This window comes from Lepisosteus platostomus, chromosome 19 (assembly GCF_059453375.1).
Source record: "Lepisosteus platostomus isolate fLepPlt1 chromosome 19, fLepPlt1.hap1, whole genome shotgun sequence".
Lineage (NCBI taxonomy): Eukaryota > Metazoa > Chordata > Actinopteri > Semionotiformes > Lepisosteidae > Lepisosteus > Lepisosteus platostomus.
The window spans coordinates 12392783-12510552 of NC_142629.1; the positions used below are offsets into that span (position 1 = coordinate 12392783).

The window sequence follows — 117770 nt, forward strand, 5'->3', positions numbered from 1 at the left end:
AGCTCAAAATAAATATGGCTTATCATGCATATATGTAAGAAATTTGAATATGGCCTCTGAAAAAGGCAGTTCTAAAAATATACTGTACTCACTCTGACTGTAACTTTTGTTTTTGCTATTTATACATCCACAAGACCTATATTGCATGACTTCCTCCTGAAAAAATGTTTGCAATTTCTTCCCTCACACAGATCACGTATTGCTTCCTACATGGAAATAGGTACCGTAAACCACAGCCGGACACAGCGAGTGGTTCACACACCTGTTTCTGGAAAGCTAGAGACAGGTGACGTGGCAAGGATAAAATTTGTTCAGCCCAAATTAACGTGAACATTTTTAAAGACAGCTTTCTGCTGCCTGTTCTAAACTCCACCATATATGGTTGTTGGAGTATGTGAGGCCTCTGGCATTCCTCTCAACAGGAATTCTTCTCTGACACTCCAGCCTCACACTCCTTGCAGAACAAAACCCTCCTTTGCCAAAGCAGAGCCCCTGTGGGCCAGGTCCGTCCGGAGCTCTATTTTTAAAGATCAGATCGTGTTTATTCTGCATATTCTTGGGAGTTTCTTTACCTTGTGGGGTCCCTGTTTCAAAAAAGCAATATTTTGAAGGTATGGTTCTCCAGGAAACTCTGAAACATAACCAGAAAGCTTGAGAATAGGAACATCTGCTATTTGTGAAATTCTGTATGTTTATTAATAAAGAAAAATAAAATCACACATCTTGATTCTTTTACTTTTTAATATACTATCTTTAATATTTCTGACCAGTCAGTTGAGCAGGGTTCATTGTTGCAGTGGAGCTATGTAAACCCACAAAATATACATTTTAAAGCCGTTATTTTACTTAAAAAACGTCCCCTGATACTGCAAGACTAGTCAAAATCATTGTAACGGGTTAGTTGTAGAGAAAGCAGCACCTTGGTTAACCTTGTACGTTAGCGCCACCTTGTGGTAGATTGGAGTTCCCAGTTGTATTTTCATTCATCCTTGACAACAATTTGAAGCTTATACACGTGTAAAACAGCAGTAATGTTTAGGAGAGAGGTATTTTACAAAGCTATTGCTCTGGCACAATAAAACCACGTGTGACACAAGAGGTTTAGCTTTGATTTCAAAGTATAACGTTCCAGAATCTCGAGACTTCGTGCAAAACCTTAAGTTATTTTGCATCACTTTCAGAATTACTCAACAACTTGAGAGTTTTGTGTAAAAAGGTCGCAAAGCAGGTCAAGAAAGGACTCTAGCAATCACTGCATGGTTTCTGGATTACGTTTTAGTGGTTCTGCTGGGAAATGTGTGTGAACAGTGAATTAGTGATGTGATGTGGTAAAAGTGGAAGATCAGTCTATCTGCATTGTGTTACATTTGTGTCAGTAAAAGGTTAAGTGTGTGGCCAATCATTCTAATCAAATCACATAGAATCCCGGCATGATTTAAAATTTCGCACACAGCCTATCCCTTATACAATAAAGTTACAGTTATACCCCTTGTAACTCAGGTGTGTCTGACTCAGGCCCTGGAGGGTCTAGAGTCTTACATAAATCCTATGACATCAGTCATTTCAGGAAGAGCAAGCATCCAGGTGAAAAAGCAGGTGTAGGTATTCATTTGCAAATCATATAAAATTGCCTTGCAGAAGCAAAATATTTGAAAAATGACTGATTCATATAAAGTCACTTGGGGACCCTGATATATTTGGGATATAATATATGGGTGTATGGAAATTTTAGAAGATGACACTGCTGCCTTGCAGCTCCTGGGTTCCTGTCCTTCTGTGTGGGGTCTGCATGTTATTCCAGTGTGCCACAAGCGTTTCCTCCTACAGTCCAAAGACCAGGTGTCTTGATTAAGCAGCTTCTTTGAAATATTCCCAGTATGATAATAATAATGATAATGTTTAATAATGATAATGTTCCTTTATTAGCCCTATACAATTTCTTGCATTAGGAATTCGTCTTTTCGCATACCCCAGCTTTTCTCCATGGAGACACAGACACACAGACAGGGAGAGAAGCTTGGGGTCAGAGCGCAGGGTCTGCCATTGTACGGCGCCCCTGGAGCAGTTAGGGTTAAGGGCCTTGCTCAGGGGCCCAACGGAGTAGGATTCCTCTGCCGGCCGCGGGATTTGAACCAGCAACCTTCCAGTCACAGGCACAGATCCTTAGCCACAGAGCCACCGCTCCTCCAGTATGTGTGAACGAATATGTGTGTGCGCCTTGCGATGGACTGGCATCACATCCAGAGTGAATCCTGTGCCCATTGCCTGCTGCACTGGGCTCCAGGTCACCACCAGGCTGTATAGGACCTAGTGGTTAATGAGAACAGGTGGAAGCCTTTGGTTGACTGATATATGTAGTAAAATTACATAAACTTTTACAGAGTTTCCTGTAAAGGATGAAGCTCTATACTTTTCATTTTGCTGTCTTTCATTAAAGGTCATTAGAAACTGGTAATGTGCATAACTAAGGTTAAGCTACATGATAAAAATTAACATTTTTTTAACCAAATGCTTATTTACATTGATAAACTTGAGGGCACGACAGAGAGGCCCAAGACAGTTCATCCCTGACCAATGGCTCTGTGGCTGTCCAGCCAAATCCAAGCTTTTCTCTCTGGGGACTTTGACATGTGTCCCATATTCAAAGCCTAGATTATTGTTTTGTTGATTCGCTGTTCTTAAGACCTGTCTTCTGTGGAATATGTACTCAGTTTTCAGGTGAAGGCAACTGGCTGTTTCTAGCCATTGGGAAATCTTAAATTAAATAAGGAAAAGGGTTACAAAATTGGGAAGTTCAGGAACTCCAGCGACTTAGCGGGCTGGATGACATCTAACGACTGCGACCGTTATAGTAACTGCCATGAGGCACAGATGGCTCTTAGGTTTCAGTGCAATTTGTTTGACTTGACCTTTAGTTATGATGCACATTATTAATTAACTTATTGATTTTTTTTCTTATCGAGAGCACGTATGGCGTGCTCTCCCATCGCTGTTTGCGTGTGCGTATTTCTCTTTTTGCCAAATTTTACCGGCAAGCGAACGTGCAGCGTCATGCCCTCCTCAAATAAAAAACCGCCTGCACAGGCGTCGGGTAAAAAACACCACTGGACAAACTAGGAAGTTGAGAGTGACTATGCAGCATTCAACTCCTCTAACTCGCTCCCTGCTCCAAAAAAAAATTCGTCCGCTTGATTGACAGGCGAGAACTCAAATGGGAGAGCGATGTGCCCCCTAAGGGGGCGGGCACGGGGCAGCGTTCCACTCCAGTCGGGCTGCGGGAACATTGTTGTGGAGTGACGTCACTGCTAGAAGATGAAGGCGCAGTGGCAGCCATTACTGGAGGAGCAGTAATTATCAAATCCCAAATAAATACTGGCGGAAAACTTCCATGGCAAGAACCACTAGTCAAATTGTGAGTATGACGATTTTCCCCCGGTGATCGAGACGAAGCCGCTATCCAAGCCGAGGGAGAAAAATGCGGTTGTTAGAGGAAATGTCCGATAGGCCCCTCTCCTTTTCCAGCGGTGCCCGAAAAGGACTTATAATAAACCAGTAGAAGGACTTGGCGAATTTAACTTGCGCACCGTGGGTTGCGGAGATCTAGATATGTAAGTTTATTTGGAGATGACAGAGCAGACTCAGGTTGCACTGTGCGGGGGCATTCTGCACCTTTGAAAGCCTGGCGATAGTGTAGCAAGCGTGGTCTAGTGATAAGTTGAGGAAATGGGTTTGTGTTCAAGCTACCTGTCTCTCTACACCCCTGTCCTGCATACTGTTGAGCAGCACGGTGTTCGGGCTGGGTGGGTGGGTGTCTCCAGTCCCACTTAGACTTGAAGAGAAGTACTTGCCGAAACATCCACGTCCGGCTTATCTGTGCTGAGTGGGCAGAGGTTGAGGACTAACAGGGGGTTAAAATAACCGAAGCACGCCGGTGGGGTGAAAAGACAAAAAAAAAACAGAAGTTACTGAAATCGGCCTCAAGGCTAATAGTTATTGAGCGAGCCGTGGAAGAAAGAGGTTAGAGCAATTTCATAACCCCTTTAAGGTCCTGTGTTTTAATCCCTATTAAGAGGACTGTTATGTAACACACACCGTAAAGGCATCAGAGAGGTAAGAGTTAGAATATGAAAGTAGTTTTTTTTTATGGTTTAGGGCTGTGCCCCAAGTTTGCATAAAAGAAGGCGGAGGCACTGGTGAGTGGGTTTGTTTGTGTGTCATGTTCTAGGTTTAATTTCTTTGTAAGAACAGCCCGAAGGGGAAACAAAACAAAAAAAAAACTCTTCCTCCTTAGTTTTGTGGAACCCCTACAAGCTGGGAAGGTCTCTGGGTTCAGTGCGCAAACGAGGTGAAGTGTGTGGGTGCCCGGGGCCGCTTGTCATCAGTTAAGACTTCGCTGGGACGCCAGGAGAGTGCCTGAGTCACTCTGAAGTGTGCAGTCTGGGGCTCGGTGAAGCAGGTGGCTCTCTATCTTTGGGTTTTTCATTTGCTTTTAGAATTGGTTTACATTTCGTTCAATGCACGGATAAGATAAGATAAGGGTCACGTTTCGGAATTTCTCCAGTTGCATTCCGGCTTTCGTTTCCTTTCTGCAGAAGGTGGATTGCTGTCCTGTGAAAAAATAACGTGTCAGTCGCTTATGACTTAGTTCTGGAAGAAAAAAGTTATAAAGCTTCTAACTGTTCTAAAAAACATTATGAAAATGCGTTCCGAGTTTGCCTGCTGTTATTTTGCATCAAGTGTACCTATAGGACTACTGGCATTCTAAAATAAAATATTAAACAATAAAAGACTCTGTGAAAAAAACCATGGAGCGTTGCATTTCATTAGTAATCATTTCAGGGAAAATAGTTTTAATACTTGGAAGGGTATAAGCACACAGGATCTGTAACTTCCTTGTTTGAATGCAGCAAACAACACTAGCATCAGAAATGTTGCACTTCAAGAAGACGCAAACACACAACTCCAAAGGCAAAGTGAGTTATACAATGCTGAGGGCTTTTCTTATTAAAACATAAAGCCTAATTTTGGATGGCTCTCTCAGGTGTTCCTTTACTTCAGGGAGTTACCATTTGTATGGTGACGGGTATCATTTGAGTATTGTTAGTTTGCAGAAGTGAAATATCTGTTTTTTTGTCATTTTGTCTAAATCTGATTGAAGAATTAAGTCTTGGTAAGTGAATTTTGGTCATATTGCACTCTTTACCCATGGGATGAGGATTAGGGAAATCCAGGCTGCAAAGAAGCAGACTTTTCTGCTACAGTAACCTCCAAATGCCTTGTAACCTGAAAAAGAAAAGCAACTCGCAGTCCGTGTAACAATTTTCCAAACCTTTGCACATCCAGTTTTGCCAGCGTAAAAGCAAGTAGGTAATTGATATTTCAGAGCGTGCTCGGGTTCTAAAATGGGCAGGTTAAGTGTGAGAGCTGATGGAGGTCCAAATGGGATCGAGATGAGGGAAGGTATCACCGTCGAGCGCTGGGGTTCACAGTTGGTGTGGCTGGGGTGTTTAACTGTCTAATGGCTAGGTGTTGCAATATTTCACCTGTGGAGGGCTGGTGTGAAGTCAGCTGTGGAGAGCTAGCTAACTGCGTTAGGGAGAGCTGCGTCTACAGTGTGCAGCCTCGAGCATGTTCCAGCTAACAGACGTGATCGCATTTGTGTTCAGAGTTCTTTGTGAAGTGGTTTTGTCTGACTTAAAAAAAGAATCTTACCAAATTTGTTTTTTCATTTGGTTTCAGCTATGGCAGGAGGTCTGTACATATTTGCTCCTGTATTGCGGAAGATTTTAAATGGCATGGGAACGGTCTTTGGTTATCCATGAACATAGTTGCTAATTCTGATCCTCTACATTATGGCCTTAAGAGGGCATAAGCAATACAGTGAGGAAAAGTTGTTTCTTAAAGCTAATGTCATCACTTTTATTATAATGAAACACATTAGAAGCAGTGGTAGGACAAAAAGGAAGAAAATACTGCACAAGGACCTTATTTCTTTTAAGGAATGTTTACTGTTAATTAAGATGATGAATTTGTTCCTTGGTTATTTTTACCAAAGTGTCACTGGAATAAGCAAATGTCTGTTTTGGTATCAACAAGTTTCCTTGTTTAAGCTTGGTTTGTGTTAAAGGAAATGAGAATGAAACAGGCTTTAAGTTTTAGACTTTAGAATGGACACGCCTCCAGGGAGCATTTCATCACATTTGAAACAAGCAGCATGTCTGGGTTGTTTTCAGATGTGGAGATTTATTTCTTTGTATATGCATTAAAACCTTTAACTGATGAAATGGCAGAGGATAGTAATCAATCACTGAAAGAGTGCTTAGAAACTGCTTGCTCTGAATGCAACTTTACATAGTAAATGTTAAATTATATAGCGCAAAGACCGATTCTAATGTCATTAGAAGACCATCGTTGTTTTTATGATAAAGGAAGAGTCATTAGTATATCATGAGTATTTTTCTTACAGTAAATAGGAGTACTGCAGTAAAACTGTCTTGTAATGGAAAATAAACTCTTGTAAGGAGTTTGGGTGTCTTGCTTTCATTGTATCATACTGCAAGATCTGTTAACTACTGTTATTGCTAAGGTATTTTTAAGGGAATTAAAGAAGTAAAAGAGGTGATCAACATATTCAGATTTCAGTTTTCCTTTCAAAAGTTCCAGTCAGTTGTCTGACATTTCTGGGACTGAGTGCTCTAGTAGAGAATGTGTACCACGCTGTACTACAGTTGCAAATTTTGAACCCATGCCACTGACCCTTTTGACATCTGAAAAGAGAATTCTGCAAAACAGTATAACATGTGCTTGCTGCAGCCAAGTTAGCATCAGGTGATCAGAGCAGTGCGCAAAGACTTTCAAAGGATGTATTTTGTAGTACATGTGCAAAATAACCTTGGGCGTCTTGTTACTCCGCAGAACACCACAACAAGGAGCTACAGACTACAAATGGGGAAACAGTGTCAATACACTTTTTTCAAGAGCCATATCCAATATTTGACTTTCCGTCTTGCGTAGTTTTTTTTGTGTTGGAGGATTGATCTTATGTCAGGCCTTGGCCGTGCTGATTTGTTGTTCCCATGTGAGTTGTCCCATGGGCTTGCCAATATAAACAAGGCAGTGAGGCTTAAGGAGAATCCAGAACCCTCAGTGAAAAGGACTTCACAAGTAGAAAAGTGAGGTCAATGCGTGTCACTTTACTTAGTTTCTGCTTATGACTTCTGTGAGAAAATTGAGACTAATCTAGTGAGTTTATGCTTTAACTAGAATTCTGGGGATAAAATGAGACACTTATAAATCGGCATGGTGACTAATTGTTGAAAATGCCAAGCCCTTTACTCGGTTACATCAAGTTGATATAATCCTCCCTTGAATGGGAGCATAGCCCAGCCCAGAGGTGGATGTGTTGTAAAGAGCAAGGCTATAGCTGGTGTTCTGCTTAAGAGTTACATACTCTTCTATCCACCTGGCCCTTTTGAAAATACCACTTCAGGAATTGGGGTAGCGTAACGTGTCGAACGAAAGTGGATGATACACACATGTGTTCATTTTATTTTGTGGCGTTTTATTTTTTTTTTAATGGGCAAAACTTGCTGACTCAAAGCATGTGCTGTTTAAAAGAGAAGCACATGCCGGGAGTGGCACTGGAGGATCTGGGCTGTCTGACCAACCTTGCAGGGGCCTCTGACTCATCCAGCAGCAGTCGTGATTCACTGCAGAAGAGCACTGTGATCCAGAACCAGCCCAAGCAGATGCACCCCCCCACCACCACCACCCCAGAGCTCGCTATCATCTCGGTGTGCTGGAGTGCTAGGCCTGAGTCTGAAGAGTGTTTCTCGGAGACATCCAGCACCTCAGTTCAGACCCAGTAAAGATGCTGGGGCTGTGCTAGGGAGTGCAGAGCTGAGTCAGCCACATTCTGAAGAGATATAGTCTGTGTTGCTTCGATCTGGGAGATTTTAGAAAACGTTTACACATATGTTGTTTGTTCATTAACACTCAGAAGTGTCCATCTGGCTTTCTGTGGAGAGGTTTAAGTCAGGAGTGTTCCGAGCAGGAAACCCTTCCCTGCTGCCGTCAGGTCTGGCTCAGTGAGCACATGAGATTGAGTGGCCTCCTTATTTTGAGTAGCTGTGTGCCAGGTTGATGGAGTTCAGTAAATTTAATTATTTTAGTGAATTGCTAGCAGCATTTTGCTGCAATCAAAAACTCCAAGTGGATAACTGTTTACTCTTATGACCATTTCACAGCTTTGCTTAATCAACGCTGCCAGGTTATTGGGAAAAGTATATTTCAGTCTTAACAATGCTAGGCAGTGCCGCAGCTTCAGACTGTCTGACTCAAGTGAAAGTAGACTCTTAATGCAGCAAAATGCTTGCAGCCCCCAGTCTGTCAGCTGCTTGAGAAGTCAGAGGCCTAAGCTGACCTGCGAGAGTTCACAGAGTGCTTTGCTCCTTGGTTCTAACAGCTTTGCTTTGATAGCAGTTGCGCGGCTGCTTGATACCAGCTGGCTCAGGACCAGATCATTTTTTTGTTTCCGTTTCAGCTCAAGTTGCTGCAGTTGTACAGAGGCTAAATTTGGGTCAGGGGAAGGCCATGGCTGTAAGTTGCAGGCCTGCTGGGAAGGCATGACGGTTGTCGCTGAAGACACTGTCACTCCTGGCTTCACGTGGTGAAGATGACAAAAACAGAAGGCTGCCTACACAAATGCTAAAATGACTGCACTCGGTGTGCTAGCAGGAATTTTATTCTCCCAGAATAAAAAACAGTACAGGATCCGTTTCTGTTTTCTGTCAGCTGCTTCATCTTCGGCTGTGGTGGCTTCTGGGCAGGGACGGGGGGCTCGGCTCGGCGAGGCTCTCTGCTGCGCGGGGACGGGGGGCTCGGCGAGGCTCTCTGCTGTACGGGGACGGGGGGCTCGGCGAGGCTCTCTGCTGCGCGGGGACGGGGGGCTCGGCGAGGCTCTCTGCTGCGTGGGGACGGGGGGCTTGGCGAGGCTCTCTGCTGCGCGGGGATGGGGGGCTCGGCGAGGCTCTCTGCTGCGTGGGGACGGGGGGCTCAGCGAGGCTCTCTGCTGCGCGGGGACGGGGGGCTCAGCGAGGCTCTCTGCTGCGCGGGGACGGGGGGCTCAGCGAGGCTCTCTGCTGCGCGGGGACGGGGGGCTCGGCGAGGCTCTCTGCTGCGCGGGGACGGGGGGCTCGGCGAGGCTCTCTGCTGCGCGGGGACGGGGGGCTCGGCGAGGCTCTCTGCTGCGCGGGGACGGGGGGCTCGGCGAGGCTCTCTGCTGCGCGGGGACGGGGGGCTCGGCGAGGCTCTCTGCTGCGTGGGGACGGGGGGCTTGGCGAGGCTCTCTGCTGCGCGGGGACGGGGGGCTTGGCGAGGCTCTCTGCTGCGCGGGGACGGGGGGCTCGGCGAGGCTCTCTGCTGCGCGGGGACGGGGGGCTCGGCGAGGCTCTCTGCTGCGCGGGGACGGGGGGCTCGGCTCGGCTCGGCTCGGCTCGGCTCGGCTCGGCTCGGCTCGGCTCGGCTCGGCTCTCTGCTGCGCGGGGACGGGGGGCTCGGCGAGTCCTCTGCTGCGCAGGGAGGGGGGGCTCAGGTCTAAGTGTTACTCCAGTGGGTGAGCTCAGTATCTTTGTGGACCACTCCCATAAGAGAAAGACAGCCATTGCCAGGCCTGTTGAGACAAGCCAACCTCTTGTGATGAGGTGTTCACCTTGCATGCCCATCTGTTGATCTCTGGCACTGCCAGGTTTGTTAGACATCATTCTACAAAGACATTTAGTCTGGAAGTGATGTTGTGTTTTTTCAGATTGTCCTTTTTTTATCATCTTTTATTAACTGCTAGAGCTCTGGAGTCGTGCATTACAGCAAGGCAAACAGTGAGGGCTGCTGCTTTCTCATTGAGGCATGTCAGAACAGGAAACCACAATGACCTAATCCATTCATAAAATACTTTCGTTTAATACAGACTCTGAGCTGCACTGCTGTTTTGTTTAGTAGCTGGGATGACCTTGTGTATGAACTTCCGAGGGCTTTAGCCCTGTAGTACTCTTGTTTATACAGTCAAGGTGATTGTTTTATTGCCAGCAGTAGTGACACTCCTCAGTAACAGATGGTACTATTCTCAACAGGCAACTAAGATTATATTTGTTTTTTCCTCTTCTCACAAATCTATAAGGAGAACACTAAAAGGCCAGCTCTTTTATTTTATAATGATCATTGTTTCTGTGCCCCAATGTCTTTCTGAATATTTTTAAATTCAATGTCATCGATTTCATGGCAAACAAACATTGTTTCAGTTTGTTTTGTCTTTCCTAAATTCCCTACATGTAAGTTGCATTGAAAGCAAGTTATGGTTTCCCTCTTTTAACTACGGTTGAGCAGTACAGTGTGGGCAGTGCTTGTGTACCAGATTCTGTATTTAAATTCTTTAGTATCTTAAGCAACTCTTTACTTCCTCATAGTACAATCTGTAATTTCCTTTTTTCATGCTCCAAACTGGCAGCACTTGAATTCTAGCCAGAGACCTTTAAAAACCTTTCTTTTTCAAGAGGGGCACTGGCAAATGTTACTAAAATACAAATAGACAAGTGATATTGGCAATGTTAATAATAAAAGTGGTGCTGGAAGACACAGAAGCCACCATAATGTTTCTGTTAATGAGAATATCACCAGATGTACTCGAGCTGACCAAGTCAGGTTCCTCATAAAGCTTATCTGAGAAGACTCAGAAAACAGGAATTGAAATAGCTGAAAAGTTGTTCATCTGAGCCCATTATTATTGACTAAATATATCCAGTTTATCAAGATGCATCAATCTGTGGAAAGCATTAGGTTTGCAGAGTGACAGAATTAAAGCAACATTGCACGCTGAATTAGTTGTTTGCATCTGAAATAGCTTATTATTTTTGTGAAGAATTGATTACTTGTAAATGTGAATACTTATTGGTGTTCATGACTCTCACCTAAAATCTTGGCCCTGTATCAGTAATGGTTTACTAGTCCCCACTTTCTCTTTGCTCGTTGAATGATTTCTCAGGCAGAGGTCTGATCATGTCAACCGAGTTTGAAAATTCTTTTTACAACTTTTAGTCCCTTCAGTTTTCACAATATGAGCAACAGAATTACATCCAGATGCATAGTTCTGTAACATGTTAATTCCTTATTCACGTTCTTGACCCCCCTCCCCATGTCACTGAAGCCTGAGATGTGATATAACTTTCAAGATTACAGATGAAGAGGAGGTCATTTGCCCATCTTCATCATTTGGTAACTAGGAGCTAATCAATCCAAGGATCTTGTCCTGCTGTTTCTTGGCAGATAACAGGAATCTTCTTCAACAGTTTGGCGTTTTTGATCATAGGTTTCAAATACAGGAAAAATAAAGCTGGAAATTAAAACCTGGTATTTTTCTGCATCCTGCTAAAGCAGATGTGTTCCGAAAGTCCTCTTGTCTCTTGTCTTTTCCAGGATGGTACTAGATGAGTCAGTCTTCATGCAGGTATCATGATAGCCCACTGTCTCGCTGTATGTGGGCTGTTTCTGGTAAAAAGGTTTTTTTTGTTTTCAACCTGATGGGGATTTCAGAGATTTTACATATTTTTTTACGTATGCATACAGTAGCTTGGTTAATGCCATGCATAATTTTAGGCAAAAGCAAATTGTATTTAAAGAGTGTGATGTGTGCCACTGTATTATATTATATTCTATTGACTTGTTTTTCAGATCTCAGAAGAGCCTCTCTTGGAAGGCTCATGGACTCTTGTTATGTAGCCTACTGTGTTACTAATGGAAAATAATTAGCTCAAAATAGCACCTGTGGTAATTTTCCACAGCTCCTGTTTTGATCACTGGCCTGCTGCATGCATGCTGGTCATCAGATCCTATGGGGCGTTCTAGTCTTAATCCACTACTGCCCAGATGCATATACGGTATATATATTTGGATTTGAACAGAGCACAGCTGGGGAGTGCTGTATAGTGGAATACTGCTTTTAAAATTGTTTAACATCTGGGGATAAATGTAAAATCACGTCTGGCTCTGCAAGACATACAACGAAGATGATTTTTCTCTGGCTTCTGTACTTTCTGACACTAACACCGACAGTGTGCTGTCAGGCTAATGCTCTTCATTGGTGTCTCCAAGCTGTTTTATCATCTTGGTGCAGATATGTTGAAATAAGATCTAGTATTTGCTGCTTTTAATTGGTATGGATATAAAAACTGTAAACAGAAAAAACACCACCCCTAAAATAAAACTATAGATTTCTCAGATATGCTTAGAGTAGAACCACTCCTTAACCTAAATCTGGAACAAACTGTTACATGCCCACCACCACCCCCATTTAGCAGAGATAAGTCATGTTCCTAAACATTGTGTGCCTAATCTTTCAGTCACCCTCTGTAGTTTTGAAGACACGTGAAATGCTACACAACAGCACACACACGATACACATAACAAATGTAAAAAGATAAAAAACATGCATTGTAAGATGCACTCTAAAGATAAGTCTTTAAGTGACCTTTACAAATTTCGATAATAATCTGTGATGGGTTTGTTGGGTGGTGAGCTCTACAGATAATGGCACTACAGATGAGAAGTAATGTCCATCATTGTTCACCTGGCTGATCTTTGGCAGAGAAAGAAAGATTTATGATCAACCAGTAAGTCCTTAAGATAACCATGGCACTAAAGCATTCTGTGTCTTAGGTGGGAGCAGAAGAATCTTAAAGTCAGCTCTGAATTTTGCCAATATCCAGTGTAATCTACTGAGTATAGGGGTTATGTGCTTAAATTGAAGCCTTCTGGACATTCCTTTCACATTGCATTGTGTTTGGTGATAAGAGTTTAGAAATTAAGAAACGGGAATAAAAAAGTTAGTTATTTTTCTGTGCTTTAGTGCAAAATAACATTGACCTGCAATAACAACAAGCTAGGGTTGCAAGATTCAAAGTTATACCAACCAGGTATACCAGAATAAAGCACATCTACCGTTACTTACCTGCCTGTTTGTGATTTTTATTTCCTGTTGCATTAAGCTGTTTTATCTGATCCTTAATTTTTCAAAATTTGGAATTGTAAATTGCCCCTCCTATACCTGGAATCACCATGTGCTAAAACTCATCTTAACCACTGTGATGCTTTATCCAGCATGGGACGCCCTCAGATAGCTGTGCTGGGCGGAGCCATCTGCTATATTTGGCAAAAGGGGTCCCACAAGTATCAGTTGGAGGTTTGACACATCTCTCTGATGACTTACTTGCTCAGTCTGGAAGTTACATGGGTCAGTGATGTGTAGCAAAGCCCAACTGCCTGAGCCAAGCCAACTCTCCCTATCAGTTTTGTACTGAACCTGCAGTGCCTGCAATACAGGATTCAGCCTTCCAATCAACCCCCTTTACTGAAGGTCCTACAGCATAAATTATTCACAGGAAGAAACATTAAGTGTTAAATTTGGAAGGAAGAACTGTTCATGGCAGATGAATCGAGTCGGACTGATGTGCCGGGGTTAACCACTTATTATTTTTGCAATACATTTACTTTTAAAATCAAACTTTAGAGAGTTTGGTTCTAATGGTTAACATATCACCAAAAACATTAATTTGATTTTACTTTGCGCTTCAGAGCAATGTGCTTTCATATTTATTCTGGTTGTCTTTTTGCTGAGGTATTTAGCTAATGTGCAATTGAAGAGCTGAGAATCACAAAATATCATACCACTCCGATTAGTGTAATATAAATAGAAAATGCAAACTGCTTTTTTAAAAAAGAATTCTGGGCTGTAATATAAAAGTGTATACTTGGAGGAAAATTCGTACTGGTGCCACCTATGAAAATAAGCTTTTGTGACTACCACCCTGTGGTCAAACTGGGTGATTGTCCGTGTCCAGAAACAGCTGTCCCAGAACTTGGATAGGCGTCCGTTATTGACAGTCTCATACTTTACCCACACCCTGTGGCACGTGAGGGTTTTTTTCTCAATGAAATGTACAGAAAATAGCTTTTTATACCTACTTGGGACACAAATACATTTTATACATTTGGGATGTTCTGCTTTTAATAAAAAAGTTAGAGCTAAAAACAGTTTCACTTTTAATTTGCAGAAGTTACATGTTTGTTTTGGCTGTCTAATACCAGTTACACTACTATAATTCTTTGAATGAATTGAGTAAAAAATTGGAGGAATTTGTATTATCAAGTTAGTTTCTTTAGTTTTCCTTGTGCTCAGGTTAGCCCAAATGAGAAGTGTTCTCCACCAGTATACGGAAAAATGAAATTGATGATTGATTGATTAGCAAAATGGTATTTTCCTGATTCAGAGGTGGAACCTAAAGCGTGATCAGAAGGTTTAAAAACGAATGCATGGCTGGGAAATAAGACATGACTCATTGCAATAGTATCCAGCCTGAGGGAGAGACAGAGGCCGTCCTTAACTATTTTCTGATGATTTCAGTTCATGGTATAGAGAAATATCCCTCTACCATATGCAGAGACTTGTAGTGCAGATTCTTTTTATATCGTCAAAGAAAAAAAAGTACTTTTCTCTCTTTCCAGTTCACACCTGGCCATTAAATATGAGCATTCTTTTGAATAGAACCAAACTATAAACTTTATATTCTTTAATTACAATTAACAGTATTTAATAAGACTGTATTGTTTGACTTCTTAATTGATCTTGGGTTTTAAAAAAAGTTCTGTTAAAGATGCACTTTTACTGTCTTGTAAACAAATTCGGTTCTGTGAGGCCTGCTGTATGTCTTACTTTCAGACGGTATCTGAAACACTATTCCCATAACCAGAAAGTCTGATTACTTCCTGCATAGTTTCAGTGATGAAAAGAATGACTTTTTTGCTTAAGTTAATCTACTGGATCAGTCTTATTATATCAGAAAGCAGTAAAATGTTTCAGCCTTCAAAAAAACATTACATACAAGAAAATGTTCCTCTTTTTCAAGTATAGTGTTCTATAAAACCTCTATATAAGAAAAATAATGGACTTTGGGAATCAACATGCATTATATGTAGGAATTCTTTTGTTGAAACATTTTATTTTACAAACCTGTTTTGGCATGGATGGCTTTGTCTGCACAGAGGCAGGCAGACCCAGACAGTTTCTGTGGTTTTAGATATATTACTACACTGGTATTGGGGCCACAGTTGCAGCAACAGCAGCAGGTGTTTGGAAAGTACCAGTATTTCATGCTCTCCGATCTGAATGGTAAAGATTTTATTGTAGCTTGTCCAGCTGTTTTTTTTTATGTATGTTTCTAATTTAATTAAAGAATTGTTCAATTCCAGAGATATTATAGCACGGGATGATCTATGTTGTTTTTTCGTATGAGAACTGTTTAATTTGCCGTTACTTGGATATGGGAAATGCTGACATCTTATTAGTTATAGTTTATTATTAGTGGAAATTAGATTTGTAGCTGTGAGTGCTGTTTAATAGCAAGGTGGAAAAGTTTAAAAGTCATCTTATTTAAATATAATGACGCTGAATTTCAGAAAGAAACTGATCTCATTTGTAATCTGTCCAGCAAATGGCAAATTCAGGCTGCACTAGCTGCTTCCAGATTAACACTCTGGACTTATTTTGGGTGTTAAGGACGCACCTCGTTCTTAAGAACCATGTGGTTTGTAAAATGTGTGAGCTTGAATTAATTGGGGAATAAACTGAGGCGGGTCCACAGGTGTTTATTCGGACTCAGATCAGGGTAAAAGGCTGGCCGTGGCAAGACCTCAACATTGTTTTCTTGAAGTCGTGTCCTTGTAAATCTTGTTCCTGCATGCTTCACTGTGCCGATAGGGAAATCAGGATGGGTTTGCAGGAATGGTAAAGCTGTTGACTCGAGGACTTCATCAGCAGTGTCACTGAGCTATAAGGTTGCCATCGGTCTGCGCCAAAGGTGGTGTTCTCGGAGAGTCCTCCTTACGGCATCACACTACCCACAACCCTGTTGTTTGCTTTGAGCAGTGGGCTTACCATGGTGTCTCTGCACACATCTGCTAGTGTCAGTTCCTGCCTTTCACATGTGAGTAAAACACTCCACTGCTCTCCTGCTCCCATCTCCGATGTCCTCTGGCCCACAGGACAGCACAGTTTCATCTCTCCGTTGTGCGATTCGCCTGAACAGCTGCTGAGAGACTGTTTTCTTAATGGGTGTGTTATTTCTTCCTGGAATATTTCTTACTGTAGTCACTGCAGTCTGAAAATGACTACACAGATGGATAAGATGGATTCCCAGTTACTCTGGATTACTGTACTAATTGTTGAAGTGGAATGCCTCATTTTCCAAGAAACGCCTCTCGCAGGGCAGTAGCAACCCGACAACCTTCATTACACAAACAGGCATACCTGTAACGTCCATTGCTCTTGCCCTAAAATCACATCTTTTTACATGGTTATTTATACACATAATTCATTTTGCGCTTTTTACTCCATTGATGTGTCCAATACTGAGCACCAGGCATTTGACAAAATGACACGAGCTTAGTATTTTTATTTTATTCCTGGAAACTGTACTACTCAAATAGTTAACATCCTATTTGCTCAGTACTGCAAATGTAAATAATATTTGCCCAATGAGCCATTGATTTAAAACCTAGCCTGCACTTCCGTTGTACACCAATTATATATTAAAAATGCTAAAGTTTTAAATTGTTTTTATGTGGTAATTGATTCCATTGTTCAAGATCAGCACTATTCCTGTTAATTTTGCAATTAGGCCTTTGATGCTGAAGTTACGTTTAATGTTGTGGGGACTTTGTCTGTTTCTTATCACCTAATTACATTCTCATAACATTGGATCTTTTCTTGTATATACTTCAGTATATTTAAACTGCTTCCCTTGTAGAAAGTTTCCCTGAATTGAGAATAATTGCAGTATAGAATTATACTAACAAAATTAAATGTGCTGATAAAATAGCTGAAATCAATGTCCATTTCTGTGTGTAAATATGGGAAATTCCAGGACCTGACTTTCACAAGATAAGATGCAAATTTTCTTTTCTAACCAATATCTAGAAGTGGTGTTACCCGAGTAACCTTTGCATTTGTGTTTATCAGTGCCATTTTCTATGCATATTGTAGATTTAACATTTTCTGTTCCCTTTTTTATTTATAAAAACAAAATAAGGTTTGAAATTAGTAAGAACACTGCTCTTAACCATGCGTTAAGGATAAACAAAAGTTATCTCCTAATGAAACCAAGCACAATTATGAATTATAGTTTCACATATGCTCTCTGCCCTTTCTTGGTGGGGTGACTTTTCTGTGCACTTGTTTAACTGGCTGTGTTCCTTTTTCTGTGCTGTGTCTTGCAGTATGATGCTGTTCCCATGCAATCCAGCTGTGTTATTTGTACCTGCAAATCCCCATCAATGGTAAGGAATCACCCAGAGTCCAGCTCGCCGCTTGCTGTCCCAGGAGCGAGCAGCAGCCACTGCCCTGCCATGGAGACCAGGGCCTCCCCCAGTCCCTCCGACAAGAACCCCGAGCAGCGGAAACACTCGATCCAGACTCCGCAGCCGCGCAAGAAAAGGCCTGAGGATTTTAAATTCGGAAAAATTTTAGGAGAGGGTTCTTTCTCAACAGTAAGTCATTACTTAGTATTTGCTTTGAGTCGCTTTGTCGACCCCTGTTCTGAGGGATACGCCAACACGTTTTGCACGAATTTTGTGAGCTGATAACTCTGTTTTCTTGCAACCAACCTTCTTAAACTTTGCCCAAAATAAACTGTTATACAAGAAGAAACAGGAAAACCGAGACGCTTTTGTGTTCGAGCTCAGTGTTATCAGACTGTGGTTTTCTGGCATCTAAAGTCTCGACGAGCATGGCAGTAGTGACCGTGCACGCTGTTGGGTGCTTTGTGTTTTTGAATCTCTCTAGTTCCCTTTGTGACTTCAGAATGTTGTGGTAAAATATCATTACTTCAAAACTCTTTTAATCTTTATTTCAGTCTCTGTTTATTGTTGTCTTTATAATCAATTGTAATGCAGAACAAACAAGGTTGCTTAACCTTGTTTTCGTCTTATAGTGATTTGTTGTCTTTTTTTTTAATGCACAGGTTGTACTGGCCAAAGAACAGGCGACGGGGAAAGAATATGCCAGTATGTACTGTTCTTTCTCAATATACATGACAGTGGATTTCTCAGTTAATATATAGCATACATTACAGGGACTGGTTTTAGCATGAATGTGTCCATGTTTCACATTGCTTCAGAGTCTTTGTCAATGGATGTCTTTCTAAGCTTGCTTATTATATAGGCTTAAAGGAGATTGCACAACTGGTAAAGAAGGCATCCTTTAATTACTTTCAGCTAGAATTTGACTTTCCTGATGCCCCCACTGTCTTAAACATGACAAGTCAGTTGAGTTCTACTTTATGAAATAGCAATCTTTATGTACCTGTGTGTGCCGACTTTGCTTATACCCATGTCAAATGCTGGACAGCACGCTGACATCTCAGTGTGATAATAACGGTACTGAGAATTTCCATCGGCATTGCGTATTATTTATAATGGAAAGATGTGTAGGCTTAGAATGAAGAACAGAGCACTTTCCTATCGGTTCAGGAGAAATGCATCTGCTGAACATGTTTTACAGTTCAGCTGTAGACAAAGATACTGGCACCCTGCATTAATACCGCTTATACGTTTATTAAACATTAATTCTTCCTACCAAGTCGTACTTGCCTACAGTTGCTTTAGTGAATTAACTGTTTCTGGATGCAGGATGACAGTGTGAGTGTGAATGTGTATGTGTACCTGTGCAGTTGTGTAAGTGTTTTATATTTTGTGTTCTTTGTAGAGTTTAATAACTAAACAGTGAGAGCTCCCTGGCACATTGTATCTCCTGGGTTTGTGCGATCATAGACTCATGCTTCCCTCTCACATTGTATACGTCTTGCTTTCAAGTTATCTCACTACTGTATTAATTCTGAAATCCTTTGGTGTGATGATTGGCTTTTGTTTTTTTTTTGGTTTTCTGTTGACATGCTTTTAAATCTTTTCCTTTCAGTTAAAATTTTGGAAAAGCGGCATATCATGAAGGAGAACAAGGCACAGTACGTGAAAAGAGAGAGAGATGTCATGTCCGATCTAGATCACCCATTCTTCGTCAAGCTTTACTTCACTTTCCAAGATGACGAAAAGCTGTGTATCCTTTCCAACACAAAAGAAGTGGGCATGATGAAAAAGCATGAGCTCCCCAGCTTTTTTTGCTGGCATTCGTTGGGGTGTGCTCCTATTTATTAGATTTGTGTGCATTTTTGCATTAAATCAATTTTGCAAACCTGCATTAGTTTTATGTAAAAGTATTTATATGCGTATTTTGATTAAATTACTTCTCTTTTAGCACATTAAGATCTGATTACAAACTAAAATCATTATGGCATAAGAAATCACAGTGCAAACATGGTTATAGAATGGTATAAATGTGCAGAAGTACATTGCTGATGATGGACTGTGTTTTTTGAGGCAGATATGGGGAGGAATCATGGGTGCAACCTGTAATGAGGGGCTAGGAAAGTGATCAGAGATTATGGCTGGCTGTCTTCAACGTCCACAGGTAGATAAGACCATTGCAGATGTACTAGAGAAGAGGCTATGAGATAGGTGGTTAGCACTAGGCAGCCTGGTGGGGATGAGCAAGGAGGAGTGAATGGAGGAGTGAGGGAGAAGAGTGGTATGTAAGAACGGGAGCAAGGGCCTGAAGTAGAGGAGCTGAATGGGAGAGACAAGCCACAGGGAATGCAAATCGTTATAGAGGTACTGGCCAGGGCTGATTTCTGAATCAAGCGTAGAGAGAGCAGCAAACAGTGAGTTTGCAGTATTTGCAATCTGGAAAGAATAAAACTGGGGCATAGGGTAGGCAATTTAACTATTAATTTAGTGAGACAAGGCTGTCTTTTTTTTTTTTAAATCACCAAAAACTATTCTTACTTTCTGAGGCTCAACTGATATAATGTCTGATTATTTATTACAAGTTTACATTTGATAATGATAATATTGGATTGGGATTTCCTGCCTTGGACTTTCTTTATGTCTGTTATTACATGAGCAGTTTTATAATCGGTAGACACAACCCTGTCCAAAGAGTCAAGTGAATAACCTGGTTGGTCTGTGACGGACATCCTTTGCTGTTCAGTGTAGGCCTGAATCTTCTGCCTGCTTTGATTTTCCCGAATGCTCCGTCGGTAGACCGTAGCTTAATTTGCGCTGATTGAAGAGGTGGGAGTGGGGGGTGCTGGGGAGAGGAGGGGTTCTGGGACAGGTAAGGTTCTCCTGCAGCCCAACTAGGTGAAAGCAGTCAATCAGGGGGGTGGAAGCCAACAGGAGGGCGAGCTCATGGATTGTGGGTCTTTTCCTGCTTTAATGTGATTTCTCATTTTTCATCCCCATCCCACGTATTTTGAACCTCCAGAAACCAGTTATCACTGGAGAAACTTAAGTCTTTCATTGTAAGAAGAGAACCCTAGTGTTACTGCATTTGTTTGCAATCTGTTTTTCCTGCCATTAGTTGAAGTTGGTGGGAAAGGAAAAGCAACCTTTGGTGATCTGTAATTTGAAACTTCACAGTTTCTAACCAGCATACATGCACAGGTGAATTCATCTGTGCTGTTTTAGATAACTAGTATTAATGTTGTAAATACTGCATAAACAGTATTCAGTTAAATACTATGCATAATCTATGATTTTTATATCATTCGAAGATGTTTTTTTTTACATTAACGGTAGTGAGAACTGTGGGTGGATTAAAATTGGAAGAAACTCAGCTCATCTCATCTTGCAGTTAAAATGTTTTTAGTTTCTCATATGTTTGTAATATCTAAAGGTTGTAAATATGTTTACGGAGATAGAGGTTCAAAAGTCTCTTTAACATCATATTAGCTGTACTCCACAAACAGCCACTACTATGGAGAGTTAGAGAACTGAATGTTAATGTTAACGTTTGTCAGCATTATTTCAGAGACTGCTGACCACTGCCCAATCTAAACAATTCATTTACTATATTCTGTGGGTCTTTAAACTCCTAAATTAAGAAGAGTTTGTCCTTAACTACAATCTCATCAGATTTTGGCCTCAGCTACGCCAAAAACGGAGAGCTGCTTAAATACATTCGCAAAATAGGTTCTTTCGATGAGACCTGTACAAGATTCTATTCAGCTGAAATTGTTAGCGCGCTAGAATATTTACACGCCAAGGGGATTATTCACAGGTAAGGCTTAAATAATGTGCATTTGCTTTGAATGGTAAAGTTTAAGTTTGTTCTGCAGGTAATTTCCCAGTGCTGCTCTTGTTTTAAGTGCATGAGAAAAGTAAGTTCTTCACAGTGTTAACTCAAGTTCTTTCTCATGAGCATGTGACTAAAATCAAGACTTGGCATGGCGTCTTTATTAAGCCTATGAGAAAAGGGCCATATGGTGCATATGGTAGCGAGAATGAGTAGCGCTGGAATGTGCAAGTCCATATGAAGCAACACCACTGTTTTATACACTTGTTAAATGACTGTGTTGAACATAGTTTAAGGCAGCAATATTGACTTCTGGTCTTGGAGGAGCACAGTCAACTAGGGTTTGTAGGCGACTCATAATCTTCAGGAAAGAGCTGGAAGCAGTGTTAATAAAGATCAGTGAAGTGTACCTTTGATCTGAGTTATTAAGTCTTCTAGCGTGGAATGAAAACACTCCTCAAAGACTAGGAGTTAAGTGTTGGTAGTTTAATGTGACTTCATAGTGGCATCCCTGGTAAACAAAGCTTCTACTAGGTATTTTTCTTGGATCTTTGGTATAAAAAGACACCAGACAGTCAATCCTGCATCACATTGTGTTTTCCATCTAGGGACCTTAAACCAGAAAATATTTTACTGAATGAGGAGATGCACATTCAGATCACGGACTTTGGAACAGCAAAACAGTTATCTTCAGATAGCAAGCAAGGTATGTCTGAATAAATATCTTGATTTTTGTTAGTCTAATTTGATTTTTCTCATCCAGATAATTGTACAAAGCATACTGCTGGGCACCTTAAGTTAAAAGGTGTTTAGTGCCAAGTGGTTGATTGTGTCATTCCATATAACCTGAAACTCTGAAATTCGTAATGGCAAAACAAGGAATCCAACTTGTATGTAGTTTCACAAGACATTTAGTCTAAAATCAAGATTTATTTAACAAGATTAAGCAGGCAAATAAAAAAGACCATTTTATCTGTGCTTTAATGTTAAATTTACAAAAGTAATAAATGTTTTTCCTCTCACAACACTATACATTTCCTGCATGTAAGATTAGGTTATACTAAATATTGCTCATTAACTCTGACGGGGGCCAGATTAATTATAAACTTTTGGTTTATAAGTATAGCAGTAAAAAAATCAGAATAATAACGTTCCAGGACGTCAGTTATTTTTTGTGATGCTTTTCTGTTTTGAACTTGCTTAACTATCGAATGGGTCTGAATCTTTTGTTCATTTGTGCATTTGTATGAAAAGGACAATGAATGCAGCTGGTGTTGATTTATTGTGCAAACTGAAATATCGGGGGGAGAGTAGAAACTCAAAATTCAAGCTTTGGAACAAAATAACTGGAGGGGAAACCCTCTTAAACCTGTTTTTCTTTCATCATTAGACTATCAATTGCTAGTATTGTTGGATGATTTGACTGGTGTTTTTAACTCTTTATACTTTGTTTTTGGTCTTTATATCTTTAGGTAAAAAATTATTTGAGCTAAACTTTAAAAAGTTTTTTTTTTTTGCAGCGAGAGCGAACTCATTTGTAGGAACTGCACAGTACGTTTCCCCAGAACTGCTGACAGAGAAATCTGCCTGCAAGAGGTACTGTGTCCGACTAGCACCACACCTCTTCTTTCTTTCCTTCTTTTCCTACTGGTAAAGTGAAAACCACCAGCAGAACAACAGAATCAAAGGGCCTAAAAATGGAAATTCAAGTTCTGAGGAACACAAATGAAATGTATGATCTGTGAAGTCTATGGTCCTCTCTTAATTTACTGCTTATTTTTTTAAATTCTTATTTTGCTAAACTGGACTTAATAAACCTTGAATCAGAAGTAGATGCTGCTTTGGATAATTATCCTAATCAGTGTAACAGACAGATGTGGTCTAAACACAAGGATGGTGTTTAGCGCAGTGTGCCTAGTGAATTCATTCAATTCTTCTTGTTTCATTTAGCTCTGACCTTTGGGCCTTAGGTTGTATAATCTACCAGCTGGTGGCTGGACTACCACCATTTAGAGCTGGGTAAGTAAAAACATGTATTTATTTATCTGTACGAAGTAAAATAAACAATTTATCAATACAGAGAAACAATGAAATTGTTGAGTTAGAAGATAATGTTCCTTTTTAATTATTATTATTATATGTATTGCACCAACACAGTGTTTTCTAATGTGTGCTGGCTGTTATTTAGGGAAATAAAAAACAGAAGAATATGTCAAAAACACTTCAGAAAATAACAGGAAGCCATGACTGTGGTGTTTCTGACTTGTTTGTGTAGAGAGTGTCTGGTGAACTGAAGAAACCCAGTCACATGGCTGGGCTGCCTCATGGTTAAACTGTAACTGACAAATCAACAGGCACTGAAGCACAAACAGAGCCCTTGGAGTGTGAACCCAGTGTGCTCGTTGTGCGGAAGATGTATTGTAAGACGTCTGGCGTAACCTACTGATTCTGTACTAAGCCTCAGCCTGTGTTTTTGTGGCTACGAGAGTATTTTCCCAGTGCTGGAGGGTAGAATAAGGCCTGCATGTGTTTGACTCCCTCTCCTGTTTTTCACCTTGTTTCTGTTCTTAGACCAAGCTAATGTAAGAAATTCCTTTTTTTGTTTGTTTTGACAAAACATACCATATTTTGCTGTATAATATAATGCACAGGGATCTAATTTCAATGTTGCTTAATGAAATATTTCAGGTGGGTAACTGCGTCAGCATGCGTAGTCTGCAAAGGAAAAGGTAATAGGTTTATTCCATGATGAAAAGCGAAGAAAACACAACGTTTTGGCTGTCACACCGAAGAAAGCTTCACAGCCGGAATGTTGTTTTCTCTCTTCTCTTTTCAGCACAGAATAAACCTATTACTTGTTCCTTAATGAAATATTTACAGGTCAGAGAATGTCTTAACAGTACAGAGTCTGGAGAACAACAACTTTCTTGTTTTTACTTAGGTGGTGGCTGATATTCACTCTTTCTAAACTGAAGGTGTTCTTTTTCTCAAACAAAATTGTAATTGTTCCCCAATCAAGAATAGAGGGTTATTAAGAATCTTTAATGAGCCTTACTGCAGTGACCCTCACTCTGTGCCAGGAGGGGTAAGGACCGAGCTGTTGGGAGTTGTCTGCTGTTTCTCACAGTGGGACGCCTCTCTCATTGAAAAAGCTACTAGCTGTGCAAGTCACAGGTTTCACTGTTGTGGCCCACTCTGCTCTGGTGGCATTCGGCCAGTTAGTGAAGTAAGGGATTCCCAGGCACAGCAGGCGAATAGCATATTCCAGGCCCCAACCCGTGCTGTCTTGATATAGGGCTTCACTTACACTCCTCATAAAGCAGTATTTTAGCATCATCCCATTCTTTTATAAAGGTACCTTACCTCCATGAGGTGAACTCCATTGTAGTGGACATGCCTATTTTAAAGAAACAAGTAAAGGTTTATTCTATGCTAAGAGAAGAAAAGAAACAACATTTTGGCTGTGGAGCCTTCTTTGGGTGTCAAATTGAACGATTTATGCCAATTTAATGTGCATTTTATGCACATTGTCAACTGAGCTTTGGACCAGATTATTTTTATTGCTGTTACATTTGCTCCTCAGGTCACATCTGTCGATGCAACGTGTCCTATTAGTTGCTGTCTGGGTCTTGGAGCTCTGCTGCACTGCAATGCAATACATAGTTTTTTTTTTAATGCACCATGTCCAGACATCTCACGTGTCCTCATCCCCTAAATTACATCCACTGACGTTTTAGAGGGCAGTCATCATATGAGCGGCACTGGAAGCGCTTTGCCAATGAAGACTTTCTTTTTGTCGTTTTCAGGAACGAGTACTTAATATTCCAGAAGATAATAAAATTGGAATATGAATTCCCAGAAAAATTCTTTCCTAAAGCAAAGGATCTCGTAGAACAGCTTTTAGTAAGTATTTTGTACATAAAACGTCTAACTGTCCTTAAGTGTCTATATGTGACTAAATGCACATGTGTTTTTCAAAGAGGAATTGTGATGTATCTGTTCATTTCCCCAAAGAAATTTGTAGCTGATGGCACTTTGAATGATTCCCAGTTCTGGCCATGTCAACCTCCCTGTGTTTCCACAGTCTCTGGATCCCTCCAAGAGGATAGGCTGTGAGGAGATGGGTGGGTATCCACCTCTGAAGGCTCATGCTTTCTTTGAGACCATCTCCTGGGACAACCTGCACCTGCAGACTCCTCCCAAGCTGACCCCTTACTTGCCCGCCATGTCAGAGGACGACGAAGACTGCTATGGAAATGTGAGAGCGTTTAATGTTTTTATCTCTAGTCAGGGCTCTGTGTAAAGAGTTGCTAGCCATGACAATAAGGGAGCAGGTTTTGGGAATATGTACCTTGGACTGCATGTGAAATAAAAAACCCATTCCCTATATTTCTCAGGAGGCCCTCTTATTCATAACGGGTTCAAATATTCTACTCTAATACCAAGCTTTCCATTAGTGCTCCTACTGAATGTCCAGTCCTAATATGCTTCTCTTTTAATCAAAAGTGTTTTTTTTATTATTTGTTGTCCTTAAATGGAGGCAGTGGTTAATTCAGAAGGATGAAGCCGCACTGGCTTGTTATTCACCTTTCACTTCCAATGTAATTTCATCTCTCTCATGTCCAGTATGATGACCTCCTCAGCCAGTTCGGCAGCATGCAGGTGGTCCAGTCAAGCCCCTCGCCCTCGCCCTTGGTCCCCGAGTCCTCCCTGCCGCAGAGATCCAGCAGCAACATTGAGCAGTACATCCACGATCTGGACAACAACTCCTTCGAGCTGGATCTGCAGTTCTCCGATGAGGAGAAGCAGCTCCTCCTGCAGAAGCAGACCACTGGAAATCCATGGTATGGACCGCTAAAACTGACAAGGCACAAGCTGTTCCTGTAGATGACTTCCTGCCTGTGGATAGATCATCCTTATCCAGGAGAGTTTGCCCTCATTGAGAATTATTTGGAAAGTGCTTGTTGCTTGCAGTCTGAGGCTAATCTTGCCATTTTACAAAAGACACGTAGTACAGGAGTACCTAAGAGTTTTTGCCCCATGTTTTGCATGAAAAGCTAATTTTAGCTCCTTTTCAAGTTGCATCACATTTATATTTTTAATGTTATACATCCTACTTGAAAAATAATTTGCAGTACAAGACATGTAGCAGCACTGCACCTGATTAAAGGTTTTCGCTTAAGAGTTGGCCAGTTTCACAGTCATCGTAGTTTTGTACATAATTTGATATGAGATATGTTCTAATGTGTTTACTGTTTGTTTTTCACAGGCACCAATTTGTAGAAAATAATTTAATACTTAAGATGGGTCCAGTGGACAAAAGGAAAGTAAGTAATAACACCTGCAAACTAATGTTTTTTCAAGCATTGTGTTGATAAATACATCTTGTCACTTGATTTATAAATGTACTTTTTTAAATTTGTGGCTTTTAATGAAAAATGTTAATGTATGAGTTTTTGTTAGAATTGGTGTAGAAGTTCTAATACCTTGTTAAATGTAATTGTTTCTTTGGCATGCTAATGTCCTGGATAAAATGTATAGGAGAATAGTGCCCTCTGGTGGCAAGATGGAGCTGCTTCTGTGTGCTAGTCGTGGAAAACTGCAGAATTGGAGTTGTACTTCTGGAAGAAAAAGTAAAAACGTCAGTGCAGAAACACTGTTTTAGCATCACATATAAAGCTGTTATTTTCAGTGTATGATCTTGAAGATACTAATTATTTGTATTTCAGCTTTACACCGATCATTTAAAAAATTCATAAGTGAAACAGATGATAAAGGGAACTGCAGCACTATTTTTATATTTCAGGGTTAGAAAGAATCAGCATTGAGTGCATTTCAAACCACAATGAAAGTAAAATGTACACAGTAATTTGTAAAACCTGCCATTTACATTACAAAAGAGACAAAATTTCCAGTATGCATAGCACCGTGTTCTGTGCTTCAAAACACAGCCTTATTACATTGTAGACATTCAAGTGGGTAGCTGCGTCAGCTTGTGTAGTCTGCAAAGGAACAAGTAAAGGTTTATTCCATGCTGAAGAGTGAAGAAAAGAAATAAATTTTCGTCTGTGGAGCCTTTTTCAGGTGATGAAGAAGGATCCACAAACAAAATATTGTTTTTTCTTTTCAGCATGTGATAAACCTTTACTTGTTCCTTTCCAGCTTATTACATTGTATACAATCAGGCTAGTGAATACATCTTTTAATCGAATAGAAATATTGCTCTTGTCTTCAAGATGGTTTTGCTGATAAATGGAACTTACTTGTTCACTCTGCATGCAGATCACATTGGGAACTTTCTTCAGTGAAATATCTGCTACCTGTATTTATTTGCTCATACATCACATTACATTGGGCATTACAGTGACTAGTGAGCAGGAAGGGCCGCATCATATCACAGTTTGTGGGAACTCTCGTTCTCGCCCGTGGCAAGACCAGGGGTTTGTGACAACTCCTCATTTTTGTAGGGACTGTTTGCACGTCGGCGCCAGCTCCTCTTGACTGAAGGACCCCACTTGTACTACGTGGACCCCGTTAACAAAGTGCTGAAGGGAGAAATTCCCTGGTCCCCAGAACTGCGCCCAGAGGCCAAGAACTTCAAAACCTTCTTTGTTCACACAGTAAGTTGCTAGTGTTGACTGTCCAATGTCTGTCAGTATCAGTCTTCCATATTGCTGCCTTTGCAAACGGTATTCATCCGAATTTTAACTTTTGCTTCTAGATACCTAATGCTTCTAGATGCGTAAAACTAATTAAATCATTTTATGACTTTAAAATATACCAGTGGCAAACAAATGAGCACTGCCTCCGTCTTCAAGCTGTTGTTTTATTCAACAAAATGTGTTCTGTGTTTAAGAGAACCAAATTGTGTAGATTTGAAAAAGCAGAAACTTTGTAATTTGCAACACGGAAAATGTTTGGGTTACAATAAACAATTTTGGATTGAGATCAGATCTACAAGGCTAAATTGGCTGTGTGACATATTGGGATGAGTTAATGTCTGGAATCAGTGTAAACACCCTGAAGACATTCAGATCTTGGTATTTCTCTGGCTCTGCTCGTTCTGACTTCAGCAACTGTCTCTGTTCAGGCCTGGGCCACTCTTTTCCTGCTGTTAAGGTCCTCCTACTTTGTGATATTCAGTTGTCTTTATTTTGCTTCATTTTGTGCCAATTTAGTATAAGACTGAAATTCTGATGCAGTATTTTAGCTTTGTCTATTTTAATATTTTAATACTAAGTGTTATTTAATTTTGTTAAAATTAATAACAATCATCAGAAGACCTGCAAAACTAATTTGCACTGTAAACTGTTGGCAGAAACCAACTGAAAACTCTGACGGTGCAGGCCAAATTCTTTGAAGAAAAACTAATAATCGCCTATATTTTAAGTGGTGGTGGACAGTTATCTCATTCCCACCCAAACTGGAATTGCAAGATGTTTATTGACTGGATGCCGCTATAACCGTTGTATGGAGGGAAAGACCTGTAAACACCATCCCCCAGTACCTGTCTGAACCAGTTGTGACTTAACAAGCATGAGTGTCTAGTGGAAGAGCAAATTCCAATCTCTGCAAATTTGCAGGCTCCCCACAGGCCTCAAGTCTCTGTTGTGTTGCAAGCCAGGAACATACTGGCCGACTAAAGCCTGACATACCCCTTGCAGCATTATGGCTGTTTGTACACCACTTCCTAAGGAATCAAGGTCTTGTTTTAGCTGATGTGTGGGGAGCATTCTGGCGCACTATGGCTGCCATTGCATCATCCAGGTGGGGCTGTACAATGGCGGTGGTGGAGGGGAGTCCCCATTACCTGTAAAGCGTTTTGAATGAAGTGTTCAGAAAAGCACTATATCAGCGCAAGCAATTAATAATAATAGTATTATTATTATTATTATTATTATTATTATTATTATTATTATTATTATTGTTTTGCCCTTGGCATTTCCTGGCTTAAACCAGTGAGGTAAGGACAGTAAGGCTCATCCTGCCCTTCCAGGGAACACTGTTACTGATGGAACCCCTCAAGACCCCCCAGGATTGTAGTCAGCGTTGCCAGTTTTTTTAAGTAAACCTCAGTTTTGATCTAGAGCATGTGTATTGTTTTGGGGAGCTGTGATAGTGTGCAAGAATCAAAGGGAGAAGCAGAGATTAATTCCACACTGAACAGAAGAAAAGCAAGGGTATATTGTAGCAGTAAGGCCTTTTCAGGTCTGTGGGGGACTGTTAGCATGAAAAAGGATTCATATACATTATTACAGCTCATTAATTTATTTGAGTCCTCTCCTTTTCATGAGTTAAACTTGTTATCCTAATTGTCCTAAGCGTATGAAAATGGCTGTGGCCAGCTAATTGCACATTGAGTGCACTGAGCTTTCCCTGCCTAGTCAATTCCACTGAGGCAATATACTGTAATAAGGAAACAAGGCAGTGTACGTAAGGTAACCTAGGCTAGTGGGTCTTTGTTAATTGAAAGGTCAGAGAAAGAAAAGCGAGGGATGCCTGAAAGAGACTAATTGTTTTTTTTTTGTATTTTTGCAGCCCAACAGGACGTATTATCTTATGGACCCTAATGGGCATGCGGACAAGTGGTGCAAGAAGATTCAGGAGGTGTGGCGAAAGATTTACCATAAGCACCAAAATGCTGGCATGTAGGTCCAGCTGCAGGAAGGGTCCACTATAGCTCTCACTGTTGCCAGACCTCGCTTCCACATATGACATCTGCCATAGAGCAAAGAAAGCCTTCGCTAGTGAACCTTGATTGAGATAACATCTCCGTAGGAAGGCCAGCTTCTATTTTTTTGTCTCTTTAAAACAAATTAAAACAGAAAAAAATAGACATAAATGGAATTCAGGGTTGCTTTGCTTGTTCTTTGTGCTCTTGCTGAGGTTTCAGATGCATATCGTCATGTGCGAATGAAGATCTTGCTTTCGTGCACATCTCTTTCTCCTGCTACAAAAAAGTTTTAAACCACGTGTGTAAACTGCTTCACTAGGATTGATGTATAAATCCACACGCACACACAGCCAGACAGTGTACAGCAGCCCTGTGATCACACAATTGGGGGGGGGACGGGGGGACGGGGGAGACAGCTTTTTCCTGTGACTGTTTTTTTTTTCAATCTGAACTGTATTTTTTGTCAGGGAGCCTTCAAGAAACTCTTGCTAACGTTGTTTTATGTCTGCCTACGTTTTATTTGCTTACTACGTATCTGCCTTGTGCAGTCCAGTCAGTGACAGCCTAGCTTCATTCTTAAAATAGAACTGATTCCAGGTTTACAGTGGTACTTAATTATAGCATTGATGTCTGTACTCAAGTGTGAGTTCTGAGTAGACTGATGAATTTACTGTCAATAATATAACAGAGGAAGTAGCAAGTACAAAGAGCTTTTTAGTCATTACCTTAATACTTGCTTAACAACCCTGCATGGCCAGTTGTAAATTGCAGACACAATAGTTTTGGGTTTTTTTGTTTAAAAAAAAGCCTTTTGCTTCATCAACCTGTAAAGGTGTGCTGAGAGAGCCGCAGATTAATCACTGACACTAGTATAACTTAAGATCTGTACTGGAGTCATTCGACTGAGTTGACAACCGTAGTTATTAGAAATTGATTATTAGTTGTGTTATGCCATTTAGTGGTATTTGTTTTGATCGCAGGACAGCACATATTCTTTGATTAAAAAAAAACTTCAGAATGCTGTCCCTCAGTTGAAAAGTAACAGCAATATACAGGTAAAAGACAATGTACAACAGAAACTTTCAGATAAGAATCGCTGCACAACTCTTTCTGAGCATCAGCGCAACCGAACACCGTTGCTGAGAAAAGACGACCTGTTTAGATTTGCACAGTGCCAGGTTTACAGAACGGTAAGTTTCCGCAGTGTGTCCGTGAAGTCTGTCCGAGCCAAGATTGGACATGGCTCGCACTCAGTGTGCACACAGAGTCAGTGCCGTGTTCTTACAGTTACGTCAGTCTGCCACCAGTGACTGTGTGGATTGTGTAGAATCAGCCTCAGACTGTATAATGTAATCAGTGTGTTTGGATGTCAGCAGAAGCTATTCAATCCACATAGCAGTTGAAAATTGCTGTATCTATCTTTAAGGTTAGCAAGTACAGGAAGTGTCTATTTTTCTCCTGCTAGAACTTTTTTTTATCAGGTTGGCGAGAGTCGGTTACTTTGTGTATTTAATACTCTACCTGGTTCGTAGCCGACTAGAACTGTGATGTACAGAAGACGTATTAAAGAATTCTGAAGCAAGTAATGCAATGAAATTAGGATACACACTTTTTGTATTTTTATTCTTGTATAAGGTTATTTGCTGGCTATTGTTTAGCCTCTAGTTCATTCTGTGTTATTTAAATTCTAATATATGAATCATTTTGGATTGAAGTCATGTTCAGGGGCCATGTTGTGTATGTATTGAGATGTAAAGCCTTTGAATGTGAATAATTATTGTAAACTATGATATTTTACAACTTTTTTTTCTTACTTTATTATATAAATTTTCTATTTGGTCAGTGATTTAATCATATTTCTCATAATTTAATGAATCTGCTCTTCTCATTCTGATTATTTGTGCTCTAGGTGTAGTTGAATGATACATTTTCCACGTAATGCTTGGTAGTCCTATAATAAAAGCATGTAGGGTTTTAGGCATACCATGTTAATGTGTCTTGTTTTTTTTCTCTTGTACTCTTTTCTGTAAAGTGTCTTCTCACTGTTCATCTTTGGGAAAATCCGGAATTCTTTAATACTTAATTCTCAGAATGCAACTAATATAAGGAAATGTACAAAGTAGGAGCTCAAAAAAAGAGCAGATGGGGGAAAATCACATAGGTTTGTAAGATCCAGAGAGGCTCCTGGCCATATAAGGACAATTTAGATGAATTAATATAATAGAGTTCTGTCTGTCCTCTGTCAGCTTTTGTAAAATTGATTTTTTGGCTGCAGTTTTTTTATGCCTGAAGATTATGCAAATTATATGCAACTCACAACTGGCAACCCACTGAAGCTCAGCAGGTGTGAGCATAGTCAGTACCTGGATGGGAGACCTCCTGGGAAAAACTAAGGTTGCTGCTGTTAGAGGGGCCAGTAGAGGGAGCTCACCCTGTGGTCTATGTGGGTCCTAATGCCCCAGTATAGTGATAAGGACACTATACTGTAAACAGGTGCCATCTTTCGGATGAAATTTAAAACCGAGGTCCAGACTCTCTGTGGTCATTAAACATCCCAGGGCGTTTCTCTAAAAGAGTAGGGGTGTAACACCGGTGTCCTGGCCAAATTTCCCATTGGTCCTTCCCAATCATGGCCTCCTCATAAACCCAATCTATGAATTGGCTTCTTTACTCCGTTCTCCTCACCACTAATAGCTGGTGTGTGGTGAGCATTCTGGTGCACTATGGCTGCTGTTGCATCATCCAGGTGGGGCTGCACATTGGTGGTGGTGGTGGAGGGGAGTCTCCATTACCTGTAAAGTGCTTTGAGTGAAGTGTCCAGATAAGCGCTATATCAGTGTAAGCAATTATTATTATAAGATTAATAGTCACTTGGGAGTCACTGAGAAGGAGTGACTCTGTAGCACTGTAATGTCAGTCTCATCAAAGAACACAGACAGACTTTACTACATCACACTACCAAACTAGTTGTAGGTGTGTGCACTATTACCCCTTGGATGCATCTATGACAGTTTCAGAACCAGTCTTTGTCTGAAACCCCCAGTGTGGTGTTACATGCATTTGGTGTGCAAGTTTAAAATGCCTTTATCTGGATAGTGCAAGTATTTAGAGAAAGAGAAAGTATTACACTACACCACACCCTAAGCAGGGATACCATCCAACTTGTGCAGTTCTCTGTCCCATAAAGAATGAACTGGAGAATAACACATGAAAAATCCTATGAAAAACACTGGACATTTGTAGTAACTGTCGGTGTGCAGCCACTGTGTGCAATTTAAAATACTACCTTGAAGGGGTCGGTAGAAGCTGTGATACATTAAGTTTAAATTTTTGTATCGGTCAATAAGTGTTGGTTACAGAATAGTTTACAACAAATTGCTATGCAGAGCTTTGTATAACACATTTTTACAGTTCTAATAGGCCACTTGGAATGAAGACTGAAAATGTGCATACTTTATAAATAGACTTCCTAGGTCAAGTGCCATAAGTCACCTTGACACTGGTTCTCATGGAGTATCTCATTGAGAGTCGACCATAGACTATCAAACCTTCATATAAGATCGTGGTCCTCTGTGGTCTGTTAACATAGGTTCTCATCACCAGCCTGGACCTGGGCCTGTTAAAAGCAGATGTTGAGGAAAGTACAAGGCAGCTGGTGTCCTGGGATGACACTGCCTGTCCTGGCGCAATGTTAGAAATTCACTTGTGTATGGGGGAACTAGGTAGCTGATCCTTTTTTAGTTCTAAGACTTGGTTTACAGAATTGTTTGCGAAGTACTGCCCTCTGCTGGCAAATATCAACTGTGTCGCATATGAGTGGAGAACCCCAAGAGAAGAAAGAAAAAGAAAGCTTTCACACTTAAAAGCAGGGTTGTTTACCGAACGTTCAAAATGGCGGTCCACGTCAGAGGAGTGGAAAAGGATCACCCATGATCCTCCATGAAGTCAAAGTATCCAAGATGACACATTGTGACTTGATATGGCCAGTTGGGTTTCTGGCTTTACATGTGTGGTAAGTTTAGAAAAAAAGAGCATGGAGCAATACACTACGTGATTCATCAAATCCAGGGTGCATTCTGGGAAAGTGTCTCAGAGCAGAGGATGAATTCCATAGTGCATTATAGAGGCCAGTGCTGTGTCCCGATGGTGAAAGATAGCTGTTCTGAGACTACATAGAGGCTTAACTCGTCCATCAGGTTGGTCGGTACTGGGGCAACTAGAATAACGAAGATGACTGGGAAAGTCATTGAAGACCAATCACTGCATTATAAAGGAAAGGCTTGACGTTTTTATGGTTAGATTTTAATTTGCATGCCTAATTCGGCTTGCATTTGTCTTAATTCCAAATGCAAATTAAAATTGACTTTTGATGTAGTTGGCAAATCGTAAAATACCAGTAGCTGTGTAGCCATCTGTGTTTTCAGAAAGTGCACGACTGGGTTTAATTTTGATCTCGGGTATCTGTCTAGAATTTGCAATTTCCTTTTTATTCAGGTGCCCTGGTTACTTCCTACCTCCAAAAGATGTACACGTGATTAGCTTTTCTAACCTGCTTCTTTCTCTTAAGAACATAAGAATGGTTACAAATAAGAAGAGGCCATTCAGACCATCTTCCCCATTTGATAGTAGTTAATTAATCCCGGGACCTCATCTCCCCGTTCCTTGAAGGAAATCTAAATATCGGCTTTAACAACATGGCTGTGGCTGGGTAGCTGGTTCCATACTGCCACAACTCTTTGGTAAGAGCAGTGCATTCTGTTCTTGGTTTTAAATGCATTTCTACAGTGTTTTAAAGAAATGAAAGAAACTTGCTTATCAAGAGGAGAAGCTTCTTCACAGAGAGGGCAGAGAGTGTTTTGAGATGTACTAAAGCACACACACACTAAATAGGTGCAGTTATGACCAAGTGACATTATAAGCCCTTTGGATAAAAGGAGGAGTTCTCTAGTTTAAATGGGTGCAAACGTAAGTCACTTTTTATATTACAAAAATTGTCATTTTGAAATGAGTTGCTAAACCGATTCCAACACGTTTAAACAGAAATATGTAGACTTTTTATGCATCTAATGCAGTTCAGCCATTGATTTCATCGCTGAAATCCATTTCAGACTCTACAACTGTAGACATCTTAAAAACCCACTTAAAGACCATTCTACTGCAATTTTCAAAGCATGATTTAGACTTTCTCTTACTTTACCTAGGTCACAGTAACTTACATAAGCAGACACTTTCATCCGCGTCAACCTACAGACGCAACTAATGGTTAATTACAGCCTCACCAACTGCTGCTGCAGAGTAACTGATGATGTGAAAGCATGGGAAGAGCAGCAGAGAGTCCAGTACCACTCCAGTACCAAGACTGCAGTTCTGGAGAACATCCTGAGAAGACACACACAAAGTGTATCGCTGGAGTGTCCCAAATTCATGCAGTGTTACAACAGATTTTATAATCTGGGTCCAGCCATGGTCACCTTATTACAATGAACAGGTGTTTATGACTGACCAGTACCAGTCGTTTTGGAATCATAGAAAATACAGTATTTCCACTTATGGCACAGTGGCTATTCCTGCTAATGTTATACCTGCCTTTCAGTTACTCCTGTGGTGTCACATTCAGCAGGAGTCTGTTTAAACAATCGACATAAGCCAGGTCAGGATTAATGACCCCAGGTCAGACTCATATTTCTACAGATGGCCCAGCCAGGATGTGAACTGGAAGCTCCCTGATAAAAGGCATTTTCTTGAACCACTTAACTTCCTTCACATGATAGATATGTAGCTGATTTTCTTCAAGGCTGAGCTCCCCACACAACTGTTGGATAAAGCTGTATGAGTTAATGTTGGAGTTCAGTCCCATAGTGAATACATCCATCCATTTTCTAACCACTTTGTCCAGTACAGAGGCACAGGGGAGCTGGAGCCTATCCCAGCAAGCAACAGGCACAAGGCAGGGTACACCCTCGGTGTCCTGGGTGGGATGCCTGTCCATTGCAGGGCACAGCTACAGACACAAACATGCAGACACTCAGATAAGCGCCAGTTTTCCCAGCAGCCAATTAACCTGCCAGTCTGTATTTGGGTCTTTGTGGGAAGAAACACACACATGTACTCGGGTTTCTCTTCATCAAATCTTTGTGGGAAGAACCCAGGGCACCCATGTGAACACAGGAAGAACATACAGACTCTATACAATCAGCACCCCAGGAACTGAACCCAGGCCTGCAGGACTGTGAGCAATGCTAAACACTGCACCACCGTGCTCCAAGGGTGATAACAGAAAGTAACATAGTTTGAAATTTGAAAAAAATAACACTAGATCGCTACTCCTCCCTACCAGTTAAGGTGTAAATCCAATTTTGTTGCATACCTTTCTAAAAGGATTACCAAGCTATGTCTTAGCAAAGTCACAACAGCGATACAAAAGGAGACACGCAACTGTTGAAGCTCTAAAGCTTAAGCAAGCTTATCAAATGGCCTTATGCCGCCCAAAAGGACAGAGGCAGACTTCCACATTGAAGTTTACTTCTCAGAGTACTAAGGCTGACCTATGGGTTTAATTTGATCAAAACTGCCTGTAACAGGGAATTCTTTATCCAAAAGGAAGCTTAAGAGTTTTCAGGTTTTTTTTTTCCTTAATTAGGAACGAAAGCAATCACGAACAGTAAATTGGGACATGTGATTCCAAAATGCACACTCGATCTTAGCCACAAGGCAGAGAAGTGGGCAAATTGTAATGCTAATGTAACTTTGTCAGGTGACTAGTTAACTGACCATCACAAGCAGATGGGCCTTCAGGAACAACATGACTTCCAGAAGGGATGTGCCTGTTGGAATGGATTAATTTAGCTTTGTAAGAAATGTGGTAAGTGTTTTGGGACAGGAAATATACACTCCTGAGGTCAAAGGAGTTTTTTTTATGACCTACAAATAATTTTGGTTTTCCAAAATAGAACATACACGAAATTCTGTAAGAAGCAGGAGCTCACACACAACAAAGGAGGCCAATTTTGACACAACGTCTGAATATGCTGTCAGTTTCTGCCCATGCGAAATGGAACCTAGCCGGATCTCAGTCTTTCAGCAAATCTGTAAAGGAGTACACGCAAAATCGGTTTCCAAAATGACCTCGCAGAAAACGATTTTTAGCGTAGTTAGGCCTCTCAAAAAGTACCAGAAGCTGGATAGTGATTTGGCAGTTGTCGGTAAGAAAATTACGACCTGTGATAAATGTTACACATGTAAGCTTCTTCGTAGCACGTCCGTGTTGGTACAAGGTTCTGAAACGATCTTGTTTTCGCCCACCGCCCGAATTTAACAGCTCTTCTGGTTGATTCATTCCTGTTTTAGGTGAACATAAAGTTGTTGTTGTTTTTTTTTTAAAAAAAGGTCCCATGTATATTGCCTAACTGGATTATAAACCACGTGCACTGCTCATTTACAGATTTACTAGCACAATTGCGCTCCAATAGAAACTGGTTGTCACCGTTATATTGTGGATTTTTTTTTCTAACGGACCTTTTGAAGTGGCTTTAGGTTGCGCTAGATGTAGGATTAGCACACAAAGGTCCTTTCAGATGTTTTCTCTCTCTCTTTCAGATGTTTTCTCTCTCCGCCGGATTGGAAAGCCGAGACAAGCGGCGCTCTGTCTAATCTTCCCTGCTGTGGTTCTGCGGTGAGGCAGTAGTCTTGTCATCACTCAGGTGAGGTCGAAATGCACACAAGCTGCACTCTCTGAAACGCAGTTACCTGAAAGTCGGGTACTCTGGCCTTCAGAAAACACGCATTTTATGTTGAAAATGTTGAATGCGTTTTATTTTCATTTAAATGAGCAAAGAACCGTAGAAGCTTTATCAAAGTATAGTTGTAAATCATTATCACGGATGCTGTGCAGCTATACACAGGATAAACGAAAAACCTTGTCAACGTTTTTAAATGGAAGTATATGTTGTTTTTCTCTATTATGTATAATATCAATAACATAAAATACATACAAGAAAGAAAAGAAATAGTGTAAAAAAGAAAAAAATTAAACATAACAAACGACCAGGAAAAGACAAACGCGAGGCTGCCACTTCTGCACAGTAGTGAGATCGATGCTAAGCGGAGTCTCACCACCTCCCGGCGAAAGAGGGCACAACGGGTAGTCAGTGCAGAGAGCACAGCTCGCTGTGGCTTGGGCAGCATGAGAAGGAGGGGCGACGCTTTCGCTTGTAGGAGGGAGCTGTTTTAAACAGAGGACACTTCCTGCCTCCGAGCTCAGTTCCTGTAGCAGAGATCGGATAGGAGGGATGGCAGAGAATAGCTCCGATTTCAGCGGCTCCGGCTGCCGGAGGTGTTCCGTTCTTTCGCCGGGGGAGAGAGCGCAGATGCCTGGGATCGGGGACTCCAAGTGGGTCCGGCTGAACGTGGGGGGCACGTACTTCCTGACGACCCGGCAGACGTTGTGCCGAGACTCGAAATCGTTCTTGTACCGACTGTGCCAGGCCGACCCCGACCTCGACTCCGATAAGGTACCCGGGATTTGGAGCTGGGGGTCGGGGTGAAGGAGGGCAGCGCGGGTGGGTGGGAACCGTGGAAAGAAAGCAGCCAATGTGTCAGGAAGGACCTGGCAAAAAAAAAAGAAAAATCAATCGATTAGCGACAGCTTTCCTTTTTGCAGCGAGGGGATGGTTTAAACGTGTGCGTTAATTAAAGTAAAATATGCTACAAACAAAACATGCATATTTATTTCGACTGGAAACTTCAGTTTAAGACACAAACGTGAGCTGCAATATGGAAGACGATTTAAAGCGGCTTTGTTTGATGGGAGAGACCAGTCCCATTTCGAAGTATTTACTCGGCGAAACTTTTTTTTTCCCGAAAAATGTTTTATTTGTCCTGTAACAGAACGTAAAGTTGCAACTGAAGCTCATTCACGGTTGATTCTAGTTCCCCAGTCGCTTAAAACGAGGCTAGACCCTGCAGCCGTTTTTGTTAGTCCATTTCTCCAAGCGTGCTGTGGGAAGTGTCAGCTGTCAGTCCGCTCTGTGGCCGCCCGCATGTTGCGGTGTTTGTGTCTGAAGGCGCTGTTGAAGCTCCGTGACGCTGGGCTGGGAGAAAGAAAGGGTGTGTAAGCAGACACGGCAGCGCCTCGAGTTGGGAAGACCTGTGGTGTCTCGGCGTCTGTAAATTCTTTCACTGTGCACATTTGTCTTCGTGTGTTGCAAGCGAATCTGTAACTTTTCCAACGTCTTTACTGTTTAATCGAAATGTTCGTCTGGCCACGTAATAAGCACATTTTAAAAGTATCCGTCCAAATATTCATTCTTGTATTGACTTGGCTAGGGTTGGGGCTCTGTTGCTTAATACTAAAATACTACTCTGCTGGCGTATACGAAATTGTAGTATAGCAGAGAAAGGGAGTTAACCCCCGTGCAGGGTGTGTTTTTTTCCGTGTAGTTCAAATGTGAATTTGACTAGCTTGTTTCCCTTTGCTGTGTGCGTGTAGCACACGACCTGAAGACGTGGCCAGCAATGCAGTGCCTGGCGTTTCTGATACCTTTGAATGTGTGTGCAGGATATGCGCTTAGGACGCTAAACTCGTGGTTTCCTCTTTTTGTCTCTGGAGTGGTGGCGGTGGTTTGCAGCAATTACGCCCCTGAAGCTGGGGGAGCTCTGTGCGAGATTGTGATGAAGGAGTTTGGGGGGTGCAGAAATGTTTACTTGGCTCTTTCTAGGATCTATTGCTGCTGCTCCGATAGGGCTGACTGAGATACTGACCATCTCATCAATAATGTCAAACTCTGCACTGCCAGGCCCATGCCCAGAAGCCCAAGCACAGCACAGCACAGTAATTATTAATGAGCTGCTGTTGCTCTCCGATACAAGAGAGTCCTTGTTCAGTTTTAGAATATCCAAACTCGTCGGTTACAGTGGGCCGGACGCACAAATATGCAGAGCAATGTGGCTCTTACACTGGACAGACAGTACCAGGCAATTATTGTCCACCTTATCCCTAGTGTTCTCTGTAGTCATTTGCATTTCAAATGCGCAAGACCGCCTCAGCTTTTAATGATGGATAAATTCCTGCTTTACATAATTCCGTTGGGAAAACTCAGCGTGTTGGCCCTGGCGTTAGTTACAGTAAAATGGTATTAATGTTCAGCAGTGTCAAAAATGGAGCCCTTTTGTAAGGTTCCTTGAGGGTGTGTAAGACGTTGACTAGGCTGTTTACTCCGGCCTTTTACACCAGCAGATCAGTGAGGCGCCAGGACTGTCTTTCAGCGGCCGTGTGTCCACTGGACAGCGGCCGGCAGTGTCCTGCTGCCTTTATTATACTCCTGGGGTCTCAGTGCTGTGAATCCTCCTGGCCTGCGTGTTTTTTCTGGGGGGGGGTGGGGGGGCATCGGAGTTTGGAAGCAGAAAAAAGGGCTACAGCAAGTCAGCTCCTGTTCCTTGTGCCAAAATTAGCGGGAGGTGTGGTTTAGGGGCTCAGCAGTTTCCTTCTGGGGTTTGGGAGAGGGTTCGATCCAGGCTTGGCAGAAATGTTAGATGTGTAATGGCGAGCTGGCTACTTCATCTGTCCCTCTGAGGTCAGACGGAATGATCTCAGGGCGACATCGTTTCTTATCGGCGTCCGTCTAATTGTTGCAGAATATAAACGGTACAGATTAACACTGAAATACTTGAAACCTGTCGAGCACCATTCCGTTCCTTAAACTTTGTTTGAGTGTGGTGAGGCTGAGAAGCTTCTGTATATTTGGATGTGCAGGTCACGGGACAGACGGTTGTAAGTTTTTGGAACAGACTGTCCCAGGGTATATCTGAAGATCCCGGGACCGGCTGTTCCTGCAGAACCTTTTCCTATTTGCTTTGCATGCGTCCCGGAAAACCAGATCCCCCGTACGCTATAACAGCTCGGGCCAAGATTTTCCCATTTCTGGTTGAGTGCATAGGGCCCATTGTGTAGCTCTTTCTCGAAGAAACTGTATCTGCAAACTTAAATGTTCCCAGACGGTCCCGGGAGTGCTAAGACATCGATCTGACTGGTGTCCAGGAGCAGAGCTCCGCGCAGGAGGTGCAAGATGCTGGGGAGTGCTCCTCAGGCGCCACCTGGGAGTGGAGATGTTGACGCAAAGTGCCTGGATTGATTTTTAAATGTGAGGCTTTCCTGGAAAGGCTTGGAGTGGACAGTGGAAAAGCTGTTATGCATACCCCCCCCGCACTCTCGACCAGAATGCCTGGACAGCTTTGCGCCGTCATCGGCCTCTGTCTGCTCCTGATCCGATTGAGAGTGCTGCGGCCGTTCCTTTCTGACTGGGGACTGCTGAGATCAGCGACACCCCAGTTCCTCTGCCTGAGCGCAGTGACGCACAGTTCTGGCGTCCAGTCCCTGTGACGGTTTTTGTCTAAGGTTTGTTTGTTTTTTAATCTGGGTCGATTTTTTTTTAATTAAAGACTAAATACTGTGGTGCTGTTGGAGTATGTTGAAGTCTGTGATAACTTTCACCCCCCCCGAGAATTAAGTGCATTGAGAATGTTTTAGTGTTTTAGACAGAGTAAATGTTTGGGTGTAGCCCCCTGGGCTGAGGGCTGACCTCCTGGCCAGAGGACGAGGAGGCTGGGACCCCCCAGTCAGAGTGAGGAGTGACCAAGGGGCAGCTGCAGAGGTGGAGATGGGGTGGAGGAGGATGAAAAAGATGAATGCGATGGAGAGAAAGGGCTGCCCTATGGTATTTATTTATGTATATTCTTATTAGTGACAGTAAAATATATGAGTATTGTATTTCTGTACTGTATTGTAGTATTTATGATATATTTACTAATCGGGAGTGATTGCAATTTTGAACAGCTGGGGCTGATTGAAATTGGCTGTCGTCTTCCCTTTCAAACTTGTGTTGTGAACTCTTTTTAAATCTTCACGCCTTCTGTCAGTCAGCGGCTGCAGACCTAGGGGGACATGAGACCGGCGGCTTCTGTTTACCTCGTCCTTTGCATTTTGTGTCAGGGACTGGACATGAGTACTTCCATCTTGGACCTGTGGTACCAAGCCCTTGTTCTGGGGCTCCCCTGAGACTGCGGGCCCTTGCTCCACATCTGTTACTCATCTCGGACTAAGTGATGTCACTTTTATCATTTTATTTATTTTATTTTTAAATTGTTAGGTTTGATTTCAGATTAAACGAGATTGATATCTGGTATCACCCCTGTATTGTTTCCGAGTATCAGAGCTCCACTCATTCAGGAATTGTGCCTGAGATGTACTGTAAGTAGTTGTCTGTTAGCAGGAGGAAAAACTGCTCATAGGAGGAGTGTTTGATACAAGAATTGGTCACCTATTAAGACAGGAGCAATGATAAGCAAGCTAAGAAAAGACTGCTTCAAGTTCTCTGTTGCATAAGTTGTTGGAAACAATCTGCTTGAAGAAAGATATTTTGAAACCTAGGACTGATCGCAGAACCACTTTAAACTTTTGATTTAACAAGCAACCAGATTAGTTAAAGACATCAATTAGCCCTGGTGATTAAGATGCCATGAAGATCAACAGACAAAGATGATCCCTGAGGACTGGGGCTGGGATCCACTGCCTTAGATGTTCTCAGGTGGAGATGTTGTCCACCTTGGTAAAGCTGCTGAGCAGAAGATGGGTTACAAATAAGAGGAGGCCATTTGGCCCATCCATGCTGTTAGGTAGTTAGTAGTTTATTGATGCAATATAGCGTCTTTAAGGAATTGACTGTAAGAACATAAAGAGCAATGTAATTTTCTTAGTGCTTCAAATGAGAAATTCCACCTTGTCCAGGTATTGGTAATTAGTTTCTCTCGGGGTGGTACAGTAGTTGGTAAGCTTGTTGGGGCCTTTTCGGTATGGTGTGCTTTGCAAAGGGGCTGTGTCGAAAGTAGGGATGGGAATCTCTAGGTACCCCGCGATTCGATTTCGAATCGGGGTGCCACAAAGCAATTATAAATCGATTCTCGATGCATCTCGATACATCATGATTTTTTTTTTCTTACTGTGAGATAAGATAAAATTTCTTGCATTAGAAATTTCTTTTTGCGTACCCCAGCTTGCTCTCCATGAGACACACAGGCACACAGACGGGGAGAGAGAAGCTTGGGGTCAGAGCGCAGGGTCAGCCATTTATACGGCACCCCTGGAGCAGGTGGGGTTAAGGGCCTTGCTCAGGGGCCCAACGGGGTAGGATTCCTCTGCTGGCCGTGGGATTTGAACCGGCAACCTTCCAGCCACAGGCGCAGATCCTTAGCCACAGAGCCACCGCTCCGTCCGCTCTGTGTGACAGGAGTACACGAGACACGAGCTGCCATTCATTGGTGATGTAGTGCGCAGTAATAGTGATATAGGATTCTGTTGCAATGGATGTGCACACATCACAGGTTATTGCCACCCATTTTGCTTTCTTCAATGATTCCAAAACTTGAGTTTTGGTGTCGTTGTAGAGCGTTGGTATTGCTGTTTCACTAAAGTGACGCCGAGACGGTATGTTGTACCTCGGCTCCAGTGTTCGCAACATTAACCGAGAGCCCGGGTTTTCAACAACGGTGCAAGGGCGTGAATCTTTTGCAATAAAACTTCGTCATTTCCAATCTATGTAGAAGCTTTGACTCTTTCTCGGGGGTTCTCTGTTTGGCAGCAACAAGAACAGGCTGTTTTTCCTATAACTCCGGATGGAAACCTGAAAGGTGATTTCACATGTTCGTTGTATTCAAGAAATATTTTGTCTTGGTATGACACAGCTTGCACACTGCCTGGCTCTTATCCAGTTCATTTTTACCTTTTACTTCACAAAATCTAAAATGTGCCCATAGGGTGGCTTTTCCATCTTCACAAACTGGGTAGCTTAGCTTAGTTCAGATGTAAGCATGGCGCGCTTGTTAACTTGTACGTCTCTCCGTTTCACTATGCAATTAGTTTTGTTTTAAGCCCAAAAAACGAAACCATTATTATTTGCCCTATTTGTCCTTTATTTATGTTGTATTGTTTTTATCTGAAATGTTTAGTACTGTGCATATTAAGAAAAAAATTAAGATTAAATTAAGATCAAGTTTTTTATGGAGTTTTGTGCATCGGTGCAGAATCATACAAGAGAGAATCACGATGCATCTAAGAATAGGTTTTTGTTCCCACCCCTAGTCGAAAGAGATTGTTTTAGTGTCGTCCATCTTCAAACAAACTAGACGGTGTCTTCTGCCCAAAAGGAGGAAAGACTGCACCCAGAAAGGAGTGGAATAATTATTCGAGAGGCACAAGAATACCAGCCTTTATACTCCCAGTGTAAGATCTCGAAACTGCTTAAAGTCCTATCATTACTTAGTTCAGGGTGGAGGTTTTGAATGGTCATTTCCCAGGAAAGGTTTGTGCATCTGTGGCCCGGAAAGAGTGTCTTTGGAATGTGCTTCTCAGCTAGGTTCTGTTTCTCTTCTACTTTGCTTTTACTAGTGAGTCCCTGATGGCATCCTTGCATTCTCCCCTTAAAACAGAATGTGAGATTATTCCTAGAAGTTGCCCTTGAGTGTTAAAGTAACATATCAAAGTTCCCAAGAAATAACCCAGTGAAAAGCTAAGGTGTTTGTGTGCTCGGAGAACCAGGGAGAATTGGTTTAATTTTTGAAGTCTTGTGACTGTTATTTCATTTGTTTAAAGTTGAACAATCAAGTGAGTGTTTATTTTATCTCCTTCCTCTGTGAATTAGATCCATAATTTATTTTTTCCCCAAAACGGGAGGAAAGTGAGAGTAGGATATGGAGGGGAGGATGTTAACGCAGGACAGACTTCCACTGGTACACGAAAAGTTGCAGGAAAGTTATTACTGGCTGCAGAAAGCCAGGCTTGTTGGGGGCGTCCTGGTGACTGCAGTGTTGGTGACCAGTATAATTGAACCCCCGGGCAACACACCTCCATTGTCTCTGTTCTGTGTTTTTTTTCCTGGTGGCTCTAGAACAGCGCAGCTAACAAGAGACTCTTGGTAATGGCTTAAGAAAGATATGAGGATGAATCCAGTCCTACAGGGTAAGGAGTTCTGCAGGTTTTACTGGTACTTTTCACCTAGGCTACTATGAGTAAGACCTGAAAAAACAGGTTATTTCATTTTCATTTTCAAATTAAGGTCAGGGATGGAAATTATGTACAGGTTTTTTTTTTTTTGGGGGGGGAGGGAATGCTTTATTATATTATTTGTTTTGAGATTGATTTCTGTTTTTGGGGAGAAATGAAGATACACACAAATCTGGGGCTTATATCCCATTCCATAGTTGCAAAATCAGTAGGTGTTGGTGTATTATTGCAACGGATGCCTAGTTTCTGGTCGAAGCACATGACAAGTGGGTTGGTTTTCCATGCTCATGCCAGTGGGTATTTGATTAGGTGGAATTTAGGTTTGTCTAATAACTTTGTCATATAGCACTGTTGTTTTCTTACTCATGCCACAAATAAGGGCAGAAGGTTATTTGTTTTATCCTTCTGTTTTAATCACTATAGAACCAGGCTAGCCCAGGACCATATTTTCCCCATCTTCCAAAGGTAAGAGTGTAACATCCAATGATTCATTCAAGAATCTAATAGAGGATAGAGCATTTAATAGAGGATAATTGGTAGAGCTGTGGTTAGCAAATCTGCAAAGGAGCAAATACAGTCTTAAAACTGCTTGAATAGTTTTTGTGCATGCATTGGACCCAAATCTAGTGCCTCCGTAGTATTCTGAACTCGTAAAGGCAAGGTTGAGACATCTCTGTCTCTCTGTGTACTGGACAGGAACGCCTCCATGAGCGCCATTTCAGACAGCATGTTGTGACCACAGGACCACTCAGATACAGGATAAGCATGTACGTTTGCACTCTGCTGACCTCCTGTGTGGCTTGAGAAAGCACCGTGACACATCCCCAGGGTTATAATAGTGTTCCTGCATCACTCTGTTCCAGCACAGACCAGGTCACTAGAATGAATAAGCTTCCCCCTCCAAACTGTGACACAGCAAAGCTCCTTTTTGCTATTAATTTATCCACTTTTATCATTTCAGAGTTAAAATACGCTGAGTGTTAAAATGTGACCTAATTGTATAAGAGTATAGGAAAACGCCAATGCAGCTGACTTGTTTTTCTGGCGGTATCGACATGGTGTAAGTCAATACCATTCTTGACTTAAACTTTTCTTGGTTTAGGAAAATATTAATATAATGTGTATATATACATCTTCCTTCACTTTTCCACCATTTTGCAGTGCAGTGCTTTGCTGCTTTGCTGGAGAGTTGTGCTGTTCTTAAAAGTAGGGCATTCCTGACAGAGACAAGTAACAGCTCTAATATTAAAGTCAGGGGACAGCTTGATGTAGAAATTAGCTCTCGTTCCCTTGTTCCACTTGCCTTCGCTTTCAGACATTCCCAGTATTCCCAGACCCCAGCTATACACTATAGGTGGGGACCAGCCTTGATCTAGGCCTAAACAGAGACAGACTGTTAGTATCCCATCAGGGAAAAGAGGGAGTGTCTTTTACTCAAGCTAAGTCACTTGTAAGGACTGGGACCTCTAACCTAAAATACATCCATGAACCTCCAGAATTGCTAGCAAATGAGTTTGATCTCTTGGTGAAGAGAATGCTATGTTCTTGGCAAGAGAGTGCTTCAGAGAAAGTGAGCCAGGCTTTTCCAGCATATCTTTATACAATAGAAGTTCATTCAGGCTTGCCTGCCAATATGATCTCCTGAACCAATATGTTCAGCTTGACAAAACAGCTGTTAACAGCTGTTCAGATTCCATTTCGCCCAGTTTGGAAGAATGGGCATTAGTTTCTTTCTAAATCACAGGCCTTAAATCCATCCACGACTCCCTGTGTAGGAACAATGGGTGCATTGTTGTTCTTAAACTGATGAAAAGAGAAACATATCTGAAATATTTTTCTTTTCTTGAATAAATTATGATGACTATTGACTATAGCTTGGACTATATGTTTTGATTTCAAAATATGCAAGGCATTTTTCAGCATAGTTGACCCAAAATGTTCTAAGAGACTCTAGATGAGTTGTAATCATTAGTCCATAGTCCCTTTTTCAGAAAGATCCTCATCTTACTGTTGTTAAGAGAGGTTTAAGTAGGTCCTTAATCAGCAAGTCGAACCCTAGCCTCACTCCCTTCCACTCGGATCAAACTCTCACCTTGCTCGCTCCCGTTCACCTGTGTGATCTCGATTTCAGTACACCTGCCTGCAGCTGCTTTCCCCCTGATGGGCTCATTCTTACAGTCAGGTTCTTTTTCTGCTAATAAATCAATCTGTTTCAAATTTCTTTGCACAGTATAGTAACACATGCCGTAATTTCCAGTGGGGACAAAAGAAGGGAAGGACAGAAACAATTTGTAAATTATTGAAGTTCCAGTCAGGGTTTCTGCATTCTTAAGATGAGTGTTGTCATGGAGACTTGAGAGTGTACAATGCTGTGTTTTTTTTCTTCAGTCTGAAGTACGCTGGTTCAGAAAGCAGAGACTGATGTTTGTTTCTGTGGCTGCTTTATGTTTAGATGCTAGCATCATCCCCCATTGTTCTACAGGCAGGGCTAGACATTGTTTAGGTTTCCTGTTATTGATAATGGAGAATTCCTGTACCACATCTGCTTGGGGATGTGCGAGGTCATGGTGACTTTCTACTGGCAGTTCTAGGTTATGCTGACAACATCAAAACAGCCTGAAACCTGAAAGTGGACTCGCTTATGATCAGTCCTCCCTCAGTGGGCTTTGCTGTGACAGAAAAATTGAAATAAATGCCCCCTTTGTTGTTAAGCAGAAAATCTTATGAACCAGTTGCGCATGAAAAACACCTTCAGTTTTCCTGTTAGCTTTGCTCTAAAGTGTCCGTTTGAGTTTCATGTTGTGCAGAACTGTGAAACACATTGAAGTTGATGTCCCAGTTAAGAGAAAATACCCCATTGTTTAAAAGTTACAACATTTAATATTTACAGTATTTTAATGCACCCAGGGTCACCAAGTAAACCTAAAAGTGCTTTATTCTGTGAACACAATAACACCCTCTTGTGAGTTTAGATCTGACCTCCATGCATGGTCATTCCCTATTCAGTTGTAAGTCTTCCCACATCATTGTACTCAAATCCTTTTTCTTTTCCTGCCAGACATCTTGTGCATGTGTAACTCATTCTGCCTTTTAGACTGTAAAATAAACCACAATGACTTCTTTACAGTGCTGAAACCATTAACGTTTGGGGCTGTCCTTTTTTCAGAGTAGCTCTCTTAAAATGTTAATACAGCTGAGGGGGATAGCTGCACTGTGGGTTGCTTTGAGGAGCTGACTCGCTTAGAATGATATTTTCGGGATGGGTCTGCCCTCACGAGTGTCGTTAATGCTGTTTGTTTAGATGAGGTTGGTCTAATGCTGGTTCTGGAGGGCTCTGTGTGGCTGCAGAGTTTCGTTCCTCTGCAGAGACCAAGAGATCCTACAGACACATCTGGCCCCGCGGGACCTGGAGTGGATGGTTCTGGTTAAGACGTTTGTGTCATATCTGTGGAAAAACAACGGAGATCCAGGTCTGAGTGCAAAGGTGTATGACATCAGACACAGCCAAAAGTTTCATTATTCTAAGTCTTTTTTTTAGTGGGCTGTCCCAGGTTTTCTTGGGTTCACTTTGACTTTCACAAGAGGAGTGTGAACTCAAGTTAACTGGCAATGACTTAATTTGACATATACGGTCACACCTTTTGAAACATTTCACCCTGTAGTTCCTTCTTTAATTCTACCTGGAAAAGTGAATGCTTGCTGTGAGTGTGGGATGCAGTAGCAAATTTTCTCTTTTTTGTTTTTGGTTCAGTTAAGGGAAGTTCTTTTTGATGTACAGTACTGTAACTACCTCAAAAACTGATCAGTGCCTGTTCTGTAGGGTAAGGAAATGGCTGCCGGGGATGATGTGAAATATGTTCGTTATGTTGTCTTAATCGTTCCTAATCGTTACGCTCCAGTTTCTGGTGAGGAGAGAGGCATGCCTGTTGTAGTCTGCTGACCTGTAATTAATCTCCCCTGTTAGCTCTGCAGATGAGCTCTTAAGCCCAGTAAATTGTCTGTCTTCCATGCTGACTGAGCCTTTCTCTCCAAGGGAGTGATCTGAGCTCATACTGCAAATCAGCAGGGGCAGAAGTTGAAAAATGGGCAAGTTCGGACTGGAAGTCTATCTGTGCTTTTCGTTTCCTCCAATTCTCTTTTGTCTCTTCTGCTTAAAATCGGAAAATGTTTAAATTTTCTCTCCTGTGGCTACAGAAGCTTACTGGCGTCCCAGAGGAAAAAAATATTTTTTTTGTATTTAAACAAGATAGTAGTGCATTTACACAAGATTATTTAACCCAGGAATGCTCAATCACAGGATGTCCTACTTCATGTATACAAAAGACAGTAAACGTGCTTACTTTTTTCCCCCAAAAAAGAGTAGTTGATGATATTGTTCTGTTTTAGTCGATGCTACAATGCATGGGACGATAATATTGCACATAAAATGCAAGATATTAACATAGTAGACAATATCGTTCACAAATAAACTATCGCATTTTAACGTAATACTCATACAAACGTAAAAAGTTTCTCGTTTAAACGCAATACTATCTCGTATAAATGTAAAAATATTTTTTCTCTGTGATGCTAGTAAGTTTCTGCAGTAAACAGTACTTCAAATCATTGATGATATTGTGAAGATAAGGTGGTATTTTAAAAAAGCTCATTACACCCTTATTCTATAAACACTTTGAATGTGTTCAGGGCTGGCTTACAGAAGTGGTAACACCTTGTTGAATATTCTGGAGGGGAAGTTAAGACCTGATTAGTTTTAAAAAAGGAGAGAGTGTGGAGTGAGGTAAGAAATACGATGGTTTGAACGAGGCTTAAACATTTCTTGAAATGTTCTGTACAAACGTCACTCATCATGTGAAAATGCATTTACTGTAAGTTGCATTCCTGTCAGTTAAGTTGTTGAATAGAGTTGGGATTTGGTTTAATGTTTGTGGGCCTCACAAAATTTAGTAAATGTCTACAAAATACACATGTAATAACTGCATGTATCTATGTAGGACGTGCATGTGCTTTAATCAGAGGTTACAAGCGGACCCATATGAAGATCACAGGCACCTGCTGTAGGTGTGAAGACACCATACACAGGCACCTCTTGCTCTCAAAAATGGGCCAGGCATTGTCAGGAATTGTAGGATAGATTAGCGCATGGAGCCAGTTGTCTTTTAGAGAATCTAAATTATATTCTACAGTATGTATAGTTTTCCTGGTCTCTGAATCATTGCTCTTCCTCTCTGCTTTGATAAGAGTGTCTCCCCCAGTGTGCGAGAGGGGTTAAAAATCCAGATAAAGAGCTTTGTGCCGATTCTTCATAAAAAGGCTCATGCCTTCCCCTCCCCACCTCCCAATGCAAACTTGCATATGAGTTCGACTCGTCTCAGAGCTAGGTTTTTTGAATACTGTGTGCATCTAATTACCCCCGCTGCTTTTCACATTTGAATCGGCATGCTTTTAACATAACCGGTATGTGCATGTTTCTGCGCGCGTGTCTGTACCCCTTCATCCCTCCACCTTGTGGTTTTTCTGTCTGCTTCATCGCTGAAAGAAAAATCCCCAAACTCCTTTTTGCTGCACGTGTGTGAGCCAGCGTGAAGATACCCAGTCCCCCCGTGATTGTCTGCTGGGCCTCGTTTGGAGTTTTTGTTTTCATGTTGATGAATTCAAAAGTGACGCATCGGCATCGGTGACAATGTTGTCGTTCTTTTTCACGTCGGAGCAGGGAGAAAAGGAGGACGGCATTCTCTGGGGAAAGGGACGGGGGGCAGGGGGCCATAATGAATATACCAGTTCCTTCTGTTGCATTTGTTGGGAATCTGCTCGTGTCTAGAAGCAACAAGATCCGGCTTCTGAACTGGCTGGAAATGCGGTCTGTGGCACGTTACTGATAGGTCCGCAGATTGCACTGACACTGGAAAGTTGAGGAGCGTTCCTGGAGATGGCTTTATACTGTCAGCTGTAGCAGGCTTTACCTCAGAGAGGAAGTGGCTGGGCTGTTCTGCAGTTCTGCTGTTGTGGGGGGGCTTGTGAGAGTGGCACAGTTGTCATATTTCTCCATTATGGGGCGGTACTTTTGAAGGTCATGCAGACAGGCCTCACGTGGGTCAGGCTCTGGCATTCTCGGCATTCCCCCCCGTTCGCTGGCGTGCTCTTCCGTGCCTTTTTACTGACGTGATCCGTAATAATCGATTACGTCAGTTGTGAAAGGAGTTTTACTCTGTTAAGTTGAAAGTGCTGGCATGGTATAGGCAAGAAGGTCCAGCAGCTACATACCCTTGCCATAGAGTGGAAAGCTGTTGGATTGTACAGGTTCTGGTGTGTTTAGACGGAGCCAAGTGGCTCAAGGAGGGAAAACGAAGGTGCTGAACCTTGAGACCTGCACTCCAGACGCCACCTGCCTCTTATCTGTGGGTGGGATTCTCCGGACAGTGGCGCTACAGCAGGCAGGACTGGGATTGGGCAACCTGGACTGGTACTGGAAGGTGAGGATTTCATTGTTGTTGACGGTGCTGAAATTTAACCCATGACTCAACCTGGAAAACTTCCTGTTAGTTTTCACCCCGTGGTGTCATTCAATGCCCACGTTGGAGATGTTGTGAGGGTACATTTTTTTCTTTCTGTGTAATACTGCCAGAATAAAGTCCTTGCTCCGGCTCTATGATGCTGAAATATTGATACATGTCTTGTATTTCAGCAGGATTAAATTACTGTAACGTCTCACTAATTTTAGTCTCTACTAAGGCAATAAGTAGGCTTCAACAAATCCTGAATTCTAAGGCTCATTTGCTGAATAAAGCTAATCTTCTGCAATTTAACTCCTGTCTTCTGTAATTGCACTGGTCTCAGTGAAACATGGTGGAATTTAAAAATAAGCAGAAGAACTTAAGGTATTGAATTGTTCGGCTGCAGTTTATCATATTTGATCTAATTTATCGTCTTTATTTTTTACTTTATTGCATGAGTACAGTCCAGCTTTTAATCTGTGATGTGATTCAAGCCTGATTTGCTATAGACTAGGGTCCACACACTCTTGGTTTCATTTGGTCATGTTCATGTTGGTCAAATGTTATTTGAGTTCTGTTTTGTTTACTCATGTACTATCTCGGCACCCTTGAGTTTTTTTGAAAAGCACTTACAAAGGTACTGTTATTATTAGGTGACAAATGTCTGTACGAGTGGGAGTTTTGGAGGAGCACATCTATGTGCCTCATTCTATTCCCAAGTGGGTGGGGGAGTCAGAGAGCCGAGTCTTGGAAAGGAACTATTGACGTTTCCAAATTGAGAAGGAATATAATGAATTGGGAAAATGCTGAAGGCTCCGATTAGAGCCCAACTAAGAACGCACAAAAGGTTACAAATGAGAGGCATTGCCCGGGTTGTTCTGGTCCAGGTCTGCAGTGGTCGTGCAAAGCTGATGAAGAGTTTACAATTTCTTATTAAGGATTAATGAACAGAAAAAATATTGGGGGTTTCAAATCGGGGGGGAGTATCTGTGACGTTATAAATCCAGCATGGAAATCCCCTTATTTTCTTCTGACCTGAGCACACGGTTAATAGTTCAGGGACTGTAGGAAGTCTGAAGATTTGATTTTCTCCCTCTGTTTGGTGCTGGGTTAAACCGGCCTTCAGCACGTCTTGCCTGCCTCTTCTGAAAGTCCATATTGGGTTTCCCAGCACAGAGAATCAATAGCATTGTTTCAGCCATGGATACCGTTCTCGGGGTTCTGCATTATTCATACCGGCTCCACTCTGTTCGCGGACGGCTGCTGGTGATTCTGCTGTGCTCCGACCGCCGGGGTGAGGGAGGTGGTGGCTCCGAGGCTGTATTAAATTAGCACACAGTGTGCCCTTGCTGTCTGCATCGACCTCAGGAGTGTGTGACCAGGTCTGGTTCTCGGTCTGCCACCAGTTGTCCTGGGCTTCATTCCACCTGTGATGTTAATTTCTTAATTGGTGGCTAATTGAAAAGTGCATTCCTGACGCATCTTCAGTATTTTAATTGAAAGTTAGCAGTGGAGTCAGACTTATCAGTGGAGGCGCTAGGAGTTTTAAAATACTGGAGTGGAGTCGATGCGCTATAGGCCGAGTAAACCTGCTATAGAAATCAATATAATGCAGAGTTTGCTCTTTGGCATATAAGTGTTTCATTCCCCTCATCATCCAGCAAGAGGCAGGAGTGGTGATTTCTGACTGACCAGCTGGTTTAAGGATTGGAGTGCTTTCAGGGGATTCCAACAGTAAGAGGTACACCTCTTTCCTGAAAATCTCAGACATTAATTCTTTAGAGGTCTTAACAAACAATGAAGGGTTGAATAAAACTCTGATATAAAAAATCAATTGGTATGCTAGTTAGAGATCTATAATTTAGAATTACCCAGTAGAATTTCAGCCATACCTCCTGTATATTCCTCTTTTAAAGACTCGGTTAATAATTAATACACTGACCCAAAGACCCTTGTTTTGGAGTGGCTGGTTAAATATGCTTTTCAAAGCAGGATGTGCAATTCAATTTGGGTCAGAGCGAATAATACAGATTCACTGTGCAAGTGTTTACTCCATGTACTGTATATATATATTGGCTTATGCTTTTGTATAGAATGAATGGTGCTATGACATTTTGTTAAACCATGAAAGATTAGGCTTTCACTAGTCAAACAGGGTAGACTTGAAGGATTCAACCATTTAAGGTAGAAGAAAACCTTGACCTTTAAAAGACACCCTTGTGCTGATACCTGGGTCACAGTGAAAGGTTAGGGTGAGAGATTAAAGGCAACTGGAGTGACTCACTGGTACTGTAGCTCAAAGTAATGAAGGTATTTGGCTGGTTAAAAACGCTTGACATTTAAGACCTGACTCCTAGGACAAGTTGTGTGCATGAAAATTCACAGCTTCGGTGTTTGTGTGCATTTTTATAGTCACACAGCATTCCTTAAAATTTGTTTAGCTTAAGGGTCTGAAGTGGCTTTATCTGTGAAGGCACAGGTTGGGTGCCGTTGGACTGTTATTAGCCTCCACTGACCATTGTTCCCCAAGACTAGTCGAACGCCACTGTTACTGGGCATCCAGGGGTGTCCTCGGCTTACCTTACAACAGCTCCCTCTGTGTCCAGCAGCATCTCTCCCTCCAATCACCAGTGACTCTGCTGCCCGGCTGCTGTGAAACTTGTAGCCTGAACACCTCCGACAATTGTGTCGTTCAGAAGGTCCCGTCTTCCCCTACTCCCTTGGTTCAAGCCACTGTGGTTGACTACCGCTGCCTCCTAAAAGATTTGGGAGTAACAGTATTCACAATCCAGACATTGGGGTTGAAACGTAATTCTGTCTTGGTCTGAAAGCCTTGGCACGACATGTTTGTGAAGTGCTGAGAAGGGGCTGCAGAAAAGTTGTAGACATGGGCAAAATGGGGGGGAAATTATTTGGACTGTGATTAGTAGGTGAACCTACAACTGACTGAGCGAGGAGAGTTTGTTTTCAGATTTACACCACGAAGAGAAAAGAGTGATGGAGAACTGAAATGAGCAAGTAAGCCTGAACATGCAATAAAGTGTGTTGATGCCTTATATACCTCAAATAAGCTGAGGAGGTTTCCTTGCAACTGTTGGAAGTGGTTTTACGTTTCACCTATTCACCTCAATTCGAGTAATATGCGCAGACACATTCCATAAAGCAAGAGCATCGTCTCTTTTTAATGAAATCCTCAAACCTGACATCTGCTAAGCAACTTGGGTTGGTTTTTTAATTCTCAAGCGTTTTTCTACGGAGGGTCGGAGCTGTCGTGAAGCCTGTAATGTCTGTCGCTGCCGTGGGAACGAGATGCGGTCGAGGACGAGCAGAGCAGCTCCTCCGCGGGAACAATAGCAGGTTTTTGGAAGTCATCCTGCAATGGTGACTGAGACCGGGGGAACGGAGAAAAGCCCTGTGCGCCCCACGCAGTACGCCCACTCTTGCCCGTGACAGAAAGCAGGCAGGCCAGGTGTTGCGAGTACGGTAAGAGGTGACTCACTATGGTCCCCTGTGGTATTTCCGGATAATGATCTCAGGTGAAATATGAACCCTCACTCCCCCCCCACCCCGTGTGTGTGTGTGTGGTAATTAGCTGTTTAAAAGAATCCCCCATGTGCGTGGGGGGGATTCTCTCAGCAGCTGACCGAGGCCTGCTTCTCCATAATGAGTTCTCTTGCAGGCCTCGCTGAACAATGAGTCTGGGTCTGGCCAGAGCCTTGCAGCACTCGAAGCACTTCCCCTGCTGTCCAGTATTCGGGAATACCCTCTCCTCTCGTCTGCTGTTGGTTCTTCAGTCGCTGGAGCCAACAAGATGAGGCCAATCGGCTTGTCTTGCTCACTTGGCTGTTCGTCATTCACACTGCTTTACAAAGCTGTAGTTCAAGGACAGGTTCTGGATTTCAAATTGTTGTCTGTAGGTTTTGTTGTAAGTTTGCAGATTAGTGTGAGCAACGTTTTCTCTTTCAGATGCCTAGTACAGGTTTTACAGAGAAACAGCTCTGGACCAAGTGCTTTTTTTTTTATCTTGAGTCATCCAGTGAGCTTTCTTTCCATGTAAAAGCAAAACCCTTTCAAGCTGTGAGGTGTTTCTGTTCGACTCCATGGTCCCACAGAGACACCCCAGCAATCCTGTTTGATTTCATTTTGCTGGAACGCTGTGTGCAATTACTGGCAACTGAGCTACCGTCTTATCGGCGCCAAGCCTCATGTCTTTAGTGTCTGTGCTGTAGGAGAATGTGTTTGTTATTGGCACTTGTTAAGTCTTCAGTTGTCCCCTTGAGAAAGGAAAGATCCCCCCCAAACGTATACACCCTGCAGTCTGATTCTTTAGCTTCAGGTGACAGATTTATTTAGATTTCTTTTTGTCTCAGAGAATCTGAAGATCAATCCTTGCTGAACTGGCTTCCCCTGGTTCATTCGCACGACTGAAAAAGCGCGACGCCTAACAAGAGGGGCGGAATCCCATTGAAAAGTATAATTTCTGAAAAGGGCAGAAGGCTCCAACTTGCTTCCGTTTGTGCGTTTCCAAGGCTTCCACTGTGATTGGGAAGAACTGGGCTGCGGTGTGTCGGAACCGAGGCGAACTCAGACCCGTGCTCCATCTATTTCTGAGCTGTATTTTCTAGGTTTGGTGCAGTTTGCTGATGCTTTTCTGTCATGATTATATGAGCGAAGCAAACTGTCAATAAACAGTGAGCTCCAGACATCCACTGCAGTGAGGAGGCTCGGCAGTATTGCCTTCGTGTCTCTCTTTCTTTGATGCCCCTCCATTATTTTGAACCCACCTGCTGGCAGCCTGTTCCAAATTCTCGCTGGATGCCGAGTTTTGTGGTTGGCCTTTTTTTTCTTAGGATGGCAGTTGTTGCTGCCAGGGCAGCTGGAGGAAATATGAGGTATGCGATTTGGAAGGTTGTCTGCTTTAGAAATGTCTCCCGACATCCCGAGAGCGCTGGTTGTGAAGCCTCTTTCTCCCTGCTGTTAGGGGGCGACCCATGGACAGCTAGTTTAGCTTCGGCTGCCGCAAGAGCTATGTGTATGTTTGCTTCACTAAACAAGCCATTTTACACCCCTGGTCTTGTGCTGTCAGCCCTCCGAAACTAACCTCGTCTAGCCCACGTGCTTGTTGTGCCCTGTTGGAGAAGAGTGATTCCTGTCTGGTAAAAAAACCACAGTCATCTGACTCTGTTTTAATGCCTTAAGGGGTTGTCCAGTGATCGTTTCTTGAAGGGCATGCTGAAAAAATCATTCCTGTCTTCCAAATTTCTTTGCTAAGCGAGTAAGTAATTCTGAGCTGAAATACTTGGTAGCACTTATTTGATCTATGGTCATCGTCAAGTAGATAACCAGGGATACACAAATACCGACACAGATCCAATATGCTGGCAGCTTTGTGGAATGAGGAGATTCATTATTAGTCATCGCTACTATATTACTGATACTCCAAATGAAAAATCAGATACATTTGCTACAGAAACCATAGATGTGCAGATGTGTTTCTGTAAACAAGGTAGGAGATAGGAGAGTTTTCCCTAAACAGAGGTCCAGATCCTCCACCTCAAGGCCACTAGAATATAAAATGAACGGTCTCGCCTGCTGTAGTACTCAGGTCTCTTGCGTTGAACCTCTGTGTGTGTAGTTTTACTAGCCTGCTGGGCTCCCTATCAACATAAGAACACAAGAAAGGTTACCAACTAGAGGAGGCCATCTAGCCCGTTTTGCTAGTTAGTAGTTAAATATTCCAAGGATCTTATCCTGAAGTTCTCTTGAAAGCCTGAATGAGATCCTCCATTCAATTAAGGACAGACTAATCAAGGATGCGTGTTTGGGGGGGAAAAATGGGTGTTGCTAGGAGGAGAAAGATGAGAGCAACCCCTTCTCCCTGACGCGGCTGGGAAGATTGGAGATTGGAGGTTGGATGGTCATTATAAAGCCTGCAAGGCTTATTCTTGCAGTGGCATGAAATTAAAGCAACTGGACAGGCCTGCCCATGGAGCTGTATTGTGCATGTTTTACTAGTCTGTTATACAAGTGATGCAACTCACATGGCTGTTAGTGTTTTCAGCATATTCAGTTGTTCCTAGTATTTTTTTCTTTCTCTCTGTTGATCCTCACCCTTCTGCTGTATTCCGGGGAGACCTGCTTGTTTTTAATTAAATCCACTGTCTCCTCTGTGTATTGGCCACATCAGGCCACTTGGGTGACCCGGGCCGTATCCACCTGCTACACTGAATGGGGGCTAGTGTGCGAAACATGTTTTCTGATATTAGGAGTTCGAAATAAATTGGCAATAATAAAGTGGAAAGCTGTGCTCTGCTTAATTAGCAATGTAGGATTTTTTCCCCTTCTTCTCTAGGGGCAGAATTAAAAGCATTCTGCGGGCTACTGTTGGTGAGAAGCCAAGTTAGGCTTTTTTGTGTTTATATTTGAAAGGATTCATACGTGCATCCAAAGTGTTTCGAAGTGCACAGAGTCAACTGAATCTCTGGTCTTTTCTAGAATTTCTCCGTTGTCCCTATTCATTAAAATTAAACCTTGTTATTTTGCAAAAACATTTTTCAACATTTGTTTATCAAAGATGAATCCTTTGGGTCACACACAGTTTTATTTGTGTGCGATATATTTTATTCATATGGCCTTTCCCATGTCTTCTCACTCACCTGTTTTTAAGCTGAAAAGCACTTTACAGAGCAGTGAAGGCAGGAAATGGAGGCCTGTGATAGGCCTTGTGTCACAGTGTATAATTGCATTTGTTTCTGCTGCATACTCTGTTGGATTGATTAAATTTTTATGTTGGAAGAAAGTGGGGCCCATTAACTCCAGATCACTGTGGCGTTTGGTGGCTGAGTGGTGGGTGTTTCAATTTTGAACAAAAAAAAAAATCCCTTCCTCCTTGCGTAGCTAAGGCCGAACTTTGTGGAATGACTTAACTGAGCTGCCAGTGTGTAGCACAATGTCTCACCCCAGAAAGCAATGGTTGGCCTGCCATTTAAAGTGGTTGGGGAATATTTTTTCACTTTAAAGATAGAAATCTGGTTTTGCTCCCTCAGTTACAAAGGAAATAGGGCTTTATGCTTTGTAACCCATGTGGATTTTGTTCTCTGGTAAATTGGCATACCCACATTTCCTTATAGATGAAGTACCATTTTGCAATACATAATTTAGACTGGCAGGTGTGTTTTATTATTTCACATCTGAGGGGTATACAATTGTCCTTTTCACGGCTTCTGTTTATACCGGTGCCTCCCTGCAGATTGAGAGGAGTAGGACTAGATTTAGAGCTTAAAGATGAGGAGTTTTGATGTAGTTTTATGAAATTATCAAAACAGACTAATGATCTTTCTCTCATTTCCAACCCTTTTTTATACGCGGAAGAAAGAAACAAAGGTAGAAAATGATCCTTGTATCTCTGAAAGTGCGGCCCTGACCGTTTTAATCAAACGGTGAAGGAGGTGATGAGTTATAGAATCCACCGCAAGATGAGGGCACAGCCCCTTTCTCAGGCCCAGGGAATGTGGCTGCCTCTAACGAGCCGCGATTTTCCATCCCTTTCCATCTTCTCATTTGCTTCCGATGCAGTGTTTTCCGAGGGCTTCTGTTTTTGTCTGCGCCGTTGAGCCGTGACGGCGTGCATTCGATTCAGAGAGCCTGTGAAAAGCTGTGCCCTGAAGCGGCGTGTCTTCCGAGTGCCGAGATCAGTTGGTATGTGGGAGACAAGCATGTTGTAGTGCCGATACATTTTGTCCCGGTAGCAAGGTTGGTGGGGGGTTTAAGTGAGCCGTTTTGTCCTGGGATAGCTACTCAGTCCTGCAAGTAGCACACCCTACAGAAGCAAGACTAGGGTCGCCTATAGCTTGGGTCACAGACAAGAAACGAGGAAAGACGCAAGTTGGTAAGAAAATAAAGCTGTATGTACTTCTGAGATAGAATTGCTGGCATGCCATCTTCCCTGAGTCCACTTCCTACTTGGGTGCAATGTTGCCATTTGGAATGTATGCAAATGCACAGGTTGCTGATGTGCAATAGAACAACAGCTGCCTTTCACGATGGAAATAGCTTTTCCACTCTAACTGATTTGACTTGCTAGTAGGGTTTTGTAAGGGCTTCTGCAACGTCAATGAGAACACCCAGCCTTGAACCCAGCTATATCGGTGTACTCGGTGACGGATCACACAGCTGCCTTTGCTCTGCCGAAAAACCTTCCATTCACCTCGCTGGCTTGTGCTTTCAGCCACCCACGCTGTTTTCGGTTAGTCAGAAACTACCACTTCATTGTGCGTGGAGAGCTGTCGCCATGCCTCGACGTACGGTCTGGGCTGGTGTTGTAGCAGTTTTGAATCTGAACTCTGAAACAACACTCAAAACAAAGAAAGAAAGGGAGATTTGGGGCTCCTTCCGTAGTGCTTTTTTAAAAACCTTTTGACAGCTCGTAAACTAGATTGGGTTTACCACAGCTGGGTTAACTCTTTTGCTAGATGAAAAAGGGTATATACTGCATCTCGCATTAAAATCCAGTTCATCTGATGGGAAGTCAGTCTGCGTCTGCATCTTTTGAATGCTGTAGAGCAGTTTGGCATATTTCCAGGTTTGAATTGTCATTCATTTTTCTTTTGATTTTTTTTTTTTCCCCCTTCCAATTTGGATCATTACATGTCAATTGGCTTGGATCACTGCTAGCAGCATGCGCCTGGGCACGGAGTGAGATTGAGGACTCGGAACACAACATGTGCTTATCAAAGCCATTTGCCATGTGTGCTGTTCGCCCCATGTGGCCCATGTGAGTTGGCTTCAGTTAGAGGAGTGCTGCATTTCTTGCCAGTGTAGGAGATACATGGCCGAAGAGGAAGCATAAAGACGTAAACCTCGAGTGATTTGCTTTGGAGCTTTTTCCTCATTGTTTAGAATTTAAGCAATTGAGGAGTAAAGGAAACGCTTGAGTAAATGAGTTACACAAAGTATATTGAAAGCAGGTGCTTCCACACTGGTGTGGTCCTGAGGTAATTAAGAAATTAAGATCCCATCATGCTGAGGGTAATGTATAAAATGCTTGGCAGACCCAGTTGCCCATTATTCTGGCTACCATGGCTAGAAGAGGACATCTTGATGACTTCTTGAGAGAGGGTGATTTGCTGGGGCACGTTTGGCAGGAGCTTCAGTGACAAATATTGTTTCATGAGATAAATGCTGACTTGGAAGTCTGAGGGAAAGACATCGTCAACTGCGGAAGCTGTGGATGAAATTGCATGCTCCTAAACCATGCATTGTTCGTGATGGAAGGCAAGCAGACGAGCAGTCGGTTGACTGCAAAGGTCAGTGGCGTAAGCAGCAGTTTCATCAAGTTCAGTCTATTGAGAACTTCACAGAGAGGGATACGATGGTCAGCTTGCAGTACATAAACTTCTTATTACACCAAAAATGCAGATTTACAAGTGATGTAAAGAACACAGGTAGTGGTCTACTGAGCATTGGAAAAAGTTTTATGGTCAGATGTGTCATCCTTCACCTTTTTTTCAACAAGCGGATGAGTATATGTGTGACACACGCCAAAAGAGGCCTACAGGCTTGACTGCTTGAGTCCCACAGTGAAGGGTTCTAGCAGCTCTGCTGTGGCATTGGGTGCATCTTCCTGGCATGGTTTAGGTCCATTCAACCACTTAGAGGGCAACGTTAATGCCAATAAATTCAAAGCCATTCTGAGTGATCATGATCATCTTATGGTGATGCATTTCTATCCTGATGGAAGGGGACTCATCCGGAATTATCATGTCCCCATACACAGGGCACAAGTATTCACTTGAGCTTGTCGCTACCTCCTCTGAACAGTTGATGTTGAAACATCTGTACTTCTAGTTGCATTGAGCTCAGCTTGTATTTTAGGGGCAGTTAGTCACCGTTTCGCAGACTTGTGATTTTAATTAACATATTCTCTGATTCTGAGGTCACCTGCCTGAACTTTTTTGGTCCTCATTAGTGCCAGTTTCTTCATATCATTTGATAGTCTTGAAGGATTGACCTTCATTTCTTAAAGTAATTATAGACTGTCTTTTTTCCTTTCTTAACTGAGCACATTTTGCCATGTTCATTCAGAAATTACAAGCTTTTGCCCATGCTCCCTATATTTAGTAATTGTGGACACTCACATGTTTACCAATAATTTTTGACAAAAGGTAAATGAGGCAACATGCTAGTTAACTGTGAGAACATCTAACAAAGACCATTTTAAACTTCGTTTAGTGTTCTAACACCATGTTATACACATTTCTGACTTTTAACTAACTAACCTACTTGAAATCTAGTTGCTTTGGTTGTTTGTTTTATTGAAAATGAAAAATGTACAATTTCAATGCAGTTCACTAAGATTATAAGTACACATCATATAATTAAATATTAAGGAACAAGTAATAGGTTTATTCCATGCTGAAAAAAGGAGAAAGAAAACACAACATTTTCAGCATGGAATAAACCTATTACTTGTTCCTTTGTAGCCGACGCATGCTGACGCATACCCACCTGAACTATTAAATATTAAGTGTTTATAGACATGTTTATACAGTTTAAAGCGCAGATAATCATGAAACCCTGATATTAAGCAGGTGTACTTAAACTTTTGACTGGTATTGTATATACACACATAGGAATTAGGATCCCCTCAGTCTAACGAATATGGGATCCCTCTGGGACAGGTAATGTTGATTGTGAGCGAGGACTCGCATGTTCAATGGCTTCCATGGCCTCACCAATCCTTGGATTTCAATCCCACATGCTTACCCACATTACTGCCCCAACTGAAGGAGATCCTGCTGGGAGCTAGGAAGGGCTTGAGCTTAGCACAATTCCAAAAGCTGGTGAAATACACCTTGAGGACCCAACATGTTTGTCCGGCAGGGATTCCTAATATTTTAAAGATGTTTGGTCTAATATTTTTGTTCTACCAAAACTGCAAAGGGGGAACAAAACCATTTTTTTTTCCAGTTTGAAGCATCTTTTATTCATCTTTTACACATGCCTTGCAGTTTTTCAAAACCATTCTTTCCAACTCCTCCTTCAGCTCAGAGCAGACATCCGGCTTTAAAGAGCACCACCCTGCCAAGTGTAACCACCTTCCCATTGATGCCCAGGACTGGGGCTGCCCAGCCGATTGGGCGCTGCTGCAGTCTGGGGTCATGGAGCCGCTTGTCCACACCTTCCTCTGTTGTAAGAGCTGTGCAGCCATCTGTGATGAAGATGTCAGCTGTTCACTGTGGTTGATGGGGATCTTTGGGCTACTTTCAACCTGTGCTCATTAAATCATGTGCATCTTATTTGTTTGATACCACATACGGGTACGATAAGGAGCGTGATCGTCTGAAGAACATCTAGCTGCTTTCCAGTTATAAATGGATCACTAGTTTGTGATTCTGCCAGAGCTCTACTGCATGCGTTGACATTGATTTTTATTATTCATAATTAATTATTTTAAAAAATAATTATTACATTAGCACACGATTCTACAGTCAGTATCATGAGAAGCGATAAATTGTTCTCTGAATTGTACACTTTGACAGTTTTTGGGCTGGAGTTTATATCATCATACGTCACATCACTATGGATTCTTTGCTTGCTTCTCCATTGTCCTCTGTTCCAGACAAAGCACGGCTCAAGTGGTTGTTCATATGTTCAAATCACCAGCCTTTAAAGGGGGAACTGCAGTCCCAATTTTTCAGACCAGTTATTAAATCTCGGTAACAAAATACAGTCATTGATGTAGAAAAAAAAATGACAAATTTCAAATTCAAAACAAAGTTGTGAACTTTGTGAAAGTACTGTAAGTCACCGTGTTGACGCAATTCGCATTCAAGTTCCAACAAATTGCCATGGATGCGGCCCTTCCTGCTCACTTGTCTCTGTAATAAATTGTGTAATGGGGTGTACGAGAGTATAAATACTGCACTACCCTGCACCTCACACCTGGCAGCCCACTGAAGCTCAGCAGGTGTGAGCCTGGTCAGTACCTGGATGGGAGACCTCCTGGGAAAAACTAAGGTTGCTGCTGGAAGAGGTATTAGTGGGGCCAGCAGGGGGCGCTCACCCTGTGGTCCATGTGGGTCCTAATGCCCCAGAATAGTGATGGGGACACTATACTGTAAACAGGCGCCGTCCTTCGGATGAGATGTAAAACCGAGGTCCTGACTCTCTGTGGTCATTAAAAATCCCAGGGCGTTTCTCGAAAAGAGAAGGGGTGTAACCCCAGCATCCTGGCCAAATTTCCCATTGCCCCTTATCAGTCATGGCCTTCTAATAATCCCCATCTATGAATTGGCTTCATTACTCTGCTCTCCTCCCCACTAATAGCTGATGTGTGGTGTACTGGCGCACTATGGGTGCCGTTGCATCATCCAGATGGGGCTACACATTGGTGGTGGTGGAGGGGAGTCCCCATTACCTGTAAAGTGCTATATAAGTGTAAGCAATTATTATTATTATGTGATCTGCGTGGAAAGTTAACAAGTAAGTAGTATTTGTTGGCAAAACCATCTCAAAGTCGAGAGCAGTATTGGATTAAAAGACATGTATTCACATGCCTGCTTGTTTACAATGTCGCATAGTTGCACACGTCACTGGAGGTTTTGTTGCCTTGTTCTGAATCCCAGAACATGGCGCTGCGCATACCTGTGATGTTTTACAAGTTGTGTACATTTTACTGATATTGCGGTTTGAAACGCACTTGTCAGTGCTGATTCTTTCTAGCCTCCAAATAAGAAAATAGCATTGCAGATGCCCTTTAAGTGCAATAAAACATCTAGCATTTTTCTGGCACAAGGCTCTGCTCATGCCTCTATCCAAGATGACTTGCTATCGGGGTGGGTGACGTAACAAAAACTAGCAAAGAATTATGGTCTACCACAAAAGAAACGATTTAGTATCTTCTTTTTTTAAAGCTGAAACAGCATTGTAATGCAGTTAAAATACATTTGTATTAGATTTTAGCTAAGTTAAATATTTTATCTCTATGATGAAGAATGTAAGGGATTCTGAGCAGTAGTGCATTTTGAATTAAGTTGGTCTTGAAGGGGATGTGTATCAGAGTTTACAGAGGAGTTTTTTTTCTGTGAGGTGTTTTTTTTCTCCCCACTCACGCAGCTCTTACAGTTATGACAGCCAGGTAAAATGTGCTCCTTCAGGCATTCGGGCTATTTTTGTACAGCCTGGCAGATATTTAATTGTAGCTTTAAAATCGAATATAATGGCCCTAAATGACGGGTACAGTGGTGCCACTCCTCTGTTCTATTGTGTGCTGGGAAAACTGAAATTGTCTGCGTGCTTCAGGAAAGAACCTGAGATAGAATAACAAGTCTGACACACCCTGCTATTAGGATTGTACCCTCCTGGAGGGCCATATCGTTTTCACAGCAGAACAGTTGTCTGAGGGTGACCTTTTCTCTCTCATTGTTCCCTTCTGTCCTCAGGATGAAACTGGTGCCTATTTAATTGACCGAGACCCCACCTACTTTGGCCCTGTGCTGAACTACCTGAGGCATGGCAAACTGGTCCTCAACAAAGACCTGGCAGAGGAAGGTAGGTTTTGGAGGAAAAGAGGGAGGTACAGTTTGGGTTTTCTTTAAAAAAAAAAGGAAGTTGGTATGTTAGCTCAATTTTAGTTACAATGTAAATACTTTTGGCAAATATTTTAATAAAACAAAACCTTACATCAAAACTTTATTATTTTTTTTGTGGGGGGGAGGGATTTCATTTATTTCTACCTGTTTTATTGTCCTGACAGTTCAGCAGGTGAAATTTTCACAGCAGATTCTTCAGATTTTGGTGCTCTTCTTTTTCCAGTATGTGTGATGGAGCATTAGGGAACTAAGATTCATTAACATGAATGACCTGGCATCCTGTGCAAGGCAAAGTGTTCTTTTATGTTTTCTATAAATATAAATATTCCCTATACTTTATATTGTCCACTGCCATGAATCAAGAATTGTTTTCCCACACTGCAGGTGTTTGAAGTTCCAGACAAGGTGTCTGATTTTGGTGTGCGTGTGTGTTTGATAGGTGTGTTGGAGGAGGCCGAGTTCTATAATATCACATCGCTGATAAAGCTCACGAAGGACAAGATCAGGGAGAGAGACTGCAGGACATCACAGGTGAGCCCACAGAAAGGGGGAGTTTCGTTGTGTTTGGCATAATCTCACTGTGTTCTATTGACTGTTCTATCTCACTGTGAGTCGTGGGAAGGCCCCTGAGCTAACATATCTTCCCAGTCACCAGTTGTCAGGGTTGTTGGTGTGGAACCAAGGAGTTACTCTGACACACTGCAGGATACCAGAAGAGTGAAAGAGAGGTCTGGCCAGACCCATCTTATGATACGAGCCAAACAACCTGTAGAGGAAAACTTTCTACCAAAAGCTTTCATGTGTAAACAGAGGCTAGCATATTAAAATAAGCAGTTTTGAGGCCTGTGCTCCAAGTGGAACATGTGTGGTAGGACATGAGTGTTGCACAAGTCTGGGCGCGGATGGTTTACTAGGCAAGGCGGTTATGTATAACCATTCTGTGCAGTTGTGTTATTGCTTTGCACTAGCTGGTAGTGTATGGGGTGTTAAAGGAAGGTTCAAGTAGAGGTCAAACTCCTTGAGTATGATTGGAGTTGCAGAATAACAAGCAGCCTTGCAGCAGCTCCCAGACTTTATGGTGTGGTCTGATACGAAGGAGAGTCTGTTCCCTCAGAAGCAGGCGAGAAAGGCCAAAATCTGCATTTCAAGTTGCTCACCCGCCACCTTATTCCATGCTTTTCCCAAAGCTCCTGAACCTGAAGAGAACTAATCCATTCCTCCCGTCAGAATTCATCCTGCAGTGACACTAGCCCTGTGCTATCCCAGGGCACTGAGGGAACTGATCCTCCTGGCTCCCGGCTTTTGATTACTCCAGAACATGCTGCGTTGAAAAGAGAAGAGACGGCCCAAGAAAGCAGCTTACACTTTAAATAGCTCTATAGATTAAATCCTGGCCTAATCTAAGTGCCGGTTATTAAAACTACACCCTCCCCCTTCACTCATTGCTGTTAAAAATGAGCAGACACGGGTGGCATACATTTTGAAGTTGGAAAAGCTGTACTAAAACTCCTGACAATTAACAGACCAGCTGCCTGTAATTGTAGTGGAACCCTCCATTGATCATTTTTACGGACCAGCAGGGGACGGCGAATGCAAGGTACAGTAGTTATCTGCATCTTCAGAGCATGTTTCAAATTTCTGGACCTGGACCAGCAGTATGACTTGCACTCTAGTTCCGTCCCAAAGCCTTCTGGGAGAAGAGGTTGGCGGCCCTGGAGCCTGTAGGAAAGATAGCAGTAAAAACCCTTCTAATTTGTGCAGGGGATATTCTTGTTGGCAATAAAAGCAACATTAGATGGTCTCTGCAGAGCAGTTAGGACAAAATATTTTTTTTTCCGAACTGGGTGGTTGCATAATTCTTAATCAGGCGACAGCTTGCGCTTCTGTTGGTGTGGCAGCTTGCTGCTAAGAGCTTTGCATGGATCGTGGCCATGGTGTCGAAGACAGAAAGCAGGGCAGAATGGAGAAGGTGATGAGAGAGAGGGAGGACAGTTCTGCAGGGGAGCGATGAGGCCAGGTAGCATGAGCAGAGGGAAAGAGAGGTGGAGGTCGCGCTGGGGAACACGTGCTCCCGAGTCCTGCGCCTCGCATCAGGAGCTTTCGGCTGCTGTGCTCCCCGAGAGCGGGAACGCACCAAAGCAAAGACCGTGTGGGGATTCCCCAGGGACTTTTTTTAATCCTAATCCCTGGACGACCTCGGCAACAGCCTTGGTGAAACCCGGAGGGATTTCCCAAGGCTATTTTATGTTTTGTTAAAAAAAAAACCCAGCTGCGACTTTTCCCAGCAGGGCCAAAATGTAGCAAACCAATTCCTCTCTGCATTTTCTGTTTCAAGAACCCGATGGAGGGAGGTATGTTTTTCAAGGGTATCATGTTGCATGATCCAGGGGAATTTTAGAGTAAAGTGTCCTTAATGATATAGATTTTTTTTACCCCAAAATAAGCGCAGTTTATTCATTCTATGCCCTCCAGGAGTCGGTTTGTTAACTTTCATTGATTTTGGTCTCTGCCCAGCTATGTCTGGCTTGATCTGTGACTGTAGACCTTGAAAGACATTGGACGTGTTGCTTCAATCCAAAATCCGTTCTCGGAGGTTCGACATCCATTGGAATTTTCCAATCCTGCATGAAACCTTATTCGCATAGCATTGCCTTTTCTTATTGAATTAATTTTTACTCTGGTGTCTCGGTGGAAAATTTAATTGTATTTGCATTCACTTTCCAGATTTTATTCAATTTTCCTCTGGTGTGAAAAGCACTACAAACGTATTTCAGTTTTTATGAGACGCACAAACTGGGTAGATGTGGCTGTAAGCAGTGATCGCTATAGCAGTAAAGTCATGTGTCTCCTCCTCTCCTAGGTGCCTGTGAAACATGTCTACAGAGTTCTGCAGTGCCAGGAAGAAGAGCTCACACAGATGGTTTCTACGATGTCTGACGGCTGGAAGTTTGAGCAGGTAGCAGTGCTAAACAAACATGTCATTATAAACTCTTATGTCGGGAAGACCTTTTTGAAAATTATAGCCACTATAATAATAAGTAAGGTTGACCTTACTACTTACTACTTTGTTCCTCTGGTATTGGGTTTTGAAAATGTTGGGAAATACTGCTTTCCTCCATTCCATTCAAGTCCCCTGCTCTTCTTTTAATTATGGTGTATTTGTCTATTGTTTTTGTGACTTGTCAGCTTGCCAGTGATGAAGGCTGGCTGTGTTCTGCAGACAGTGTAAAAGTTTGCAAAGGAAAGGAATCTTATCTCAGCAGCTTGCGGCACAGAAGTGGGAAGAGATGAAGGGCTGCTTCTGCTATTTTGGGCAACAACATCAGCAGCTGCGCAGCTGGCCTTTGTAATCAGATTTTTTTTTTAAATTAAAAACAATCTGGCCGGTTCTGACTGTTTTGGCTTGGTTGCTAAATGAGAAATGCTTCACCAGCATTGTACTGTACCTGCAGAAAAGGTGCTTTAGATCGGATCATAATCTGATCTAAAGCTGGTGCTGTGAATGTGAGAGGGCAGCTCCTCTTCCCCAATACCCCGGTGAATGCTCCCAGTCTTTCACAGTCCAGTTGAGATGGGTCTTTACCTCAGCACTTGTTTCAGGTGAAAGAAACCAGTCTTGATTCCAATTTATTAGCAGTTCTGTATGTACATATAGAGCAAGAGGAAGTGCATTTTCTGCTTAAACCTGGAAGTTTCTAGATGAGATTGTAAATCAACCATTCCTGTGTGCAATACTTCAGCAGAATCCTCTCTTCTGTTATTTTGCACATTTCCTTGCTTCCATTTTAGCTTTTCCTGCAGGATGTTTTGTAGGCCCATCTTTCTTCTAAAGAGAGGTTTTTAAATGGAGCTTTTTCATCTGCAATTGACCATACCATAAAGAAATTGACTAAAAACGCTTGTTCAAAACTAGCTTCTCTTGTGAGTCGTACTTCTCAAGAATGTGTGTTTCTTTAAATCATTTCTGGTTCGGCCAGCTGCACAACCCCTAATTATGCGGCAGAAAGTATATTTCATATCAGTTAAGCTTCATTTCAGTCTATACAGATTTGGTTCAAATCAAAATGTTGGGCCATCCAAGAGTTCTCAATCTCTAAAGAGGACACCCTGCAATGTGCTGGAAGTTGCTGTACATTTTCGGTTATCGGCCATTTAAAAATATTATGAAGATGCCAAGCTATGGGAATTCTTCTTTTAGTAGAATTTGAAAAACTGACTCATGTTAACTGTGAATGGAGTGGAGTCATCTGAGAGAAGCTTTTTTTGGTAAATGTAGTAGTGTACAAGGCAGACACTGTTCTGTTTACTTGAGAAATCCCCTGTTTACACTGCTTGCAGAATGTGTGGTTATCGTGCCCTAAAACAACACTTTGTGTCTGGAGCCTGTCTGATCAGAGTGCTCTCGTCAGCACATTAATGAACACATCCTAGTCTCCTGTGGAGCTGGGACACAGACCTCCTGATCCTGGTCACAGTCCTTGTTGTTTTCTCCTGCTGTGGTTAAAGACTAGCTCACATCATCATTTGTAATGTTCTCTTCTGCTTGGGCTTATCTCACCTGTTGGTCTCACCTAGGTTTTTTTTTCTGGGTAGGGGGAATAACATGGGACACAAACGTTTTATAAAAGGCAAATGAAAACGTAATAATTATAATTATTGCTTACACTTATATAGCGCTTTTCTGGACACTCCACTCAAAGCGCTTTACAGGTAATGGGGACTCCCTTCCACCACCACCAGTGTGCAGCCCCACCTGGATGATGTGACGGCAGCCATAGTGCACCAGTACACTCCCCACACACCAGCTATCATTGGGGAGGATGACAGAGTGATGAAGCCAGTGTATAGATGGGGATTGTTAGGAGGCCATAATTGGTAAGGGCCAAGGGGAAATTTGGCCAGGAGGCTGGGGTTACACCCCTACTCTTTTTGAGAAACGCCCTGGGATTTGTAATGACCACAGAGAGTCAGGACCTTGGTTTTACATCTCATCCGAAAGGACGCTCCTTTTTTTACAGTATAGTGTCCTCGTCATTATACTGGGGCATTAGGACCCACACAGACCGGAAGGTCACCCCCCCTCTACTGGCCCCACTAACACCTCTTCCAGCAGCAACCTTAGTTTTTCCCAGGAGGTCTCCCATCCAGGTACTGACCAGGCTCACACCTGCTTAACTTCACTGGGCTGCCAGTTGTGAGTTGCAGGGTGAATGTAAGGACAAATCTTGTCCTTTTATAGTGTAAGAGATAAAACTGCAAAGCCGTGATCTTTTTTTTTTGTGCTAATGCTGTGTCCTGCTTTCTCCCCGCCCTCCACCCCCTACCCCCCCATCTCTCTCCCGTCTTGTGCAGTGCAGCTTGTGTCATCCCCACATTGCCTTTTTCCCTTTTCGAGACTAACATGCCTTTTCAATTGGCTCGCTCTTTCAAACTCTATTATCATGCCTAATCTTTTTTGTAATCTATAGGATGTGCATTTTAGCCAAACATATTTGACAGGCAAAATGATTTTTTAATCACACACCCCTCCCCCCCCCAATAAAAACAGTCCTGTTTACTTTTTGATTGTCTGTGCAACTTGACTCAGGCGGGAGGGAGGGGCTTGCGGAGGGGGGGGGGAGGTTGACTGCTTGTTTATACCCTGCAGAATGAAAACCCTTTGTGCTTTGATTGGTTGTTCCAGCTTGTCAGCATAGGTTCCCCGTATGGCTACGGGCGGGACCCCCAGTCAGAGTTTCTGCTGATTGTGTCGAGGGAGGTGAAGGGAGAGGAGACCGGCGTCCCTGGCGGCAGTGGCGAGGTGTGTGTGCTCGCTCCCCTTGTGCCCCGTGTCACTGCATGGCCTCCCCACCTCCCCCTGCCTCTGTGACTGAGAGGCTGCGCTTGCTCGCTCTCTGCCCGGACTGGGAGCTGTAAACCGCGAGGGCTCTCCTGTTTTCTGTCTGTGGTTTCCGTTGTGCCTGAGGTCTCAAACCCCACAGTTAAACTGCTGAAATCAAGACAAGTTGCCTTTTAACTGAGGTGCCTTTGCTCTCCCAGTGCCGGGCTCTTGATGATAAAGCATGTTTTTCCAGAATTGACAACGTGATTGGAAAGAAAGCTTTTGTATATGGGAGCTCCAGCTGCAAAACTGTCTTTTTTGGAATTTGGGACTGTTTTTTGGGTGGCACAGTGGCACAGTTGTTAGCGTTGTTGCACTGCACCTTTGGGCCCTGGGTTCAGATCTGTTCTCGTACTGTTATTTGCAGTGACGTCTACGTGTTCTTCTTGTGTTCTTGTGGGTTTCCTCTGGGTGCTTCTGTTTCCTTCCACAGTCCAAATACATATTGGTAGGTTCATTGGCTTCTGGGTAAATTGGCCCTGGTGTGAGTACTTGTCTGTCTGACCTGTGATGGACTGTCGAATGTGTACCCCACCTTGTGCCTGCTGCTTGCTGGGATAGGCTCCGTCTCCTCAGTGACCCTCAATTGGATGAAGCAGTTAGAAATTGCATGGATGGATAGGCCTGATTTCCCATTTTCTACTCTGCTAATCAGCAAGTGGTGCTGAGGTACTTGGACCCATCGGGATTGGAGTTACTTTTACACTTGGCCTTGTGAAGTTGGGAAGGATGTAAGGATGTTTTCGCTAGCAGAGCCTGGGTTTGAGAGAACAGGTCAAAGATGTGTGACTGGCAACTCTCACTGTCATCAGTCAAACCCAGGGTTCTTGTGTATCAAGTGGAACAAAAGTGGAGTGCCCTACTACTGCCTTCTCAGCTCCCTTTTGACACCCATCCCTCATTTGTGGTTTATAGTTTTGTTTCTAATGAGTATGAATATCTCCTTTATCAGTGCAACCTCTGCAAATTGATTTCTTTGTGTCTTACACATCTGTACTTCACCGGCACTTGCTGTTGGTCTAATCAGTGCATCTGGCTGTTGTCCTAATTGGTGAATCAGAAGAGCGATGGTAGCTATGTTTTATTTTTATTCATTTTCACCATGATCTACTCCAAACGCACTGCTGCTCAGTGATCAGACGGTAACTGTAAAACCAGGCTGGGGACTAGGATGTTGTTATCTGGCTTGGATTAATGTTGAGGTGCACCTTTGTGCTGCTAAAGTATTATTTAATTGAATTTTGTGGCTTTTTCATGCAACACAAAAAATGTAAAACACTAATACAGAAGGCTATATCTGAAGCAAACATAGAAGGAGTCCACTTTTATTCAACATTAAGAAAAACGTGAGCTGGAAAGGAAGCTTCTTCTCCATGTGATGTTGTATTAAAGCAACTCAGGGATGTGGATAATGATTTTCACCCCCTAGTAGCTAAAACTGGGCTATCTGATCTTTTTTGTACTGTAAGCTACTTTATTAAGATACTAGAACAGCTCTGTTGGAAGTGAAGGGTTTGGTTGGAATGCATGCTACATTGCTTCAAAACAGGAAACTACACAGGTGACCACAGTCAGTCAGGCCATGCAGTTCCTCGAAAACATTGCAGCAATACATTTTTTTATTTGCTGATATTTGCTTTTCTGTACACAAAGTTGCCTTTTGCCGAAGTGTAGTGCTATCGGTCCCTCAGTACTGCTTGAGCTGAGTAGTGACAGAGCTGGCTGGGCTCTGGATGTCATGCATGTCATGAGATAATGGATGAGGTAATCTGTGAGCCCCTCCCTGAAGAGAGAGGCGGCAGCAGGCAAGCCTTGATGGGCACTTTGAGTAAAAGGTGAAGGGTTTCTGTTCTTGTTATTGTGTGTAACCAAAATAGATGCTGTCATCTGTGGCAAAGGAAGAATGTGTTGGTCTTTAGTTCTAATTGTCTTCAACTCTGTGTTTTTGTTTTGAGAGGGTAGCTTTTAAGTATTTGAGTAAATTATACTTTTTCCTCCACACCATTTCCCTGATGTGTGTCTCAGACGCCTCTTCAGGGACAGCTCATTTGAAGACATGAGTCGGTCTGGCTCAGGTGTGGAAATGGAGGCTTTTTGGGCACTGGCATTGTTTTTCTGTGGTTGGAGAGAAGTGAAGGACAAAAACAGTTTCATGAAGAGATGTAACATTTGTTTTTGATATTTTGTTTCAGTTTTAAGTTGCTAATGACTTGAATGGTTTGGGTGAATACAGTGCTTTTAGCAGGTTGTGTACAGTAGGAAATTGAGGAGAAAGGGGATGTTTGTACCACAGAGGCGATAGGGACCTAATGAAGTTCTGTAGGCTAAGGTGATGGTCTCCTGTGCCAGACTCAGCTCCTGCATGCCTGCAGTCTAGTCTAGCTGAGCTCTCAGTGATGTGAAGCAGCCCATAATGGAACTATTCATTGTGTTGATCAAGAACTGTTTTTAACTCTTAAAATTGTAGCATTTTTGTAAGTGGGCCTTAACTTTAAATCTACAACTTCTCCTGTAGGTACTGTTTGGGTAGTTAGCCGGCAAAGCTCAACTGATATGATGAGCAGCAGGTATCGGAGAACAGAAATAAAGAACTACTAGGTTTAGGAGATCACCAGACTCCTGTTCAATGCTTGTTTTAAAGAGCAAGAGAGTGAAGTCACCACTGTGAGCCCTGAAACTCATCCTAAAAGTAAGCAGATGGTGGTGCCTGTTTTGATGCATTAATAAACAAAATATACTAAATGATCTGTGGTTCAGCTGAAAAACTGCTAAAGAACTCTATTCCTGCATCAACATTGTTAAGAATCTTTTTCTTCCACACATTCACTGGTTGAAATCCTTAGTTAGTTGGTCTCTTGTTTCTTCCTCAACCACAGATTTTTTAACCTCCTGCAAAATAAACACCAAATCATCATCCAGAAATAGAACCGCCGCCAAGTCTATCTCCAAGGCTACTGCATTTTCCATCCTCCTCTGAGCTGAGCCAGATTCTTCCACCTCATCTCAGTCTGTCGGGTTTCTCTTGGCGTTTAATTAAATCTCCTTAAGGGCTAAAGGGTCAAGCCCAGCCTTTCACCCCTTTCTCCAGTGCACGACACTAGCAGGCATCAGAGAAATATCATTTTAGTCACAGTTTAGTTTTTTTTAAACAGTCACTTGTTTACCTCTGGTCTTAAATCTTGTTTCCTAACTGTATTTGAAATAACTTTATTGTGCACAGTTCTACTCAAACTTTCTTCAAGTGCTTTTTCTTCTCTAGCCTGCATTATCTGAAATGGAGTGAATAAGGAAGTTGAAGCACTTACACGTCTCAACTACGTGAGACCTGCTCCCCAAAAAACATACTCATTTTCTCATCTTTAGACATCTTGAGAAGAGATTTTAATGAGCCTTTGTTACATTCTTTGTTTTCTAGTTTTAGCTTTATGCTTTCAAGAGCACATCAAATGCTAGAGACTGTTTAGTACATATCAAACATGGATGCTATTTCCCTTCACCAAGACATTGCAAAACTCTGAACATTAAGGGGATAATGGCTTAATAATAATAATTGCTTACATCTATAGCGCTTTTCTGGACACTCCACTCAAAGCGCTTTACAGGTAATGGGGACTCCCTTCCAACACCACCAATGTGCAGCATCCACCTGGATGATGCGACGGCAGCCATAGTGCGCCAGAACGCTCACCACACACCAGCTATCAGTGGGGAGGAGAGCAGAGTAATGAACCCAATTCATAGATGGGGATTATTAGGAGGCCATGATTGGTAAGGGGCAATGGGAAATTTGGCCAGGACGCCAGGGTTACACGCCAGGACGGCGCCTGTTTATAGTATAGTGTCCCTGTCACTATACTGGGGCGTTAGGACCCACGTGGACCGCAGGGTGAGCGCCCCCTGCTGGCCCCACTAACACCTCTTCCAGCAGCAACCTTAGTTTTTCCCAGGAGGTCTCCATGCTCACACCTGCTTAGCTTCAGTGGGTTGCCAGTTGTGAGTTGCAGAGTGATATGGCTGCTGGACAGCTTACTCTGGCTGGGCACCATTTACAGTTAATAATCACCTTCAGTTCAGCAAGGATTTGATATTTTAATGATACTAGGAAAGTCTTGCCAGGTTAAAACACTTTTTCCCAAGAATGTTCTAGACCAGTTGAGAAATTGAGAGTCAGCTCTGGTTAGCATACGTTCACACCGCTCTATTTCCAACAGTCACACTCATCAGCGCTGCGCAGCACAGCTGGGAAAGATGTGCAAGATGTGAAAGAGTGCGGTTTCTGACTGACTTGTTGAAAGCAACTGAGTATGAAGACGCCAGTCATGTTCAACACAAATGTGGAAACCATTTTGTGTTTATTATGTGTAGTTTTACAATTTTGAAAAGCCTCCTTATGATTTTTTTTTACCACAACAGTAGGCTTTGTAAGTTGTCCTGTAAGTACATTAGGCATCGATTTTTTGTTGTTGTTGTTGTTGTTGTTGTTGTTCTCATGAATTACACTTGGACACACAGCTTGACTGGATTCCTCTCCCCTCTGTGCTGACCTGTTAATTTGTTAATTGGTTTTGGGAAAAGCAGCCTAATACTTTTAAGTGCAGATTCTGTGCATCGGTATTACACCTGGAGTATTCGAATTCTTTCTGCATTTTTTCTTTCTGAACCTGAAAATGGTTCGTTTAAAGAAAAGTGGTGCTATATTTTTACAACCGCAGGTCAGCCTGCTCAGGACCTCTCCATGTGACACTTCTGTAAGCCGCTTACCAGTTTCCAGAAATCTCACGTTGGGCAGGATCCTCCGTTATCTAAGTGTGAGCGCTCTGATGCGCTTACCTTGCTGATACAGTTAATCTGTGCCATCCTGGTCACGGCCACAGCCTCCTGCTGTGCTCCGTCTCTGAGCCACACAGCAATCGACAGTCCCTGCTTTGTGTAGTTTGGGCCTCATGATAAAATTGCACTATTGAGTTCTTGGTTCTCATTTTGACTAATACAGTAGCTTTAGCCTAAGCAACTTACTGTGACTAATGTAAGGAGAAGGTCTGCACAATGGCATATCCTGGCATTGTAAATAACTGCAAACTGTGACATTGCATAGCTGTGTGGAATTTGCTTGACAAAGCTGTATATTGCAGTATATCAAGCAGTATGTATATATACTGTATAAAGCGATATATTGACCTTGTAGCAGCAGGGAGAATTTAAGCAGTTCCCTTAGGGTGAGTGTAACATTTTCAGCCTTTGTGTGGATGTTCTTTGATTTGCCCATCTTGCTCCTTTTAGCTGCTGGTAGAAAAACAACCCAGTGATTCCATCAAGCTGTTTCTTTAAGAATTCCATAGCAACATATACAAACTCCCCTGCCCTAGACCCCCACAGCTCTCGACATAAAGGGTTCTCTCCCAAATGCTCCTTGACTTCCATTTGCAAGGTCCTCAAGTGGTGGAATCATCTAAAGGCCCTTTGCTCCAAGCACAGGGTGAGCCCTAGGGCCCAGACATCACTGGTTCAACCCTGAGCCACATCACTAGCCCACTGTGACCAGGACACTGTGCAGTGGCACAGTATTGCCCAGTGCCACCAGGGGTAGGGCTGGGCCTAGTCAGCCAGGACTCACTAGGCTATTGGTGAAACACTCACTCCTGTGACTTCTCAGGCAGCTTGCAGTGAGCCTCCTGCAGATCAGTGTGGAGCTGCAGTGTGTCGAGACATGGAGGCTCGATGGGAGGGAGTGGTGTGCTTCTTCAGTCTCCCTGTGCAGTACCAGGGCTTCATGTGAACTGAGATGCAAAGAATGAATTAATAATAACATGAGATGTGCAAAAGATTCATAACCTTTCCACTTGTGTGTCCAGGTCCTTGTCATCGCGCTTGAGGTCCTCTGAGTTGACCGAGTCTGTACTTCATGGGATTTGCGTTACCAGAATGAAAACCTCACAGGTGTCTTTTCAGCCTGGTGCAAAGACTCGGTTTCCTTATTCTGTTTTGAGGATGACATTCCCTTCAAGATCAGGAATTAGTCTGGTTGCTCCCTCGTACTGCCTAGAAAGCGGCAGTGTTCCTCTTGTAGTGTGGTGGCTAAAACTGAACAGCATTACCATGGATGTCTTATGCATTGTGTAATTTATTAACATGACGTCTGTTGATTTTAAGGGAAGTTAAAACTGATCCGGGTGCATCCGGGTGAGAATATCAGTTTTACAGTAAAATGTTTGAAACTGCCTAGACTCGAGAAGCAAAGCTTGAACTCGCAGGCGTTATGAAAACTGCTGCTTTTCCTCCGGCCGGAGCTGCCTCACTCCTCGCTCCCTTTGCTGCAGAGATGGGAAGAGATTCTCGCACCTGTTGGAACTGATGATCGCCTCACTCAGCCTCAATCCTACCTCCTTCTAGAAAATGCCATCCAAAAACATCATTGTCATGCACATTTGTTAACCTGGCATGGTACAGATTTGTGCTTGAGCATTATCTGAAATTTAAATAGCTTATCAATGACTTAACTGCCTTGGGGGGGGATTACAGTAGGGTGCTGGAGACTGTTGTGGATTTGTGAGTGTGTTGGTTTTCACTGCCCAGAGAGGCACAGCTCCTGTACTGCGGGGCTGAGGCTGTCTTGAGAAGATGGGAAGCCGACCTGTGGATGTTGATTTTCCCTTGAAAAGTGGAAGGAAAAGGCTTGAAGATAGATTCCCATTTCCAGGGAACTGGCCTTAAAACTACACCTTCACAGAACTTTCTGTGCACCCTGAATTCTTTACAGCAAAAAAAGGTTCCACTTCTTCCCTAAATACCCACTGTTTCCTCATTGCTGACCGGGAAGTAATCCATTGGACAATTTGTGTGTTTATAGTTCCTCAGTGAATTTGACAGGCAAATAGGCTTCTCCTATTGGCTGTCGTGAAGTCCTTTTGTTCACAGCAGCGCTGTGGACTGCAAACCTGTTCCAGGAAAAATGTGCATAGTACAATACAAGCTCCCAATTAGAAAGCCCTGGGTGGTTAGCAGCTTCTGTCATTTTCATTATTGATGCAAGGCAAGCCTGGGCTTGTACCACGGAATTATAAGACACTACTTTCTGCTGCAGTCGCCAGCCCAATGCAGTTCAATTAGAGGGAGCAAAGCTTTTGTGTAGGTAATAAAAACCCTGTGCTTAAGGTTTCAAAACTTTTTTTTTCTGCTGTAGTATCCTGCAAGTTGACTGCAATTATCTTGTTCTTCTGTTTTTACTTTGGAGACAGCAGCTGCACAGTAATAGCTGCTTCTCCAGGTTCGGTTCACAAGAGCTTTGATCGTATTTCATCTCTGTACTTCTGTCAAACGTCTCACTTAAGGCTAAAATAGATTTTTAATTTGTCGAGTTGCAAAGGTGTAAATGGAGTTTTTTTATACGTTGTGATCAATATTTTTATTCTAGCTGTTGCCAGGTTAATACCTCCATTTTTTGTTACAAAGTCTATAAGTTTCTTTTGATCTTAAAAGTTCCAGGTGTTTTGATAGCTAACTTCCCCCCATCTTTTTTTTTTTGTTTGCTCTCCTGTCCAGTTGGTCAGTATTGGTTCGTCCTATAACTACGGAAACGAAGACCAGGCTGAGTTCTTGTGTGTCGTCTCCAAGGAGCTGCACAACCAATCTTACGGCACAAGCAGTGAACCCAGTGAAAAAGCCAAGGTGAGTTTTCCTCTGTCCCACTCCTGGTGTTACCCTGAAAGCTTAGGCTACAGAACAGGGCAATGAGACATCTTCATATTAACCGGCAGTACCTCCGATGTGGCTCCCATCTCCCGCTTACCTAGAGAGAAGAGTGGACTTTTTAATTTTTTTTGCTTTTACTCCCATTGGCTGCACAGATTCAGGACAAAATGTTTGTATAAGATGTGTCCTGAAATGCATCAGCTAAAAAAGGGAGTACCTTTATCCTCTCCACGGTGAGAGAGTTTTCTTGTAGGTTTGACTCCCTTATTTCCTCCCCCAAGTGTGGACTCCCCCATCTCCGATGTCGGGGCTGTTCAAGGTGAGTCTTGGTGTCTTGCTCCGGCGGGGAGAAGTGAAATGTGTGTGAACACAGGCCAAAGAGGTTCTGCGCTTCAGCTTTCGGCACAATCCAGAGCCTCATTCCTCATCTCCATTTCGTCCAGATGAGCAAAAAGGAGGAGTGTTTGTGAAAACAGGGGAGAGGGGCTGCTTATGTCGATTTACTAAAGGCGCAGGACAGGAGGAAAGGGGAATTTGATCTCTCTGCTGAACAGAACTGTCTTTCTTCATCACTTGAAATTCCTTTCCATTTCTATAGAGCCTTCTACATCTCCCTTGATATGAAACACCATCATGTAATCAGAAACATAACCCTTATGAAGACAGGATGTTTGTGAGACCTGTGCAGCTGGAGGATTCTTTTCAAAGAGCCTAGTATTTAGAGAGCAGGTCATATTTTACATTACATGGAATTATTGCACTACAAGCAACACTTGTTCTTCATAATTTGACAGCAGATTCAATATTGACATTTTTGTTCCACCTTTGTCTTGCAAATCATAAATTTAAAGATCATACTGGTTAGATTGGTTGGTTAAATTGAGTAAGCCATAGTCCAAACTGAAACCTACAGGTTTATGAGTTATGAGTATTGACTCAACCAGTAAGAGGCTGAGCCCCAGGACACTAGTTTCAATCTGGGACCCGTGACCCAGCAGAGGGATCCTGTGACCATGGTAACTAGCTACAGAGTAAACCAAAACTGGCAGTTCCAAACTCTGTAACAAGTCATAGGTTTATTTAAATTAAAACCACTCTACAGACTAACGTCAAATCTGTCTGAATAGGACATCTGCTCTGCCAACATGTACAGTATAGATATAAAGACAAGTGCACCTAGTTAATGGGTGTGAATGCGCAATTTGACTGATTAACGTAAGGCCTCTTGCTGTTTATCGCAGGTCTGCCCAGGCCATCTTATTGCAGTTTGAGGAAGAACTGCATCACCACTTCACTAGCTTTTTTCAGCCTTCACTTTCTTTCTTTCTTCTTTGCTCCCTGCATGCTGCATGTTCTTCAGAGTGAGGACGAAGAGACGGATTACGATATGAATGACTCTGATTAAATTTGACTAAAAGTCATGGTGAGCTGCTGCTAGATCTCCCCTTATAAACCTCCCAGTCATCCCCCTTATAAACACCTCTCCCCTGACACCAGCGTCAGTACTGACCAGGTTATCATCTAGACCAAGACCCCACCCCTGACACCATTACCATTACTGACCAGGTTATCATCTAGACCAAGACCCCACCCCTGACACCAGCACCAGTACTGACTCGGTCATTATCTAGACCAAGATGCCACCACTGACACCAGCACCAGTACTGACCCAGTCATCATATAGACCAAGACACCACCACTGACACCAGCACAATACTGACCCAGTCATCATATAGACCAAGACGCCACCACTTGACACCAGCACAATACTGACCCAGTCATCATATAGACAAAGACCCCACCCTGACACCAGCACCAGTACTGACCCGGTCATCATCTTGACAAAGATCCCACCCTGACACCAGCACCAGTACTGACCCTAGACCCTAGTCATCATCTAGACAAAGATCCCACCCCTGACACCAGGACCAGTACTGACCCTAGACCCTAGTCATCATCTAGGAATAGATCCCACCTCTGACACTAGTACCTATAGTGACCCAGTCATCCCCTAGATTAAGACTATGCATCTTTCTTTATCATCCAAATCCACTGGTATGTTGGGATGATTAGGAAAGAGGTTATAATAATTATATTATTACTATTATAATACAATAAAAATTGGTGTAGAGGTATTTTGGACTCTAGTGGAGGTATTTGCATACATCTAGTAACTCAGAAGCCTTACAGTTTGTAGTTGTATCAGATTATTTAAACTTTATTTCAACAACTGAAACTGGAAAATGTGTGTAGAGAATGATGGAATCCACCACATGTTTTGCTCAGGTTTTGGCATCGAGGTGAAATGCCTCACCTTAAAGCAGCTTCACTTTTCTTCATGATGTGATCAGAAGACCAAGGCCATCAATTCAGATCCAGCCTGTAGCCCAAACGTTTCTTCTTTTGTTCATGGAATCTTTGTCGAGTATTTCTTTCTACATGGGCATTTAGAAAGGTTGTTTTAAGGGTCAAATAATGCTCTGTTTCACCTATTTAACCTCTAATATTAGGTTGAGTAAAACCATCAGTGTCCCTGTGTGGAGCCCAAATTTACATTTTGTGGACAGTTTTTTTTTGTTGTTGTTTCCTTTTCACTTTGCAACACAGAAACGTGTGAAGTTGGATTTGAACTTGAGCTTTGAGACCTTTTATTTCAGTTCTTTGACATATTTCTTTATGCACCTGGTGTCCCGTCCTGGGTGTATCCTGCTTTGCGCCCAGTGCTTCCTGGGATAGGCTCCGGTGCCACCATGACCCTGATTTGGATAAGCGGTAAAAAGTGACGTGAAATTGTGAGCAAACCGTTCCGTTCAGACGGTTCTTTACAGTGGCTCTCCAGTCTGAGAATGTGCCGTTAATCTAACATCCAGCCATGTTTCTATCCCCATAACAACATAAGGTTAAGAGATCACTGTAGCCGATTCAGTTTAATATAATGCTGACTCACTGGATGTAGGATGTGTTTTCCCCTGACGGGAATGTCTCCAGTCACACAGATGAGAAGAACATCTGTACAGTGAAGCAGTGATGTGTGAGGGCGTGAAGACAGTTGTTTCTCACAGGAGCTGTTGGTTTTCATCGCCGAGTTACGATGGCACACAGACCTGCCAGTTTCTTTGATTGCTAATGGCAGACAAATTCCGTTTGTGGGGAAAATACCTTTTATAAAGCTTGCTGTCATTCATTGATTCCTGCCATCTCTCCATGGAAAATGTGCCCTTTCTATTGGCTCTGATAGGAATGGAGAATGGCTTCAATATGTAATGTTCTCCTGTCAGCAGCTTTCACTTGTCCTTACTGGTCCAAAAACCCTTTCCTTGAGCACCTGTTTCAGTTTGGGTTTGGCAAACGAACAACAGATTCCTCAACATGGGACCATGAGAATTAATTAGTTCTTGGGTTTTGGACTCCACTTGGGGAGCCTCCAAGTCTCATGAGTTTGTTTCAAACAAAAAGGCCTAGCCGCTCTCATGGAGCAATTAATTGCTGACAGTTGACAAGTTTATAATATTGTCAACCAGATAAAATATTTAAAATGGGCATATTGCAACAATGTAAGGTTGCAATTAAATGATTATTACACATATAATGGTTTGATTTAGATTTTCATTTGTAGGTGTCGTAGCATGTCCATTGCATTTTGTGTCCTTTCACTGGCAATAGAGTAATGATGTACACAGCTGGCCTTGACCTTAGAAATACTCAGGCCCAGATACGTCTGTATTTAACAGGAAACCTTGTGGTGGAAGTCTAGCGAAGTTCTCAACTTCAAATAATTAGCAGCATATTGTCCGAGGTGAATGTGTAAATGCTGGGAGAATCGTTAGATCCCCATCAGATAGCACTTTGATCCATTCAAGGGTTTTTACCAGTGCAGGGATCCTGAATACGCCAGTGCCAGATGCCATGTCAATTTTTCCACAAAGCACAATCTGAACAAGAGACGGCACACAGCAAGTGAACAGGATGAACAAGAGACGGCACACAGTAAGTGAAGAACTGGATGAACAAGAGACGGCACACAGCAAGTGAAGAACTGGATGAACAAGAGACGGCACACAGCAAGTGAAGAACACAGTGAAGTGTTCTCTAGCATTTGCTGTTGACAGGTGTGGTTCTCAGCCCTCGTCCTGTGGGATCCTCTCTGTTCTGTTCGTTGTTCCAGCTGAGCCCCTGTTAGGCTAATTGATTTCTAGTTGATTGATCGTTCCAGTTTCTTTACTCTCCAGCGAACGGGGAGCAGATTTCTGGTTTCACTTAAGTAACAAGACATTATAATTTGATAACTGTTGATCAGCATGTGAATTGTTCACCAGTCAGGACTTGTTATGGAATGCAACTTTCATTCCAGGCGATCTCGAAATTACCTTACTAAACACATAACTTGACAAAGTGGTCACCTGCTCTCTGGCAGTCTACAAAACCTGCTGGACTGTGACCTTCCAGGACCAGAACCTACCTCCACGAGGCTGACCTTATTGATGTCCAGGAGGGTTAAGTTCAAGGCTGGCCTTGGGTTTCTGCTCCTGTGGTTTTGAGAAAGCTGCAGTCTTGTCCTTATTTAGTTAGACATTCCTGGGAAAGAGGCTGGAAGGAAAATTAAGCTTGAATTGCAGCAAAAAGTTGCATCATTGGAGATTCATGGGACCCCAAAGCCAAAACGATAGTATTGCATTCAGTTGTTTGCTCCTTTGCAGCTCAGCACCAGCTTGTGTGTTTTTATTTAATCCCTTATTGAAGCAGATATGTCAGTTTTAAACCACATCCAAAGCCATATTCTGTGCATTACCGAGAGGCTGTGTCTCATATTCTCTCTTACATGTGGAAAAACTCTTTTAACACGATGCCTGTGCAGCAATTCACTTCCATGCTGTAGGAGAACTCCCAGGCCACAGCTACTGGCTATGTGTGAGGAGATGCTGATAAAATAACACAAAGCTGTGTGAGTCTTATTTTTTGGTTCGTTTTGTTCTGTCTTGCAGATTCTTCAGGAGAGAGGATCGAGAATGTGAAGAGACAGTATTGAACCCTAAACTATTGTACTCAGCTGCGTTCCAAGCAGAAAGAAATACACATCGCCGCTGACGAAGAGTACCTGACAAACAAGGGAGCGCAAACAGGAGAGACTGCTTGCGGCCTACATGCTTTTTTTTGTCATTTTTTTTTAAATTATGTGTACAGCGAGTCAGTTTGGCGACTCGTTGCCTATATAAGTAAACTGGACTGCATTTTTAAAAGTAAAGGGGGAGAATAATGACTGAAGTTATCACTTTGTTTCTTGAAGCTTGTACCGCTTGGCGATGTGCATGTCGAAGTTCGCAAAACTAAGAAAAAGACGGTCCTGCAGTCACTCTTGGCCCAGTGTTTTACTCAGGTGTTTCCCCACTTTCTTAGGCTTTTTTTAACCCTGTTACTTCTGAGAGGTCTTGTAAGGGATTTTTGTAATGTGTACATAGATATATATTTATAATGTCAGACCTGAAGCTCAAAATAAAAAGTGGTTTTAATTTTCTTGGGAAGAGACAGTTTGGGTTTAAGATTTTTCAGGCAGTAAAAAAAGTATTACATATCAGAATGCACCCCCCTTTGAGGGAGACCAACTGTCTCCTTTTTCAATTTAACTTAAAAAAAAAACTTCAGTAAAGAAAGATGCTTTGATAAAGTGTGACTTTGTTTCATAGATTAAAAACCTCAAATGGAATCGGTGCATTTCCAATAAATGACAATTTGAAAAGCAGCAGTGTTCAAGGTTTAAAGAACGTTCTGAAGATATTTCAGACCTATGTGAGCTCAGGGTTTCTCTCCTCCCTTCAGAAGAGAAACATCGTGAAGAAATGCAGATCTTGGCTTCCTGAATTTGAAGTTGATTTTTTTTTAACAGTAGCTTGGTTTTTTGAGAGCTATGCTGGTTGGAGAGTTAGGGTTGAGTGTTTTGATTGAAATGTAGGTCATGTTGTTCTTTGAATTATCATTTTTTAGTACTTAAATAGTTTAATAAACACTTGCCGGGCCCGAAAACCAAGGATTTTATATGTGTATCTATTTCAACTTAACATCTATCTCCTGTTTTATTAGCAAGAACAAAACAGTGGGGCTAAACCTTGTCTTTCTTCCGATGGCGATAACAAGGGATGTCCTTTGGGACGGGCGTTCTAGATACGCTAGACTTTTTTTGGGTTTGTTCGCTTTACACAATGGCCTCTGTAGTGTTTAAAGTTCCTGATTGATGGTGGGTCTGTTTTGCCTACGGTGTCCGATTTTGGCATTTGATTCTTAACCCATCTGGAAAGGTAGAGCTGACCTGAAGTACAGAGTTAACAAATGGTGACTGTTAAAGACTGTTTTAGCTGTAAAACTAAGTACATTAAACAACAGACTGTAAAAGCTGAATTTGCTGTGTTACACACAATCACACATCCTCTGAAACAAGCGTGTCAGTATATACTGGGCGCACACACACTCCTCTGAACACATCAGCGTAAAGCAAAAAAAAATAGCGCAAGCCTTGCTGTATATTTTTTTTAATTGTTATTATACAGCTTGGCACATGACTGGAGCACAGTTTGTAAATATGCAAGTTTAAGCACTGAACTAAAATATTTTATTAGTTCTTTTCTGCTCTGGCCTAATCTATACGAGTAAAACTGCTGTATAATAAAAGTAGATTTATTAATATGAGAATTCAGTTGAGGAGTTTTTTTTTATATGTCTAAATGTTTAATTCTTATGACCAAATCCACTTTAGATGTTCTAGTATATAAACTAGACATTGAATACTGGTCAGGGAAAATAGCAGGAGTAATACTTTTGGCAGCACTTAATTTTCCAGAAGTAAGAAGTTTCACAATTTCTGTTTTGGATATGTGTAGAATGCGGTTGTTGTGATGCCTGGAACTAGTGTGTGTGTGTGCGCATGCTGTTTTTTTACATCTAAAAAAGGGCTTTTAATTGTGGAGTGCAAGTTCTAATCTGTAAAAAGATTCAGTGACAACACAGCTGGCCTGTCTGCCCAAGAGGTCAGTGATGTTTACATTGCGGTCACGTTTTGAAGCCTTCCAGTAACCTTGTACATCCTTCCTTCTACCTTTAGTGTAGTTGCTGATTTGTATTTAACCTAGCCAATTGGCACCCTAGGTCTCCTGAAGCCAGTGGGCTTTGATCGCAGCTTGTAAATAACAGATTCTGTGTTCTTCATCTGCGTAGTTACACATCCTGATAGCAATTTTCTCCCCCCTCCCTCAGACTTATTCTTCAAAAGGCTTTTTTTTTTTAGTAAGTTAGGAAGAAGGGGGTTTAGTGTGGGGGGTTTAGACACATTCGGTGGCTTATAAAGTCGCAAAAGGGGTATCATTTGTGAAGATGGCTTTCGTGGTATCAGTGCAGTTTAATTCAGCAGGGCAATTATACGAAACCTGGATCCAGTTAACACGTAGATTAGATGCTCCGTTCTTAATGATGCTTTTTGGAAATCCAACAGGATCTGCTCTCTCCCTCGATCACAGATACCTCCGAACCCCTGGCTTGCCACGCTGTGTCAGTCGTAATGTCTCTAGTGCTACCTCAAGGGACTTTCCTGCTGCCCCACGTCCTGTCAGATCAACTGGACGTTGTTAGATTTTAGGAATTTTAGTACAACATGGTGAATCTTCTGTTTGGCCTGTATGTTGCCTAATGTAGCAAAAAAAATATTATGGAAACAATCTACAGTATATACTGTTTGAAGAAGTTCATTTCTCTCAAAGGCTGCTGTAGGTTAACATTCAAGCTATTTAGAAATGTGTTTAATTGTTAAAAGACTTGACATAGTGAATATCATCTTTTAATCTGTTTAAGTTACTTTTTTTTTTTTTAAAGAATAAGCCCTAGTAGAACAACTTTTTTTGCACCGGTTTGTCATGTCACTACTGTTCTGAGTCTATTCTCTTATTATTTTTTTGTATTTGTTAATATATATTATATAGGTTTATATAATATATATATATAATAACATTGGGGAACGGGCTAGAAGGGCTGACCGGTCTCCCCTTGTTTGTAACCTTTCTTATGATATGCCTGGGCGTTGTGCCCCTAATAAACGTGGTCTGTGACCTACCCAGTTAACAGTTCTGTATCATTTGTTCTCTTTTTTGAATCTTTTACTGCAGATTTTTATTTCTTGTGGGGGGTCAAAGAATACCAAGATGCTGGGCTACCAGTATTGTTGAAAGTATGCACTCAAAGGGGCAAAACTGACCTTTCTCCGAGCACTTTAAACGCATTTTGCTGGGGTTTTTTATCATCGCTGTCCGGTGTGGTTTTGTGTCCCTTGTTTTTCTAACTTCCTAAATGACTGCGTTATCAGTACTAAAAGCTGGGCTTCTTCACATGTGACCGACTCGACAGGCGACAACCACGTCAACAGGTTTGTGCTTTTGATTATAGAATGGAGGCGATTTCCCCACATTGGAACCTTGATTAAAAGCACAAAGATGTGCTGCCCTGTGTCAACCTATATTTGTGTTTCTGGTGTTCTGGTATGTGTATGTTTAGGATACGGTGCAGAAAACCATCTGCACCCTCCTATTCAAAGGGACAGGAAACTACTGACTAACTCCAGCCACACTTTACTGCCACTTGACAAGCAGCAGCTGTTTTCAACTGGGCACATTTGGTATTTTTGACCACAGATGGGCTCATCGTTACAAATATCACACAGTAGCTCATGACTATGCGTCTGCTGTGGTAACATAACTCTGCATGGAAGAAAGCTAAAGTAGTTGTATCGCATTCTGGCAGGGGAGGTGGTTGTGGTTATTAAGAGGGTAGGTCGAGTTGGCAACTTGTCAGCATGGACAGCGAGAAAAGAGGATCCTGACATCTGTGGAACTTGAATCTGGACTGTTTTGAGTTCTAGTGCAGCATTGGGAGGGATTCAATCATGCTTTGTTGGAATATGTCTTCTCTGATGCTCATCCTACACTGAGAAACCGATACCTCAGTGAACAGGCAGCCATATGCATGTTACTTGAAGCTGGGAGATGTGCGTCAGTGTTTTGTTTTGTGTCACTGACTTAACTGCTGTGTCCACACTGTCGACACTGTCACAGTTACCATCGCTCACCGGTTGAGTCAGCCCAACCTGGGTCAGACTGGTTAATGCGCATTACAGTATCCCTTGAAAAGAGTGAAAATGCATGCGGTGTAAGAGTTGGGATTTAACTGCAGGGGGTGCAAAGCCTGTAAAGTGACATTCTACTGCCTCTCCCTACAGCATGTCCAGTCAGGTCTCCCATACAACAGTACTAAAGAATGCAAAGCTGGGCAATGGCAGAAAATCAGCCTTCCACAGTCTCTTTATTTAGCTGTCAAGTGTTTGTTTGGGAGGTTGATTTTCAGTCCTAGTACTCCACTCGTGTGTTTAATCTTGGCTTGAACCCAGGAAAGAAAAGCTCTTTATTCCGGTTAAGTGTACTCTCTGATTTAGCGAAGATGGATGTTTGCAGATGTTCATTAACATAGTTTTCTTATGTAATATCTGATTAAGAGGATATCCCTTTATGAACTGTTCATTTAGGGACAATCTTAATCACCATGGTAATAAGTAATAGGTGGTTATTTTGGTGTGAGCAACATTCGAGAGGTTCTGGACTTTCACTTTGCAAAATGTATTGCATTTTCATCCGTGTGCCTGAATGCATAAAGTTTGTGATGCTTAATAACTCTATTCTCGACTCTTATTTAGCATCTTCAGGAGCCACCTGTGAATAAGTGCCCTCTTCACTATCTTGCATATCCTGGAGAACATACCCATCTGTAAGAGTAGTGACTGGGCAAGTCTTGAATACTTTGTAAGGGCTCCACCTAGTGTCCAACCCTAGGTAGTGGAATTGACCAAAAATAGTCCAATGAGCCATTAAAGCATTTCTTGAGGCATTTGGACAACTTTTTCACATGTAGAGTTTGCTTTTCAAGATATCTGTGGAAGAAAATGCCCTTCTCATAGATTAATATTTCATTTGTGATGAAACATTAGTCTCTAAGATAATGGCATCTTGATCTGCAAGTGCTGTTTCAAGGACAGGAGCCGACACAGACTCCTTCAGGGAAGGGAGGGCCTGCTTGACTTTGGCACACTGAAGGGAAACGAAGCCAACCCAACGCAAGAGCAGGGGTTCCCAGTCCTATTGCTGGGAACCCAAACGCCTGCTGTTTTCACTGGAGCTGAGCTCGGCAGCTGCTTGCTCAGAACATTGACAAGGTTTTTTCTCTATGCAAAGGTTGCAGTTACTTAACAATTAAGTTACTTACACAATAGTTAAAAGGCAACTTCTGACATGTTTAAGAAGTGTAAACAATTAAAGAGCTTAAATTAAACCTATTATTAGGTCTATATAAGGTTCTATTACTTAATTGCTCAGGTAGAACAAATACCAGCAGGTGTTGGGGTTCCCAGAAGCAGAAGTGAGAAACCCTGCCCTTCAGAACTGACATAAATTGATTTGCCCTCCTGCATCAATTTCACAGAATATTGGGGCAATTGGCTGACAGGTGTGTGTTGGTGGCCAGGGGTTTCTTTTTTGGGTAATTAGGCTCATAACATTCTGCAAGAAGCTAAAAGAAAGGAGCAACACAATCAGAACTATAACGGGACCTAGGCAGACCAATTCAACATTTCCGAACATATTTTTCTGCAAACGCAGATATAATTACCAATCAGCTCGTTATAGATTAGCCAAGTAAACCATCTGCAGTCTTAAAATAACTAGATTTAAAGTGCTAGGACATAACCAAGGCCTGCATTTCATGAAGCAGATTGAACATTACGTTTATCTAAGAGAGAGGGAGAAAACTGTGCTGCTCTTACCTGAATATATATACTTACATAAAATCTGCAAAAGCCAGAAAATTAAAAGTTTAAAACCCAATTGCTGGAACTGAGCTAATTTACCATGTCAACGTAAGTATATGGAGGTACAGGAGGTTTCCACACCATTCCAAGGGCAAATGCTGACAAGATTCGAACACAATCACGTGAGGGTGAATCTTAGAAAGTCATTCATACCCTTACATGAGTTGGTAACAAAAACTTAAAAAGCCTTAGCAAAATTGAGTCAAAAACAGATACTTTCAAAACCATTAGATCATTAAACAAAATACTAGCCTACATAATACAGAATAAATATTCTAAAACTTCCTGATATTGGGACAGTGTAGACAAACGTGATTTCTCATAACGTGATAGGTTTTAGTTATTAATGTTTGAATTGTTATAAATGTGTGAATTAAAAATGTGATAGTCATAAATGTGTGAATTGAACCTTATGGAAACCAACGCCAACATCCTTTTAGGGGGGATTCTGACTGCAGGCCTTTGGGTGTAATTCCACACCACTGTCTCAGTCTCTGCCTGTTGTTCCTCTTATAAAGAGCTGGATTGCAGTCCTGCTGCCAGAGAGCCCTAGTCCTGCAGGGTTTATGGGTCACTAGCAAGTCAATTATGGGAAATCTTCAGATTTGACCATGGTAGCAAATGGTTTGTTCAGTAAATTTAAGGGTGACCTGCAAGGCTTTCCTCAGCAAAGGGTGGTCAGTAATGCAACCATGTGTCATAAGTGGGGTAAAACTAGATAGATACTTTATTGATCCCGTGAGGGAAATTGCAGGAAAATTGCAATTGCAAACTAGCCTGTCTTAGAACAGTATCGGAGACTTTATTTTAAAGATACATTCCGGTTAAAAATATTATACTTCTTGGAGTTTCAAATTATTAGATCCACATATCTAAATTAGTCCAGCTTATTGACGTTTGTCTTAGTTTGTTCTGACTCTCTGAATACCGATCATGTAGCCCAACTGGTGATTAGAAAGCCTCTTGGGTGAATGTAAATGACATCTTATCAACCAGAGGCAAACAGAGAACTTCAATTCCGGATAGTAAAACGACATTTAAAATACACTTCATGTATTTATGGACTGAATATTGTACATGACCATAGAGGCATTTAATAAAGTGTTTTCCTGGGCCCACGGTGGCACAGTGGTCCCCGTTGCTGCCTCGCAGGGCTGGGGCCCTGGGTTTGATGCCCAGGCTGCTATCCTGCATGGAGTTTGTGTATTCCCCCTACGGGTTTTCTCAGGAGCCCAGTCCAAAGACATGCTTGTAGGGTAATTAGCTCCTGGGAAAACTGGCCCTATTGGGAGTGTGTGCATGTCTGTGTGTCTGCCCTGCGATGGACTGGAATCCAGTCCAGGGTGTATACATTACCAGAACAGGCGCTGGCTCCCCCATGACCCTGTGTTGGATAAAGCGGTTAGAAAATATATTGTTATCACATTTGAGCTGCAACATCACTTCAGACAAGACGTCATGCTCAATTTACAAAGAAGAGAGTAATTTCCAGACTTAACCTGTCTGAAGGCGTTCTAAAATAACTCAACACCTCAGACAAGGAGGAGCTTTGTCATTGAAGTTACAGTACATAACTGTTGAAACATAGACGTGGGGAAAAGAAAAGAATCAAACTGGATCAAACTGGGTTTTACCTGGGCTCCAGGTGATTGCAAATCTGTGCTACAGCTAATTGTTGCCTATTAAAGTTACCTAGGTGGGTAGCTGCGTCAGCATGCATAAGCTGCAAAGGAACAAGAAGTAGGTTTATTCCATGCTGAAAAGAGAAGAAAGAAAACAACGTTTCGGCCGTGGAGCCGTCACCTGAAGAAGGCTCCACGGCCGAAACGTTGTGTTTTCTTTCTTCTCTTTTCAGCATGGAATAAGCCTACTTCTTGTTCCTATTAAAGTTATCTGCAGCACAAATTAATTGGGCTAATTAAGCAATTAATTCCAGGTAACAAAATGGACCACCCCCTGCAGAGACATTAGCAGATTGTCTTGGCTGATCAACAGTTCAGACGAGCCAGAAGTGATTAACTCCCAGGAATATGATTCACCCGACGTGAGATTATCATGAGGGAACACTGTCGGAAATACAACTTTGTCCCCAGACCACAGCTGTGGGGGGGTATGAGGAGGGTGCCCAAATGCTGAGAGACTGGATCTTATCAAACCATGTGGACACAGAAGAGATTGTACTGCCAACACTCACTAATTACATGGCCTTTTTCCTTTTATAGTCAAGTACACACACAGCAAAGCTCCACAGTAAGAAGTAAGAAAATAGTAGAAATAGAAGGTCAGTGCAGTAAACAAACAGGGTTCAGAAACAACTCTACTGAATCCAGCGTTTGAGACCGTTTTACTGCTGCTGCCCTCTTGGTGCCACTCTTTCTCCTACTGCTCGGTACAACAATAAAGATGTCAAATCAAAGAAGATTGGAGCTGCTCTTTTTTTCGTTCCTGACAGAAAACAGAGGCAGTCATCTTGTGACATCTCCCAAGAGACTGTATTTCTGTAGTAAGCGTGTTTTCTGTGAAACTGTAGTGGATGAAAGACAGAAACTGATGAGGACTATATGTAAATCAGTTAGTAAATATGAACTGGTTCAACTACACCCTTGAAAAAATAAAAACGCAAAGCACAGTCCCCAGACAGACCTCTGGGCCTTAGAGCCTAAGGGATCATCTCGAAATAACTTCAGAGCTGCAACATTTGGTCTTGCGTTTTAGCTACTACATCATGCAACTATAAAATAAAGATTAATAAATGAAACAAGTTGCAAACATTATGCTGCTAACCAGCAACCACTTAGAATACATAATTAGCTAAACATATCTGACTTCATGGCTTTCACATAAATATCTCTGTCTTTCACATAAAAAAACTTTTTTAGATGGTGAAAGGGAAGTGGTTAATGTATTAAATAATTATTTCACTACAGCATGTTATGTGTTAAATGCTATTAACATAGAAGAGGCATATATGTTACAGGTACTATATTCAGTAGCATAATTATGAAAGTAGTAATACTATGAACCTACTATCCTAAACTGAGTGATGTTATTTGCAGGCAGTTAACTACACCTCCTCAGGACAGAGGTCGTAGCCATAGACTGGAATGTTGCTACTGTAGTATCCATCCATAGAAAGGGTGAACCCATTAAAACAAACTGTACTATGTAATTAAACACCAATTAGCCTGCCTTGTATTGCATATACAGTAAGATAATGGAAATGGCCATTTGATTAACAAAATGGCAACAGGAAAAGGAATGGAAACATTCAGTTAAGCTAAGGATATTCAGTTCTTACATTCAATTACGTTAGTCTTAGCTGGGCCATTGAGAGCAGAGGTGGTGCACGAACTTTCAGACAGTTGCACACCACTGCCTTGAGGAAATCTTACGTCTTGGTTTTAAACTACTGTGGGTAGACACTGTTTTTTATGCTATCTGTATAACTATATCATAGATAATGTTATCTGAATGAGAAGGTGAATGTGTGAATTAGACCAGGGATTTCAGTCCTCGCCCTGGAATATTTCTTAAAGGGCCAGCACCTGGAAAAACTGTTTTTCAGGGAGAAACTGTTTAAACTGGTTCATTTAAGCTAACAAACAGCAGGTTTTGGTTGTTCAGAGATTAGATGGAATGAAAACCTGCAGACACACAGATCTTTCAGGAAAAGAGCTGGACACCACAGAATTAGACTAGATGAGTAATGTAATGTAAGTGGTCTGTACTAGAAAAATATACAAGTAAAAGAGCTACATAGCAGACAAATGTACAAGCACAAAGCTGTTCAGACACCCCAACACAATTTGCCTAAAAGGTAAGATAGAAACGGAATCCTCTTTTTTCCGGGCTCAATTATTTCACTTTTTATTGATAGTCCCTTGAAAAGAGAACGCGGCTCCTTTAAATATATAGGTAACTAAAGAGGTGCCTGCAAGGACAATATTTTTGCGCATAAAATATTTAAAAAATGTGGAATATACGGCTTTTTTACAAATAAATAAGATTATGTTAGCATTTTCTTGCATTTCCTGAACCGTTCTAATACAGAGTGTGACGTTTGTCTTTAGTAAGTCCGGCTTCTCGACTTATTTGAATAGATTCAGTAAGAATACAAATGACAAATTTATAATTGGTGAGTCTTGACGCCAAAGCGCGTCAATTAAGACCCGCTCCGAGATACGAAAATCAGGAATCTTCGTTGATTGTTTTCAGGCGGGCGGCGGGTTAACAAGAGGTCCTATTTAGCCTGGGTGAAATTCGGAGCTTTTTTTCAGGAGGGAAACTTCGTTGGTTTTGTCCCGAGTTAAGATACGATTCTTCAGAAAATCCAAACGTTTCAGAAAACCGTAGGCATTTGTATAATTATTAAGGTAAGAAGTTTGATGGGAGCGCATCGGTTAGTATTTAAAGACGATCCCCGAAGCGCTGTAGCCCGAGTGTGTTTTTGTGTTGGTGTGTGAATGGACGCCTGGGCTAGGGAACAGCCTAGTCCTTTGTCCTGCGCGGGTTATGGGGGAATCAAACTAGTAGCCATCCGCGTTTTCCTCTCTTATTCATTAAACGCCCATGAAGCTGCTTTAAAAACCCAGCCGTGGGGGTTAAACGTACTGATTGATCACAGCAACAGACCAGCGTGATTTCACATAACTGTAGTGTGCGTCTCTCCCGCTCCACGGCTCCGTCTGGAGGGGGAGACCGAGACAGACGCGATGCACCGGTGCCGTGTCTGCAGTGGTATCGCACCCCGGGGCCGTCAAGACCGGGATCCGGGTGGGAGATTTGCATCGGGGACACACAGAGCGAGGCATTTAATACAGGATTGACCAGGGCGCTTGGACTATAACAGGGGTTCTGCCTTTTGAATCGATGCAAGCGTGGCGATCCTCTTTCTCCAGTAAGACGGTTTATCATTTGAAGAGTGGATCGGAACCAAGGCGTGAATTCCCCCCCCCCCCGTCCAGTTCGACTTGTGTAGTGCTCGTCTCTTTGCACCCCTATCCCCGCAAGCCGTCTGATGGCGCTAAGTGAACCCGGAGTTTTATGGGATGTGACGAGTTCAAAGCATTTTGGTCCTCCTCACTTCTTCTCTGCCTACATTTTTTTTTTCGAGTTGTAAGGGTAGCTGTCCGTTTCGGGCTGATCTAAACCCCACATTCAGATTCCGGAACCTTCGAGCTCAGAAAGTTTTGCGTTGAAGACTTGACTCCTCCTGCACTTTAAGTTAAGTTGGCAGCGAACGCTTTAAATCGGTGTCGCTTAAGTGTTGTTGAACAAGATTGAAGGAAAGTTGTCCGTTTCACTTTCTTATTCCCGTCTCTCTTGCCATCTCTCCAACTTCCGCTCTACACGTCGTTAACATGGGTAAAACAGCGCTCGGCTATCTTGACACTTGACTCAACCTGTAGTCTCCGTTACTCTGTGGGGCGGCGTGATTCTTCGCACTGCTGCCTCACAGCTCCGGGGTCCCTGAGGATATGATGGTGGAATTTTGGTGCTGGTTTTTGCTTCATCCTTCAGAAACATGCTGTTCAGACGTGATCAGCGGCTCTCAACTAGCCCATCCTGTCCCGAACTGCTGGGCGAGGTTCTCCGGCTCTGACCAGTGTCGTTGGGGATTCCTCTATAAGCGACAGGCCTCTGTGGTCAGACAGATGTCCAGCCCTGTATCATGGGCCCGAGAAGCCCCTGCAGGCTGCATCTTGGGACTTCTGCGTCTGTGGTCGGTTTGAGGCTGTAAATAAAATACTTTTCCTTATACCTTTCTATCTTGCTTAAAGAGGAAGAGTAAATGCTCTTCTTTCCTGTGCTGTCACCTGAAGAAGGCCCCACAGCCGAAACCTTGTTTTTTTTCTTCTTTTTTTCAGCATGGAATAAACCTATTACTTGTTCCTCTTGCAGCCTGCGCATGCTGACGCAGCTCCCCACCCGAACTACTTTCCTGTGCTGTTCTGTATCTTTGGGCTTGTGGGAAGTTCTTTAGCGGCCCCAGTCAGCAACAGTCTCTCGACTGGAGCCCAGACCCCTCACAGTCACAATCGGGAGGATGTGGAGAGACGACTTTGAAAACAGCTCGGTGTTTGTTTTCTGCTCCCACAATTTTTCTTCTCCGTGTTGAATATTAAAGGCAATACAAGCTGCCCCAGCACAGGCAACATACCATCTTTGTTTACATCTGTTCTGGAGGTTTTCTGCAATGGGAACTAGAGTTCCTTTCTGTCATCAATGCTGTGATCCACACAGGATCTCTTTCATCCAAAATGTGTTTAGCAGAATGGTGGTGCCCAACGAGGGACTTCAGAGTGCGTCCAAGTTCTGTTTGCTGACATCAGGGCACACAGCCGATGCCTTTGTGAGGTTGTCCTTTTACTTTTGACCTGCCAAGTCACGTGGCTCTAATGAATCGAGGGGGTAGAAGCAGGTTTAGATCTTCATGTGTAATGTTTTGGCAATTATTGTGCAACAAGGAACGTAAATGCTAGGCTTTAAAAGCTTTTAGTTCCTGTAGACTGTCTAAGCTATACAAGGCAAAAATTCACTGGAGTTGCGATAGTGTACACGGGTGCAGGTGGGCCTCCATTTCTTAGTCTTCGCTTGTGACTTGGCGCTATGTACGAAATCGTATCAACGTACCTTTGACCGTCACCGTCTTCACCCTTGGCGTGCTTTTTGTAGTTGCAGACTGAGGACTATGCACCATTATGAGCCTTTCTCTTAAATTGGACACTTCCGAAAGCGTCTGGCTTGCAGAGAAGACAGCCGTTGCACAAACGTCAGATTTAGGGGGGGTGATGGGGGTTGCTTTTTCTGACCCAAGACTTATAAATCCTCTTCGCTTTTAAAAGGGGGAGGGGAGGGAAAAATCTCTGGATTGCACTGGGGCACTTGCCACAAAGTGATACCACTCTGATAGATCCGAGTTTCTCTTCTTATCCTGTAATGGTTCCAGATCTGGGGGGGGGGGGGGGTGATCTTGGCCAAACTTTAGTGTTTGCTGACTGCCTTCCACACTTTCCATGCTCTGCCTCTTTCATTAAACATCTGGGTTAACCAGTTAACTTAGGTTAGTCTTGGTAGTCCAGTTGCCAGCATTTCACCACCTGTAGCCTGTAGTACTATATTGTTGCTGTAACTAGGTAACAGTTCCTTACAGGTAAAGGGCATCCCCTCCACTATGACCTGGATGATGCAACAGCAGCTAAAGTACACCATTATGCTCACCACACACCAGCTTTCAGTGGGAGGAGTATAGAGGAATTAAACCAATTCAGTGATAGGGAGCTGATAAACTCCAGCCAGCTGCTTGCAATATGCTGCCTGTGCACTGCTGCTGTAGGATCATGATTGGAAATAGTTTTTTTTGTTTTTTTTTTGGCAGGTGTGGAAGACTCCCAGTGTGTAATAGCTTACATTACAAATTTAAGTAGCTGTGCAATTTGTGCATATTCCAGGTGACATCTTTCTTTTTAGGACTTTCATCTGCAATTCTGATCTCCTGTTGGGATGTTTTGATGCCCAGTCTAGCAAGATAAGATTTTAATGGCTAGTGTCTTCAACTTAATCAGTTGTTGATAACCTTTAAGGAGAACCCGATGCCATATGTTGCAGTATACAGTGACTGTTCTTTCCACTCTTAATGTGGGTAGTATAACAAGGACTTCATTCTACAGAACTTCTGTTGAATCTGCCCTAGTTCACTGTGGTAGCCTGATTTGGCAAACGGTATCGCGCTGAATAAAAACCGAGTGGATAGTGAAGGCAGCCAGTAAAATTATTGATGGATGACTACAGTTAACAAGTGCGGGACGCCAGTATAATCCCCGACTGTCATGACCACCCCTGGCACAATGAATCTGAGCTCCCTCTATCTGGGTGTCAGTTTAGACTACCCAGGTTCATCGGTAATGGATCTGAACTGTTAGTTTGCTTCGTTTGGACAATGGATTGGGGGGGGAATGATCTTCAATGTTTTTGTTAATGGCAAATATTAAATGTTAAAAGCTGTGCTTGTCGGTAGCCACAGCATCTGGCATCTACTGAGGGCAACTGCTGTAGCCTGACTATAAATTCTGGCTTCTGTATTTAACATTTAAAGACCTTAAACATCTGTAGAATATCACCATGGCATTTTAGAAAAGCTCGTTTATAATCAAGATTGTGACCATTAAAGTTTGACAGTTGATGTGTGAGGGGGTGGAACTTTCCTAGGGCCCTAGTAAATTTAGGGGTGCTGAAGTGATGACTTTATACAGCAGTTAGTTCCAGGCCTGTACGAAGTCCAATACTGGTTTCTTCAAGATCTGGTTTGGTTAGCCAGTAAAACATTAGTATTTATCAGCTGAATTTGTATGATGATTTTTAAATCTTAATTGTTGTCCGGAAAGGGTCCTGCACTGAGATTTGGGTAGTGGTGGGTTGACTTTGAGTCTTTACCTCCCTGGTAGGCTGTTTGCAGGCCACCCTCCCCAAGAGCCAGAACTGGAGTTGATGCCTGTTTGGGTTGCTGTGAATTTCAACCTTTCCTCACATCCTGTGAGGTGCTGCTGTGTGTGCCACTTATTATGCAAAATGCAGCTTGTTGCCTTTTTACAGCTTTTCCATGTTTTACAGCTTTTCCAAAAATGAAGCTGGCTTTACATGGTGTATATATAAAAAAATACTTGGCCTTGCTTTACACTAGAGATTAACTGAAGGAGAATGAACTTGTTTACTAGAATGAACTTGTTCAGCATTTCTCTACCTACACCTGGGGAAGCAGTGTTGTCACTAGATGGCACTGCCTAACTGATTGGTCCTGTAAAATGAGAAACTGCCTCTTTTTTTTTTTTTTTTTTTAATTGGGTCTTTGTTTCCAATGAGTTATTCAGGTTTTTAAAACCTTGCTATCTCAAATCTTTTGCTTTCAGGGATCCTGAAGTCATGTCTGGTATAGCCTTAAGCCGTCTGGCACAGGAGAGAAAGGCCTGGCGAAAAGACCATCCCTTTGTGAGTAGAACTCCAGTAACCTTGTCTGGAGGGTTTTTTCTGGGTGATATTTATTAAAGTGCTTTATAACTTTGTAGTACTTGGGTGCTTCAAATCTGCATATTGGCCATGACAAACTTGGATGTCCTGCTCTAGCAAAGGGCACGTCCTGAAGCTTGCTTTCAAATTGTTGTAGATGAAGTAACTCTTGAGTTCTCCACCAATTACATTTCACACCTGAGGGAAGAGTATTTCAGCATAGTGCATTAGCACGAGCTTGCTGCTCAGTGTGTTTTAGACACCTCTTGCCACACAGTGTTAAAGAGCAGTGTCCCATCAACACTAAGGGTGCGATTAAGTCCTCTCTAAGTTTCAGGGAAGCATATGATAATCTGGGACCAGCAGGGTAACTTTAGGGTGGACCATGATGCCCTGATTAGTGCAGCATGCCTTTGGATGAAAGGGAATGCAGTGTACATCTTGTGAAGTTGTGGAAGGGGGTTAAAGTCAGCTGATGAATTATCAAGCATGTTTTTAGAAGACTTAAGTTGACAGTTGTCTCAAATTTAAATTTTGAAATAGGTTATTTTTATTGTAGGCTTCAGAATTAGTATGGTTTATGTAAAATGTGTGCTCTCCAAGAGGGACTCCTGTATGGGGGAGAGTATATATAGTAGAAGCACATCTACCTGCAGAGCTGCCATTTGACACATTGTTAGCCCTGACAGTACATTTAGATATTAAGGGATCTTTGCAGCTCAGTTTTTTTGCAGTTTAGTATTGAGGGGGAAGATTTATGCTCCTGTCTTGTGCACTGGATTTCACCTCCAAGGTGCAGCAAATAGTCTTCGGGGCTTATGGAGCCTGTCACAGTTCTCTAGGTAAACTTATTTTTGACATTTCTCTGCTTGCGGTAGATAATGCTGGTGTCGGTAGTCTTTATAGTGTTACTGAAGATGAGCTGGAATCTTCAGCTCATCTTTCTTGACCTGGTAAATGCAGTACCTTAATGGTGGTGTGACCTTTCATACCAAAACTCTATTGGATAGTTTTGCAAGATTGAATGTTGAATTTGCACAGTGTAATGTGAGACTTAATAATAAAGCGATGAGTTTTCCCTTTTTTATAAAGGGACGTGAAATGTCAAATGTCTTTTCTTTCGCAGGGCTTTGTGGCTGTGCCAACAAAGAATCCTGATGGGACGATGAATCTAATGAACTGGGAGTGCGCCATTCCTGGCAAGAAAGGGGTATGGGTTGCCTTTTGCTTCATTTAAAGCTTTTTTTTTTTGTGTGTGGAGGTTGGTTTGTATTTTGCTTTCAACACGCCCAAAGTAGAGTATCTGTTATGGTTTTTGTTCTAGAAACAGCCGTGCGTTTTGGGAGGATGGTCCTGAATATTCTTGCATTACTTTTTTTTTGGTGTGAATAACCATTTTGAGGCACATACATACTGATTTGGGATATTCTAAGTTTTACATTTAACTGCATATTTTTCTTCCCCCCACGGAAGATGGTATTCTAAATGTTAATCGCTATATTTGACATTCTCTCTCAGACCCCATGGGAAGGAGGCTTGTTTAAGCTTCGGATGCTTTTCAAGGATGATTATCCGTCTTCTCCTCCAAAGTGTAAGAACTTTTTTTTATTCTGTATATTGTCCTCTGCCTGCAATATCAGTTCCCACTGATTTGCATGCTGTACTGTTCAGCAGTCACTCCCTTCATTGATATGATGGGAATTGAATTTTAATTTGAGTCGGGTCTCATTATCTTTTACTCTGGAGTATTAAAACATTTAAGTCTGGGGAAACTGGCTCTCACTGAAGAGCAGCGCTGGAACATCTGTGCTCGTTTTCTCAGTCTTTTTTCCAAGAGACTGATTTTAAATTGGAGCAAGGAACCAAATGGTTTTGCAAGCGAGACTACCTTAAATCCAGCCTCCCCTGTAGAGAGTGGAGTTGTGCACTTTAATGCTTAGTTTAAAAATAATGAGAAGCAGATGACTGCAAAAGGTAGAATTGTTTTGGACAGTACCTGAATTCCTTATAGTTTCTGCTACAGTACTTGTGTATGAAACAGTAGGTTTACACCAACATTTCCAGCAAGAGTGATTTCTGTATGTAATCCAAGCCAGTTCTGCCTTTTGCCCAGTGTGAAGACTGCAGGAAATGATAGAATACTGGCCTTTTTCAACTGGGGCTTTAGTCCAGTGGGTAATGAACACTCTCAAATCTTCATTTCCTAGGTAAATTTGAGCCTCCACTATTCCATCCAAACGTGTATCCTTCTGGCACAGTTTGTCTATCTATTTTAGAGGAAGACAAGGACTGGAGGCCAGCAATCACTATTAAGCAGGTAGGTTTATGATGAAGGGAGAAGGTGGGGAGTAGCCCATATTGGCTGCAGAAGTTGAAGGCCGGTTTCCATTGGTAAGATCCCTGTGGAGTTCAGAAAGCTCCAGGCGAGTCAAGTTGCTCCCTGTGTTTTTGAAGTTCTGGTTTAATCTTGTTAATCCAGGCCCATGTCTGCAGTAGCCTTTAAGGAATGCTCAATGTCAACAGATGGTCTCTTGCAGGCCGTCAATCTTGAATTCAGTCCAGCCTTCTCAAACTGTTGCAACAAAAACCATGTCTATTGCCAACTTTTTTTATTAGTGAGAAAAGTCCTCTAATTTTTTCTTTTGCAAATACCATTTAATAGAGTGAGTGAGTATAGTTTGGGGGTTCTGGGTGACTGAAAACTACCTATTGGCGGCCAGTTTTTTTAATACCAGTTTTTTCAATTCCTAGATCTTGTTAGGAATTCAGGAACTTCTGAATGAGCCAAATATCCAGGATCCTGCCCAAGCAGAGGCGTATACAATTTACTGGTGAGTTGCTTTTATCTGTCCAGTGAATATTTACAGAGCCAAGTGTTCTAAATTGATGTTTAAACGCTCTTAAATACTGATGTTGTGAGACTCATTTAGTGCCATACCGAGATGCCAGTCTATTGTTTAACATTCATACAAGTAAGTCATGTTTGTGGTGTTCCTGGTCGGTTATCTCTGGAAATTCAAAGGTAAATTTAAGCTTTTTCACCCCTGGTCTGGCCGTTTACATGTGCAAATGTCAAGCATTTTATCACAAGCCTCTTTGAATGTTTAAGCTGTATGCTGTTTGAGTCCGTTGGACATGTGGAGCTCCATACAGGAGTCATCGGAAGTATTTGTACTATATACAAGTACATATAAGCATTAGAACACAACGTTTTGGCCGTGGAGCCTTCTTCAGGTGTGAGAGAGACAGGGCAGTAGGCAAAGGTAAAGTAGCGGGAGAACAAAGGTTGAGAGGGAGGAGGAGTGCCTCTCCTCCTCCCTCTCAACCTTTGTTCTCCCGCTACTTTACCTTTGCCTACTGCCCTGTCTCTCACACCTGAAGAAGGCTCCACGGCCAAAACGTTGTTCTCTCTCTTCTTTTTTTCAGCATGGAATAAACCTATTACTTGTTCCTTTGCAGCCTACGCATGCTGACGCAGCTACCCACCTGAACATATAAGCATTAACCTTATGAATTACTTTAAAGTGAAATACCGTACCTTCCAGTCTTCATTTAGTTTGAAGAGTAAGTCAGTTTAGTAGGAAAACGTAGGTGTCCCTTCAAAGCACAAAACTTGTTAGTTCAGGTGGGTAGCACGTCGGCATGCGGAGGCTTCTTCCACACCTGAAGAAGCTCCACAGCCGAACCAATTTGTTTTATTTTTTCTCTTTTCAGCATGGAATAAACCTATTACTTGTTCCTTTGCAGAAACCACGGTTTCCAACTTTGTAATTGCACTTGGGTTTTTACCGTTTTGTGAACCCTTACTTTTATAATGTAAGCTACCAGAAAAATCTCTCGCCCGATGAGACCAATTGGTAGTGCAGGCAGGTAGTATAGGTAGAGCAGAGATGCAGGCGTAATGGCCTGAGTGCCGGCTCAGAGGCGAAGGGCTGTAGAGTTCTGCTGCTGGGAGCTGCCCTTTGCCATCCCACATCTCTGCAAGAAGGGCTTCGCAAGAGTGAATAATGTAAAATTATTTTTTTTAAACCCTGCTTGAGCTATTTAGCTCCGAGAGGTGTATTTGTACTTAATAGCATCTCTACTTATACCAGGGGTTTCTACTCCTTTTGCTGAAGCACTGTCCATGGGTTTTTTTGTGCTTTTAATGACCTGACTCATTTATTGGCTTGCTGTTTAGACTGGTCCACCTTTCTCCTAGCTTTTCAGAAATTTAAGAGTCTCAGTTCCTATGTGAACAGTGGTTTCATAGAAGCTGAGGCTGCCAGGTTCCATTTTTAATTTCATATCCAATAAAGGTGTTAATCATGTGAAGTTTTACAATTGCTTTTAATGTAAAGTATTTAAAAGCCGATAGAATATCTAGAATTTATTGAAAGGTGCATTGCTTCTTGTCCTAATCGTCTTGCTCTGTTCATGTCATTACTGTTACTGCTCAGTAGGTGGCAGCAAAGCATCACTGCATGTGCAAGGAGACCTACTTAACTGAATCCAGATTCGTGTTGTCCTGTGATGCTGTCAACTTGGTTTTGAGTTCTTTGTGCTATTGATGGTTTTCTTCTTTCCCTTTCAGCCAAAACAGAGTAGAATATGAAAAGAGGGTTCGAGCACAAGCCAAAAAATTTTCTCCTTCATAAACGTCAAGACCTGTGAACAAAATGGAAGGATTTGGTTTGGCAATTTTTTTTCTCTCCTTTCTTTCTTTTAAAATGTGCCCCATGCATCACTTAGCAGACTCCACTCGCTACAGGACTTATTTAAAAGCTGAAATACTTTTTCAGTGCCATTTACCGTTTGCCACTCATCTTAAAGGTGATTTCTTTTTTAAACCAGTTACCTTGTGACATTCTTTGAGGGGTATACATGCTACATTGCTAAATACCAGAGTTCAGTCCGATCATCAGATTTTGGAAGACAAGACATCTCTGGCAAAATGCTGTTGGGAGGGTGAGGGTAGCTTGCTGTATTTTTTTTAAGTTCTCTATAGGCGCAAGTGCAACAGCACAATCTGGGGGTACGACTGTCCCTTTTTTTCTTGTTTTTGGCTCAATTTGGCTTAATTTCTTTCACACAGGGTCTATTCCTTCAGTCTTTGTATTTTCCATGGTTTTAATGATGTAAAACTTGCTTTTATTTTAATATGTCAGTATTTCAACTGCTGTAAAATTATAACTTTTATACTTTCTATGAATACACTAGTGTCTATAGATTACTTTCCATCTGATGCAGGCCTTGTATTCAGCATGTTGTAATATATAATAGCATTTTGCTGCCTTGGCAACTTGAGTATGTTGTGCTGCAAAAAAGAAATGGCCTCATTGAATCAAAGGCAGACTAGCTTACTTCTGCATCAGACTTCGTGTTTATATGGTGTTTTGTTCGTGTCTAGAGATAATAAAACTGTTTATACAAAGCTGACTTTTTTGGTTTCTTTGGTGACTAACCACTACAAGGCTCTTGGTCCAGAATGCATTGAATACTGTTGCTTGCCACTTGTTTTGTTAGGTGCAGTTCATACTTCCAGTGGAGCTTCTTTCATCAGGTATTCCAAGAGTCTTGGTTAATAAGCAAGCATGTGGGGTGTGAAGATTGGTGATATGCCTTTTCTAATTCCCCCCCCCCCCCCCCCCTTACACTTCTGTGCAAGTCTTTTCCCATAGCTCTGCTTCTATCTAGTCTCTCCCTCTGGTGCACGAAGCACTTGGAGCAGGGAAGTAGGTAGTTCTGTCCTTGTTTGTATCTTTCAGCTTTCATATTGTGCCAACCACTGTCAGGAATAGAATTCCTGGACCATATTGGACAGCCTGGGGAATTTGCTGAAAAGACTTAAGCCTGCGAGTCCCTTAAGACCCCCTGTGTCCAGCTTGAATTGAAGTGTGGAGAAGTGGTCGTATCCCAGCTTGAGAGCTGTGAGCAGGTGCTCCGACATTGCCTGCCCAGCTTCTTCACCCCTCTGCTCGGGGTGAGTTTCTGAATGGTGCATAAACTGCTCACCTCTTGAAGTGCAACTGTCAGGTGTGCAGGATGAGTCATGCAGTTTTGAAACGGCTTGCTGCTCCCAGTCTTTAATAAATGCTTGACTAGGGTACCCTTGTGGAATAGGAGGCTTTTTTTTTTCCTGCCTTTTATGCTTCACTGATTTAAAAGACAGTTAGAGGTAGCAGTTCATTTTTTTTTTTTTACACTACACCCAGCAATCCTTTTCTACTGTGGTTAGAGCAGATGGAGTAGTTTGAGATTGCATGCTCGAACCCTATACAGCACTTTGGGACACCCGTTCTGACTAATCCAAATCTCTTCCTATTATAGTATGTACAGAACACTTTTTTTTTTTTTGTCTCTTCCAGATAGTCATGTAAATGGTAGGTTTAACCGAGTTTGCAGGTTCTTCCCAGCTAACTGTACCCAACTGTAGAGAGCTTGCAAACCATTTCCCCAGGGGCATTGAGTTGTATTTTAATTTCAAAGAATTGACTTGAGTCTGAATAGGGCTTCTTTTTCAAGGAGTTTAGATCCCAGCAGAGATGTTGAAACACTCAGATTTTCCTGGTGTTTTTTTTTATAACTGAAGTTGAAATACAAGCACAAAAATAGCTGTAATTTCCCCAGTCCTAATGTTTCAGAACAAAATGGGTCTGAATTGCATTTGCTTGCTAAATTTCTGTTTTCGGTAGATTTCTGCTCTACTGAAAACCCCCCATGGCCGCTGAAGTAAAACTAGTCTGACTGCGCTTATTCTACCTCTCAGCAGGGGTAGCTCGACTATTTGAAGCCTTAGTTTCCCAATCCCACTGTTTGAATACCACGTTTTAATTAAGTGAACGGTTTGCTTAACTTTATTTTAAAAAACATTATTGTACGGGGGTGGGGGAGTGATTCCAAACCACAAATCTTAGTGCGTCATTTCAGGTGTCCCAGAACTGTTTTCTAAACCTATTGGCAACAGAGGTAAATTAGGGTATTTAAGGTTTCAACAGGTAGCCATGGTGTCAAGGAGTGAGGATTGAGACCATCTTCTCCAAGATGCAGCTGACTATTGAAGAGCCCACCCACAATCACTGCTATGCCAAGGCAAGTACATTTGAATATGGCCTTAGGAAATGCAGGTTCCCTTAAGACCACCTTGCTGACAGGCAGTACTTCATCCAGACTCTGATTTGACACATTGTCAATGGTGAGTATAAATCCAAGACAGGTGTAGGAGTCATGATATGGGATGAGCATGAAGTAAACCTAATTTGTCCTTGTTTGCAGTATTGAATGCTCACCTCCTTCGTATTTTAATCTAGGCAATGAAAAATATATGGAACAATTGGGCTGTTTTGTCACATAGCAATGAGACTGGGAATTAATAGGGTGTTTCTAATTGTCAGGCATATCCCAGAGCTTGTGTGGTTGTCTGCCTGCTTTTTCTGATTTCTGTTGTAAAATCTTTCAGTGGAACATAAAAATTATTCCTTTTTAGTCCTCTGAGTAGGCATGTTGATTGTAGAAATAATGGACTAGGTGAAAACAACTTAGCTATTATTATGGTAATCATTTTATCTGTTGGCTTATTTAAATTGAATGTTATTCATCTACAGTGGTGTGAAAAAGTGTTTGCCCCCTTCCTGATTTTTTTTTGCATGTTTGTCACACTGAAATGTTTCAGATCATCAAACAAATTGAAATATTAGACAAAGATAACACAAGCAAACACAAAATGCAGTTTTTAAATGAAGGTTTTTATTATTAAGGGAAATATATTATAAAGCCATTTCTAAAGCTTTGGGACTCCTGCGAACCACAGTGAGAGCCATTATCCACAAATGGCGAAAACATGGAACAGTGGTGAACCTTCCCAGGAGTGACTGGCCAACCAAAATTACCCCAAGAGCGCAGCGACGACTCATCCAAGAGGTCACAAAAAGCCCACAACAACATCCAAAAAACTGCAGGCTTCACTTGCCTCAGTTAAGGTCAGTGTTCATGACTCCACCATAAGAAAGAGACTGGGCAAAAATGGCCTGCATGGCAGAGACCACTGCTGAGCAAAAAGAATATAAAGGCTTGTCTCTTTTTTTCCAAAAAACATCTTGATGATCCCCAAGACTTTTGTGAAAATACTCTGGACTGACGTGACAAAAGTTGAACTTTTTGGAAGGTGTGTGTCCAATTACATCTGGCGTAAAAGTAACACAGCATTTCAGAAAAGGAACATCATACCAACAGTAAAATATGGTGGTGGTAGTGTGATGGTCTGGGGCTGTTTTGCTGCTTCAGGACCTGGAAGACTTGCTGTGGTAAATGGAACCATGAATTCTGCCGTCTACCAAAAAATCCTGAAGGAGAATGTCCGTCCATCTGTTCGTGACCTCAAGCTGAAGCGCACTTGGGTTCTGCAGCAGGACAATGATCCAAAACACACCAGCAAGTCCAGCTCTGAATGGCTTAAGAAAAACAAAATGAAGACTTTGGAGTGGCCTAGTCAAAGTCCTGACCTGAATCTGATTGAGATGTTGTGGCATGACCTTAAAAAAGCGATTAAGGCTCGAAAACCCTCCAATGTGGCTGAATTACATAAATTCTGCAAAGATGAGTGGGCCAAAATTCCTCCACAGCACTGTAAAAGACTCATTGCCAGTTATCGCAAACGCTTGATTGCAGTTGTTGCTGCTAAGTGTGGCCCAACCAGTTATTAGGTTTAGGGGGCAATCACTTTTTCACACAGGGCCATGTAGGTTTGGATTTTTTTTCCCTTAATAATAAAAACCTTCATTTAAAAACTGCATTTTGTGTTATCTTTGTCTAATATTTCAATTTGTTTGATCTGAAACATTTCAGTGTGACAAACATGCAAAAAAAAAAGAAATCGGGAAGGGGGCAAACTTTTTCACACCACTGTATATCTAACATGGGTTGTTTTAACATAAATGTGCTTGAATCTCAAGCTGTTTTTCTTGTGCTAGTTTTTCAGTTTTTTTTATTCTTACTGAAGTTGTGTGCATAATTTGGATTTTAACTGCGGTTAATAAACTATGCCATGGTCCCATTTGAGTTGGGTGACAACCATGGAACTGCTGGTACACTGACCCAGGAAAGATATATTTCCTTTTGAGTTTTTTACTTCAGTTAAAAAATATAGGACAATACAGCCAGTCACTTTTTTCATTAATGGAACAATGCTTTAACGTAATAGGTAACCTAAAGCCGAAACTAAACTGCTGCGACAGATCACATTAAACATCCATCCAGTTCGAGAATAGTATTTATTGCTGGAGAGGGTCACTGCAACCTGAGCCTGTAGTGGGCAGACCCCCACCCTGGCCAGGAAGTCCCCACAGGGTGGTGCACATGTAAGGCACGTGAGACATCCCAACCCCCCTTGGGAGCTCGGAGGAAACGAACACATGGCTGAGATTCATGTAGGTTTAAGAATGAAAGGAAGACCATGCCCCAAGATGGGATAACGCCAAGACCCAAGAAGGGTAAGGCTGTCAGAGCAGACTACCACCCCAACACTGTTCCACGTTTGACATCTTGATAACACTTGGCAACAAGTAATGTGATTTTCATGCCTCACTGCCAGGGTGTGTTCTGGCAAGTATTCAGGTCTGTGCAAGAGCAGATCTTAAGATTTTCCGTATGAGTATTGTCATCAACAGTTTAACCTGTCAGTTTCTTGCTTGTTTCTACTCTGGTTGGTGTGTGTGTGGCAGGAATTCTGACGTGCTGGCTGTGGCTTTTCAAAGGTTACTTTTTCTTAATTTCCTGTTGCAATTACTTCCCTATGTGTGAGTGAACCCCTACATGAAATGTGCATGATAACCACTGCTGGTAAAGAATAACGCTGTATGCAGGAACGTTTGCCACTGGCAAGGCCCTGTGTTTCTTTTTCACATATAACACTCTAAAGGCTGGCAGGACTGATTTGAGGTACAAAATAGCAGAATAAAGATTAGCTTCCTTTTCGTGGCTCGTAGACTGTAGTGCTCTCTACGGCTCCTTCAGTTCCAGCACAAAGATCCTGTTACATGCTTTTTAAAATACATTAAGTCAAGAGGTGCACTTAATGGAACAAGTAAATCCTGCCTCCTAAAGGTTACCATCACTTCTTCATGATTTACGATTTTCATTTAGCAATATAGCAGTTATAAGCAAGAGGTGGTCCTGTGGTTCTATACTCTTTGGATGAGCTCTGTACAATGACATTTGACAGAAGATGGGAATTGATTGATTTAGCCCCAGCCTCTGAGGCATCGCACAGGACACTCTGCAATCACTGCACTCTTACAGTCGCCTATACCACACTACCTTTGAAAACAGCCTTTCACTTTGAAGGTTTCAGCAATGCTGAAGTGAAGGAGGGGGGAGAACTTCAGTTGGTACATAGCTTTTTTTTTTTGTGGCTTAAGACCCCTAAAAGGTATTTTTCCTGTCAATCTTCTAGGAATGATGACCTTGGTAAGCCAAACACAGGTTTTAACTGCTCAATCCAATTAATGCTCCTTTTTTTTGCAAAAAATGCTGAAGATGCATCAGTCTGTCAAATGAATCGGCTCAAGTGTGATTTGGCTCCAGGGTGAATCCACTGTGCAGTAACGCTCTGTGCCTGCTGCTTGTCTGTTCACGGCTGTAGGTTAAACATCATTAACACAACACAAATGACAGAGTTGATGATGCAAATTAAGTTATTAGAGCTCTCACCCAGCCCTGCCAACGTAGGATTGTACATCCTGTTTTCCAAAATGGTAAGTTCTGAAAAATGTGCCAGTTAACCTTTTAGTATGCACACTGGCCTAAATTAGTTTTCTCATCACCCTGTTCAGCAACTACTATAATCATGCTGTGCATTAGCAGACACTTGTCAGATTACACATTGTCTTTTCCCCACAGGCAGTTTTTTTTTCAAAACCAGGTTATGATAAGAAAGGGGGGGGGGTCTTGATCCTGTCACATAAAACACAGGAAATAAAAATGATGCACATATATTTATATCTATTCAACTAAATGTCAGAGGGGAGAAGCAGTGAACTTTCTATTAATATGTATTGATGTGCATGAAGAGAATAGAAATGGGCATTAAGACTCCAGATGCCTTGCTCACAAAATGGATTAATCATGTCTGTAGTGGAGATCTGTAACTGTTTCATGAGAGCCCCCCTGCTTTAGTGTTTACTCAGTGGGAGGGGAGCATGCTGGTGTTGACTAATTGCTTTACGTAAATATGAGTCATTTCCAATGAAAACGTAAGTAACCTTACAGATCTGCAGCAGTGGGGTTGGGCAATGGAGGCCTGCAGCTTCTGGTTCTGCTAACCACATGTATTTTCCTCCTCAGCAGTGGCACGAATAGCATTTTTATGTGTTGAGGAACAGTTCCTTTTCCCCATTTACCTTTAGCACTTGTCTCAGTTCTTAATCTTTTGGTTCATAAAGAGGTTCATTTAAGCAACTGCTGTTGCATAATAAGTTGGGAGGGAAACCCATCCATGTACTTCCGTTGGGGTCACCAATTGTATAAGATGTGGTTTCACCCATGTGACTTGTAGTGTGTGGATAAGTGCCTGTGTGTCAGAGTTCCTGCTTTTCCCTGTTTTAAGTTTGTTAAAGCCTTCAGGTGTTGATGCTTTCAGTTAGGGTGTTCTGGAGACATTGTGGTGTCTTGACTTTGTTCCAGCTGCGATCTCCATTTCCATTCTTACTGAAACCTATGACTTCTCATCTTCAGAGCCTTTAAAAACTGGGCGTGTGCAGTCTAAGCTCCTGTTGTGTGAAGTAAAGGTGGATTTGTTTAGTGTCCCCATTTTCGATAATTTTATTGGTGTTTTCCAAAATTACCTCATGCAGCAAACGATTCTTTCAATTAAATGAGTGAAAGGGGTCACACCAACCATTGAAAGGCAACAGCGTTGAGCAGGCTGTAACTGTGCTGACGAAATGGCCAACAACTTCCTTTAATTCTTCTTGCATAACCTGATCTGCACTTTCTGTGGTAACTATCTGGTCTTCAGTTGTATATTTTTTCTTTGTATGGGAGAGGACGTAAGAGAATTCCTGGCTGGTTGATGGCTCGGATACGTGCCAGGGAATTGATTTTAGCTCTGGACCTAATTAGCTGCCCTTGCCCTCATAACTCATCACTGGAAAGGCAGTGTAAGTGTGTGGGCAGGAATAGCAAGGCAGGTTCATACAAAATACACAATGGGACGTGCACCGATATTCTGAGGACGTCCTCTTCTGCCGACCAGAAGGAACTCCAGCCTCCTGTTTGCTCCGAGATAAGAGCTTTGCTTTGGTAGGTCTTACAAGCTGGAGATACTGCTGGCTAATGACCAAGTCTGGCCTGTCTGGGATTCCAGCTGCAGTTAAGTTGAACTTCAAATTTGGTTACTGTATGTTGAGCTTTCATCATGGAGCAACAAAAATAATCATGCGTATTACATGCGTATATAATCAAGTCAAGCAAAATCAATCAAGTTAATTTACTATTACATCAATTCACTGAATGTAATAAGTGTACTAAGTTTAAATATGATAAGACATAATTTTATCACCCTTCCAAAAGGGTAGACATTTCTTTGGTATCACTACACACATCCACAAAACAAATAATACTCAACATAAATACACAAAGACAAACTGTAGTCTAAGACATGCAACAATACATATATACATCTTGCTCCATCTGCATTACACTACTGTTACACATAATCTCATGGCTCCATGCAGGGGAAAAAAGTACCTTTACTATACTGATTGCACAGGGAACAGGGTCTCTTGTTGACACTTTTTGCGAAAGTAGCTGTTGGGAAGGGTGGGAGGGGTCATCAGTTCAAAACTGAGCTTTCTTTTAAACTTGAATAAAGTGCATCTCTTTAACCTGTTTTTGTGGTTAACCAATTATTTTACTTGCAATATGAACAATTGTTGAATTTACCTTGACTCTTCATAGTGGGCATACCATACCACACTGTGATACTAAAGGTACAGATCTTCTATCTTTCTCTAAAATGTTTGGACTCTCCCCAACCCCTTTCAGCTTTCTGGATACTGTATATATTATACGCTCACTAGCCAGCCTTCTCAAAACTGCACTTGGTATTGTCTGCAACGTTTAAATGTTCATCTCTCACTATATCCCTAAATATCTAAAACGCTGAACAACCTTCAAAGGCTGATTTAATAAGGGGGAGAGGTTTAAAGTCTGACCTTTTACTGTTACAAGTAATAATTTATCACAATACACTGAAAAAAAACATTAAATATTAAGCAGGAATTCATGAGACAGTGGAATAGCAATATACCATTCTTTTGTGTTCCTAATGCAATAATGCTTATAAATCCCTTCCACGTTTTGTATTATCTTTATTTTTTTTTCTTTATCCTTTCTGGACAGCGGACCAGCAGATATGTTAATAAATGAGTCTCCTGTTCCCACCACCGTGGCTGGCTTAATTAAGTGTTATGAGGCCTGATAAGAGGCACTGGAGCAGATTCCAGCAGGTGCGAAACAACGGCAGGAGCCCAGGTTCTGTGCAGATCGGCTGATTTGAAGTGACTTTTTCTTTTAATTAGATGACACTTCTCGGGCTCGCAAGAGTTCAGTGGGAGGCAATAAGCCTGGAAGGGGTTAAGATAATCCATCCATCTATTGTCTAACTCCTTTATTCAATGCTGGGGAGCTGGAGACGATCCCAATAATTAACAGGTACAGGGCAGGATAGACCCTGGATGGGATGCCAGTCCATTGCAGGGTACATACACAACAGGGCCAGTTATCCCAGAGGCCGCTTAACCTACCAGTATGTCTTTGGATGGTGGGAGGAAACACCCAACCAGGAAGAGAACATGCAGACAGCACCCCAGGTCTGGAACTGAACCCACATCCCCACAGCTGTGAGGCACCAATGCTAATCACTGCACCACTGGGCTGCCCAGGGTAAAGATAATATACTATATTATAATAGAACATTATTATGTAGTTGCAGCATTTGTAGGCTAATGAGGGCTCTGCAGGAACAGATGCAGGTGAGAGACTGAGCCCCGTGTGCCTCTACCACTGAAGGCACTTTTCTCCCTGACCAGGAGTGAGGAATCTGTAGCTGCATCAATATCCTGTAGAACTGAACTTCACACAAAATTGAGAATTTGTTGTGTGTCCTAACACTCTTCACCTTACCCCGCTGGACCCTGCCTCCCCACTTGCCAAGACGGAGGTTGACAGCTATTGATTTTTGGCATTATTAAAGGTTCTCGCTATTTACAAAGGCTGTGCAATCCTTTCTCTGGCGGCTAAGAATCTTTACCAAGCCCACAGATCCCATTGTCATCTGATCATTGTTTTTATTAATTATAAGAAAGTAAGAGAGCTTCGAAATGAGCTGCCCATCCAACTTGTTCTGTTGATAATGGCTAATTCATCCCAAGGATCTCAACTAGCTGTTTCTTCAAGGTTGGTGGGATACTGGGTTTCGCAACATGGCTGGGTAGCTGGTCGAATTAATCATGCTTCCCCATAGTTTCCAGGCCAATTTGCCTATGGCATCGAGCACACCCAAGTGTGACCGAATCCTGTGGGTCTTCAGTGACATGCCTTTACATATCATGGGAATGGTGTGTGAATTAATCTTTTTCTCAGTTTTCTCATTTTTCTTCTGTGCTTACCCTTTTTCAAACATTTTTTCCCTTGGGATTAGAAACCAAATGGTGTTTGCCTTTGTTATCGCGCTATGAAAGGGAAACAAAGAGTGATACAGATGGAAGCAGCCGCAAGATCTTTGCAACCGGCTCCAGACGAAAAATAAACATAATTACCGAAGGAACTGATGTTTTCCAGCATCAAATTGTGCACACATTTAATTAGCAGAACATTAAGCTTTTCCTCTCAAGAGGGGGATCCTTTTGTTGGGAAGATGACAGTAGCTGGGGCTTTATCTGGGAGTAAAAATATTAATAGCTGTGCTCAGTAATTAATCTCCAGGGTCCATCACAATAAGACAGAGGTAGATGGAAACAAGTTGTGCCGAAATCCTCATCCTGGCTGCGCAAGAGGTCCCTTGGTGGGGCTGGTCCATAGACCCTCCCCCCCCTGCCCTGGACAGAAAAATCCGTAATTCCTTCCTTCCTCCTCCATCGGCAGGGAAAAGAGCACAGAAATGACTCCTCGTGCTCCAATGCAAAAATTACCTGAGGGGTAGCCCCACACACTGCATTTACTTTGTTTAGTATGTTTTGAGAACATTGTCCAACTTAATTTTCACATGCAGAATCAATAATTATTGTATTCTTGTTACCCTTCTGGATCGTTGATTGTTTGGCTCTTGTGTCGTATCAGGACAGGACTTGTACCCTGAAAAGTTGCACTGCTCTGAGCTGCAGGGAGCTGGGACTTATGCACATCTCCCTTGTAACAGCGATGCTCTTAGTGCTTGGCAACCAGTGGCTGTACTGACTCAGGTCCCCCCATCATTAGCTGTAGCTGCATTCATTTTTTGCTTGCTCTTGGAGTATCCCTGTCATGGTTGGCTTATGATGCAGGCATAAGTGTTAATAATAAAAATAACAGTTAATAATCATCATAATTGATCATTTCTTGCACTTATATAGTGTTATTCTGAACTCTACACTCAAAAGCGTTTTATAGGTGATGGGAACTCCCCTCCGCCACCAATGTGCAGCCCCACCTGGATGATGCACCAGTACTCTCACCACACACCAGCTCTCAGTGGGGAGGAGAACAGAATGATGAAGCCAGTTCATAGATGGGGATTATTAGGAGGCCATGATTGATAAAGGCCAATGGGAAATTTGGCCAGGACGCCGGGGTTACACCCCTACTCCTTTCGAGAAACGCCCTGGGATTTTTAATGATCACAGAGAGTCACCGATAGCTGGTGTGTGGTGAGTTCATGCCCTGGGTTCATGAAGGCTAGATAAGTTTAATGGATGGCTTAAACTGATACTATTAACCAAATAAGCAAGATGAACTGAATTTGTTACCGTTCCTATGATTTTAAATAAAACAACTTCATAACCAGAAGTTTAATTCACACAGCCACTTCCTGGAGAGTATTTGACAGAGTAACTAGAATGGCAAACAGTTTTTTAACTTAAATTTGCCAGGACAAGAGAGCCCATTTGTAACTTGCGTACCTACAGTGTATTTCCTGAAGGGTGAAGAACGAAGAGAGTGACAGCAGACCCATCCAGAGCACATTGATTAACACAGCTCAGTCTTTCCTCCCAAGATATCCTGTGGATTCTGCCAGTACAACTGAACCCAGCCATGACGAATCGATATGTTCAATAAAGTCTGACCGAGTTGACTTCCTCTTGCTTCCCAAGTCCCAAAGCTAACACTTCCTGAATGTGCAACCTGTGCATTCATAGGCAAAAAAATCAATTTAAACACAAGCTTCCTGGGACATTTTATCTAATGAAAAACCATGGACGAACTTTTTGTTTGGAGTTACCTTGGCAAAGGTCATTAGCATGCCTGTACTTAAATATGAACACATAAAATCTAGGTTTTAATCAAAAGGTATTTGGTGTGGACAAACACTGAATTTCATCACACAACATTGATGGGTAAGTAACTGACATTTCTTTTCAATCTCTATTTGTATAATTCTACTGTTTTCCTGTTTCCTGAAATACAGCAGTAGAATGTGTAAAACCTCTTTAAAGGAGATATGTTTTATTTTTACTATTTTATACTGCTATAATTAGCTTGACAGCAGCTGTGGTTGGAGTTTGCTTGCTCTTGAGTGAGTTTGAGGCATTCTGAGTGACTTCATATATTTGTTCATGTCTGAGCATGTGAATGTACTCATAAGATCAGAAATCCAGTGTGCCAACCTTTGCACATTTTGACAAATAATGAGGAATTGTAGCAACCTGATTGTAGTTTAGTAAGTTAAATGTTTCTAGCAAGGGACTCAGATTAACAGCCCAATGCTTTCTCACAACCCATCTTTCTGATGGGTTACTGCTAGTGCCTACCTGGGGCCTCTCCCATGAACCCTACAACTCTCCCACAAACTCCAAATGGTGGCGCTAATGCCAAGGTTAGATCCTTGAACATGAAGCGCTAGTTCATACCTACCCCTGCTCCATGACACCTACCCACCTTGAGTCTTGACCCATAATTCGAGAACCCAAATTTTAGTGAATGGAAAAAAAAATGCCTGAGCACCCAATCCTCTATGATAAGGTGTGAAAATTTGTCTCTCTGTCCATTACTCACTGGTTACATTTAATTGTTGGAAGCTTAGCTCTGCACCTGCTTCCCTGTTTTTGCACACATTACTTTCACTTGACTGTATGACAATATTACCATCATTTGGAGCCATTGTTTTATTCACATCAATTTCCTCTCTAATTTCATCTTCCCACCCTCTACCCTCCATACATTATTCTCATTCCCATGTGTCTCCCCCAAGGATTCGTACCGGCTAAGTAAAACTGTTGTCTCAGAGTAGGTGCAATTAATTTAAAAGGGGTAGGAGGGGGGGCTGGTGTGCCCCAGACATTTATACACCATAGATGCCTAGAGGAACAAGTAATAGGTTAATGCGGAAAAGAGAAGAAAGAAAACAAAATGTTTCAGCTGTGGAGCCTTCTTCGGGTGTCAATGACTAGATGACTGGAGTCTAATCATGTGGGAGCTCTGAAGCTCAGCAAGGTACAACTGTGAAAATACCTGACTGGAAAACCTCTAAGGAAAATCGGGATCCTGCTGGAAATTGTGCTAATTGACCAGTGGGTGGCGCTCCTCTCTTTAGACTGTAAGTCTCAAACCAGCACACCTGTGCAATAAAAGGTCTTTCAGAGAAGCAAAGTAACCAGGGGAAGCTGAGCTTCAGCAAGGCACTGTATTTGCCAATTAGCCATTGCTGCCAAGCTCTTGAGCATGCTGTAGCTCGGATATTTTTAAAAGGCTAAAAATAGAAAATAACACTAACTCTAAAATAATATATTAAAAAAAAACAACTGAAAAACCGAGGCGAGAAAACTGCGTGATTCGTGGGGCTGGAAGAGTGAGCAGCAGACGCCAGCTTGATGCTGACGTGTTCATCAGCACCAGAAGCGAAGCGCGGAGTGTGAGCTCTTTGCTCGGGGACTTAGTCACTTTTGAGGGAGAGAATTACGTCCTTGCGTGGGGTAAAAACTAATGTGAATACCAGGGCCGAATCACGACTGCCCCAGGGGTGGGGGGGGGGCACAGAGGCTTAATGGCTGCCTGTGACTAGCCGAAGAGGCAGGTCATCCCTCTACCGACCAAGATCATTTCCCCCTGTGGAAATGATTAGACAGCTTGACAGCCCTCTTCTGACTGTTTTGAGCACCATTCTTTGGGGCGAATTCCAGTAAAGTTCCATCCACATGGTTGAAACAATCAAGCAGAGGTTGGGAAGCTGTAGAGTATTCTCTAAAACCTACCCCACTGAAGGCCTCCTTGTTAAAGAAGGCGTAACAGGGCCAGGAGGGTTGTAAACATCTCGGGCCACAGAGTCCTGAGCTTGAGTCCAGCACCAATTGGAGGAGAGGGCGTGTCCCTCACCCACGGCACCCGAGTGGCCACAGGGGGGCGCTGTGCCACTAAGAACCGAGGAAGTCTGGAGTGACTTTTCCACCCCAGCCCTCAGCAGACCTCAGCCAGTTGACATGACCAGGTTCGAACCCGTGCCACCTGGAGAATCAGCCTGTGCTGTGGTGAGCACCAGATGAGCTTCTTGGGAGGCCCTGTACTGACAATTTCGGCAAAGACAGGCCTGGTCTTGTCTCTCTGGACTGTTTGATATCAGTGAAATAATCCAAGTCTCAGTTATTTGGGTCATGGAAAGCTGTTCTTCTTTCTCGTAGATTTCGATTGGGCTTTGGAGACCCAGATCAAAATGCTAATGGACGATCTGTCTAATTTTATTGCTGGCACTCGCCTTCCCAAAACCTGGCTGTCACATTTTGATAAAAAAAAAACGCCAGGCCCCGGGTCAAGCACACTTGATTAAAATATGTGCATTCTGTTCAGCAGCGGCCCATTAAAATTAATCTCCATTTACATAAGGTCCTTGAAAGTTTTAAATGCTTTACAAATAGCAGTGCCTGTTTCCCCCACTTCGTTTCCACTTCAGCCCACTTCAAAGACTGCCCTGGTAAGCCATTGTTATCATTATTTACTGCGCATTCATATTTTAATCATATCACATGATTATTTATTTAGTTTAAGGTTTAAGGAGGCATTAACTAAGCACTTACTACCGTTTTGAGCTTGAACTGGCTTTGTTT

General features: G+C 42.3%; 3 protein-coding genes across 5 annotated transcripts; all 3 read left to right on the plus strand.

The window, feature by feature from the left end:
- Positions 1 to 3255: 3255 nt before the first annotated feature.
- Positions 3256 to 31889, plus strand: LOC148645104 (3-phosphoinositide-dependent protein kinase 1-like). Of its 2 annotated transcripts, none has more exons than XM_088612470.1 (14): positions 3256 to 3412; positions 17320 to 17589; positions 18063 to 18105; positions 19016 to 19153; positions 21070 to 21214; positions 21838 to 21935; positions 22750 to 22825; positions 23180 to 23248; positions 25036 to 25132; positions 25314 to 25487; positions 25856 to 26073; positions 26499 to 26556; positions 27697 to 27849; positions 29768 to 31889. In XM_088612470.1, the coding sequence occupies exons 1-14, from the start codon at positions 3389 to 3391 to the stop codon at positions 29879 to 29881; spliced, it is 1677 nt and encodes a 558-aa protein (XP_088468596.1). In that variant the 5' UTR covers positions 3256 to 3388; the 3' UTR covers positions 29882 to 31889. The 2 variants fall into 2 exon arrangements, with proteins under 2 accessions (XP_088468596.1, XP_088468597.1); XM_088612471.1 differs by lacking the exon at positions 3256 to 3412 and adding an exon at positions 4312 to 4456.
- A 6188-nt stretch (positions 31890 to 38077) lies between these two features.
- Positions 38078 to 86711, plus strand: LOC148645105 (BTB/POZ domain-containing protein KCTD5-like). 2 transcript variants are annotated; one of them, XM_088612181.1, is made up of 7 exons: positions 38078 to 38413; positions 64892 to 65000; positions 65481 to 65572; positions 67902 to 67997; positions 70725 to 70841; positions 78462 to 78587; positions 83594 to 86711. In XM_088612181.1, exons 1-7 carry the CDS (start codon positions 38192 to 38194, stop codon positions 83621 to 83623), a joined length of 792 nt encoding a protein of 263 aa, XP_088468307.1. In that variant the 5' UTR covers positions 38078 to 38191; the 3' UTR covers positions 83624 to 86711. The 2 variants fall into 2 exon arrangements, with proteins under 2 accessions (XP_088468307.1, XP_088468309.1); XM_088612183.1 differs by lacking the exon at positions 70725 to 70841 and having other exon boundaries at positions 38088 to 38413.
- A 7003-nt stretch (positions 86712 to 93714) lies between these two features.
- On the plus strand, positions 93715 to 103915 carry LOC148645106 (SUMO-conjugating enzyme UBC9-B). The gene is made up of 7 exons (XM_088612847.1): positions 93715 to 93872; positions 98406 to 98484; positions 99629 to 99712; positions 100021 to 100093; positions 100710 to 100819; positions 101254 to 101333; positions 103076 to 103915. Exons 2-7 carry the CDS (start codon positions 98419 to 98421, stop codon positions 103137 to 103139), a joined length of 477 nt encoding a protein of 158 aa, XP_088468973.1. The 5' UTR covers positions 93715 to 93872; positions 98406 to 98418; the 3' UTR covers positions 103140 to 103915.
- Positions 103916 to 117770: the final 13855 nt, after the last annotated feature.

Excerpts from the sequence above, each read along its gene's own strand:
- LOC148645106 (XM_088612847.1), top strand. The coding sequence starts at position 98,419 with ATGTCTGGTATAGCCTTAAGCCGTCTGGCACAGGAGAGAAAGGCCTGG. Across the intron at positions 99,713-100,020 it reads CCATTCCTGGCAAGAAAGGG|ACCCCATGGGAAGGAGGCTT; the intron begins GTATGGGTTGCC and ends ATTCTCTCTCAG. Across the intron at positions 100,094-100,709 it reads TCCGTCTTCTCCTCCAAAGT|GTAAATTTGAGCCTCCACTA; the intron begins GTAAGAACTTTT and ends TTCATTTCCTAG.
- LOC148645104 (XM_088612470.1), top strand. The coding sequence starts at position 3,389 with ATGGCAAGAACCACTAGTCAAATT. Across the intron at positions 23,249-25,035 it reads CTACCACCATTTAGAGCTGG|GAACGAGTACTTAATATTCC; the intron begins GTAAGTAAAAAC and ends TGTCGTTTTCAG. Across the intron at positions 25,133-25,313 it reads ATCTCGTAGAACAGCTTTTA|TCTCTGGATCCCTCCAAGAG; the intron begins GTAAGTATTTTG and ends GTGTTTCCACAG.
- LOC148645105 (XM_088612181.1), top strand. The coding sequence starts at position 38,192 with ATGGCAGAGAATAGCTCCGATTTCAGCGGCTCCGGCTGCCGGAGGTGT. Across the intron at positions 67,998-70,724 it reads ACGGCTGGAAGTTTGAGCAG|CTTGTCAGCATAGGTTCCCC; the intron begins GTAGCAGTGCTA and ends TGGTTGTTCCAG. Across the intron at positions 70,842-78,461 it reads TCCCTGGCGGCAGTGGCGAG|TTGGTCAGTATTGGTTCGTC; the intron begins GTGTGTGTGCTC and ends TCTCCTGTCCAG.